The sequence below is a fragment of the Dysidea avara genome, chromosome 8 (genome assembly GCF_963678975.1).
Source record: "Dysidea avara chromosome 8, odDysAvar1.4, whole genome shotgun sequence".
Classification (NCBI taxonomy): domain Eukaryota; kingdom Metazoa; phylum Porifera; class Demospongiae; order Dictyoceratida; family Dysideidae; genus Dysidea; species Dysidea avara.
In genome coordinates this window covers 31,030,958-31,175,136 of record NC_089279.1, presented here as the reverse complement: position 1 = coordinate 31,175,136, position 144,179 = coordinate 31,030,958, and the positions used below count along the sequence as shown (strand labels likewise).

The 144,179-nt window shown below is 38.9% G+C and overlaps 6 protein-coding genes and 4 long non-coding RNA genes across 25 annotated transcripts in view; 5 read left to right on the top strand and 5 right to left on the bottom strand.

The window, feature by feature from the left end:
* The window catches only part of LOC136263549 (uncharacterized), a 7,025-nt gene extending 5,042 nt beyond the window's left edge, over nucleotides 1–1,983 (bottom strand). The window contains exon 1 of the mRNA XM_066058158.1: nucleotides 1–1,983. This exon is cut by the window's left edge and continues 4,462 nt beyond it. Within this exon, the coding sequence (XP_065914230.1) occupies nucleotides 1–1,543 (1,543 nt within the window). The 5' untranslated portion in view covers nucleotides 1,544–1,983.
* A 29,051-nt stretch (nucleotides 1,984–31,034) lies between these two features.
* LOC136263550 (uncharacterized) lies at nucleotides 31,035–83,999 on the bottom strand. Its single transcript, XM_066058159.1, has 4 exons — nucleotides 83,597–83,999; nucleotides 42,645–42,800; nucleotides 42,500–42,593; nucleotides 31,035–31,333 (listed from the first exon to the last, which is right to left on the bottom strand). The coding sequence occupies exons 1-4, from the start codon at nucleotides 83,965–83,967 to the stop codon at nucleotides 31,109–31,111; spliced, it is 846 nt and encodes a 281-aa protein (XP_065914231.1). The 5' UTR covers nucleotides 83,968–83,999; the 3' UTR covers nucleotides 31,035–31,108.
* Nucleotides 66,979–67,788, top strand: LOC136262650 (uncharacterized). The gene is made up of 3 exons (XR_010704252.1): nucleotides 66,979–67,138; nucleotides 67,193–67,282; nucleotides 67,692–67,788. It is a non-coding gene; the product is annotated as an uncharacterized lncRNA (long non-coding RNA).
* Nucleotides 84,000–94,062: 10,063 nt separating the features above from the next.
* On the top strand, nucleotides 94,063–96,161 carry LOC136264931 (U1 small nuclear ribonucleoprotein 70 kDa-like). Its single transcript, XM_066059697.1, has 2 exons — nucleotides 94,063–95,455; nucleotides 95,506–96,161. The coding sequence occupies exons 1-2, from the start codon at nucleotides 95,173–95,175 to the stop codon at nucleotides 96,159–96,161; spliced, it is 939 nt and encodes a 312-aa protein (XP_065915769.1). The 5' UTR covers nucleotides 94,063–95,172.
* A 49-nt stretch (nucleotides 96,162–96,210) lies between these two features.
* LOC136264300 (uncharacterized) lies at nucleotides 96,211–97,853 on the top strand. 5 transcript variants are annotated; one of them, XR_010705056.1, is made up of 6 exons: nucleotides 96,211–96,462; nucleotides 96,526–96,618; nucleotides 96,675–96,773; nucleotides 96,832–96,931; nucleotides 96,976–97,064; nucleotides 97,559–97,853. It is a non-coding gene; the product is annotated as an uncharacterized lncRNA (long non-coding RNA). The 5 variants fall into 5 exon arrangements; XR_010705054.1 differs by having other exon boundaries at nucleotides 96,672–96,773; XR_010705057.1 differs by having other exon boundaries at nucleotides 96,211–96,618; nucleotides 96,672–96,773; nucleotides 97,559–97,616; nucleotides 97,680–97,853.
* LOC136264299 (uncharacterized) lies at nucleotides 97,626–106,108 on the bottom strand. Of its 3 annotated transcripts, XM_066059015.1 has the most exons (12): nucleotides 105,857–106,108; nucleotides 100,035–100,149; nucleotides 99,694–99,750; nucleotides 99,462–99,547; nucleotides 99,351–99,407; nucleotides 99,243–99,299; nucleotides 98,528–98,601; nucleotides 98,370–98,472; nucleotides 98,250–98,318; nucleotides 98,094–98,186; nucleotides 97,939–98,040; nucleotides 97,629–97,871 (listed from the first exon to the last, which is right to left on the bottom strand). In XM_066059015.1, the coding sequence occupies exons 1-5, from the start codon at nucleotides 105,857–105,859 to the stop codon at nucleotides 99,375–99,377; spliced, it is 294 nt and encodes a 97-aa protein (XP_065915087.1). In that variant the 5' UTR covers nucleotides 105,860–106,108; the 3' UTR covers nucleotides 97,629–97,871; nucleotides 97,939–98,040; nucleotides 98,094–98,186; nucleotides 98,250–98,318; nucleotides 98,370–98,472; nucleotides 98,528–98,601; nucleotides 99,243–99,299; nucleotides 99,351–99,374. The 3 variants fall into 3 exon arrangements, with proteins under 3 accessions (XP_065915086.1, XP_065915085.1, XP_065915087.1); XM_066059014.1 differs by lacking the exon at nucleotides 105,857–106,108 and having other exon boundaries at nucleotides 97,626–97,871; nucleotides 97,939–98,037; nucleotides 100,035–100,545; XM_066059013.1 differs by lacking the exon at nucleotides 105,857–106,108 and having other exon boundaries at nucleotides 97,628–97,871; nucleotides 100,035–100,545.
* An 8,692-nt stretch (nucleotides 106,109–114,800) lies between these two features.
* On the bottom strand, nucleotides 114,801–124,068 carry LOC136264579 (TNF receptor-associated factor 3-like). Of its 6 annotated transcripts, XR_010705217.1 has the most exons (4): nucleotides 121,837–123,900; nucleotides 115,591–115,800; nucleotides 115,497–115,530; nucleotides 114,801–115,050 (listed from the first exon to the last, which is right to left on the bottom strand). XR_010705217.1 is itself a non-coding variant. In XM_066059344.1 (2 exons), exons 1-2 carry the CDS (start codon nucleotides 123,334–123,336, stop codon nucleotides 115,750–115,752), a joined length of 1,551 nt encoding a protein of 516 aa, XP_065915416.1. In that variant the 5' UTR covers nucleotides 123,337–123,900; the 3' UTR covers nucleotides 114,801–115,749. The 6 variants fall into 6 exon arrangements, 1 of the variants encoding a protein (XP_065915416.1); XR_010705215.1 differs by having other exon boundaries at nucleotides 115,497–115,800; XR_010705216.1 differs by lacking the exon at nucleotides 115,497–115,530.
* A 10,657-nt stretch (nucleotides 124,069–134,725) lies between these two features.
* Nucleotides 134,726–136,727, bottom strand: LOC136263282 (uncharacterized). Of its 5 annotated transcripts, none has more exons than XR_010704531.1 (5): nucleotides 135,823–136,727; nucleotides 135,695–135,776; nucleotides 135,520–135,643; nucleotides 135,105–135,463; nucleotides 134,726–135,061 (listed from the first exon to the last, which is right to left on the bottom strand). It is a non-coding gene; the product is annotated as an uncharacterized lncRNA (long non-coding RNA). The 5 variants fall into 5 exon arrangements; XR_010704529.1 differs by having other exon boundaries at nucleotides 135,520–135,648; nucleotides 135,823–136,723; XR_010704530.1 differs by having other exon boundaries at nucleotides 135,695–136,723.
* Nucleotides 135,941–139,654, top strand: LOC136263284 (uncharacterized). Its single transcript, XR_010704533.1, has 3 exons — nucleotides 135,941–136,373; nucleotides 136,741–138,134; nucleotides 138,744–139,654. It is a non-coding gene; the product is annotated as an uncharacterized lncRNA (long non-coding RNA).
* A 3,524-nt stretch (nucleotides 139,655–143,178) lies between these two features.
* Nucleotides 143,179–144,179, top strand: part of LOC136263281 (uncharacterized) — a 3,638-nt gene continuing 2,637 nt past the window's right edge. Inside the window, exon 1 of the mRNA XM_066057795.1 lies at nucleotides 143,179–143,683. Within this exon, the coding sequence (XP_065913867.1) occupies nucleotides 143,214–143,683 (470 nt within the window). The 5' untranslated portion in view covers nucleotides 143,179–143,213. The remainder of the gene's footprint in view (nucleotides 143,684–144,179) is intronic.

The window sequence follows — 144,179 nt, the reverse complement described above, 5'->3', positions numbered from 1 at the left end:
GAATATACTCAAGGGGGGTTTGAGGCCTAGAGACAGTGGTAAGTGCACTTGTACTAGCAGCAGGGGGGGCCTGCGGAGGAGGCACTGACTGAATGTGGTTTGCTACAGGGGCAGGGGGTAGCTGAGGGGTGCTAGGGGGTGGTGGCTGTGGATTTCTGGTTGTAGCGATGAGAGAATGACACAAGCTTGTGTGGTGTTTCTGGTTGCACTGTTTGCAACGTCTGCGGGAGGTGCACTGTGACACTCTATGGTGTGCCAGGCAATTAAAGCACAGACCTGCTCCCTTTACAATAGACGTACGTTGCTGGTGGTCTGTAACAACGGTGCACTGGTTGGCTGTGTGCGAGCCCTTGCAGTAGGTGCAAACTGGTTCCCTCTTCTCTCGTTGGCCTGCAGATTTAGCTGCTCCGGTGTGGAGGGATGCAGCTGTGGAGTGGAACTCTTTGTTAAAGTCATTAGAGTAATGTCCTATTTCAAGGACGCGGATTTCCTTAAGGATGCAAGCCATGACATCCCTGATGGTCCACTCACCACCACTATTGTCCCTAGCAAACTGCTTTCTAAGGTCAGCAGGAAGCTTTCCTAAGACCATGCGGGTCAGCATAGTACTGTAGGTGTCTGGAGACTTTCCCAGAGACATCAAAGCTCTCATGTGGCTTTCCAGCTTGTCATGAAAGTTTTGTAGGCTAGTCAGGTTATTAACAGGTTTTGGAAGGTGCATTAGGGCATTCATATGGGCATCAACCAACTTATACGGCTGCCCAAACCTTTCTTTGAGCAAAGCCACAGAATGTTCATAGTTCAGGTCAGTGAGCGGGAGGTTATCGATTACATTGTATGCATCCCCTTGCAATTGTGCCCTTAAGTAATGGAATTTCTGGACCCCTGTTAAACCCTCATCGTTGTGGATAGCCGCCACAAAGGAATCCCAGAAAGTCTGGAATTGAAGTGGTTCCCCGCTAAATGTTGGGAGGGTAAGTTTGGGTAAGCGGCTTACAAACTGCCCCACAGACTGACCCACATTGCGTGCAACATGTGTATGCGGCAATGAGTTACTCACCACTCCAGCAGCTGCTGTGTGCCCTGTTGATGAATAGTCCTGCTCATGATCAGCATTCTCTGGTTGAGTGTTATTGTCCTCTGGCTGTTGATCAGTACTGTTGTCAGAGATAGGACGGTTCTGAGGACTTCCTGAATGGGCCTTAGTCTTCGCTAGCAACACAGGAGAAATGGTGAACTTCCGCAAACTGGCCATGCGTTCAGTTAGGTTGAAGTGGTACATCTCAGTATCCCCAACTTCGTCTTCCAGTTCTTGTTCTGTTGTTAGTGCTGCTGCGATCGTCTGGTCCAGTTCTTCCAGTTGGCGTTTCTTCGACGAGACTTGAGTGAGGACGAGTTCTATCCCTTCCCTGTCTTCGGACGAAATCGATTCCCGGGTGTCGTCGGTGTAAGTTTCAGTGATCGCCTGAGCTTTGGTGAGAAGCTTGGTCACGAAGGAGCGCCCGCCACGTCTGGAGGCACGGGCGCGCTGAAGGGTATCCATTCGAAATCCCTGGTCACAGCACCAAAATGTGATAGATAGTCTAGAGTTAGTAACGAAACGGAGGTTCGAAGCTATCCGAATGGACAATCTCGACGATAGCGGATCGATTCAACTTACACGTGTTCACTCTTCATGAAGCGCACTAATCAGCATACAACAAAACGTGATACATACACACAATGAATTACGTAATCACTACAACTACTACTAATAATAATAACATTGTCAGCTACTAGTTCTCGACAGTTAGCATTCAAGACCGGCATATATCATAGAGTACCTCGATCAGTATTCTTGACTCTTACTTCTTCAAGCGTTGCTCAAGCGATGTAGTTTCTCACGAGGGGCTCGAGTTTCTCATTAAAATCAAGCCGATTAAAGTACGCCTCACCATCTAGTTACATTCTTAAACCATTCAATTTAAAACCACGTATCACGAGTGTCCGCCTAAGGTAATTAGGGACTTTCCACGAGATTTCCCCTAAATAGATCACGTGTTAGTTGTCAATCCGGTGGATTCTGGTGGCATACATGGTTCAACAATGCGGTAAGTGTACAGCAACTTATCACGTGCAGTGAGTGGGGTTGGGCCAATCTGTGTGATCTGGCCCTCAAACTGGTCAGTAAAGATGGACCACAATGAACTTGAAGGACTGCAACAGTTTACAACATCTAAGAAGAATAAGTATAATAATTGTTCTAAAGCTGTCAGTGCACATAATTATTGTAACAACACTGCATGATTCACAGTTACCACCACTCCATTACTGAAAGATCCTTATGAACACATCACTCCACAATATGCTGCAGATTGGAAAGAGATAGGAACACTACTGGGTATACCTAGTGGAGAATTGAGGAGTAGGCTGGCTATCCTACCAACATCAAGTGGTGCTGTAATAAAATGCTGGAGAAATGGCTTGAATCAGACCCTTCTGCTAGTTCACTTGGGGGAAGTTGATTAAAGTGACTGAGTCACCTGCAGTGTCTAGCAATCAAGTCCCTGTTAAAGGTGACTAACTTTGTAGCCAACAATGTGTTGTTTGGATACAGGGTACTACCATAACACTATATTGTGTTAAAACTAAAGTAGATCTCATCCAGGGGCATAGCTTCCAGCATTTCCTGGAAAGGCATTCCATCCATGGTCTAAGTAGGGATATAGGAAGGAAGCTATCTGCATGTGTCTGGTTCTGATTGTGGTGGGGATCTACAATGGGACAGCACTACTATAGGAGTCATTACACAATGTGCAAGGCACACTCTGAAATGCAAATCATGAACTATCTAGCAACATGTTCACCTAGGAATGCTTACCCCATAAAGATTGATTTTGGAAGTATTTTAGGTTAAAATTCCAAATGCAAGTTTGTTAACTGAGACTTATACATGACTGCTTTATTAGAATGATTTCTTTGATTGTTAGGGTATCTTGATTTTTTGTAAAGTTTAAGGAGCAGTTGCCAGACTGGGTTTTGATTCCCGATTTAATGCCAATCTTATACACATGTTTCAAATTTTTGAATTTTGGGAAGCCACACGTGCAAATGCATTTTTGCACTGTGAAAAAAGAGGGATATAAGATGGTATTTCCAGTGGCTTATTGAATACAAAAAAGCTTGATATAACCTGTATTATACTAACAATCTCATGTCAGACTTCAGTTAATGTGTTAAATATACTGAAACCATATATGCGATGGTATAGTGTGGGCATTATATTAGATATAAGCTATTTGAGGTAATGTGGTAAATAAACTGAAACCATATATGCAATAGTATAGTATGGATTATACTAAAGTATAAAATGAGTATAATACAGGATTTATATTAAGGCTTATTTGTATTCAATAAGCCACTGGAAATACCATATTATATCCCACTTTTTGCACAGTGTTGCATGCATGGACACGGGTGCACGCACATGCGCACACACACACACGCGCGCGCGCACACACAAACATTCACATATACATACACACAGTTTGTCTTCATAGGTAATAACTGCAATGTACAGTCAAGTGTGTGCATTTAACTACACTGTTAAAATTCAGGTGTACCAAAAGCACCTTTAGGGGTGTCCAGTTGCATGTTTAAAAACAACTCCCTTCAGGTGTTAGAAAAGGGTGCTGTGGTGACTCTTAGAGGGTGTGAAGGAAGAGTGCTAAGGTGCTGCAAGAAATATAACACCAGAGTGTAAAAGTGCTACAAGAGGTGTAAGTCCAGGGTGTGTGGTGGGGTACACTGTTAATTTCCAACACTTTCGTGGGGGTGGATCTCCTCCTATACCTTCATTTTCATTGATGATATATTTAGGAAACACATATTATGACCTGTGAAATACAGTAATTCAACATGATTACAAGTACACTTACTTGCTTGTCTTTCTACACTTTATATGTAAGTTGCAATTTGTACTTATAACGTAACTACCAAAGAAACTTTTAATTGTGGGATTTCATTCACAGAAGCACCCTTGTAGGTGCAAAGGGTGTTCCCATTACACCTCATCAATGAAATATAGTTGTATTGATTATCATAATTATACAGAAGTGCAGCACTTCATGCATAGTAAACAAATTTCCTTTAGCACAATGTAAAGCATTTATGCAGCTATTGTTTGGAAAACCAATCCATATTAATGACCGAATTTGACAAAATAAGGCTTACACGCACATCCACTTTATGACTTTGAAGTACCATAACTCATTCATTATGTAGGAGTATGCCATTAGTTTCCAATTTTGAACTGGTATTTTACTATGCTATGGAAGGACTTTGTCCAAATGTTAGGCCAATAGCTTACTGAGTAGTCAAGTTACAGCTGGTTAAAGTCAGAAAATTGGATGTGTGTAGAAGCCTTGTTTTGTCAAATCCGGTCACATATTTATTTTAGAAGTTTTGAGATAAATGGTTTAGATTTAAAATTGCCAAAGCACACATATGAAATTACACCAGAGATGCATCAATTTATTACCTTTCAGATACTTGAGTATTCCTGCCAAATAAGAAAGAAAATCAGATAACTTTAATGAGTGAGCTAGCTAGCTCACTACAGTAAAATGCATATTTGTGCATATGTGATGAATTAGATAATGTCTTGATTGGTGTTCAGGGGCTGTTTACAGCACAGTCCACAAGTGCAGTCAGCGACTAAATGTGATATGCATGAAATGTACTTAGGTGGGGTAAGTAATATGTAGGAGATAATAGTTCACATTTGCTATTTAATGAGGCAAATTTGAACTATCATCTCCTACACATCACATACACCACAGGAGTTCACACTATGTACAACATATTTGGAGCATATCGCATACACATGACACTTTTTTTGTAGTGGAGGTAGAATCACAGCTGCTCACAAAGGAGTGGAAGGTGGGCTGTAGAGGAGTGGGAAATAAAGACTGCAATTGAAATCCAGACATGCATGAGGTTACAGAGCTGTGCTGGCTCCTAAGTGCCTGGTATATATGCAGTAAAAGCAATTATATAATATGTGACCGGGCCTGCGAAAACAGGGCATGTGGGCACAAACTACACCCTATCACTCTAGAGCTCATATCTCAGTGCTGGAAACATATATTTCCATTCTGTAACTTGCATTATGATGCCAATTAAATACTGACTAAGAGCAGAAAATTGCAATGTCATAGCATAATGGTACAAAATGTTATGTGTGATGAAAATGTGAAAAAGTAGGTAAAAATCATGTGCCCACATGCCCTATTATCGCAGGCCCGGTCACATATGTTGGGCAACTAAAATAGGCCATCCACCAATTCCTGTCAACCCAAGACAGTCAACCTTACCAAGGCCAGAAATTTCCATTAAACTTTTCACACCACCTGCACCATTAAAGCCAGTGTCAAGTAGTTTGAGCTTAAAACCATGAACTAGTATGGTAGTATGGCAATACTCTGGTATTTGATTTTGTCTGATGTGCAATTTGTATCAGTTTTGTAAAATCTGATACTGTTAATAGCTACTATTATATTTCACTTGAAACTGCAGGTGTTCATCTTGCATGATAATTCAGGGCAGGTGCTGTTGTCATGGGGGCCGATAAATCACTTGGCCCATAAATAAATTGCAGTCAAGTGTTTCTGCCACACTTCTAACAGTGTTAGTAACTGTATGCGATTACATGTACATTACACCCTATCATGAGGTGTTAGACCTCTGTTTAGGGTTTCCAATGAACAATTAAGGGTGTTTACAAAATGGTAACACCCAACAAGTGTGACTATAAACCTCTTATGGTGGTAATTATTTTCAAGGGTGTTGCAACAACACCCCCTTGATTTTTAGAAAATCATAGGTGTCATGGTAGCACCTAAGTTTTAACAGTGTAGCTGAATACCACCGCATGCTGTTTATGGCAGGCTATCTTTTACATCATATTGTCACACTTTAATGTAGCTACCTCACACTTTTCTCACCTAGCCTCTTTTGCTGCATAACAAAACATTTCCAATTAGCTATATGGACAGTAACAAGTAGTCTGGCTGGGCCAGTTTTGACTGGATTGCTTTTAAAATACTAGAAGTTGAGATACTCTAATAGAGCCGTCAATTCATATAAAGCAGGTTTCAGTTAACCATCTTAATACTTGCATTGGTAGAACAGCTTGGGCTATAATGGAATGCATGCGTCCAGACTCTCTAGCTAGTTTGGCTTGTTTTTTTGCATGCCTGTGTGCTGTGCACATGTAGTGCATACTGTGTAGTGCCTCTTTATCCAACAACTCAGATGATTATGACCTGACCACATTATTTCACTTTGTACGACTCTGTCTTATACAAGCATATCAATCTTAGTTCTTAGTCAGAAGTTATCCTAGGATCAACAATAAGCAAATGTAACTATAAATTGTCCATTGTGATGCAGACTCCCAACAACGGTATAGTTCCAAGACCTGGTAATGCATGTAAACTTAATTATTACTGTTTCCAGATTTGCTCAAAATAGTACTGAGATAGATTTTGTTTATTTTTGTCAATTAGATAGCAATTACAAAGTTCATATGACTCAGAATGCACCCTTCTTGATCTGCTCTTGCTAGTTACTAATTAAAAGTTGCTTGATAGCTGCATTCAGCTACCAATAGTACAAAACTTCATTGGTGTGGTATGGAAAATGGGATATTAATGATTGGTCTAAAAGTCAAAATTAATTTTAGTGATAATCTTTAAAAAAAATCTATCCTCAGAGAGTTTAATTTGCTCAAACCATCTGAATCCTTCTCATTCTGTGACAGTCAGTTGCATTATGCCAGTATAATTTTCAAGATTTAAATTAAAATTCACAATGCACATGCCAAAAACACAGCAATTCTATGCATTATTGCTGCATTTCATGTCAACAAAATGTGCATTGTTTCTTATTCACAAAAATAAAATCAAGATACTCTAATAGAGCAGTCACTATCTTTAATATAGTAGTCAGACTCAGATGATACTGATAGCTATACAACAATTAGCTCTTGAGCATACAGTGCTCCAGAACTAGCAATCAGAATAATTTGTGACTGGGGATCAATAATATTATCTCAGGACTAATATGGCACTTGGCTTCACCTTGTGCTGCATTAGTCTCTTCACAATGTGCTTTGTGATGTATTTTCATACACATGTGTGGCAGTGCTTTATGCATTAAATAATGAATTTGAGCTCTCAACTCAACTTGCCATTTATATCAATCACCCCTGACAAAAATAAACAGGTCTCAGTCCGTTTTATATTCTACCAGAAAGAGTGTCCATTCTAGTGCTCTTAGTTGTATTTTGTAGCAGAAACCATTAACAGTTGATCATGAGTTAATATCAGTTACTCATTCTTAGAGGCATCATCCAACTGGCATTCACATGGTAGACAAGCGACTAATTGTAATATACTAAGAGGAGTACTTAAGATATTACTTGCTGTGATAATACTTGCAATATCAACGAATACAGCTTATAATACAATGCAACTATGGGAGATAAAGCAGCATATTTTAGCAGACAATGATCCTGTTCAACTTATAAATCCATTTGATGACAATGATGTATTAAGTAATCCTGAGTACATGTCATTTGGCAACCCCATTGTCATTCACGATGAACATGATGATGAGCTGACGTTGCCTTGGATTTCAGCAGACAAAGTGTATTCTCATGTAGCTCCAGTTATTTTGAAAATGTCTAACTTCAATGAGAAAATGGAGCGCAATGAAAGATGGTTTAGCAATTATTTCTTTGCCTTTGACAGTGGATACAAAATGTGTCTAGGGGTTGATGCTGCTGGTTATATTGATGTTTCTGGCTATACTGGTGAGAAAGGAACAGATTTATTTGTTAGTCTGTACCTCACGAGGGGTCCATATGATTATGATCTCCAACGCTCAGGTCACTGGCCAATGAGAGGAGCATTTACAGTAGAATTACTTAACCAATTTTACGTGTTACATCGAAAAAATGTTTACTTCATAAATATTGAAACCTGTAGAATGTGTACTGAAAGAGTTTATTGGGAAGGTCATTTAGCTCAAGGATTCACAGATACTCATTTTATATCCCTTAGACGCATAGGCGGATCTAGGAGGCATTGTCAGGGGGGCCAAGGGGGAGCAAGAAGTTTTAGTGTCCAGCAGTGTTTATTCCACTAAGAGGAATTCTAGTACACAAGTTATATTCAGTTGCATAATTTTATTCAGTATAGCTGGATGAATGATACACATACAGTTTTAAGACTATAGTTAGAGAAAAGTTTTAAGAATTAGACCTCCTAGATTTGAATTTGGGAGTATATTTGATAGTAATTACTTATCGAAGTGCATGCTTGCATGCAATGCGTTTAAAGATTAGTTAGCCTATCTGAAATAAAACCTGTTTGATGGTAAAGTGTACTAAATCAAAATAAGGTGTAGCTAGTATTGTTATAATGACATTAGAATTGTGACTGTTCTGTTAGAGCAGTGACTGTTCTGTTAGAGTAGTGACTGCTCTATTAGAGTATCTCGATCTTAGTACAAAAATTCGAACATATTTGCCTCACTTCCTTTACAGTGTACAGTATAACTGTAAAGTACATTTATAACTGTTGTCTTCTATTTTCCCATTAGCTTTCTATATTTCTGAACACAGTGTGAATGTATAATTCCAGTTTCGGGTATCAATATAGTACTGTGAGTCCAAGGGGGGCAAGAGAAGGGCCAGGGGGGCACAGCACCCCTTGGCCCCCCCTCAGATCCGCCTATGCATAGACGTCTTAAAGGCCAAGGCTTCTATGGAAGCTACATAAATGATGGGAATTTATATTTCAGAGTTTCATACAGTCCTAGCTATTCCTATGCCTTTATATGGAGTATAACAGTGGATAGGTTTTGGTATGTTTTAATGATTAGTTCCACTGATGGTGTATTTACTGTGACAGTGTTAATGACAAATGAATTTTTTAGAAGTCCACTGGCAATGTCTGCATTTGATATGAAACTTTTAGTACTGTTACTGAAGTGGGTTGTGTTAAATGATTTCTTGAAAACACTGCTACATCTGGAACTGGTTGTGCTAACCGAAATACCAGTCGTATTACTATGGGAATTTAGTGTTGTAAGTTATGGCACTTACCATGCTCTGCTTCGTACAATGCACAGAATTGTTTTTCTCTAGTATACTTTAGGCTTGTAAAAGAACATTCATTTTTTGACAATAGCAGATCTTCATGTATAGTTAGTTTACCATGGTTGATGTACATTTTACAACATTTCTACAATGACTTTGTTTATATACCTGTATTGTTTACTTGGCATCTTTGTGTTATGCTTTTTTTATGTATCCATTATATCGCATACACAGGACTCCTGTTGCACTGTAACCTCATCATAACTTTCCTTTGCTTAGACTTTTGTAGTTGTTACACATGATTGTGTTTTGTACAAGTCATTTAGTGCATTTACATAATTATGATGAGCTTGATATAATATAATGTGGATGCAGGGGCGTAGCCAGGATTTTTTGAAGGGGGGTTCCAACACCAGCATTGAGTTACTATAAGCAGGGGTCTGGGGGCGCAGCCCCCAGCCACTGAGAGACTTTCAATATTTTAATAAATCAAAACTCAGCAAATTGCTATATTTTATGCAAAAAGTACATTAATTATGATTCATTAAGTGCCCCTGGGATGAAGGTAGTACTAGATAAAGTCACCTAGTGGAAACAGACAGCATAACACACAGACACACATATAGTAATCTGTAAGGGATGGTTATATCTCACTGTGGTATAGGAGCCATGAATCCACTGATACAAATGACAATCAAAACAATATAACTATACAAATATGCATAGCATGAATTCATTTTGCATAACATGAGTGATAAATTACTGGAGCTCTATATCTTTAAACACTGCACACCAAAGCTATAGCAGTATAAGGTCATGCTAAGTTTTGCATTTAATGTTGGAATGTCTAAACAACTTCATATGGACATGGATATTTACAACATGTTCTATTAGAGTATACCTGACTGCTCTATTAGAGTATATACCTGACTGCTCTATTAGAGTATATCGATTTTTAAACAAGTTTTGAAGAGGGCTCACGTTACCTCTGTAAATGTAAATCCTTCCCTGAGAGATGAATGTAAGTTTTATCAATTGTTGTGCTGTGCCATTACCGGGCACTATATTGCTCACTCATTTTGTCCTGCCGCACTAAATGGTGTGTTAGGATCCTGCTTGCAGAAGTCTAAATTTTACAGGGGGGTTCCTGAACCCCCCGGAACCCCCCTCCCTACGCCCCTGGGATGTCATTAATTTTCAATCGCAAGGTTGCATGGTGCATAGTTGAGATGTCAGTTTTTTCATTATGCATAATAACTAGAGTCATAATAGTGCTGTATGCATTGATATTATACAGTACATGCTTTTAGCTAAATTGCTTATTTATCACTGGATTTTACAAAAATGACACTGTGATAAATGTGGGATATAAGATGGTATTTCCAGTGGCTTATTAAATACAAATAAGCTTTAATATAAACCTGTACTATACTCTTTAGTATAATACATACTATACTATTACATATATGGTTTCAGTTTATTTACCACATTATACCTGAAATAGCTTATATCGAATATAATTCCCACACTATACCATCACATATATGGTTTCAGCATGTTTAACACATTAACTAAAGCCTTACATGAGATTGTTAGTATAATACAGGTTATATCAAGCTTTTTTGTATTCAATAAACCACTGGAAATACCATCTTATATCCCTCTTTTTTCAGTGTGATCCAAATCGCACATCAGGCAAAATCAAACTAGCTTCACAAGTAGATCGCTACACTACCAGTCTATTGACTCTTACTTATACTACTCAAGGCTGGTTTTAACAGACGTCCCTTCTGGATGGTGTGGCAAGCTCTAATAGCAGTTTCTGGAAGACCTCATATCCAACAATTAAGCGACTTTTAATAATTTTTTTTATTGGCAAGATACACGCGTCTACACTGGAAGCAGATTTTCAAGACTCTGTTATGGAGCGTCAGATAACTTTTAAACCTTTCCCAGGTTCTAGCAGGAATGGCCAGCATAACATCTACTTTCACGTAAAATGTAACAGCTTAATACGGCCTTCTTCATGGTACAAAGTAGGGGGTTTAACATTACACATAGAACCATTGGCAATGAAAATATTGGCTCACCCCAACAATCCAGGCGCGAACTTTTTAACGAATCCAGGTTATACCAGGCTAGATCTATCCTTTCTTGAATACTTCAGCTAGCTATACCGTTCGTGACGAACGTTTTACACGGTACAAATAATTTTATAAAAATCACCATCTCAATCCAATAGTCGCATACCCCGGCTGGGCACTGATTATTAGTGACGCGCGCGCTATATCGTGTGGGCGATTTTCAATGGAGAAGTATTCCGTTCTTGAATGTTTAATTCATCAACTTTTCAATGGTCAATAGTCCTTGTACATCATGCTAATAACTTTTTTTGATCACGTGATACATCTTTGTATTTTGTACATGTAATCAAATAAATATTTTAAAAAATGGTCATTATAAAAATTTCAAGTTAGTTTTGTTTGCAGTTCTCCAACATATAAACCTGTGGAAAAAACAGTCACATTTAAATTGGTGAATTTAAAAAAATCTTTATCACACTACACACATACACACACTACACTACACACACACACACTACACTACACACACACACACACACACACTACACACACACACTACACACACACACTACACACACTACACACACACACACTACACTACATATTCACATAAAAATAAAACACTACAAGGTATGGTAATGGTTGTTTACATTGGTTAATTTTGTGGTGTGCCACATATAGCAACAAGGGAAATGTGTATCTGTGATCAAGAATTTAATTTAGATTGTAATATCATAATTAGATGGTCACACTATCTTTGTCAACTAGAGATGAACTGGCTTTTGGTAAAAAGCGAGGGGTAACCAATGCCTTGGAACTCTCGTATGCTATGTGAGAAATCCAATCAGAAATACACAAATATATTAGAAACCAAATCCTAAATCCAAAATCATGTAAAAATAATGGAGAAAGTGAGTTTAACAAAGTAGACAATGATCGATCATGAATAACTAGAACAAGATGTAGATCAACAACTGTACAGGTAGTTACTAGTTAGCAATATCACTAAATGCTTTTAAAAATACATAAAGATTGGGAGTCTCGTACACGCCAGTTGGGTGCTTTGCGTGGGCGTTGGCAACCCCTCTGACACACCATTTCTGTGTTTTGCGTGGGCGTTGGCTACCCCTCGGGAAAAATAAAATATACAGAAGCTGATCTGTACAGAAGATGAGCCCTGCACAGCTACGTGGGCTTCTTTTTACAAAGCATACACTCACCTTATTTGCACATTTCCCAATCGTCATCATGGACGCTTCCACCTCCCACCGTGCACTAAAGTAATAGAAACAAACATCATTAAATAATATAAGCATTAATATTATTATAGCATAACACAGCAGCACAATATTACAGCATGATAAACAAACCAAAGTATTTATACAGAAAACTATGTCATAGACATTTAATCGTCTTTGAGTAAGGCCATTTTAACGAAGGCGCAAATTAGGCGTGGGCGTGGGCGGGCAATTCATTACATTCTTTTCACCGTTTATAACTATCACTGGCAAACTAATGCATATACAATATCAAAGAACGTATATATTTAAACAGTTGTATGATACTTATAGACTGTTTTTTCACTGTCAACCACTTCTTGTGCGTGGGCGGCCCACTACCCCAGCTCCCCTCCGCACCCTCCCACCCACGCACCCCCTATATGATATATGTGCTATACAGGTGAGCATATAAAAGTTGCTAAAATTACAGTTTTATTTTTAAAATTCTAATTGAACAAACAGTACATTTTCATACTATAGCTGAATGACATTAAAATACATTGAATTGTCTGATATGTGGCTTCATGAGAATCAGTTGTGTGCAGGTAAATGGACTCATATAGTTGGACAAACTTCTTCTGTGTGATTTTTGCTGCATATCAGCCACTAAGCAGCTAGCACAGCCCTGTAATCTCATGTCTGGACTTCAATCATGGTATACCTCCATTTTATCTTTTACTGTACTACTATGCACATCTATAATATGAAAGATAGCAAAAAGGTACATCTTACTGCAGTATACAATGACTGGAATTGTTAGAGGTTTGTACATACATATGATATTAGCTGAAATTAGTAATGGGGTGTTATAAGATCTCTTTGTTGACGTGCAAAGCTGGATATGCCCATTATGTATTGCTGTGAGAATTTGATTTTGCCTTTATATAGCATGTCAAACATGGATTTCTTTGTGTTTACATTTTTCCAAAGTACAGGGAGTATTTATTGTTCCATGAGATACCTTAATAGAGCAGTCAGAGTGGTACTAGTCAAATATACTCTAATAGAGCGTTCATATTTAAATCCATGTATTGACAGATAAGTGACAGATATATGTATGAAAGGAATTTTACTGTTGCAAATGATGTAGAGTGAATTTCAGTGGGAAGTATTTCTACACACAGGGGCGGATCCAGAGTCTGGAAAGAGGGGGGGCACCTTGCTGAAAAAAAGTTGAAGAGCAAAAAAAAAAAAAAAAAAGGTCACAACAATAATAGCTAGTTATCCTTTACCAAATATATTATATCACGTATGTTATGTAAAATAAAATCTTATTTATAGCTTCCTAAGTAAGCTACACTTCCCCATGAACACTGTGACTGCTTTATTAGAGTGATTGGTGATTGACTGCTCTATTAGAGTATCTCGATCTTATATACATTTTTAAGGGAGGGGGGGGGCACGTGGGCACGTGCCCCCTGTGTCCCCCCCCTGGATCCGCCCCTGACACACCACACATTGTAGCATTGTAAATGTAGGTGGGTGCATACTGCATGCTAGTCTGCAGTATTTTTGTCATGGGAATAATTTGATTCTATTTTTGCGTGAGTTCATGTCTGTATTTGCAGCTCCATGTCCAGGGGTATGCAATTAGCTATTAAATTGCAATTAGATTCATGTATTACTTCATCCATTACAACTATATTATAAGCACCGGCCTATTAGCTATGCTTTTAATTTTACCTAATGTGCTATGCAGTTGTATAGGTATATAGGCTTGAACCAATGATGCTTTGAAATATTGTGCATGAAATTTATGTTCAAAGTTATGTTTTCAAAATCAAAGAGAGCTGACATTACAGCATTTCTTGACTGCTATACCGTAAGTGACTGCTGTATTAGAATATCTCGGTCTTACTTCTATTAATCATGATGTATAAATAATCAGCCAAGAAATAATAGAAAAGTAATAATAACATCACTTGTTTTTATGATATGGAATGCAGTAATAATATGCAGTGAGAGCCTATAGAGCATCTATGCTGCAGTGCTCAAATATTTTGCCTACTATGCTCACAAAATACTTAGCTATTTTCTAGCACTTTCTGAATTCACAGACTGACAGCAGTAACTTTGCTTTTGATGAACTAAAAAATAATATTGTTTAAAATGAATCCTTAATCTATTAAGCTGTATCACATGCATGTACATGTAAAAACATATAGCTAGCTATACTCTCAGGCTGACTCTGATGATAAAATAGTCGTGTGTCCATGCGGCTCGTTCAATTGACTACACACTTTATTATAATAGATTGATATTATATTGTGAGAAGCATTTTCATAGCCATAATTATTCTGCCTATATTATGCTCTTAATGCTTCTGCCACCTATTGTGCTAAAATATTATGCCAGCACAATGGGCTGGTACCTATAATTGCAACTGTTGAGTTTTGAACCAATAGTGGTTGGGGGCTGCATCCCATGCAACTATATATACCTGTAACTTAGTGTTGCTGTGCCCTTACATGTGAATCTATACCTACTGACATTTTTTAGACTTAATTTGATTGACATATTTCATTTGGGATGGAGTGTAAAATATTTCCCTCAACATACCAGCTTGTAAACTGTCCAGATCTATGTTCTGGATCTAGAATAACATTGATTGTGCGAGAATTTCAACCTTTTCCAGTTGAAGAAAAAGCTGCATGTGAAGAGTATTTATTTGTCTGATTATCCCTTGTACTACTAAATGGCTACTCAGCTACTCAGCTGGCTGTGCTAGATCAAATTTTTTTTAAGCTGATGAGTTTTCTTGCTTCATCAAACATCTGCTTCATCTCACAGATTGGCTTTGTCTGTGGCTTGGATTTCCTTTTTCCACTATGGCAGTGTCTTTAAAAATTTGGTGATCATCTTCTGGTATGTCTCATGCATGACCTATTGAGAATTCGTCACCATAAATGTTCTAGTTGACATTGTCTGTCATTCTCTGTCTGGCCCAAAGTCATTAACAGAGCAATGTGTTCCCTGGGAAGATCATTCTTGTCCAGGTGAGTGATGTGTATCACCCAGACTTTCAGTATCATGTATTAGTCTGGTGCTGCCCACCCCTTCACAAAAAGTAAGCATCTGGTGAAATACAGATACTAAATCATTTCTACCATGGTAGCCAATTAATGCGTGCCAATAATGTTCACACAAAAATCGCCTTGGAAACACAATGTTTTTGTTTGAATTGCAGGGTAATCATCTGATGTAACAAGCAGTTACGTACACTGTCTAATTGAATTTCTTTTGTAACGATATGGTATCTGTACTTCACCAGACCCTTACTTTTTGCAAAGGGCGGACTAATCATGCATGTGGTTGCTCTACATAACTATCTTAAGTAGCACTACTCAGCCTTCTTTCTTCTTGAGCTGGAGTAGCCACTGTAGGAGTTAGTTTAGCCAATTAAAGACAAGAAGATGTTGTTAGTTTGTGATTTTTTGTACTGTAGTACTGCTGCAGCTAGGAGTTGTTTTATGAATCTGCTTTATGTATTTCAGGGGTGTATTTAAGAGGATTTCCTGGGTCACCAGAAAGCTCCTTTGAATTTTAACCTGTGGGTTTGCAGTAGGAGTACCAAACTATCTTAGTTTGGCAGAATAAATGTGTAGAGTAAATGGGAAGAGGGCAGAATAGCTTGTACGGCATAGCTGCCTGGCAGTGTATTAGGAAACTTACATTGATATGTGATTGAATTTTGGATAAACGATCCAAATTGCATATTAGAAGTTTTGGGATAAACAGTTTTAAAGAAATTAAGTCAGCATAACTTTCCAAGGATAGCAAGCACGCATATGAAATTTACACAAAAGATACATCAATCTATTACCTTTTAGATCACTTCCAGTACTTGTAGCTGCTTGTAGAGTTTCCCGCCAAAAAAGATCGAAAATCTGAGCAGTTGGACAAGCGAAGTAGTATCACGAGTGCTCACAAAGGGGTGGAGGGTGGGGGGTGGCAGGGTGGACAAGAGATAGACTTCAAAATAGAGGCAGACCACAACTGGAGTCTAGACACGAGATTACAGGGCTGTGCTGGCTCCTTAGCTGATATTTAACAAAATCAACAGAAAAAACGTCTGGCCAACATTATCAGGCTGTCCACTAGTATTATTGCCAAGCCATGTCCTCCACAAGGCCGGTAACTGCCATTTGAGCTCTCCACACCACCCAGAAAAGACATCTGTTAAAACCAGCCTTGAGTAGTTTGAGTAGTACTAAGTGTCAAATCTAGTAGTATAGTGTGGCTATCCACTGGTGGTGTTAGTTTGATTTTGCCTGATGTGCGATTTGGATTGGTTTGTAAAATCTGGTCACATATTGATTCCTCAAAAGTGCATTTTTATTAAGAGAAGGGCACGTGGTCAGGTATGGAGAAAAAGATCGCTGCATGAGACTGATGCTCATAATAGAGCAGTCAGATGTATTCTAATAGAGAGTAGTCTAACTACTCTATAGAACATTCATAAAATCTAATAAATAATTATCTAACAGCGATTTAAATGTGTTGATTGCAGTACTTTCTACAACAGAGGTAGGTAAACTGTTCCAATCATTAATCACTCTGCTCATAAAGTAATTTGATCTGCATGAAAATCTTGAATGTTGCTTGAACAGTTTAAACTGGCACTCCTGGTAGTAGTAGTGGAGTAGTGTATAGATTAGTCAAGTCAAAGCTGAAGTAGTTGTTAAGAATTTTTATATAAAATTAAATCACCCCTCTGGCGTGTATACAACAGTAATGGCAAGGATAGTAGTGACAGCCTCTCATATAGGATTTGTCAGATAATGATGGGGGAGACGGGTAGCTCTACATTGTACCTTTTCAACCTTTCTCTGATCAAGGGTAAATAGTGGTCCCCAAATAGCATTACCGTTTCCAAGATGGGTCAAACTAGTGTGGTAAACAACTTAGACAACATATCTGAGTCAAAATATTTAAAGGATTTTTTGATCATGCCAAGTATTTGGTTAGTTTTTGTGTGTGATATCGTGAATTAGAGTTTGAACTTGCCGGTCCACTTATGTAGGGTCTGCAATGTGAAAAATGAAGTTAAAAGAAACAAACCCCCGACTATCGTAGTATGTTATCCTTAGTGCCCCATCACTAATACCATCCTTGGTTTGGAACCGTGTTCCCCTGTTGGAGAGACAAGCAGATTTTAATATCTCACATGATTGATCTTTATTTCATGCTCTCCAAAGACGATGTCAAGAGCTCCCAGATTCTGAGTTTGATATCAAGTGTTGTTGGCCAACCAAACCATGCATACAAGTGAGTAAAACTTTGCCTGTGTTTTCCACGGAGGCTGGTTTTCTGAGGATGGATCAAGAAAATTTTTCATTCGAGGTGCTCTACCAGCCAAGAGAAGAGAAGCCAATCCTGTCACATAAGATGGTAATGAAGTTGGATGTATAAGTATTCTACACACCTAGTTTGAAAGAGCTGTGACCTTTCTAACCAACTGGCTGGCAGAGATGAAATTTTCAGTGCAATGATCTTCAATGATTTTGGTGGGTTGCCTCCTTCTTATTGTTACAAACTGTCTTCCTAGTAACTTTAAATCAGGGAAAGATCCAGAAGAACATCTGAGGTTTTTAAGAAGCTTGACTTTTAAAGTTAAAAAGTCATTGGAAACTACTACTCTAATAGAACATTCAGTATTCTATTAGAACAACTATGTAGTCTCTACATTTACCATCTGCTTTTGATTGTGTCAGTTGAACAACTGTATAGATTGCTGACAAGTGTGTATTTTATGGACATTTAAATCTTGATATTTTAACCTTGTGATGATGCAAGCAATGCAGTGTCCAAGATTCTGGAGAGTCTAATAGTATTTGAAATTCATTCATTTGTTATGAAGTAATCATTTTATATCAACTGGAGCACTTTAGTGCAGGACCAGCTCCATGCATTAACCTCACATTTTACGTACCTGGTTTTCTATACGAAAATTAACAATAATAATTATGTAACTTGTGCAACTGCCGAAACAAATAACAACTCAGTAATGCCTAATCAAATAACAACTCAGTAATGCCTAAACAAATAACAACTTAGTAATGCAGGTATAGCCATAATACCCTAATGCTGCTGTGTATATGGCCTATGAGTTTGTGAAATTATTGATTTATGACTAAGATAGAGGTAAAGCTTCACAGTTTTATCTGTCAATGTGATCGTTCTATTAGGGTAGTTTATTACTTTATAGGTATGGTAGACCAATAGATTACACACGTTTTACAGTATCCTTTTATCATGTTTTGCACAGGTAGTGAAAATAGGGCAGGGAACCACAAGGCCATGGTTCCCCAGTTTTGGTGGTCAATTCTTGTGTAGCAAAGTGCTCTTAATCATTCTAATAGAGCAATCACAACTGTTAGTAGCTGCTTAATTTTTAAAGTGAAACCCAAAGTACTGTCTTAGAGCCTGGGACATGCATCCAGATGGAATTTGTGTCTGTATGGGCTAATTAAAGTGGAACTTTTTACATTCAATTGCAAGTAGGCCTGAGTCAAATATGCTCAAAATTTTGTCCAAAATGCTTTCAGGAATTTCCCTAAATTTTCACCTATTATGCTCATCAGATGTTCCCATTATACTTGCATTATGCTCTTAGGTTAGCAACAATTCTGACAATTACCTTTGAACATTTTAATCAGTGAATGCTCTATTTGAGTATTTCACTACAAAAGTGACTGTTCTATCAGAGAGTATTGATCTACAATGCATTTGAGTGCTCAGTTTGCAGCATCCATGCATTGACTGCTCCATTAGAGAGTATCAATCTATATTAAGCTATACAGCTTGAAAATACACCTAATATGCTAGCATTATGCGGCGTAGTACTCCAGCCGATTATGCTTTTATTATGCTGGCATATTTGACACAGGCCTAATTGCAAGTACTTAATAATTAAATGTTAAGAGATGTGCGTGGTTGAATAATTCCTTGAACACATTTGTGCATTTTATTGTCCAAAGAATTAACTTGTTGTATTGATTTCTGTTTGTCACAGGTCTATATGCATTGGACTGCTCTGTGTAACAACACACGTTCAAAATAATAAACTTAACTTAAAAATACTTATCAATCTGCCATGTTATCTGCTTTAACAAAGCCAAATTTCTGTTCATCTAGATCTATTAATTTTGCATCTCTACCTATAAATTTTAATGTCATTGTTTCCCTTACCATATCAATGATTGTTTGTTTCATGATTGTTGAGTGCAGCTGTAAGAAGCTGTCATCAAAGGTAATAAATGCATGGCTAGAACAGGCTAAAATGTAGCGTTACAAATCATTTGGGGTATTAATTTAGCTAACTAGTTTGTAAAGAAATAATTGGCTATAAGCTTGCACAATATTTAGAGTATTGATGGATGAGGAACTGATGATTGAGTTTATGTGACCTAATTTATTTAAGCGTATGGTCATGCACATCTATGATTTGTTTACTGTAAACTACATGTGTGTAATGTAATAGACTAATCACACAATTTGTTCTTGAAGTGACCTAGAGAATGTTGGTAGGCTAATGTACAAGTATAATATGGTACACCTCACTATATAGTTTAATAGGATGTGGGAAATGTATGCAGGAGCTGGAATAAGAAATAAAAGACCTGGCAGTTTGTCTACATATTGAGCACAATGCAACTACTGAATATAGATAATTATGAAGGAGTCATTGCAGTGATAAACATGCTTACTTATATGCTCATATTTAGTATGTGCTTTTTGTGCTACACTTGAAAGTTGCTAACACAACTTTATGGTAAAACAGTCTGTTCCTTAGGGACAGCAGAGAAGGGAGGCTGTAGTTCTGTGAAACCCTAAAATTATCTGTAGCTGTGATGGAGAGCCTAGCTCAATAGCATCAATAATTTAGATACTATAATAGAGCAGTCAAGATTGAGGTATACACTCTAATAGAATAGTCACAGTATTCTTAGAGGAGCAGTGTAGCAAGCTACATATTATGTAGTTATAAATAAGGAGATATAGTTTAGTTGGTGGCTGGAGTGCAACTACTGCCAGCAGGTATAGTGACCTTTTTTGGTCTTCAACTTACAGCTAGACCATGGCATCATCAATCTAGACCCCAACCCCCCCCCCCTTATAATGTCTACCATTGCTATTCCTGCATTAAAATCATACTGCCAATCATTCCATGAACTATCATTTAGATTGACAGCTATCATGGATGATTCAGTTTTGGTGACTGCTTTCCAAAGTAATGTGAGTGTGCAGTGCAACACTTCATTGTGTTGGTCCTAGCATGAGATCAACTACATGGCAGGGGTCTGGAATTCCATCCTAGAACACTTTTGTGCTTTAACGCCTTGATCGAGAGTGCTAATGACAAAATGGAAATTGTAATGCTATAATTTAACTTTTCAAAGTATATACCACATTGTTTCAAATGAAACTATAGCTAGATGCACTCCTATAATTATAACTAAGTGCGTTTGGATAAAAATGTAACTACACATGTCAACAATTAGTGAAAACTAGCAGTGATTCTACCATTACGTACATTGCAGGATGTCTGGGGTGTCATCCCTGGAAGACCACTTTACTTGTACCCAACCACACTGCATGAGGATGTCAAAGTGTACAAAATGCACCTCAAATACTGCAGATTATAGTCTCACGTGGCCAGACCCTTTCCGCGCAGCCGCTTATCGATTGGAAATTATAAGCGAAGGGCGGCGCTTATAATTTCCAATCGATAAGCGGCTGCGCGGAAAGGGTCTGGCCACGCGAGACTACTGCAGATTATACATAGTCAGTGTGATTTAAAGCTGTAGGCTTTACCCTAAACATCGAAGAAGTTGCTAGCTAGCTAGGTTATGCAGGATTATTGGCATACATGCACAAGGTTTTTGATCTGTATCTATATTTGTGACCTAATATAATTTTAGAAAACCGTCGATATCCGCACAATTTTCAAAATGCATTTTATTTGTTCTTTGTTTTCTACAGGGACAGAGGAATGGACTAGCTAAGTTTCAGCTTCCTAAGTTAAGCAGCGTTGGAAATACAGCACTAGACAGCCGGATGAGCAAATGATTTAATATGTACAGAAGTTATCGAGAAAAGAATCTACAGGCGCTTACATAAACCATCATAGCTTACTGATACAACAACGTACGGAATTGAATCTTGGCTCATTGCGTTCGCCATGATTTTGTGCATCCACCAAGGTATAGGTTTTCCCCCAGGAATACTTCTTTGTTCGAGAAGGAAGGCAAATTCACTGAAAAACGATCGTCGGTAAATTCTTTCGTCACCGCAATGTAAACAAACGTCTGTACCTTTGGAATCGTTTCGTGTATGGAGATGAAACAAAGCTTTTTGTACTCCCTATGGACAGGCGAACACGATGATGCCCAAGAATTATCCATTGGTGGCTTAAGTCGCCCACCAGCGAGGCGATAAAAACTTGCGTAATTTTTTTCCTGGAGTTTGCATTTTTTACCCATAGTAGGCATTCCAGCCAGATTTTTAAATTTTGGAACAATGGACTTTTTATATGCTCAATAGATAGAGTATTGATTGCCAATCTCAGAAATATATAGTTTGTTGGGTTGGAATTAACTGCTTTGGCATGCACAGTGCTTTAAAACTGAAAAAAGGTACATTTTTTTCTCCGGGGCTCCCCATACATTTTAAAGGGAAAATGGCACAATTGAATCAGGAAGCCATTTAGCAATCTGGACTGTCTTGAAACTGCAGTTGCTTGTAGCTGCAAGTTTGTACATGTAATGAGAGTAACTTCAGATCTTATCGGATCTCAGTGATCTTTGTATACTTTGTGGTAAGCAAATATGTTTCACCTACTGCACACTTCTCAATACAATGGTGTATACCCATGATTACCCATAGGTAAGTGGCTATCTCAAGTAAGTAAAGACATCAAGTTAACAACTTGTAAAGGTAAACAACTAAAGTGGAGATGCCACACAATACCTAAGGTGGAGTTGTGGCTTCAATTATGGCATTGTTATGATGACTTTGAAGTGGTTTGTGTTTTTGAGCTGATGACACAGCCATCAGAAAATTGCTCTAGAGCTGAAAATCGCTAACCCGAGTAAAGTAACTACGCACTTTAAAGTAAGCACCAGTGACTACCTTCCACCCGACACTATGTTTTAAAAAGTTTTAAAGTATTCTACATACACTACAAGGCTTGAAAAGATTACACAACAACACAAAACTTAAATATATATATATGTAACGCGCTCGCCAAAAATAAGATTTTCATGATCAGCATGTGGACAAACCCCATAGCGATTTTCATCCTCATTGAAGCTTGGACTACGAAGCAATCCCAAGTTAAACGCGAGTTGTTGTTTTGTGCCAGGGTTCTATTGGGGAACGTATGGAGAATTTTTAAAATTAAAATCTTGGATACTGGAATGCCTACCCATAGTTTTTAAAGGTGTTTTATTACTACAAAAGTACTGTTGTGCATATATCGACGGTTTTCCAAAATTCAGTCACATTTATACAATAATATTATAATGACTGTGCAACTAAGCAACTGTTCAATTGAACACAACCAATAGTAGATGGTAAATGTAGTGACTATACATGGTTGTTCTAAGTTTATGTTTGTTTATTGTTAATCAGCAGGACCTCCAGGGGCATAATGCTGATGTGCAATTACATGTGTACAATTTCAATTAGTTACTTAACTATATAAGTATGTACAATTACGACAAGTTACTTAATTATATGCATATGTACAATTACAATAATAAACTATAAAAATATATACAATTACGATAAGTTACTTAACTATATACATAGAAGGGGCTAATTTTTGTTTAAATTCTTCAACACAGTCAGTCTCAATAATCTCATCATCTAATCTATTCCATTCTGGTACAGTTCTTGGGAGGAAGGAATATTTATATACATCAATTCTTGGTTGGTAAGGTACTAGTTTAAAGTTGTGTGAGTGTCGGGTCCGTAATACAGTAGATTTAAATGGGAGATAACAGTTCGGTATAATTAATAAATCATGTAGTACTTTATTATTATAGTAAAAACTAGTCTAGCTGACTTGCGACGTTCTTGTAGAGTAGGCCATTGCAAGTTTTCAAGGATGTTAGTGATGCTGTCTCTATTATTTTGTCTCCATGGTTGACCTGTTACAAAACGAGCAGCTCTATGTTGGACCATCTCTACTTGATTTATGTTGGTTTGGTGATATGGATCCCATATTGGGGAACAATACTCTAAAATAGGCAAGACAAATTGTTTATATGCTAGCTCACGTAGATGGCAAGGACAATGCTGAAGATTTTGTCGCAAAAAACCAATAGCTCTGTTTGCCTTATTGCAGATGTAATCTATATGTGGCTTCCATGAAAGTCTGTGATGTAACTTTACTCCAAGATACAAATGTTGTTCTGTAACTGCCAGTGAGGTGCCATTCATTACATACGAACATAAACTTTTGCTATGGTGATTATAAATTTGCATTATCTTATATTTGCTGATGTTAAAAGCCATTTGCCATTTATCTGCCCACTTTGACAGTATTGTCAAGTCTTGTTGGAGTGTTTGATGGTCTGTTGAACTGTGAATAACTTTGTATATTAAGCAATCATCTGCAAAGAGTTTCATTTGGCTACTAATACCCTCAGTTATATCATTTATGTACAGTAAGAACAAGGTAGGACCCAAAACTGAGCCTTGTGGTACTCCCGATGTGACTTTACAATGATTAGAAAAGGAAGCATCTACGACAACTTGTTGGTAGCGATTGCTCAAGAAAGACTCTAGCCATTGTAAAATCTTGTCTCTAATGCCATAGAATTCAATTTTGCTTAGCAGTCTTTTATGTGGAACTTTATCAAATGCTTTGGACAGGTCTAGTATACCAACATCTACTTGGAGTTTATTATTCAATGCTTTTGCAAAGTCATCAGTAACAGTAAGCAGCTGCGATTCACAGGAATGCCTTGATTTAAAGCCGAATTGACAGGGGACTAAGATATCATGAGCTACCAAGTGTTTCATAATTTGACTTGTGAGTATATGTTCCATTGCTTTGCAAATGATTGATGTCAGAGATACTGGTCGGTAGTTTTGTGGGACAGATCTTTTGCCAGATTTGAAAATGGGAGTGACATGTGCTAGTTTCCATTGTCTAGGGACCACACCAATGGACAAAGATTGTTGAAAGAGATGGGTCAGCATCGGAGTAATTTCAGCAGCAGTTTGTTTTACTAAATGTCCAGAGATAGCATCAGGGCCAGGGGATTTATAGGGATCCAACTCAGATAGTATTTTGAAAACCCCATTTGGTGATATATCAATGTTGTTTATAGATGGATATGAGGACGCTGGCATTTCAGGGATGCTTTCCAAGTCCTCTACTGTAAAGACCGATTTAAACTGGTTATTTAAAGTTTCTGCAATTTCTTTTGGTGTAGTTACTTGATCAGTAGGTGTCTGTAATGTGCTAATGCCAGTTGTATCCTGCTTTTGAGACTTTATAAACCTCCAAAATGTTTTTCTTCTGTTATTGTCACAATCTGAATTTAGACTACTAGTAAGATATTTAAGGCGCTGTTGCTTTAAAGCAGATCGTACTTGGGATTGCTTGTCTTTATATGCTTTCCAATCAGAAGGGCGTTTAAATCTTTTAGCTCGCTTATACAAATGTTGTTTTCTTTTAACCAGCCTTTTGAGTTGAGAGGTCATCCATGGTAAGCGACTTGATGTAGATATTTGCTTAGCTGGAATACGGTCTTTAACGATTTGTAGAATACTTTCATGATTAAAGTTCCAATTTTGTTCCACAGTTCTAGAGCTATTTTCATTCAAAGTTAAATACATGTCTAAAACTGTAGAGACCTTTTCCCTAATTATATCCCAGTTTGCTCTATTATAAAGGTATATTTTCTTCTGAACATTCTTGTGGCCAACCTGAAGATTGGCCAGTTCTACAATAACTGTCTCATGGTCATGAAGCCTGATACTGTTATACACTGATGGATATAGTCAGGGTGGGTGGTAAAGCACAAATCTAAAATGTTATTACCTCTGGTTGGCAAATTAACAGTTTGCTCCTAATAGAGTGAGTGTTCTATTAGAGTAGTAGCTTGCAATGGCCTTTTAACTTTAATTAAAAGTCAAGGATTTTACCACTTCTTAGAAACCTCAGATGTTCTTCTGGATCTTCCCCTGATTTAAAGCTCCTAGGAAGACAGTTTGTAACAGTAGGAAGGAGGCAAGCCACCAAAATCATTTAAGATAATTGCACTGAAAATTTCATCTCTGCCAGCCAGATGGTTAGAAAGGTCACAGCTCTTTCAAACGTGGTGTGTACAACACTTGTACATCCATCTTCATTACCATCCTATGTGATAGGATTGGCTTGGCTGGTAGAGCGCCTCGAACGAAAATTTTTCTCTACCCATCAGCAGAAAATCGGCCTTTGTGGAAAACACGGGAAATGTTTACACACTTCTATGTATGGTTTGGTAGGCCAACAACACTTGAAATCACACTCAGAATCTGGGAGCTCTGGACATCTTCTTTGGAGAGCACGAAATAAAGATCAATCACGTGAGATATTAAAATTCCGCGTGTCTCTCCAACAAGGGAACACAATTCCAAGCCAAGGGTGGTATTAGTGATGGGGCACTAAGGGTAACATACTACGATAGTCGGGGATCTGTTTCTTTCAACTTCATTTTTCACGTTGCGGACCGGCCTAACTTATGTCATTCTTTCAGGTACTTGAAATTGTTTAAACTGGCCATTTGTTACTTCTGGTAGACTTTTCTGTATAAGTGACCCAGTCTGGGAAAACTGGGCTTATCGCTTATTTAAAAGTATTGAGAAACACCGGTTTTAATTATTTAGTGTTGTAGCTCGCCAATGGTTGAAGCTATGTGTACCAAATTTTCACACATTTTACACCAATTCCTTACCTTCCAGAGCATCCACTGTACAAGTAGTCAACAATTAAGTTTCCCGCCATTTTAGATAGTTTTTAAACTGAGGTTTACTGTATCAGGCGAGCTGCAAATTGGGTGGGAGGCGGGGGGGCCCTGGAAGGTGGGTGGGAGTCGGGGGGCCCTGGAAGGTGGGTGGGAGGCGGGGGGGCCCTGGAAGGTGGGTGGGAGTCGGGGGGCCCTGGAAGGTGGGTGGGAGGCGGGGCCCTGGAAGGTGGGTGGGAGTCGGGGGGCCCTGGAAGGTGGGTGGGAGGCGGGGGGGCCCTGGAAGGTGGGTGGGAGGCGGGGGGACCCTGGAAGATGGGTGGGAGGCGGGGGACCCTGGAAGGTGGGTGGGAGGCGGGGGGCCCTGGAAGGTGGATGGGAGTCGGGGGGGGCCCTGGAAGGTGGGTGGGAGGCGGGGGGGCCCTGGAAGGTGGGTGGGAGGCGGGGGGACCCTGGAAGGTGGGTGGGAGGCGGGGGGGACCCTGGAAGGTGGGTGGGAGGCGGGGGGGCCCTGGAAGGTGGATGGGAGTCGGGGGGGGGGCCCTGGAAGGTGGGTGGGAGGCGGGGGCCCTGGAATGTGAGTGGGAAGTGGAGGGCCCTGGAAGGTGGGTGGGAGGTGGGGGGGGGGCCCTGGAAGGTATGTGGGAGGCGAGGGGCCCCTGGAAGGTGGGTGGGAGGCGGGGGGCCCTAGAAGGTGGGTGGGAGGCGGGGGCCGTGGAAGGTGGGGGCCCTGGAAAGTGGGTGGGAGGCGGGGGCCCTGGAAGGTGGGTGGGACGCGGGGGCCCTGGAAGGTGGGTGGGACACGGGGGCCCTAGAAGGCGGGCAAGATGGTGTTCAAAAATTGAAAAGGAAGGCCAAGGGATGAATTAGGCCAAGTTTTGGGCTATTGAGGTCTCAAAACTGGCTAAAATGAAAGGAAATTCACAGCAGAGTTACTTATTCAACACCACAGAGCTGTACAGCCGCATATAGTCACCCCCAGGCTGACCAGAGCTCCATTGAGGCCCCACACCACATGTACGGATCGCTACTGGGCTTGGGAAAAGCAGCCAGCAAAACCAGACCACTCAAGTCTAGCTGATTTTGATTGTGGAATTACATAGTTTATTCATGTAGCTTTGTGTCCTGGGTGAAAAATCAAATCTGCTGACATGGGCGATAAGACCGGTTTTCTCAGACTGGGTCACATCATGATCACATATACTCTCAAATAATTCATTCAGAAGACAAGTATAGTCAAGAGTAGCTAGTATACTGAACTACATCCTTTATAACTACACAGACCAGTCAGAACTCCCGCTCCTGGTTTAAATCGAGGTCTAAAGAGATGTCTATCAACTAAGAGGTATAGACTAATTTGCAAATAACAGTGATTTTATACTTGTAACTGCTTTCTTACAATATGATTATAATTATTGTGTCTGTTTAATAGTTGTGTCAACTCTTGAGTCTATCCTACTGTATGACCAGACAATTATTATGATGTCCCTAGACAGTAGCTAAATGTATGTGCATATATAGCTTATCGTAACTGTGTTATCATTATTTTCTTCTCTTGTAGAGCCTTGAGCTCCCGGTGTGCATTCCTTCTTCCATTTCATCAAGTAGTAGCTATTAAGTGCTACTGTATATGTGCTATAAAGTGTGGGACCACCCAGCAGAGGTATGTTTTTACTATAAATTTGGAAATGTTTGTGTAAAATTATTGTTTTTTAATGAAAATATTCATAATTCTCCCCATCTACACATGCGCGACCAGTGGTGCTTTAACTATAATATACTGTAGTCCAGTAATTACCCAGTATTATAAGTAATTAGTTTGGGCAGTTGGCACATGTTTCCGTATGACCCTCAACACCACCACACATTTATACATAGCCATTTTTTGGTGTTATAAAGCAATAATAAAATTAGTAGACATGATTTCAAGGGTAAAAATGTCTGCACTCTGCTGTAAATCAATATAGAAATGCTAATGTGAAGCAATCGCACTGGAAGATAGAGTAATATTGTAAGTAAGTGACTATGTAAAAGTACATCACATGCCTGATTTATTCAATGGTGTGCTTTAACCATCACTTTATTTCCTTTAAATATTTTAAAGCAAAGCCATAGCAATACACCACACAAAATTGCACATGGTTTATAAAATTAATTTTACATGTTTGAAATTATAGAAACACTAATACTTTGCCAAAGTACAGCTTTTCACTGACTGTGAATAAAGCCTGGTTAAAATACTTATGGCAAAGTACTGTATAGATATTGGCATTTTAGTTGAAATGTTTCAAAATAAGTGTGCCTATAATTAATTGTATTGAACTATGAGACATGAAAGTTACAGCTATTGGGGATGTACACTGTCCCAAAATGTTATACACTACAGTAGCTGTTAAACCCTCATCACGTCAACACCTTCCTCCATCACAGCTTTGTAGCTATAGAGCTGTGGCTTCTAAACCTCTTGCCTTCTAATGCTGAAATTTTGGTTCACCATTTTTTTGCTATATATCTAGACTAGTGGTTTGCGATATCAGGATTTTTATTTCGATATGTTATCGATACGATATTGGGGTAAATATCGAAATTTCGATACAATTTTCGATAATTTTTAATTGTGTGGGTGGTGTAATTGCGTGGGCGGCCGATATTTATAAATATGCTTGAAATGCAATTTACACACAAACTATTGCATAAAACTAATAATAAGCCTAGAAAACTGGTAGACAAGTTTAAGTGGCTAGATAGTAGAGCCAACCTTCATTTCTAGCGTGATTGCGCAATCACACACTAAATGCTGTAGATTTATCGAAATATTCTTCGATATTTTGATAATTATCGCAAATATTACCTTTTCGATAAATATCGAAATCTGCTAAAGCAGTATCGAAAATCGATACGATAACGATATCGACAAAATTATCGCGAAATTGATATTTTTTCGATATATCGCACATTACTAATCTAGACTAGATAAGGAAATACAATAAAATGGAGTTTGGAAATGTATAAACATGTAGGATTCTTGCAGATGTGGTCACATTTTACTTTTGTTCTGTGCTTGCCTTAGTTTGTTCCATTAATTAGTTTGATTTATGTTGCTGTCGTGAAAATTTTTGTACATGTATTTGTGCTTGTGTCTGATTGTACTGAGTATCATGTTTCTTTGTACATGTCTTTTGAAGAGTGAATATTTATTCTACATTCAAATACATGTATAAACTAACTCAGAAAAGCTTATATACAAAAGAGACACTGTGAAAAAGGTGGGGTATAAGATGGTATTTCCAGTGGCTTATTGAATACAAATAAGCCTTAATATAAATCCTGCATTATACTCATCTTATACTTTAGTATGATACATACTATACTATTGCATATATGGTTTCAGTTTATTTACCACATTACCTCAAATAGCTTATATCCAATATAATGCCCACACTATACCATCACATATATGGTTTCAGTATGTTTAACACATTAACTAAAGCCTTATGTGAGATTGTTAGTATAATGCAGGTTATATCAAGCTTTTTTGTATTCAATAAGCCACTGGAAATACCATCTTATATCCCTCTTTTTTCACAGTGAGAGTTAGCAAGAGTACCACTCCTTTTGGTGAATAAAGCACAGGGTTAACATGCACAATTTGCTGCTGTTGTACTTGATAAACACCTTAATTTTACACAGTGGTGTAGCCAGACATTTTACCATGCCTGGGCAATGGGTGGGCAAGCCATTTCCCATGCAACACACATGCGCATGCCCATCTTCATAATGGACATCAATATAGCATTTTTAAAATGTGTTATGCATCATAAACTTACACTACTGTATGCATGGCTAACATAACCCTAATCGAAGCGAATGCTAGCTAGCTATTGGCCTTCTACTATACATACATCTGCATGTGTCTTAATACCAGACTAGGAAGACTCTTGAATTAAAGCATGAGGTGCTTTGAGTACTCTATCACGTGATGACTATGCTCTGCCACTACAGTTTAGCCTAGAAAGTAGGAATTGCTGACTGAACAAGTATTCCATACCGTTTGAACTAAGCAGTGTCCACGTGGCTAGACGGGTGCTAATTTCACAAATACCTCTAGGCTGCCTTGTCTCCTGAGTTTTTACCAGCTACCATGATAACTTCATCCAAAAGTAAACCATTCAGCCCACTATACTGAAACCAATCCTTGTCCTTTACTCCTTGTCACAATGCTGCACGGCTTTTTCGTAATAACTTTATCTTGCTTCTATTTATTGCCTCTTCTATTTGTACACAATCAAGTTATTCATAGGGAAAACCCCTTGGATAACCCCATCTCTGTTTAACCAGAAAGAAAACCATTGGCAAAAATACGGTGAGTATTGTGCTAGTTGTGCTATACTTATTCTTGTACAGTGAAAATTTAAGTAACTTTATCAGTAGCTAAAACCAGCCCACGTCTTTAATTACTCTAGGTAGCTGATGGTGGGGCAAAAAGTCTGATGCCACGGCAATTCCCTGGCTTGCCCGGGTTTGGCTACGCCACTGATTTTACATGAAATTGTTAGATGTGTACACTTCAATAATATCAATGTATGCACAAACTTTAATAATATCAATGTATGCACAAACTTTCTAAGTATCTTGCTAATAATGGTCAACATCACCATCTATTCTTGGATTAATAAGTGTAAGCTCCACAGTCTTCCTGGCTGCTTTCTTTCTGTTCCGTTTCTTTGTCTTTTTGAGTTTATACTTCACCATCCAACAACAAAAGCAACAGAGATTACTGAATAATGCTAAAAGCATAAACGTGATCAGCACTATTAGAAACATAAAAGCTATCACTCCTGCTGATGCCCAAGCTAAAATCTGTAGTGACAGAAATTTGCATTTCACAGCTAAACACACAACATCACAATTTAAAAATTTGAAGTAGGTTAATGTATATGCTGTCCACCCCAAAATACCTTCGCTGTTAAAAAAGGGTGCGTCCAAGAAGCTACAAGTACCTGCATGTAACCCAATGTAACACAACAGCTCAGTTGTAGAGAAAGACTTCATGAAAGCAAAATAACTGGTAACTTAAAGAGCTGATATCTGGAGTGGCCAAGAATCAATCTTAATCCACCTAACTATATAATTACCAAAGTTTTTAATCCATGCAAGAACTGCACCTTGGTTGTAAACAATTGTACCCATGAAAGTAACTGGCAATTAAAATAGCTGATATCTGAAGGGGCCAAGAATTAATGTTGATATACAACTAATTGAAATTAACATAAGTTTAACATTGAACCTTTATCTTTCAGCTGTGTTCTACATTCACTCTTGCTGCATCCTAAATTGATTTATTTTAGCTTTAATTGGCTGGTAATCTGGCCACCTTTTTTAATAGTTAGTGTTTAGAGCAAAAAAAGATGGCCAAATTACCAGCCAATTAAAGTTAAAAGAAATCAATTTAGGATGCAGCAAGAGTGAATGCAGAACACATCTGAAAGATAAAGGTTCAATGTTAAACTTTTTGTTAATTTCAATTAATTGTATATCAACATTCATTCTTGGCCGCTTCAGATATCAGCTATTTCAACTACCAGTTACTTTTACGGGTGCAAGTTACCAGTTATTTTTACTTTCATGAAGTCTTTCTCTACAACTGAGCTGTTGTTAACAGCGAAGCAGTGTTTTTGGGGTGGATATCACCAAGAGTACATAATAATAGAAGAGGGAGGAGAGTGTCTAACTCTCAATATAATCCATACAAACACACTGCGCTCAAACCCTCCTACTTCAATCCATAAAAGTTCTAGTAATAAATCAATACCTTTAAGTGAACAGAAAACTGTTGATATTTCCTAATTGAAGTAGTAGAAGTGCTACAACTTCCTCCATAGAGACTTCCTCCATAGAGCAAGCCATTTGTCACCTTTGGTGGCTATAGTTGATTGTGCAAGGTCTGAGCGCAGTGAGTTTGGTGAATCCACTGAAGTTAGATACTCTCCTCCATACTCTATTATTATGTACTCTTGATATCACTCATTTTTGTTTTTGTATTGCAAGCCACAAATTAATAGTGTTTGCTTTTTACTTGTTTTATTTTCCTTTACTGCAGGAATTGTTGAACAAAATAAGCAATAGCTTTTCGTCTGTTGTATTTTAACACTGAATAAATAAAATGAATGAATTATTTGTGTGATTAAATACTTATATATAATACTGAATAAATAAAACGAAGGATTAACACATAGGTAATAAGGTTACTTCTTACATAACTGAACTGTAGCTGAAACTCTCATTGTTTGTAGCTTAACTCTTTTCAGGGTGACCTGAACTCTCTATGGGTGACTTGATCAAGCTGATCTTCCTACTGGGTAATTTATCTTCAGCTGATATCTCTACAGGATGACTTGATTATGCAGATCTTTCTACAGCGTGATTTGTTTCTAGCCAATCTCTCTGCAGGGTAACTTGTTTCTAGCTGAAGGGTGACTTGTGAGTTGTGACTAGCTAACCTCTTTACAAGATAAATTGTTTCTAGCTGATCTTTCTACAGGGTGTTTTGTTTCTAGGGCATAAACGAATGTCGATTTTATGCTTCGAAGGTTTGAATGCAACATTCGAAGATTTGATGAATATTTTATGGTGCTATAGCTACATATTATGTAGGTGGCATAAATTTGAGTGCATATAGTAGCTTAATCTAGTTTTTGTTTTGGCTCCCTTTGGCAAATAGAATTTCTCATGTTGACACTATTATTCATCCATTTAACAAGACACAGCAGCTGGAGACAACACAAACAAGATCTAGCTGCTGCTAAAAGACCTTACAGTAGTATACAACTCAATATTCTTCCTCTACAGCCTGTCTCAACTGCACTTCGTGATTAGCATTAGCGGTGGGCGTGGCCACTTGTGGTGTGAGCTTATTATTATTATTATTATTGTATAATGTACAAATGTCAATCACGAGTATAATGTACATGATTAGTTAACAAACTAAACGTCAATAAACTTAATAAATTACATGTAAGTAACTATAATAGAGTCAACTATAAATTATCAGGCACTATGGTTTTTGAATAGCTGCCACTCACTTCATGGAAATCCAACAGCTTAGGTACTATACCACAAAGTAGCCTACCTAAGCAGTGATTATCCTCCAATAATCAGGTATGTAAGATTAATAGCATGAGAGCTGCAGCTGATAGTATGCAAAGGTCTGATAAATTCCAGGTTTGAACAAAACCATCCATTTACGAACATTACGTATTACTACCAGAAAAGAATGCCCAATTATTTTCAAATTTATGCATAATATACCTGCATGTGTTCATTAGCTACCAACGACCAGAAAATGTTTTCGATATCTTTAGCATAGAGGGAGTACAAGCCTTTTGATATTTGGCAGTATTTTGGAATGCCATTTACTTTTTATTCAGTTATGCCCACCAGCATTGAAACCGGGTCACTACTGCTGACCCGGATGACCTGATAGCAATCCGGGTCAGACCCGGATTAATTAAAGCCGAGGCGTGCACTAAGAGCTATGCTTTGGCTAGTCTCGAGCGAGCGAGACTATGTTTTTAACATTCGCTTAACATATTGAGTAAACGAGTAGTTATGTGATAACTAAACCGGTAAGTTTATAATTTAAAATCAGTCAGTGGATTTGGTTCCACGTAGCTACAGACAGCGATTGGGTGTGGCTTCACATATACTTTATTATTATTATTTGTTAATTGGTATAAGGAAGACAAAGTCTTATAAAAACCAATCTCAAATACATTTAAATAAAATCAAACCAGCGGTCATATAAAAATACATCTAATTTAGTCTTAAAGATCAGTACATTAGGTGCAGATACAATTTCGTGGGGTAAGGTGTTCCAATCATTGACGATTCTCTGTGAAAAACTATGACCCTCTAATAGCAGTGTTGAAGCAATTTTTGTAAAGTTTGAGTCCATTTGATCGGGTGGGGTTGGTATTAACAGTAAAAAAATAGTCTTTGTCCACAGATACTAAATTGTTCAGGATTTTGTAAGTCATAATCAGATCCATTCTGGTTCGACAGTAAAGTAAGCTGGGTAGATTAAGTTCTTGGAGTCTTTCAGAGTATGTCAAATTATAGAAAGAGGGTATAAATTTTGTGGCTCTTCTTTGAACTGCTTCTAATTTACGGATATTTTTCATAAGATGAGGGTTCCAGACAGTTGACGCATAGTCCAAAATTGGGCGAACAAGAGTAACGTATAATAATCTTATTGTGTTGGCATCCCTGGAGGCAAAGGTACATTTAATAATTCCCAATACCCTGTTAGCTTGCATTACAATTTGATTAACATGAGATGTAAACTTCAAATCTTTATCAAATACTACACCCAGATCTTTTTTCTCCACAACCATGGAGATCATATTTGCTTCATTTTCGGATGGGAAATAATACTCTGCGTTTGATGAAGAATGTCCAATTGTGCTGTAGTGACATTTAGGAAGGTAAAGGAAGGATAGCCATGTGTCACACCATTACAAAGCGGAATCAATGTCTTCTTGCAGAATGGAGGAATCTTCAGATGAGCAGATGGGGCGATAAAGTTTTGTGTCGTCAGCAAAGATACCCAAATAGCTCTGTATACAGTCAGGTAGGTCGTTGACATATATAATAAATAAGATGGGACCGAGCACACTACCCTGCGGGACACCACTAGTGACAGTAGACCACTCAAAGAGTGCTCCACGAACAACTACTCGTTGCTTCCTGTTTGATAAAAAAGCTTTAATCCAACGAAGTACCAAGCCATTAATACCATATGCTTCTAACTTAGTCAGCAAACGTCTGTGGGGAACCTTATCAAAAGCTATTTGGAAATCTAGGTACACAACATCAACACTAGTTCCATCATCGATACACCTAGTCCAGTGTTCTATAACAGTCAATAGCTGCGTCTCACAAGATCTCCTGCTACGAAACCCATGTTGCTCGTTGCAAAAGAAGTCATTTGCTTGGAAGTAAGACATTATCCTATTTTTAATAATTGACTCAAGCATTCTGCAAAACATTGAAGTAAGGCTGATTGGACAATAATTGCTAGGAAGATTTATATCACCTTTCTTATGAATGGCAGTGACTGTTGCTAGTTTCCAACATGAAGGCAAAGAGGACTCCTGTAACGATTTATTAAATAGGAGATAGAGGGGTAAAATAAGTCCATCTTTGATTTCTTTCAACACACGTGGGTGACAGTTGTCTGGGCCACAAGATTTATTTGGTTTAAGCCGGTTGAGTTCAGTTAATATATCACAGTGTGTGATGGTAATATTGCCTAAGTGGTGGCCCATAGATTTATCTGGTAAAGATGGCAGATTTGCTTCTGGCTCAATAGTAAATACACTAGAGAAAAAATCATTTAAACATTGAGCTGTTTCACGATCAGAACAGGTGAATGATCCATCCCCTTTCCTTATGGACATGATATCACAACGCACTTTTGCATTCTCTCTAACATATTTCCAGAACACAGATAGATTTTCTTTGACACTATCAACAAGCTTAAGTTCAAAATTGGATCTAGCCCTTTAACAAGTAGCAGTGGCAATGTTTCTCTTTGTGGTGTAGGAAAGATAATCGACATGATGGTGAGTGGCTTTATAGGTGTTCCATGCTTTATGTTTCTGTTTATTTGCTTTAAGAGTAGAAGAATTTAGCCACTTAGGTTTAGAATTAGATTCAAACGTTTGAGTAGGAACATATTTGTCAATAAGAAATAACAGTTTAGAGTGGAAAAGTAGCCACATTTTCTCAGTATTGAGTCCTTCAAAGAGTACTTCCCAGTTGGTGTTCAATAAATCTCTAGTCATTGATACATAATCTCCACGGTTATATAGGTATTTAGATACGCTATGGCATTCCACTGTGCAATAACACAAAAAGACAAACTCTATAACAATATGATCACTTTTTCCAAGTGGCGATAAAGAGGTCATACTAGACACTGTATTTTCATTGTTGGTTAATATAAGGTCCAGCAAGGAAGGCACTTGGTTGCTTCTAAATCTAGTGGGAAATGTGACATGTTGGATAAGATATAGGTCATCCAATAGGCTTAAAAAGGCCTCATTGTAAGTATTAGCAGGTGTGACAGTTAGAGATGTCCAGTTTATGTAGGGCATGTTAAAATCACCGACAACAAGTATATAGATGAGACACACCAGTATCAACAGCTTGTGTTAACAAGGAGCACAAGTGGTCAAAGTTTAGTGAGTCACTGTTAGGGGAATGATAAATTACACCCAAGAGTAAGCAGTCATTACCGGATAAGGAGATACGACACCAAATTGACTCGGAATATACCACAGAGCACAAAACATCATCCTTGTAAGCACGAAGACTTGAGTTAACAAAAATACAAAGTCCTCGTTTGTGAGGTTGAAAATTATTACAAAAAGTGTTATATCCTTGAATACTAAGTTCTACATTGGATTCACCAAATTTCGGGTTGATCTCTGCAAGAGCCACAATATCAGGTTTGTCAACTGAGATTCTGGTTTTAAGTTCATCTAATTTATTGGACAAAGAATCTGCATTTGTATACCAACATTTTAAAGATTTAAAAGTTGAAACTACTGGATTAGATTTGTCATGTAGAGGGTCAGAAAGGAATTGGTCAGGGTCAGAAAATCCATTAGAGGCAGCCGAGACTGAATAGCCTAGGCTACGCATGCTGCTGGTCTGCTACTGCTTGAGTAGTATCCGTAGAACTGTTTACAGGTGGGGTTTTACTAACAATCTGTCCTCCAGGTATTATCAGTTCACTTTCGCCATTTCTTTTGCGTCTGAACAATTCTTCACGCAATAACTTGTTATCCTGTCTCTCTTTTAGAGAGAGATCAGGTGTGATATAGATCTTTTTATTAACTCCTGAAAGGCCCTTCAACTTTTTAGCATTTGATAATAGTAGATGTTTATGTTGAAGGTTACAAAGATGGACCTTTAGGAGTCGGGATCTTCCTTCTATTATTTTGCCTAGACGCACGGTGCTAGAAACATCAACTGATCCAATACCAATTTTATCAGCAATGTTGGCAACAGCATGGGTGTCATGAGTAATGCGAGTAGTGGACTCAGTTGATTCAGAAACATTGTGTAAGATTATATATATTTAATTTACGGCTTTCTCTATCTCTGTATTCATTAATTACTTGTGAAGCTGAGATAGCAGTAACAGTTCTATCAGGCTCATGAGCAGAAGGCAAGGACTGCGTCACAGAATTACTGCTAGGTAAGTTTGTTGTAATCTTTTTTTCAAGCTACTGGAAGCGAGAATCAATTTGATCATTCATTTTGGCTGCCAGGTCAGTTAATTGAGTTTGTAATACTTTATTTGCTCGTCTACAGTGGACTGGGTGTCTTTGCTTCCATTAAACTTTCCCAAGACTGTAGGTAGTTTGACAATGCATACACAGCAAAAGAACACAATTTGATCAGGGCAAGTGTTTAACATATCATAATGAGACTTACTCACGTTTGCACATTTTATATGTTGCCACTTTGCACACCAATGACATTCTACCGCGTCATCCTCAACAATTTCTTTGCAAGACACACAAATCTCTCTCTCCGCTGAACTGGTAGCTGAACTGGTAGATGGAATATGCTTCCTTTTCTTCTGCTTCCCTCTACCCATCGTGTATTCCAAATAAGACCACCCTTCGGGCAACAAAAACAGCGACGAAACGAACGACAGCAACAGGACACAGTTCAAACCTTTTGGGGTACCATTAGTAGAATTTCCTGGCCATGGTACAACAGCTTTTAGGCAAGAATTCGATAAGTTAGCAAGATGAATCAAGAATCAAACGACCGCATGGAATCACGTGATGCCTCATACTCAATATACCTAGTATTACACTTTCCCAATATATTTAAAGAGGGTATGGCTCACAAAGTACTTATCCTGCTGCAAGACTAGACTATATACAACTCGTACAACAACAATCGATTAGTGGCGTGGCTCCATGTAAGTTTGCAGACAGCAACGGACACGGTTTTGTGCTACAGACTGCATCTACTAATAAATGGGTATGGCTGAACATTTGTTTGCAATGTGATAAGTGGGCGTGGCTCACGAAAGAGCTGCACGACTAGCGTCAATAAGTTTCCACGTCGTCAAACTAACAATTTTGTTTCTCACGTGATCCAATTCAGGTCAGACCCGGATAATCTGTAAACTGCGGGTTTGACCCGGACAAAATGTGACCCGGTTGAACCAGATGACCCAACCCAGTTTCGATGCTGATGCCCACCAGTAGATTTTATGTTTCTGCAAGAAATGCACCAGTGCTAAAGTACAGAAACCGGTAAACAAACACCTTGCATGTATAGAACTGTACTGTGAAGTTGATATCAAGGATATTTTTGTCGTTGTGATGCATTTTTAGCCCCTAAATAAAGGAGATGCAAAAAAGTGAAAAAATGAAGTAAGGAGATGCGATTTCCTGACCATCCCAAAATGTTAGTCTAGGTGGCCCACCAATAATACAACAATAAAATTTAAAGGGCATTGCTTTATCTACCTTACATGGGTGCATAAAGAAGCAAAATTTTGATAATAGCGTGCATCTTTATGCACCCATATAAGGTAGAAGAAAGAAGGTAGTGGTTACTGAACTGAAAGTTGGTTCAATAAGCCAGACTCGCTGTTGAACCAGCAGTAAAACTTAAACAAAAAGGGTCACTAAATGAATAAAAACCCCACACAACTCAACCTGGGCTTGAACCCTGGACTATTGGAACTGTAGTCAGTGGGCTTTCCACTGTGCTACCGCTGCTAACTACCCACTACCAGTGAAAAAGCGAAGTAAGGAGAAGCAACCTCTTGACCATCCCTATATGTTAGTAAAAGTGGCCCACTACAAATATCATCATAAAAAATGAGGGTTTTTCTTTCTTGGTAGTGGTTTATTTTCGCGTCTAGTAGTTTCCCCGAGCATTTGACTTTAGGGGACGCAAAAAGTAGCATTAGTGTTATGGTTAGGCTTGGGTTCAGCTTTGGTTTCTTCTTCACCTTTAGGTTACGTTCTTCTACTGTATTATAGTGTATATAATGAGACTACTACGTGAGTAGTATTTATAAGGAGAAAAGTAGGATGCCTGTACTCCCTCTATGCTAAAGGTATCGAAACCATTTTCTGGGTATTGGTAGCTAACGAATACAGGTATATTATACATAAATTTGAAAATAATTGGGCATTGTTTTCTGGTAATAAAACGCAATGTTCGTAAATGGATGGTTTTGTTTGAACCTGGAATTTATCAGACCTTTCGTACTATTAGCTGCAGCTCTCATATTATTAATCCTACATAGAATTTTAAAAAAATTGTCAAAACTCGAAATTTTGTTTCACTGCCTCACTCACTCACTCACTGACCACAGTCGCAAGCCTAGAGCCCAAACGAAGCAGTGAATGGTCACCATTTTAAGCCACAACAACAAACTCACCGGTGGGATGTGCCTTTTGGGGTTCCGACGAGTGTATGCCCTGTGCGCCTTGTCTTTTCTTTTATCTTCAATCCGGTTGCTTGTCTTCTTCTTCATCCAATGAAACCATATCGAGGCGTTAATTTTCCATATCAACACTTTCTTTAAGCAGCATAATAGACGCCACAAAATTATTTAAGGCGCTTAGACTACGCTACTGTACGGAGCAGAGTAGGGAGGTACCGGTACTCCACGATAGGTCACGACATCACGCCCATTCTTTGTTCTACGTATTATCGATCTATTGATTGAGACCACGCCTCTTTTATGTTAGCTATATTTGTGACCACACACCTTCACGTTGGTAGGCTGATTCGAGATTCTCTAGTCTAATACTATGAATTGATCAAAACCACGATGACCATACCCCTTTTGGGGCATGCACAGATCTTTTGCAGGCTGACCTGAGATACTCTAATACAGCAGTCACCCTCACATGTTTATAGCTAGCTGTATGCTTTATCAAAAAACTAAACAAACTAGTTTATTAAAATTATAAATTTAACAATGAAGTAGGAATCCAAGCGACAAAAAGTAGTGAAAAAGAGATGAAAAATGGTAGCTATTAGTCTCGTGTGGTCAGACCGCTTTTTTCTCTTTGCAGTGGCGTAGCTACCATTGAGGCAACCGAGGCAGTTGCCTCGGTAACTGCCTCGGTAAAAATGCTCAACAACAGGCTGAGCAGGCCTGAGTTTTTGCACCCCGGATTTTCTACTCAAATGTTACTAGACAGCATTACTGTACCACACACAATAGAATCTATTGCTGTAGTACTAAGCAGGGCTGGAGCCCATGGTGACATGGTACTGGACCACTTTCAGCTACTCAGTTGAATTCAGTTGTAAAAAGATCGAGATACTCTAATCGAGCAGTCATCGTAATATATTCTAATAGAGCATTCAGTACAGATTATAGCCACTGTTCTCGTTACACTGCTTGGTCTAATTCATTTACATTTGTGACTGGATTTGCGAAAAGGGGTCTTCCACACACATCCAATTTACCAACTGTGATGATCAATAACATGAGATTGGTATAAGCTATTGACCTGAAATTAGGTCAGGGGTGAGTACTAACATAGCTGAATGGATGGAGAAAATGTCAGGTTTATATGTTAACTGAACAGTAAGTTATGATCTCCCAAGTTCACAGAATTGGATGTGTGTGGAAGACGCCTTTTCGCAAATCCAGTCACATTTATGTTAATTTGCATTACTTTTCAAAAGTTCCAATGAGTCAACTGCATGGGATTGCATTGAGCTAATTGTTCATGCATATCATATGCATTAGCAGTTACAATAAAAAATATAGCATACACATACCATTTCAAAGCATATATAATTATTTTCAAAATTTTCCTTGAGGGAGCATGCCTCCAGACTCCCTAGCTTGATATGCTTAGCACATGCAGTTGAGCATCACATGAAAGAAATAATCTCTGACTTAAACATCAGATCAGATCAATAAAAAGGATAGTGTGCATGACTATGACCACCATTGCAGTCTGGATGACCTGACCACTCAAAATATCTCCGGAGTAAGTTGTGCTGAATGCAATTAAACTACAGTCTAATAATTGAAGCATGGGAGTTATATACTGTAGCACTTAACAAATTACTTATGGCACGTAGAAAAATGCCCTGAATCTTTCTTCCGTCCAACCAGATAGTCATCAACCTGCAAATGCTGTACCACTCATTGCAAATGCTGTACCACTCATACTTGAAAGTAATTTTGTGAATCAGTTAAGTCAAAAGCAGATCCTCTCAATTAGGTCAATGCATAAACTTTGCCTCGGTAAAAAATTTTTCCTGGCTACGCCACTACTTTGTCATTGGGTAGGGAGAAAAGAGGGTCTGGTCCAGTTCGAATCTCACACTCGTCTTGACACTACCCGGAAATTGGGTAGTGTTAACCAAAGAAACGTGATACATCAAAGACGCGAGCGGCTACTATTTAAAGATGCATAACGTTTCTTTGGTTAACACTACCCAATTATCCGGGTAGTGTCAAGATGAGTGTGGGATTTGAACGGATCAGACCCTTTTTCTCACTACCCAATGACAAAGAGAAAAAAAGCAGTCTGGCCATGCGAAACTAGGTAGCTATTACAGTATAGCTCAGTGGGAATTCCCTACTTTGGCATGGTATAAGAATTATTTTGTGTTCAATTCCAAAGTAGGGATTTCCCACTGAGCTATACTGTAATAGCTACCATTGTTCATCTCTTGTTTCACTACTTTTTATCACTTGGATTCTTACTTCATTGTTAAATTTATAAATTTTAATATACTAGTTATTATTATTATTGCTTAACAGTGACCAGCACTGAAGGTCTGACAGCAACTTGTGCTGCAGTCTTAGGATTACCTAACCTAGTTACAAGGACTCAGACTTCAACAATGACTTACAGCAAATAAGGTGTAATAGAAAAGGGACCAAAGTAACCCTTGGATTTTGTTACACCTATAATAGCTGCAATAATATAATAATATTTTTACCTCAATAAATGTCAAAGGATTGTACACTTGGATAAGGCGATCAGGATGGGAATCATTAAGATAATTAGAAACATAAATGTCTGCACAATCTTTGCTGAAATTAAATATATGCACATTAATTAACTGCAATCGGTGCACAATTTACCTCTCTCCAGTATAATTCAACACACCTTCCTCCAAGTTTTCACAAGTTACGTTTTTTCCCATAGTTACGACCAGACCAGTTGCAATATTAAAACCTCCAATAAGAATGAGTCCACACATACTCACTGTGTAACCCATGCAGTATGCGCACACATGCCTATAAGGAACAACTCATGTGAAACTCAGTCAGATAATATAATACATTGATAATACATCAAAACACACGATAGTGTGCTGTGCGGCCCAAGAAGCCAGCACGCCACATTGAAGATATATAATTATATTGACAGGAAGAAAAAAATGTCATTTTCACACCTTTGTATCTCGATGAAACCTTATCTGATTGGAACCAAATTTGCTACAGAGTTGACCGCCAGCTAGGGGAGTCCACATTCCAAATTTAAAGGAAATCGCTCGAGCCATTTCCGAGATATGAGCAGCCAAGGTGTCGTTAATTATTCTTTGTCTTTTTCTTCTTATTCTTCTTTTTCGTATTTTCGCACACTTGCAAAAATTGCTATAAAACGCAAACGCGTATTTCGATCACCTTGAAATTTGGCACACAGAAAGGAAGTCCAAAGGTGAATCCTAGTATCAAATTTGGTGTAAATCGGATGAACGGTTATGGATTTATGACCAAGTATTCACGTAAAACAAGATCAATTTGTTGTCACGCCTTCTTGGTAAACCGCTTCATGGAATGAGTTGAAAATCGCTTTGTGGATAGATCAACCATTGTAGGAGTGCCTTTTGGTGGTTTGAAAGCACTCGAAATAAAGATCATGCACAAAATCAAAGATGTGTAACAATTGCGCGATCGAGATTCGTGAATAAAAATACCAATAATTTTCATGCCTACCAGGCAAACCGCTTAGAGCAGTGAGCTGAAAATGGGTATGTAGCTGGAATAGTCATTGTAGAAAGTCCTTGCAGTAGTTATTTTTCAAGAACAATTATGATTGGAACTCTTTACCAGTAGATCTTATTGAAGTTGCAGATGCTGATATTTTTAGAACTGGACTACAACCATTATTGCAATTGTGTTGCATGTATTATCTGAGCACACCAGCAGGGCTGACTGCTCAGTAATAATAATATCATAATCACAGAACAATCGGTTTACAAACCATTGACTTATGATTCCAAAGCCAACTCCGTGTAGCAAATTTGAGATCGAGATACTCAAATAATAGAACAGTCACCCTAATAGAACATTCAGCTAGTTCATAAATTACTCCATTATATACTTCTATTACATTGCAACTTATGCTGTAGGGGGTTCAGCAGCAACCAGTTAATATTGTAGACATTTCAGCTATAAGCAAGTCACCCTGTAGAGAGTTCAGCTACAAATATATCGCTGTATATTTATAACAAGTCGTACCGAAGAGAGTTCAGCTATCAACAAGTCATGCACCCTGTAGACAGTTCAGCTACCAACTATTCACTCTGCAGAAATTCTGCTACAAACAAGTCTTCATGCAGAGAGTGTAACAACCAAAATCCGCCATGTAAAGAGTTCAGCTTTACTAACAAGTTACTCTGTAGAGAGATCAGCTAGAAACAAGAGAGAGCTCAGCTAGAAAACGTCACCTTGTAGAGATTTCAGCTACAAACAAATCACACTGTAGAGAGATCAGATAGAAGAAGCCACCTTGTAGAGGGTTCAGCTGTGAAGTGATTACCCTATAGAGAGTTCAGCTAGAAATCACCCTGTAGAGAGTTCAGCTACAAAGAAATCATCCTGTAGAGAGTTCAGCTACAAGCAAACCACCCTGCAGAGAGTTTGGTTACAAAAAAATCACCCTGTAGAGTATTCAGCTACAAACAAATCACCTTGTAGAGTGTACAACTAGACACAAGTCACCCAGTAGAGAGATCAGCTAGAAGAAGTTACATTGTAGAGAGATCAGCTAGAAGAAATCATCTTGCAGAGAGTTCAGCTTCGAACATATCCCCATGTAGAGTTCAGCTAGAAGAAAGTCACCCTGCAGAGAGGTCAGCTAGAAACAAGTCATCCTGTAGAGAGACCAGCTAGAAGAAGTCACTTTGTATGTAGAGAGTTCAGCTACTAAAAACCACCATGCAAATAGTTCAGCTACAAACAAGTCACCCTGTAGAGAGATCAGCTTGAAACAAATCATCTTGTAGAGAATTCAGCTACAAACAAATCACCTTGTAGAGAGTTCAATTACAAACAGATAACCCTATAGAGAGTTCAGTTAGAAATAAGTCACCCTGTAGAGAGATCAGCTGGAAACAAGTCATCCAGAGATCAGCTAGAAACAAGTCATCCAGAGATCAGCTAGAAACAAGTAACCCCGTAGGGAGATCAGCTAGATGAAGTTACCTTGCAGATAGTTCAGAAACTATCATGTAGAGAGTTCAGCTGCAAACAAATCACCCTGTAGAAAGTTCAGCTACAAACAAATCACCCTGTAAAGAGTTCAGCTAGAATGAAGTCATCCTGTAGAGAGATCAGCTAGAAGGATCACCTTGTAGAGAGTTCAGCCACAAACAAGTCACCCTGCAAATAGTGCAGCTACAAACAAGTCACCCTGTAGAGAGGTCAGCTAGAAGAAGTTGTCTTGTAGAGAGTTTAGCTACATCATGTAGAGAGTTCAGCTGCAAACAAATCACCCTGTAGAGAGTTCAGCTATGAACATATCACCATGTAGAGTTCAGCTAGAAACAAGTCACACTGCAGAGAAATCAGCTAGAAACAAGTCATCCTGTAGAGAGACCTGCTAGAAATCACTTTGTATGTAGAGAGTTCAGCTACTCTATCATCATGCAGATAGTTCAGCTACAAACAAGTCACCCTGTAGAGAGATCAGCTAGAATAAGTTACCTTGTAGAGAGTTCAGCTACAAAGAAACCATCATATAGAGAGTTCAGCTGCAAACAGATCACCCTGTAGAAAGTTCGCTACGAACAGATCACCTTGTTGAGAGTTCAGCTACAAACAATTCACCCTGTAGAGAGATCAGCTAGAATAAGTTACGTTGTAGAGAGTTCAGCTACAAGTAACCAGCATGTAGAGAGTTCAGCTGCAAACAGATCACCCTGTAGAAAGTTCAGCTACAAAAAGATCACCGTGTAGAGAGTTCAGCTATAAGAATTCACCTTGTAGAGAGTTCAGCTACAAAGAAACCACGATGTACAGAGTTCAGCTGCAAACAAATCACCTTGTAGAGAATTCAGATACAAATAAATCGCCCTGTAGAAACATCAGTTAGAAGAAGTTACCTTGTAGAGAGTTCAGCTACAAAGAAACCATCATGTAGAAAGTTCGACTACAAACAAGTCACCCTGTACAGAGATCAGCTAGAAGAAGTTATCTTGTACAGAGTTCAGCTACAAAGAAACCATCACGTAGAGAGTTCAGCTACAAACAAGTCACCCTGTAGAAAGATCAACTAGAAGAAGTTACCTTGTAGAGAGTTCAGCTACAAAGAAACCATCATGTAGAAAGTTCAGCTACAAACAAGTCACCCTGTAGAGAGATCAGAAGTTACCTTGTAGAGAGTTCAGCTACAAAGAAACCATCATGTAGAGAGCTCAGCTACAAACAAATCACCCTGTAGAGAGTTCAGCTATGATAAGATCACCGCTTAGTGCGTTCAGCTGCAAGTCACCTTGTAGAGAGTTCAGCTACAAAGAAACCACCATATACAGAGTTCAGCTGCAAACAAATCACCCTGTAGAGAATTCAGCTACAAATAAATCACCCTGTAGAAACATCAGCTAGAAGAAGTTACCTTGTAGAGAGTTCAGCTACAAAAAAACCATCATGTAGAAAGTTCGACTACAAACAAGTCACCCTGTACAGAGATCAGCTAGAAGAAGTTACCTTGTACAGAGTTCAGCTACAAGGAAGCCATCATGTAGAGAGTTCAGCTACAAACAAGTCACCCTGTAGAAAGATCAGCTAGAAGAAGTTACCTTGTACAGAGTTCAGCTACAAGGAAGCCATCATGTAGAAAGTTCAGCTACAAACAAGTCACCCTGTAGAGAGATCAGAAGTTACCTTGTAGAGAGTTCAGCTACAAAGAAACCATCATGTAGAGAGCTCAGCTACAAACAAATCACGCTGTAGAGAGTTCAGCTACAAAAGATCACTGTGTAGAGAGTTCAACTAGAATAAGTCACCTTGTGGAGAGTTCAGCTACAAAGAAAACCACCAAGTACAGAGTTCAGCTGCAAACAAATCATCCTGTAGAGAATTCAGCTACAAACAAATCACACTGTAGAGAGATCAGCTACAAGCAAGTCACCCTGTAGAGATATCAGCTAGATACAAGTTACCCTATAGGGATCAGCTACAAACAAATCACCCTGTAGAAATATGTGTTAGAAGCAAATCACCATGTAGAGAGTTCAACTAGAAACAAGTCACTCTGAAAAGACTTCAGCTACAAACAATGGGAGTTTCAGCTACAGTTCAGGTATGTACAAAAAGTCACCTTATTACCTACAGTATGTGATTATCTTTCATTGTTAAATATACAAATATTTTTAATCAGACAAAAAGCTGTACACAAATTTCTTCCTTTGTTCCACAATTCCTGCAGAAAAGAAAAAAAAACAAGTTAGAAGGAAGCACCAAAGCCAGTTAATGGCTGGCGTTGTGGCTTGCAATACAAAAAGAAGTGATATCTAAACCAAAACAGCCAAGCTGTGAAAAAAGAGTGTGGCCCCCAAAAAGGCAAGGATGAAAAAAGATGTGAAATTCAAGGTGGCGGCCAAGAAATGGCTGTGATGGTAGGTTAATGGCAAAAATTTTAATTACAACAATTCAGGTGGATTGGTGCTGAATCCTAGTAGAGGAAGCAATGCATATTCACTTGAATTGTCATAATTAAAACTTTTGCCATTAACCTACCATCACAGCCATTTCTTGGCCACCACCTTGGATTTCACATCCTTTTTCATCCTGGCCTTTTGGGGGCCGCACTCTTTTTTTTTTACAGCTTGGCTATTTTGGTTTAGATAATTACTAACAATGTGGTAATTATGCCAATAATTTTGGATAATGATTGCTACCATAGACCTTGGTTATTAGGCACATGCACTTAGAGATAATATATGAGAACTTTATCATCTTTTTTATGACTACCAGGAGCTTTTTGATTGCTTGCCAAGAATGTGTCTAACAAGTACATACTACCGTTTACAGTAATGTCACTGACTTGCATTTTCATATACTGATTTAGAAATAAAGCATTTCATTGATGAGTGCCATAACTTAATATGTTACTGGATTTGTGAAAGGGGGTCTTCTACACACATCCAATTTACAAACTTTGACAATTCATAACTTCAGGTTGGAAAAAGGTATCAAATTGAAACTTGGTCAGTGGTAAGCACCGACATAGGTTAATGGATGTAGAAAATTTCAGGACTTCATGTTACTTGAACACCAAGTTATTATCTCCCAAGTTCATAAGAATTGGATGTGCGTGGAAGACCCCTTTTCGCAAATCCGGTGTGGAAGACCCCATTTCGCAAATCCGGTCACATATTATGTGACTGGGCAAAGGTGTAGGAATGATTTTCAGAGTGGGGGGCCAAATATAGCCATAACCAGCTAACCATAAACTAATCCACACCCATGCAGACACACACAGGCTCCATTGTTACAGCTCCTCTGTACCCAGTTCATACGTACATTTATATAAAGGTGTTGTGGGGTGTGTTATCACTAGCTAATAGCCCTACACCTATACTGCATAGCTATCTCTTCACTCCCTATCCTGCTAATGGCTGCTATGCTCCTCTACACCTACTGCATGTGCTCGATACATGTATAGCTATATCATGTGAGAAATCATGTTCACGTGAAGGTCTTCTCTTTATGCTACTTCACACTACAAGGATTACAACATTAATATATAGTTGTTATCTGAAAAGTGAAACATCATTACCTTTAAGGGACTACAAACTGGGATGTCTGCTTGCGCAGGAGCTCCCAAACTGAGTGTAGATCACATAAATACCATACTACGTTCACGGTTGGCCACTTTCATTTTCAGCATCCTTGTACGCTTCTCTTTAGACTACTTAATAAATCTACTTCACCAAAGTCTTCATAATTTCTAGTTATAAATCGTCGGTAGTCTGCAACTCCTGCACTACAGTGAGACTGCCCTTAGACCTGTTTTCAGCCTCAATTTGAGTTAAATCTTTTCCACATCATATAATGTCACAGATGTGGCACTCTTTCTAGTACTCTTTAACCTTCTCACTGCACGGGATCCAGGAAATATCTGAACAACAGATATCACGTGCAAGCATAACAGAAATAAAGTTACACGCGCTTTTTGTGTTTAATACTGTACAATGAATGGGTTGACAGTTGTGGTGGACTGGTGATTCCACACCCCAGAGAGCGATTTTGCATGATTGTTGTATGGCTTCTCACATGGAGGTATGTATTTGTGTGTGTGTGTGCGTGTATAGCTTTGGCTACTTGACCCAAAAAGTGGGGGGGGGGGGGGGGGCAAAACATGCTTTTGAAAATAGTGTGAGGGCCTGCCCCCTGGCCCCCTGTTCCTACGCCCTTGTGACTGGGCCTGTGAAAATAGAACATGTGCACATAAACTACACCCTGCAGGTCAGTACAAGAATACAGTGTTTTACTCTGTGCAACTTTTAGTATAAAGCACTTTAATACATGCTGAAAATTTCAAGTCCATAGCATGATGGTACAAAAAGGTATGGGCGATGGAAACTTGAAAAATGAGGCAACTTTTATGTGCCCTCATACTCTATTATCACAGACACGTTCGCATAATTATGACTTTATCCATCGATGGAATACTACAGCTCTTTCAATTCATTGCATATAAACAAGACATCTGGCCCAGATATCATTCCTGCTAGTGTTCTTAAGATATATGCACTTCTGAAATAGCAACAATACTAGCTATATTATTCACTGCCATATGAAATGTGGGTATGGCCTGTAATAAAATATCGCTCATAGATTTCCCCTCATGACAGCATTGGTTGGGTAAAATTTAACCCAAAAATACCTTCCGATCAATTCAATACGTATTTGTCAAATTGCTACAGAATTTTGAAAAAAAAATTCAGCAGAATTTTCTGACTGCCCGATGGTTTCTGCCAAGCATAGCAGAAATGTAGCTACAGCTACAGCCCTACTTTTTCGCAGAAACACTTCAAATTTACTTAAGAAGAAACCTTTGACATATTGATAACCATACAATATGTTCGTTCTGTCTTACTTTTATTCTTCCATAATCTAAAGCGGCCATAGCACAGTGATACGTCTTTGATTTCCAGGCGAGCACATTTCACAATGTCATTGCACCAGTATATTTGAACACAGGTGTCTCAGTTCCAGGAGGATAACTGACTGAGCTAAGCTATGCTTCGTTGTAGATGTGCAAGTATTCTCTGGAGACAGACCAAAAAGCACCTCCATAATACTGCGTTTCAGTCTATTAATAACAGTAAAGAGTGTCAAAGCAGCTACAAAGAGAGACAAAGCCAAAGCAGGTAATTATTTTTACAGGTGCTTAATATGGACGAAGTCGACATGAAGCTGTTCTGAGTGAAAGACAGGTTAGATAAGTGTTGCTTCTGTCCATTATTGCCATTAAATTAATGCCAAGTATTACATATTAACTACTTTTGGCTTCATCAAGTTTAATTTTTTTATTTCACTGAGCCAAAAATGGTGAGGCACTGGCCTCACTGGTTGCACCTACTCTGATGCCCTTGCATTACGACTTCTGCAAACCTTAAATAATGCATCAAATCTTTCTTTGTGCACTTAGAGTGGTAAGATTTAACCATGGATTTTATTCATTACTTAGTTAAAATAGTTGTGATTGGAATGTCTCAGAATCGACCCCACCACTGATGACTTTGAGTTGGAAACCAGCCAGCAAATCTTCTAGAACCGCACCTGCCTACATACAGTGTTTGGTAGATAATGATATCAATATGTTCAAAGACTTGAAGAAGATACACTGGAATAAGATGTAAAAGCTTCAGAATTGCATATAATCATGCAGTTAAATCCCTGATGCTGGCCGCAGATTGTATGATCTGACTGCTCTATTAGAGTATATCACCATTCTATTGAGTATATCAACCCCTATTCAGTGTAATAATGTTAGCTAGCTAATCAAGAAAAGACATGCCCCTTAATTCCACTGATTATTCCCATGGACATTCAATAATTCTAAAATCCATTCTATAATTACAGAGTTACTCTCACAAAATTAGTGACCTATTATTCTCAAAATTATGCCAACATAATTTATAAAATTATATCAGCATAATTTATAAAATTATATCAGCATAATTTATAAAATTATGCCAACATAATTTATAAAAATTATGCCAGCATAATTTATAATTTATGAAATTATAATTTTTGGTCTATCTTATCATACAGTAGGGTCTGCAAATCAAAAAATCAACTTTTAAAAATCAATCCCCTACCAATGAGGGATGTTCATCATAGTATACTGTTGCTAGATCCACCATGAAACCAGATGCACAATTGTTGGCCTTCACAAAAATATTGCCTTTTGTATCTCACGAGATGCAAAATTTATTTTAAATTTTTGTGCTCACACAAAGGACCAGATGAAACTTGCTACTTATCCAGATCTTATCTAGAGTTGTAGTTAAAAGTACACACAGCAGTAAGCAAATGATTTGCTACATCCGCGGCACAGGGCTGCTTTATTTTAAAAATTACAAAATGAAATACGAACTTTTGAATTCAAGCTGCCCTACCAGCTGAGACAAGAAAAGCCAAATATTCTTCACAGTATTGTGATAAGGTTGGGTGCATAGTCTGTCTATGCTGAAAGTCTGGAAAGGATCTGAGACTTCCCACCATCTGGGTGATGATTGTCAAAATTTTCTGCAACATTTGGGAACTATATCGGGCCTTCTAGCTGTTTCCAATGCTTCTGCAGCCACAATACCCACTGGAGCAATGGAAAAATATTTACCTGGACAGTTTGTGCCAATGGTTGTCAATTATTATTTCATCGATACCCTCCATGTGTCATTACAAGCTCTAGACCACTGGAGGGCAGCTAAATCATCCAAAACTGACTTCACCTCTCGTGCTCTATAGACCTTTTCCCAGTATAACGGAGATCCCGTATATTACGGAATTACGCACGTTGGTAGGAAAGTAAATTCAATATGGCGGACAGTTCTATTAGATCACTTCTCTTGCGAGTGAAAGTGCTATCAACGGATGAAATCGAAACGCTGAAATCATTACTGTTTAAGGAAAAGTTGTCAGGGTTAAAATTGATAGCGAAAGATCTACGAGTTCGCCTTACCGGTGCTGGTTGAAAGCTAGCTAGACATCATCGAGCGTTTAATGTGTATGGCAAGCATTGGAGCAATACAGGAAGACGAAGGTGGTGATTCTGATGATACTGGTGCCATTTCGTACCTCACAGATGAGATGAAGCAAGATATTCGTGAGCTTCCATCGTTTTCCAGCATTACTAACTGGACGAAAAAGCTTGCTGGAGTGCTAGTGGAATTTACCTTTATGAATGTGTTGATATACCTAGTCTACGGTAGAGACAAAACATTTCACATGCTATCAATGAAAGCTTTCAGATCTCTTAAAGCTTACAAAATTTTTTTTGATGGATTCGTCAAGAATGTGTGGGTATATGAATACCCCACAAGAACCAGCAGGAAGGGGCTAAAAGTGTTGTACTTCAGAGCATATGTCTACTACTCTCTAACGTGTGACTCACCGTTAGAGGTTTATGTTCCTCTCAATGGTGACAATGGAGATGTGCTTTCTGGCTGATGTACTTGTACATCTGGGTAATCATACATAGTGCTTTGTTTATGAGGACCAATACAATATTATCTAGCTATTTGAGTCATTTTATTGAAGTTAATATTATGCTTGCTATTTTATGTAGGTTGGGTCAGGCCTGCAATCACATTGCGGCATTGTTATTTTTTATTGAGCACCATTCCAATGCCGAGGATCTACCAACTGAGGTATCAAAAACAACCAAACCTATGGCTTGGAATCAGCCACCCAAGAAGTCTGTAACTCCAGAGTGTTCTAGCAACATGCGGTTTGTAAAGCCAAGTTATGGTTATTTGCCACTACAGAGAATTAGTCGGAGTACTTTTGATTCTCGTGCTGTGGAGCATCAAGGAGATGTTGAGAAGGAAAGAGTTGATCATTTTATTCCATGTATCAGAGAGTCCATGCCATGTTCAGGCTTGCAACACATTTGGTGTGATGGCCCAAACTCGGAAAGTAACCCTGGCGATGTCTCACTGTGGAGTCACGTGCTGTTTTTACATGGTTCCCTGAATTCTACCATCAATAAAATTATTGATCTCACACCCATTGATTGTCAATGGTTTCTGTTGAGCATTAAACTGTTGAGCACTGAAGTTGAAGCTATAGAAGCTGCTACTCGTGACCAATCTTGCAATGCATTGTGGCAAACAATGCGAAATGGCAGGCTAACCAGCTCTAGGTTTGGTGAAATACTGAAACATCGACAAACAACCGATTCACAACGGCTGGTTAAGGATATAATGGGATACAAGGGACCAATGATGAAGGTACCACCTCAAATTCGTTGGGGAAAAAACAATAAAGATAGAGCTTATAAGCTCTACATTGAAGACAGGCAAAGGTGTGGAGAGGATATGGAAGTTGAAGCTAGTGGCTTGCACCTCATGGCAGACAGAAGTTTAATCGGAGCCTCCTCAGATGGCAAGGTACTTTGTAGAAATGTTGACACCTGTAACCGTGGATGCTTGGAGATTAAGTGCCCTTATAGTATCAATGGTCACATCACTGTTTCAATGACTCCCACAGAAATAGCAGAAAAACATCCAGAGAATAGAAGTGATGATGGCTTGCTACACCTCCCTCATGATCACGCTTATTATGCACAGGTGCAAGGTGAAATGGCCTTGTTAGATGTAGAATGGTGTGATTTTGTTGTCTTTAGTAATTACACGGTATTAGTTGACCGGATAATGGCTAACTATGACTACTGGATGGATCTGCTGGAAAAGTTAGAGCAGTTTTACTTACAGCATGTAATACCAGAACTTCTGTCTGGTAAAATATTACAAGAACTTGGAAAAGTTGAGTAGATATTTCTTGTGTATTAAAATTTACTGACATAGCATACGCACACACTGTAATTTCCTTACAGTATAATGATTTGTTATTTGTACTGCTTTTTGGTGTAAAATGTTTTTCATGAAGTACATATGTATGTACCTTATGGAAGAAAACTTAGGTGGTCAAAAACTTTTCTCTCAATGTCTAGAGCTGGAATTTGTTTATGTCTGGACTCCAAATGGGGTGGGACATTCAAAAGAATTCCCTTCTCGGCAATGGACTCCTGGATATCAAACCCTTTGTCTGCCATAATGACATCACCTGGCTCAAGAAAATCAAGTAGTCCAGACTTCTCTGTTATATCTTTGTCTGAAATCCGTCCTCCCTGTGCTTCTGATACAAAGCATACAAGCCCTGCTGGTGTACATCTCACTAGGATCTTCCATGTATTACGGCTCTTGTATTGTGAGTATGTCACAGACGAGTTCATTAATCCAGAAGGACGTTGGCATTCAATTTCGTAGCAGTCAATTATCATACGGGTATTCCTAAAATTGCTAAAACACTTTGGCATCCATAGTACTACTTTTTATCTTGAAGGAAATGGAAATCTAATCCAAATCAGCCAAGCTGTAAAAAAGAGTGCAGCCTTCAAAAAGGCTATGGTGAAAAAAGATGTGAAATCCAAGGTGGCGGCCAAGAAATGGCTGTGATGGTAGGTTAATGGTAAAAATTTTAATAACGACAATTCAGATGAATTTGGTGCCGCTTGGTCTTGGCACAAAATTCACCTGAATTGTCATTATTAAAATTTTCACCATTAACCTACCATCACAGCCATTTCTTGGCCGCCACCTTGGATTTCACATCTTTTTCACCATAGCCTTTTTGAGGGCTGCACTCTTTTTTTTACAGCTATGCTGTTTTGGATTAGATTTCACTTCTTTTGTATTTGTATACCCCAAAGCCGGCCTATGGCTAGGCAGGCTTTGGGACTTTTCTAACCTATCCTTTTTTCTTTGCCACAGGAAAAAGAAAAGATGAAGCAAATGTACTTTAAATATTTCTGATTTTATCAGTAAATATACAAATTATATATATAATACATATATTCATCACAGAACTCTCCATGGTGGTTTCTTTGTAACTGAACACTCTACAAGGTGACTTCTTCTAGCTGCTCTCTCTACAGGGTGAATTGTTTGTAGCTGAAGGATCTACAAGGTAACATCTTCTAGCTGATCTCTCTACAGGGTGATTTGTTTGTAGCTGAACTATCTACATGATAACTTCTTCTAGCTGATCTTTCTACAGGGTGATTTGTTTGTAGCTGAATTCTGTACAGGTGATTTGTTCGGAGCTGAGCTCTTTACAGAATGGTTTCTTTGTAGCTGAACTCTCTACAAGGTAACTTCTTCTAACTGCATGATCTTTATACAGGGAAATTTGTTTGTGGCTGAATTTTTTACACGGTGATTTCTTTGCAGCTGAACTCTCTACATGGTGGTTTCTTTGTAACTGAACTCTCTACAATGTAATTTCTTCTAGCTGATCTCTCTATAGGGTGATTTGTTTGTAGCTGTGAATTCTGTACAGGTGATTTGTTTGTAGCTGAGCTCTTTACAGAATGGTTTCTTTGTAGCTGAACTCTCTACAAGGTAACTTCTTCTAACTGCATGATCTTTCTACAGGGAAATTTGTTTGTGGCTGAATTTTTTACACGGTGATTTCTTTGCAGCTGAACTCTCTACATGGTGGTTTCTTTGTAACTGAACTCTCTACAATGTAATTTCTTCTAGCTGATCTCTCTATAGGGTGATTTGTTTGTAGCTGTGAATTCTGTACAGGTGATTTGTTTGTAGCTGAGCTCTTTACAGAATGGTTTCTTTGTAGCTGAACTCTCTACAAGGTAACTTCTTCTAACTGCATGATCTTTCTACAGGGAAATTTGTTTGTGGCTGAATTTTTTACACGGTGATTTCTTTGCAGCTGAACTCTCTACATGGTGGTTTCTTTGTAACTGAACTCTCTACAATGTCATTTCTTCTAGCTGATCTCTCTATAGGGTGATTTGTTTGTAGCTGTGAATTCTGTACAGGTGATTTGTTTGTAGCTGAGCTCTTTACAGAATGGTTTCTTTGTAATTTCTTCTAGCTGATCTCTCTATAGGGTGATTTGTTTGTAGCTGTGAATTCTGTACAGGTGATTTGTTTGTAGCTGAGCTCTTTACAGAATGGTTTCTTTGTAGCTGAACTCTCTACAAGGTAACTTCTTCTAGCTGAACTCTCTACATGGTGGTTTGTTTGTAGCTGAACTCTCTACAAGGTGACTTCTTCTATACAGCTGATCTTTCTAAAGGGTGATTTGTTTGTAGCTGAACTATCTACAAGGTAAAATCTTCTAGCTGATCTCTCTACAGGGTGATTTGCTTGTAGCTGAACTATCTACAAGATAATTTCTTCTAGCTGATATCTCTACAGGGTGATTTGTTTGTAGCTAAATTCTGTACAGGTGATTTGTTTGCAGCTGAGCCCTTTACAGAATAGTTTCTTTGTAGCTGAACTCTCTACAAGGTAACTTCTTCTAACTGATCTCTCTACAGGGCAATATGTTTGTGGCAGAATTTTTTACAGGGTGATTTCTTTGCAGCTGAACTGTCTACATGGTGGTTTCTTTGTAGCTGAGCTCTCTACAAGGTAATTTCTTCTAGCTGATCTCTCTACAGGGTGATTTGTTTGTAGCTGAATTCTCTACATGGTGGCTTCTTTGTAACTGAACTCACTACAGGGTATCTTCTTCTAGCTGATCTTTCTACAGGGTGATTTGTTTGTAGCTGAATTCTGTACAGGTGATTTGTTTGCAGCTGAGCTCTTTACAGAATGGTTTCTTTGTAGCTGAACTCTCTACAAGGTAACTTCTTCCAGCTGATCTCCCTACAGGGTGATTTGTTTGTAGCTGAATTCTCTACATGGTGGTTTCTTTGTAACTGAACTCTCTACAAGGTAACTTCTACTAGCTGATATTTCTACAGGGTGATTTGTTTGTAGCTGAATTCTCTACATGGTGGCTTCTTTGTAACTGAACTCACTACAGGGTATCTTCTTCTAGCTGATCTTTCTACAGGGTGATTTGTTTGTAGCTGAATTCTGTACAGGTGATTTGTTTGCAGCTGAGCTCTTTACAGAATGGTTTCTTTGTAGCTGAACTCTCTACAAGGTAACTTCTTCCAGCTGATCTCCCTACAGGGTGATTTGTTTGTAGCTGAATTCTCTACATGGTGGTTTCTTTGTAACTGAACTCTCTACAAGGTAACTTCTACTAGCTGATATTTCTACAGGGTGATTTGTTTGTAGCTGAATTCTGTACAGGTGATTTGTTGGCAGCTGAGTTCTTTACAGAATGGTTTCTTTGTAGCTGAACTCTCTACAAGGTAACTTCTTCCAGTTGATCTCCCTACAGGGTGATTTGTTTGTAGCTGAATTCTCTACATGGTGGTTTCTTTGTAACTGAACTCTCTATAAGGTAACTTCTACTAGCTGATATTTCTACAGGGTGATTTGTTTGTAGCTGAATTCTGTACAGGTGATTTTTTTGCAGCTCATGTCTTTACAGAATGGTTTCTTTGTAGCTGAACTCTCTACAAGGTAACTTCTTCTAGCTGATCTCTCTACAGGGAGATTTGTTTGTAGCTGAACTCTCTATAGGTGATTTGTTTGCACCTGAACTCTCTACATGATGGTTTCTTTGTAGCTGAACTCTCTACAAGGTAATTTCTTCTAGCTGATCTCTCTACAGGGTGATTTGTTTGTAGCTGAACTCTATACAAGGAAACTTCTTCTAGCTGATCTCTCTACAGGAGATTTGTTTGTAGCTGAACTCTCTACAGGTGATTTGTTTGCAGCTGAACTCTCTACATGATGGTTTCTTTGTAGCTGAACTCTCTACAAGGTAACTTCTTCTAGCTGATCTCTGTACAGGGTGATTTGTTTGTAGCTGAACTATCTACAAGATAACTTCTTCTAGCTGATCTCTCTACAGGGTAATTTATTTGTAGCTGAATTCTGTATATAGGTGGTTTGTTTGCAGCTGAGCTCTTTACAGAATGGTTTCTTTGTAGCTGAACTCTCTACAAGGTAACTTCTTCAAGCTGATGTCCCTACAGGGTCACTAGTTTGTAGCTGAATTCTCTACATGGTGGTTTCTTTGTAACTGAACTCTCTACAAGGTAACTCCTTCTAGCTGATCTTTCTACAGGGTGATTTGTTTGTAGCTGAATTCTGTACAGATAGCTGAGCTCTTTACAGAATGGTTTCTTTGAAGCTGAACTCTCTACAAGGTAACTTCTTCTAGCTGATGTCTCTACAAGGTCACTAGTTTGTAGCTGAACTCTGTACATGGTGGTTTCTTTGTAACTGAACTCTCTACAAGGTGACTTCTTCTAGCTGATCTTTCTACAGGGTGATTTGTTTGTAGCTGAACGCTCTACAACGAAACTTCTTCTAGCTGATCTCTCTACAGGGAGATTTGTTTGTAGCTGAACTCTCTACAGGTGATTTGTTTGCAGCTGACCTCTCTACATGATGGTTTCTTTTTAGCTGAACTCTCTACAAGGTAACTTCTGATCTCTCTACAGGGAGATTTGTTTGTAGTTGATCTCTCTACATGATGGTTTCTTTGTAGCTGAACTCTCTGCAAGGCAACTTCTTCTATTGATCTCTCTACAGGGCGATTTGTTTGTAGCTGAACTCTCTACATGGTGATTTCTTTGTAGCTGAACTCTACAAGGTGATTTCTTCTAGCTGAACTATCTCTTTCCATAGTTACATGAACTCCCTACAAGGTAATTTCTTCTAGCTGATCTCTCTACTGGTTGAATTGTTTGTAGCTGATGTCTATACAGGTTACTTGTTTGTAGCTGATCTCTATACAGGTTACTTGTTTGTAGCTGATCTCTTCAATTCTCTTCAAGGTGACTGCTCTATTAGGATGACAGCTTTATTAGAGCATCTCAATCTCGCACTTGCTGCACCAAGTTGGATTTTGTGTTATAACTCCGTGGCTTTAAGTCTGATTCTTCTACACCATTGAGGAGCATTTCTAAGACTATTATTCCATCTGTACAGCGACTTTCAAAGCATTAGCCCAAGCGGTTTATCTGGTAGGCGTGGCAAGTAGTGGTTTTTTTATTAGCTAATCTCGATTGCATGATTGTTACACACTGTTGGTTTTTACGTTGTATCTTCCTGGTTATTAGCTTGATTTCTTTCAAACCACAAAAGGTTTGAGGTATAATAGTTAACCTATTCACCCACCGATTTTCAGCTTCTTCCCATAAGTGGTTTACCCTGTAGGCGTGACAACATATTGGTGTTATTGTTCGTCAATAATCGCTCATAACTCTTTGCCTATTTATCGTATTCCAGCCAAAGTTGGTAACGAGATGCGCCTTTATACCTCCCTTCTATGTGCCAAATTTCAAGGCAATCGGATATGGCGTTCGTGTTTTATAGCAGTTTTTGCAAGTGTGTGAAAAGAGGAAGAAAAATAAGAAGAAAAAAACAAAGAAACTAAGCCAATTTTGAAGGAAGCACTCTTGTACAGGCTATGCCTTTTGGTGCCACCCTGTCATTTTGACAAATTAGATAAATCAAAACACACGGAAGTGTGTCGTGCGGCCAAAGAAGCAGGCGTGCAACACCCGTGAGTATATTGACAGGAAGAATGAAAACGCAATTTTCGCACCTCCGTAGCTCTGTGCTGCCTTTATGAAACAAGACGATTTTTGCTGTGGACACTCCCTCCACCTACAGGACTCCACATTCCAAATTTGAGTGAAATCGCTTCAAGCATTCTCGAGATATGCGACTTCAAAAATTGGCTTAGTTTCTTCGTTTTTCCCCTTCTTATTTTTCTTTCTCTTTTCACACACTTACAAAAACTGCTAGAAAACGCGAATGCCACATTCGATTGCCTTGCAATTTGGCACACAGAAGGGGGGTATAAAGGCGCATCTCTGTACCAACTTTGGCTGGAAAACGATAAACAGGCAAAGAGTTATGACACCAATATGTTGTCACGCCTACAGGGTAAACAACGTATGGGAAGAAGCTGAAAATCCGTGGGTGAATAGGTTAACTATTGAATCTCAAACCTTTTGTGGTTTGAAAGAAATCGAACTTAAAACCAGGACGATACAACAAAAAAACCAACAGTGTGTAATAATTATGCAATCGAGATTAGCTAATAAAAAAACCACTGTTTTCCACGCCTACCGAGGTATGTTACAAGCTGTTTATGGCAACAATTGGACAGCCTAAAAGTTGCCGAAATTGGCAACTTTCGGCAAGCCAAAGTTGCCAATATTGGCAACTTCAGGCCACTCAAAGTTGCCAACTTCGGCAACCCAAAGTTGCCAATATTGGCAACTTCAGGCCACCCAAAGTTGCCAATATTGGCAACTTCAGGCCACCCAAAGTTGCCAACTTCGGCAACCCAAAGTTGCCAATATTGGCAACTTCAGGCCGCCCAAAGTTGACTATATTGGCAACTTCAGGCAACCCAAAATTGCAAAATTGCCAATATTGGCAAATTTTGTGTTTCTTTGAGCAACCACAAATGATGCTCAAAAGTATCCAAACTTGGCAATAAATGTACTTTCTTTTATAAAAGATGATAGAGAATTTGATTGTGGGATTCGGTTATCCACAATTGGTAATTTTGTGTGACAAATTCTTAGAATTGCCAAAAATTGCAATTTTATAAAAGCGTGTGCAGTAGCTGCTATTTTTGGCAATTATAACAACAGTCTAAAAGTTGCCAGTTTTGGAAACTTTGACACTTACAGTTTACCGGTATTAAGCATGAAAGTGAGCATTACAGTGTTAAAATTCACAAAGCTGCTAACTTAACTATGCTTACTTTAGAGGAACTGTTATAATGATGCCTGAAAGTATTTAAAATATGATTACTAGCAATATTATCAGTGGATGCCAGGTAGCTAGCTATACATTCACTTTAAAAGTAGTAGTAGGAATATAGCTATGTAGCAAACTTATGATTTGAATGTGAATTGACCAAAATGCGATAAAATGGACAAAGTCATAAGAATATCTTGCTACAAATCATGCTATATAGCTACAAATCCCCAAGAAGAGGTTCCTCAAGAGGCTTTCACACCGTTGGCCAAACGTAAATGTAAGAGGACCATTAAAAAACGCATTAGATATGGACAACATTAATTATAATTCTGATTGGAAAATGTACATCAACTGTAGTTGTAAATAATATTTCTGTTGAATCTTAAAGATGCGTAAATTGTAGAACAGTGCATTGCAGCAGTAATCACCATATATATCGTATGGATTAGATATACATTGAGCCAGCAGGCATAAACTACAATAATTATAATGCAGAATAGGATATTCTAAATTTGTGTTATGTATATTTTGCTGCCAAATTTGGCAATATTGAGTCAAACCGTTCACCATCTTTTTGGTGAACTAGATCACAAAATCTGCTAATCCAGTTGCCAATTAAGTCCAAGTTCTCAATTTTCTTAGTTAAAATTGAGTTGTATTGCCGGAATGCAGAACAGATAGGTACAAGCACAGTTTGTGGATGTTCAAGCTACCAAATTTGGACTATAGTTTTCAGTTTTGGGGCAACTTTTGGCTTGCTTCCAAAAGTAGCCTAAAGTGGAAACCTCAGAAAATTGCCAAAACTGGCAATTTGTAAGCAATACAATAGTTTTGCAACTTTTAAAAGTTGCCAAATGTGGAAACTTTTATTTGCAAGAAATTGCCAGAAGTGGTAATTTTAGTATGCATGAACAGTCCAATAGTGGGCATCAAATTTTGCCATTTTTGCAAACTAGATCCCAAAATTGATTTATTCATTGGTCTTCATAAAAAGAGTACATTTATTGGCAGAATTGGTAGTTTTGTGCACCATCTTAAACTGCCAAATTTGGAAACCATCAGCAGTTTCAGGCTTGGTAACTTTTTGATGGTTTCCAAAAGTTGCCAAAGTTAGATAGAAACTTAGTTACCAAAACTTGCCAAAACTGGCAAATTCTTAGCAGTCCTATAGCTTTGCATTATGCTGCTTTATAAAGTTGCCAAAAGTGGTAACTTTTGTTTGCAAGAAGTAGCCAAAATTGGCAATTTTTAGGCTGTCCAATAATTTCCAAAATTAGCCTTGTAACATACCTGGAGGGACCAGATAAACTGCTTGGGGTAATGCTTTGAAAATCGTTGTACAGATGGAGTAATCATCTTAGAAAGGCTCATCAACGGTGTAGAAGAATCAGACTTAAAGCCACGGAGTTATAACATGAAATCCAACTTGGTGCAGCAAGTGCGAGATCGAGATACTCTAATAGAGCAGTCATCCTAATAGAGCAGTCACCTTGAAGAGAATTGAAGAGATCAGCTAGAAACAAGTAACCTGTATAGAGATCAGCTACAAACAAGTCACCCTGTAGAGAGATCAGCTACAAACAATTCACCCTGTAGAAAGATCAGCTAGAAGAAGTTACCTTGTAGGAAGTTCATGCAACTATGGAAAGAGATAGTTCAGCTAGAAGAAATCACCTTGTAGAGTTCAGCTACAAAGAAACCACCATGTAGAGAGTTCAGCTACAAACAAATCGCCCTGTAGAGAGATCAATAGAAGAAGTTACCTTGTAGAGAGTTCAGCTACAAAGAAACCATCATGTAGAGAGTTCAGTTACATACAAATCTCCCTGTAGAGAGATCAGCTAGAAGAAGTTACCTTGTAGAGAGTTCAGCTACAAAGAAACCATCATGTAGAGAGTTTAGCTACAAACAAATCACCTGTAGAGAGTTCAGCTACAAACAAATCTCCCTGTGGAGAGATCAGCTAGAAGAAGCTTCCTTGTAGAGAGTTCAGCTTCAAACAAATCACTCTGTAGAAAGATCAGCTAGAAGAAGTCACCTTCTAGAGAGTTCAGTTACAAAGAAACCACCATGTAGAGAATTCAGCTACAAACTAGTGACCCTGTAGAGACATCAGCTAGAAGAAGTTACCTTGTAGAGAGTTCAGCTACAAAGAAACCATTCTGTAAAGAGCTCAGCTGCAAACAAATCACCTATACAGAATTCAGCTACAAACAAATCACCCTGTAGAGAGATCAGCTAGAAGAAGTTATCTTGTAGATAGTTCAGCTACAAACAAATCAACCTGTAGAGAGATTGGCTAGAAGAAGTTACCTTGTAGAGAGTTCAGCTACAAAGAAACCATCATTTAGAGAGTTCAGCTTCAAACAAATAGTTCAGCTACAAACAAATCACCCTGTAGAGAGATCAGCTAGAAGAAGTTACCTTGTAGAGAGTTCAGCTACAAAGAAACCATCATTTAGAGAGTTCAGCTTCAAGCAAATCACCTGTAGAGAGTTCAGCTACAAACAAATCTCCCTGTAGAGAGATCAGCTAGAAGAAGTTACCTTGTAGAGAGTTCAGCTACAAACAAATCACCCTGTAGAAAGATCAGCTAGAAGAAGTCACCTTGTAGAAAGTTCAGTTACAAAGAAACTACCATGTAGAACGTTCAGCTACAAACTAGTGACCTTGTAGAGACACCAGCTAGAAAAGTTACCTTTTAGAGAGTTCAGCTACAAAGAAACCATTCTGTAAAGAGCTCAGCTGCAAACAAATCACCTGTACAGAATTCAGCTACAACAAATCACCCTGTAGAGAGATCAGCTAGAAGAAATTACCTAGCAGATAGTTCAGCTACAAACAAATCACCTGTAGAAAGATCAGTTAGAAGCAGTTACCTTGTAGAGAGTTCAGCTACAAAGAAACCATTTTGTACAGAGCTCAGCTGCAAACCAATCACCTGTACAGAATTCAGCTACAAACAAATCACCCTGTAGAGAGATCAGCTAGAAGAAGTTACCTTGTAGATAGTTCAGCTACAAACAAATCTCCCTGTAGAGAGATCAGCTAGAAGAAATTACCTTGTAGAGAGTTCAGCTACAAAGAAACCACCATGTAGAGAGTTCAGCTGCAAACATATCACCCTGTAGAAAATTCAGCCACAAACAAATTGCCCTGTAGAAAGATCAGTTAGAAGAAGTTACCTTGTAGAGAGTTCAGCTACAAAGAAACCATTCTGTAAAGAGCTCAGCTGCAAACAAATCACCTGTACAGAATTCAGCTACAAACAAATCACCGTGTAGAGAGATCAGCTAGAAGAAGTTACCTTGTAGATCATTCAGCTACAAACAATTCATCCTGTAGAGAGATCATCTAGAAGAAGTCACCTTGTAGAGTGCTCAGTTAAAAAGAAACCACCGTGGAGATTTCTGTAATAAATATATGTATTATATATATATATATATATAATTTGTACATTTACTGATAAAATATTTAAAGTACATCTACTTCATCTTTTCTTCTTCCTGTGGTAAAGAAAAAAGATAGGTTAAAAAAGTCCCAAAGCCGGCCATAGGTCAGCTATGGGGTATACAAATACAAAAAGAAATGACATCTAATCGTAAAAAAAGTGTGCGGCTCTCAAAAAGGCTATGGTGAAAAAAGATGTGAAATCCAAGGTGGCGGCCAAGAAATGGCTGTGATGGTAGGTTAATGGTAAAAATTTTAATAATGACAATTCAGGTGAATTTTGTGCCAAGACCAAGCAGCACAAAAATTGTCGTTATTAAAATTTTTACCATCAACCTACCATCACAGCCATTTCTTGGCCGCCACCTTGGATTTCACATCCTTTTTCACCATAGCCTTTTTGAGGGCCGCACACTTTGTTTACAGCTCGGCTGTTTTGCATTAGATAATAATAACAATAATAGTAAGTCATATATTTCGGGAACACTTGAAGCGATTGCACTCAAATTTGGAATGTGGAGTGCTGAAGTTGGAGGGAGTATCCACAGCAAAAATCGTCTTGTTTCATCAAGTCAGCATAGAGCTACGGAAGTGCAAAAATTGCATTTTCGTTCTTACTGTCAATATACTCACGGGTGTTGCGCGCAAGCTTCTTGGGCCGCAGGACAATACCGTATGTCTTGATAGAGCTCGTTACTCTTTTGACAAAAATAAAATCCAAGTAGTGAACATACACTGTTAAAACAGAGGTGTTCAGTTACACCCTGACAAAGGTGTTTATGGAACACCTACACCTTTAAAAGTGTACATATACACCCAGGGGTGTTATATTACACCTATAATGTTATTGGATTGTAATAGGTGTAGTGAAGCACCTTTGGGGTGTATTAAAGGTGTTATTGTACCCTATACTGATACATTTGAAATTAATTTCTTTATGTAGGAATGAGTCTACACACCATACAGTGATGCTATAGGATTGTAAGCTCATGCAGTGTTGCTGATTTAGTTAAGTGCAACAGTGAAGCTCAAACAATGTTACACTGAGCTCAGCATGCAGACGGACAGATCAGCAACACTATATCCACACTGAATCCATCAACATACTGTAGCTTCCTAGATTGTGCATGTTAGTAACTGCTTTTACAAGTACTAATAATGTTTGTACATTCTGTATATTTGATTTTAGTGTGCATTAATAATAATTCAATTTCGTACAATTACAGACATCTAAAATATAAATTGTACACTTTGCAAAAGGCAGAGGTCACAGATATGAGAAGCATGAATGTGTGTGCACAGTCGATAAAGTAAATAATTCTGTGTGCCGTACTAATTTGTCAGCATAGGATTGCAATCCATTATATAAGCATGGTAAAGTCAGTGTCGATACAAGGCTACACATTAAATGCTACTTCATAATCCAACATCTTTTCAATCACTCCAATTGTCAGCTAGTCATGTAATAATATCATTAAGAGACTCCATATCATGTTCAAAATGGAAGGCAATTTTCCTTTGTGATGCCGGTGGGTAGCCTTGTGGTCATCATCATACACTGTGATGTGATTCAAAATGCCAGTTTGTGAGTCCGATTTATACATCAAACTTAGCTATCAAGATTTTTCATGCACTTGATCCGACCTTTAAAATTACAAGAACTAATGGATGTCAACACATGTTCACTATTAAATGAAAGTTGATTGTGACAAGGCCAATGGATAATTCAAGCGGATACCGAGCTACACTCCATGCAGTCCTAGGCCCGTGTGTTGGCATTTATATACACGCATACCTTCCAGAACGTCAAAATATACCAAGAAATAAGTGATGACTTGACTATCAAATTGTGTTTCATTGAACGCCCAGCTTTTGAACGGCAGTGTGCACTATATAGCATGTACCAGGTGTGAGACCAGGTGCACAATATCAGTAATATGGCCACTGAAAGAAGCAGTTGAGACGATAACGTGCGAGCAGCTTTCGATAGTAAAGAAATGTACCAAAATTTAACAGCATCAACGGCAGGAACGTGGAAGACGACTTGCACCCGGCTGCAGCGGCTGTCAGTGCTTGGCGCCCAGAGTGGGAAAAGGTGAGTAACGGCCTGGCAACTTTGATGTGAATAATACATGATCTATTTGTAGTCAAGAAGCAGCTGTGAAGAAAGAACTGACGACGATTAGAAGTGTTCACTTCTGAACAGCATAATGAGACTGGTATCTTCAGTAGAACTTCAACATTCTCTGACAATGTTAAAGGCAATTTCCACTGGTTTGACAACTGGCAGGGCAGACAGGAGATAGCTCAGATGCCAAGAACATGCATCATTGCACATCCAAAGTCAGAGGCTTACAATGTGGTGTGCCAGGTGGTTCAAAAGCACCCAGCTAGGTCCTGGATGACAATGGACAGTGGACTTGTGTCAGTATGTTGTTAAGTGTAAAACCTTATTATACTGGTTTATTTTAGAGAATAAGAATTCAGAGGAGGGTGTAGCAAACAAAAAGATCAAAGTATCAGTAATGAACCAACTAAAAAACTTGAGAGTGGAGTCCAACGACGAAATTTCTGATGGCTGAGTATGATGACACTATTCAGTCCATGAAGGGTGACTATAAAAGAGGGTGGCAAAGGAACTGTACAATTTGAAGATAAGTGGATTTAACCCTACTGAATGCCTGGCTTTAATAGCGACTGAATGCCCACTTTTGTCAGAGGTTGTTGATCAAAATTCCCCTCTTTGCAGTCAAGTGCTTGGGTAAGTGTACCATAATAATTTGTTATAGTTTGAAAATTATGTTTTCTTCTGGTATATAGATACAAAACAAGCTTACAGCAACTGTTCCAATTGACGACAATATAAAGGATTTCATTTTTATCAACTGGCCTATGTGGAGAACAAAATTGATGTCAACAGTTTAGTGTAAGACCAGGCCATACTTTAAGAAGCTATTGGGACTTCTTGGTGAATGTAGCTAATGATTTTTGTCCACCCAGATGGTAAGTAACACTTAAGAATACTGAATGTATGTAACAAGGTCTTATTTTTCTCAGATGTTACTGATTGTGTACTTGGAAGCTGATTTGTCATCTGTTACATCCAAGATGGTTTGCAAGGATAGTGTTTTACTTAAGAATTTTGAGGTATGTTTACCTGCAGTGTACATTCACAAAGTTATATTTGGTTGACATATAAAACCTTTAATAGTTTCACTGCATGAAGCATTAATTACGTATAAGCATAATTATAAATTCACAACTCTAGACAGGCCGTCAATATCAGTAGTGCTTCTTGGAATCCAAAATCAGTAATAGTCCAGTACTACTGTACGGTGGGAGAAAATTTTGGCAAATTTGGTAAAATGATTTTGATTCACCAAAAAATGCAATATGATACAACCATTCGCCAATATATTATCCACCAAATTCCTTCTTGAGTAAAATCACCAAAATTTTGTATTGTGCGGTATACGGCCAAGACTATAGTTCCTTGAAATATGTGCCTATTGTCATGCTCGTTATATGTTATATATTTTCATTCTTTTATGTGCAGTGACGTGATGTCGATGTAGACTCTGTGCAGTATCGAATTGTCAGTCAGAACCATTTCTCATTATTACCGGACGCGATCCTGAAGATGAGGGTAGCTGCATGAGTCCTCCATCACTAGTTCCATTCCAGCACTATGTTTTTAATCTAAAAGATGAGTAGCTGTTGCAACTGGAGACTGTTATTCCAATCTGGAGAAAATGTGTATAGAAAAGTAAACTCTTATGAAATGAAGTTTATACATTATGTATTATCAGTTTTCAATGCTTGTAGTTTTAAAATCACCCTAATAAAATTGTAAGACTACTGAACACTGCTAAAGAGCTTATTGAAACACCTAGGGGTGTTATGTATACCACCTTAAAGTTTATTGGAACACCGTTGGTGAGTGTTACTGAAACTCCTTTAAGGGTGTACTGGGACACCCTAAGGGGAGCCTGACAACAATTGTAGATAAAACACCCCAAGGGGTGTTTAATAAAGAACCTTCTTTAACAGTGTACGGCTGTAGGTAGTTTCACTTATCTTGAATCGTACGCACACATCAAAAGCTTCTAATCCTCTTCGTAACCTAATTAGCACAGCAAATAACTAGTTGGCTATTGATAAACTTGTGAAACACCGGGAGGAACTTCCTCTTCGACAATGTACATCTGTGCTACTGCTCGTACTAGCTTCACTGCTTCTCCATACTCTCAGTTGCAATGCCTTTGGCTCTGAATACTCTGCTAGCGCTAAAAAGGAATTGTAAGTGGGAATTCCAGTGTAAAATCTAGTTAGTTTGTCGTTTCCCTTTTAAGGTAGTTTCTACACTAATTTCTGGTCTATCTTTCAACTTACCCTCTAACTCCCTAATCTTAGTTTCAACAGCAAACCAGTCTAACTCTGTTTGACATTCTGTTAGAACAAATATACAAACACTGTAAAGTTTAGATTTCACTAATAAAATTGTCTTACCAACTTCAGCAGGGATACCAACCTGTTCTACCGGTTCCTCGACACCATCCAGCTATTTGTTTTCATTCTCGCGTTCATTGCCATGGTCCGGGTCTTACTCTTCGTGCATAGCTAACTCCTCGACTAATTCGTCACTGAACAGTGGTGAAAGCAGCTCTCCTTCCCTAGAGGTGTAGTTGTGGTCCTGTGCGATGGCCCGCTGAATTCGATTTAATCGTGTTCGCTCCAATTCAACTCCCCGTCTGTTCTCTTCCAGTTCCTTACTACATTGTTCTTTCCTCCTAGCATGACTCCTTGCACGTTCAAAACGACGATAAGAATCCCCACAACCGGTTATTTCCAACTCTTTTCTCTGGACCTATGGCACAAAGTCCGGAGAATGGGGTAAATCACATTTCCTTCCAGATATAAAGTGATCTGAACACACGCGGTCGCCTTTACCAGGTTGCCAGGGGGAGCTATTAGGCTTTCTTCTTGAAACGAAAGCTAGCCAAAGGCGATGGCGGTCTTTGTCCTTCGGAAACCTATAAAAACTTCGCCTACGTTGTTTACTTTGTCTGTTATGACAGCCCACAACCACACATGTGGTAGGCATCTTTGCCTACCAACATAACCGCTTCTGGAATTTACTAAAAGTGTCCATTATACTGGAAAAAGGTCTATAGTGGTTTCAAATCTTTACCAGATCACCCTACAGCACCATCATGTTGCAAAACATTAAAAAATAAACTGAAAAAGCACGAAATCTTTCATTTTTCAATCAAGCTAGGTGGGGCTCCTGGCGAGCTGCTGGAATACTACATCATATAAAATCACAGAAACAATGACTGCTACTACTGCCAAACATTTTGGTCTATCTTTTATCATCATTCTATACAAAATTAGGTGATCAGTGTGGCATCAGAAGTGCTGGAGAGACTTCAATGTCATTGCGAGATGGTGAGAAGTTTCAGATCCTTTCCAGACTAACAATATATATAGGCTATGCACCCAACCTTATCAGAATACTGTGAAGAATAGTTGGCCTACTTGTCTTGGTGGTAGGGCAGTTTGAATTTCAAAAATTGTGCTTCATTTTGCAATTTTTTGAATGAAAGTAGCGCTCTGCTAGGAATCAAACAAATCATTAGCTTATTGCTGTGTGTACTTTTTAACTACAACAACTCTAGATAAGATCTGGCTAAGTAGCAAGTTTCATCCGGTCATTTGTGTGGAGCAGAAAATTTAAAAGTAAATTTTACATCGTGTGCGATACAAAATTTGATACTTCTGTGAAGACAACAATTGTGTGTCCGGTCTCATGGTGGATCTAGCAATGGTATGCTATGATGAAGATCCCACAGATCGTCGATCGATTTTTAAAAGCTGATTTTTTGTTTCGCAGACCCTACATACAGTACTGTATATTATTCATAATTTTTGGCCTATCTTATCATACAGTACTGTATATTAGGGATTATGGGGATTTGGGTTTTGCAGGCCAAAAATATCACCCAAAAAGCAGCTTCAGCTAATACCATCCTGGTGCCTGGGCAGTAGCATAAGCAATCAGTTGTCTATTATTCGGCCAACTTGACGTCTATTATTATCCTATAGAATCTGGATTAAAACACGGAACTTCAGAACACTACGACGCCTTGTGCTGTTTTGTTTTGTTCTTCTACAAGCTAAAATAAACTTCTGGTACATTGGACTGTCGGTTAATGGCAAGTGGTTTGTGTATAACTTAGTTTTGTTACATCAGTCTGTTATTCTTGGCATGAAAATGATGCCGGGGTTTGTAGCGTACTGAACTTTATCCATTTTGTTTCTTTTGTTCTAGTGCACACTGAGCCTTACACAAGATGTTCAAGCTAAGAATGGACAGGCTGAAATTGTTTTAATGTCTCTAGTGACTGTCTGTGCCAGAATAATCACACATCCAGGTTGAATAATGTTTGTTTACAATTGCACACGTGTTTACAAGATAGTCACCACTTATTTGACTTGGAATTCGTGTCTTGTGGACTGTTACAAGTAGTTTTACTCATCATGGATTATTGGCTGTACAATGACAGCTGTTGTAAATCGTTTATGTGGACAAAGAAGATGGAAATGACTCTTGTGGTAGTTAGAAGTGATGAGTAATGGAGCTGCCTAGGAAGAATCAGCTCTTAAAGCAAGGTGAATCACAGTAAAGTCTTGTGAGGCTGTTTTCATCCTGTAGACAACAGGAGAATTGACTACATAACAATGGAAGGCTGGAAGAGTGTTTGCAAATGAAATTACACTCACTATCAGGCATAATCGACTGGCATATACATTGCAATTAGAAGTTTGGAGCCTTGTAACCAGCTGCCAAGTGTTGAACATATTACACTACACAGGAACAAGTGGATAAGACACCCATCACAATGGACAGAAGTTGTTAGTTATTGTTTACGTATAAGCAGCTTGTAAGTCATTGGCTACATTGCTGGATAGCAAGAAACAAACTAGCTAAAGCTGAGCCCAGTGGTACCAAGATTATTCTGCTGACCTTTGTTACATCATTGATGAAGCAATTGTCCTATCAAATTCATTTTGCATTGTGTTTACAGTGTTAAAATACTTGTGTGGTTGCTTTATTAGAAATTGATTTGAGTGTATTTCGAAAATCGTACATTAGACTTAGCTACTTGTGGAATTACAATTAGTACTGGTAGACTATTTTGTACTATTGGCAGGATTTAGTTGTGAATTGTGTGTGGATGCCAAGCGAAATACTTCAAATAGGATGATAATTTATGTCCCGCAAGTTATTGAGTGGCTGATAAATGACGTCTACCGACGATAATGCTTTATACCACTGCCTTTGGCCGGATGCTGCTGATAAATGCTACTGCCTTGAACGCTGTATTATTGTGTACACCTAGAATATTAAATTGCCTACCGCTGGGTATAAAAGTTTATGTATATTGTGTTCTATGGTTCCCGTTTACAAATGTAGGGAAGCCATGCACTGCACTACTGTGGATTGACACATTGTGCTGTCAGCAAAAAAAATTGGACACAAAGGGGGACAAAGGAAAGTCCATGATGCGTGCATTGTATGTACTATCAAACTATGGTATGCCAAAAGGCAGGTCTCCGGACAAAGCGATGTTGAACAGTGAAAAAATCAAGCCCGTAGCCTTAGTCATTATAAGTTACACTTGCCTAATGGCAGGCGGTTAGTCAGTAGAAAATTCCATTGAACAATTTATTTTAAATTTTATAACATTGTTATGGAGGCATTTAGGATTGTACTGAGTAGGGCTTGGTTATACCTAATGAATAGCATGAGACATCAATCATCTGCCTAGTTGTGTGCTAACCTATGGGAATCTCTTTGATTGCAGCATAGATGTTATTTACTATGTAGTATATAATATCTATGATTGCTTAGGCGCTTCTAATACTGTTCTTTGTTCATAACACCGTGTAACGAGCTGAAAATAGGTGAAAGCAAACCATATGGACTATTACTTGGGAGGCAGTAATTGATACAGTAGTTGGGGTACATGAATTGTCCATATTATTCGTGGGGACTGGATTGATTGCAGAGGCACTTCTCCTACTTCTCTTTGCAGCGCTGTACAACGGGATGAACATAGCTGAAGGAGAAGTGTAATGAACACTCCAGAGTAATTAATAACCGGGGAGTGTGTTCAAACGAAAATTTAATTCCTGGCACCATCCTTTCTTTTGATGCGGTATGCACGGGTTCACCAGTAATAATGTTATAAAAGAGTTTAAAAACAAGCATACGGAAAAATTTGGAATTTTAAGTTCGATTTAGGGGTTGTAGAAAACAAGTTGATGCTATGCTACTTCTAAAAACCAGGTGCCCATGCAATTAATAGTATCCCACTAACTAAATAAGTAATTAATCAACCATATATATATATAACTTAGTTTATATTCATGCTATTGTTATTATCAATTCAGCTAGACAAGCGGCACCAAATTCATCTGAATTGTGTTACTAAATTTTTACCATTGACCTACCATCACAGCCATTTCTTGGCTGCCACCTTGGATTTCACATCCTTTTTCAGCATAGCCTTTTGGGGGCTGCATTCTTTTTTTACAGTTTGGCTGTTTTGGATTAGATATCACTTCTTTTTGTATTCACATATCCCAAAATAGGCCAGTTTTGGGGCTTTTTTAACCTAACATTTTTTCTTTACCACAGCCGGGGTGGATCTAGGAATTATAAAGGGGGGCTAACTTCTAATCTCTTGGGTGGAGGTATGCTTACCATGTTGGAACTAGGGGACTCTGGGGGTATGCCCCCCAGGAAAATGTATGCTAAAATACTTCAGTTTGGAGACATTTCCACGTAAAATGCATATTGTTTTCAGTAGATAATATATAATATACTGCCTTTAGATAATAGGTAGGGCTCTCTGCAGCATTTGTTAATGGAAAGGTTTGGGTAGTTCCAGACAATAAAGCACATGATACACCCTCTCACAATTGCACAATAATAGGTGCATGTTAGAATAATAATGTCGAAAGTGAATGATATGAGATTGAATCTGAGAGCATTTTCAATTGAAATTGTGTACCTGAATTAAGTATTGCCAGACATAATAACTACACAAGTAGATAAATCAAGCCTTTTAAACAGATCAATGCACTTCATTGTATATGTATAGGTGTAGACAAATAATATGGATAAATTCCAAAGTAGAACCAACTGCTGAATGTTCTATTCGAGTAGTCAGGTGACTGCTCACACAGATTGAACCCACACACAGAGTCAGATTAGTTATTGCTGATGGTAGAGATATAATTCCCTGTGGAGTGGCTACAGTGACGACTGGCCTGGGAAAGTTATACAAATTTGTAGTTGTTGACCATCTATCCACACCAGTGATTCTTGGCTGTGACTTTTTGATTAGAAATGGTTATGTGCTTGACTTTGAACAGTGTACCTTCTATTGCAGTAAAAATCCTGAAGAAGTCCTGCAGTTGCAACCTGCTCAGACCATTCCCCAACCCCTGCACATGATTACCATTGATGATGAATGTCCCCAGGCAATCCCCACACCATGCAAACACACCCACACTAGACATGCCCACCGACATTCATCCTGCCCTTACACTCACACTGGAAGAATTCAAGTCATTGTTCTCACTTGTATTGGGTCACACAAACACTACACAGCACACTACAACACTGGAAATGCAGCACCTATCAAAGTTCCACCCCTCCCAATCCCATTCCATTACAGTGAGCGAGTTCACTAGCAGCTTTAGGAGATGGCCAAAGAAGGCACTATATAACCTAGCACAAGCCCATGGCGTTCCCCTACTACATATGTGCCAACCTTCTGGAGAAATATGAATTTGTGTATACTATGTCCAGTTGAACAGCATCATGAAGAAAGACTCATACCCCATCCGCCATGCTGAAGGTCCCCCCAAAAAACTGGCTGGCAAAGAAGTCTTTTCCAAATTAGACCTTCGCAGTGCCTATTGGCAGTTTCCTGTGTACCCACAATCAATAGAGAAGCAACACTGGCAATGCAGTACCTATCAAAGTTCCACCCTTCCCAATCCCATTCCACTACACTGAGCGAGTTCACTAGCAGCTTCAGGAGATGGCCAAAGAAGGAATTATACAACATAGCACGAGCCCATGGAGTTCCCCTGCTGTATATGTGCCTAAAACTTCTGGAGAAATAAGGATTTGTGTAGACTATGTTCAGATGAACAACATCACGCATCCCCCGTGCAAAAGGTCCCCGACATAAACTTGCCTCGCAAAGAGGTCTTTTCCAAATTAGACCTTTGCAGTGCCTGTTGGCGGTTTCCTATGGACTCACATTCAATAGAGAAGACTGCATTTTGCGTAGAGGTGTTGTAATTATGCCGGAATAATTTTTGGCATAGTGCCAGAAATCATTATTCTAGCATTATGCTAGCATTTTGAAAGGATTTTATGAATGATCGATATGCTCTAATAGAACAGTTACCAGATCGAGATACTCTAATAAAACAGTCACCAGATCAAGGTACTCTAATAGAAAACTCACCAGATAGAGATACTTTAATAGAACATTCACCTATATTTACTCTAATAAAGCAATCAATTCTATTTTTGCATACTTCTCTATAGAACAATCAACTATCTTGTTTATGTGCAATAATTAACCATAGAATTTAAAATAAACAGTCAATTCTACATTTCTGTTCCAATTTATTTGAATAATTTTGAGAATAATGCATACATTTTGGAGCATAATGTAAGCTTTTTCCAGGAAATTCTGAATAGAATAATGCAAAGAATTGTGAGCATAATTACCTCAGCCCTAATTTTGTCCTGGGCCAGGGTATGGCCTCTGAAAATTTACTAGGATTCCCTATGGCTTGACGGGTGCTACTCAGACTTTCCAGAGATACCTTGATGATATCCTGCAAGGCTGCAAGGACTGTGTTGACAATTATGTGGATGATTGCATTGTATATTCTAATGACATGGCCACACACATCCAAGACCTCAAGACAACTGCTCTTTGTGGGTCAAAGTGTTTTTTTTTTGGGGAAGAACAGCACTATATACCTATCTTGGCTTTGAGTATTCAGGTGATGGAGTGGCCCCCTCACCAGAGAAGAACAAGATTGTCTCAACCTGGCTGTGCCAAAGACCACCAAGGATCTCCACTGTTTTCTCAGTTTGGTAAACTTCTACTGCCACTTTGTACTCTGCTAGTCCCCTAACTGAACTTACCAGCAAAAATGCCCAGTTTTAATGGGAGAGCACACACCAACATGCCTTTGACACGCTAGAACATGCACTAATTAGCCCACCCATACTTGATTATCCTAAAAAACATGACACCTTTGTGATTACCACTGACGCATCAGACATTCGACCTAGGCGCAGTTCTGTCTACAGCCAGAGGCACAGTCATTGAGTATGCCAGCTGAACCATAACCACAACAAAGAGGAACTACTCTACTACTGAGGAGTGTTTAGCAATTGTCAGGGCAACTCAGAAGTTAAGATAATCTTGTTGGTGCTCATTTTGTTATTGAAATGGACCACAAACCCTTAGAGTGGTTGCAGTAAAAATGTTTCAGCCACGCATGCACACAGAAATTGAAGCGATTGGCCCTGCAGCTACATGGATTTACTTTTCAATTGTCCACTGTCAGGAATTACAGAACCAACATACGGATGCACTCTGTTGAAGACCTGTCGTGATGGCAGGGGCGGATCCAGGAATTTTTGAAGGTCTCAGAGTTGGGTAAAGGATAATCCTCACAGGTTTGCACAATGCGATTCTGCACACCCTGTACACCTGCAGCATGTTCATACAAAAATGTGCCCTTGGGAAAATTTTAACGAGCATGATGTGTGCATCTAGCTGGAAACCTACACTGCTTTTTGTGCAGCTTATTGCTATACCATGCTATGGTGGGTGTAGCTCACTACATTTACAACCACCTGGCATACTGTGGCGACACTACGAATGGTTGAGCTCTTCTTCATCACACTCCTTCCTGGTTGTGCAGAATTACTACCTGACCAATTCTTGTATCATTGCCGTGTTTAATTGATCTTACAAGGGCATATAGCAAAACACAAAACAAATTGTGGCAAATTTGACAGCAAAACAAATTGTGACCAGGCCTGCAAAAATAGGGCATGTGGGCACATAAAATTTGCCTACTTATTCAAGCTTTCATGGCTCATAACTTTTGATGCAACTACGGCCATAACATTTTCAGCAAATATTACTCATGTAATTGGCTTTATAATGCAAGTTATAGAATACACATATTTTATTCCACTACTGAAATATGACCTATTGTGCGACAAGGTGTAGTTTGTGCCCACATTCCCTATTTTCGCAGGCCCGGTCACAAATATAAATAACTTACCTCAGTAAGTGTGAAAATATTAATACTATCTAACTAGAGAGTACAAGTACAATATACCACCTTCCAGAATCAGTCTTTCACTGTGAGTCTCACTATCACTCACAGCAGCAATACAAGTCAAATGCACTTTAATTAGAGTATTGTTATAATCAATTGTGGGCTTGAAGTTAACAATGGAAACGCCTTCTAACAAGCAAAAGGGGAGGATAGATGGCTTTTTTTCAAAAAAAGAGAAGGTGTATGTATGTACTATTTGTCTTACTGATTATTGATGAATAGTTCAGTGCTAACTATTTAATATTACACAATTCTTTTAACTGTATAGTTGCCCATATTCTTACTGATGGAAACCTCATTATAAAAATCCTGGATACGCCCCTGTCTTGCAGTGATGTCTTTAGAGGAAAATCACTAGAACAGCCAGCTGATATCACGTGACATTACAAACAGGGTGGAGTCAGGATAATTACCACTACACTCTATCTTTGGCAAAAGAACACATTATTTCATACATTATATTACAAACCAGACCTACTTGTGTAACAATATCAGTGACTAGGAGTAACATTGCTTCCTTTGTAACTGTAGTTCTTACATTCACAGTCACTGCGTGTCTTCTGCCATTTGTTGTAGTTTGAACAGTTGATATCACATGTGCTACAATCACGTGATGCTATTTCTAATCTAATTGCTGACTGCTTTATTAGAGTATTTCAATCTTCCTCTTTCTAAGGGGATATCAAGACCTTCTCTGGTTTTGTCCTTGCAGCCATGTATCGTGAGTAATACATGACACGTTAAATAAGCACCTGTTAATACTTATTATTTAAGCACCTGTAAATATAATTATTTCCTAAAGGGGTTATTGACAGTGGCGCATCTATACCCGGGCCCTGGTTAATTTGACTTGTGCCCTGGTAAATGCTTTTCGCCATGTGTTGAATTACAAAACAATAGAATACTTATGCAACACTGATCCACGTCAAATCAAGCTTTTCTTTCCAGAGGAGAAACGGCGATCTTGAATTGGTTTTGATTGTGGTATTACCAATGTAAGGCACTTAATAGAAAGAAGATCATGTGACTACCAACTGCAGCATCATGACAAGGACTGAATGAATGTTTCATAGTGTGGTGAATAGCGCCCATTCAAGGTTATATCAATTTCAAAATTCAGATGTGAACAGAAGCGAGCAAGTTTTGATGATTATGATTATTATTATTACTGAGCAGTCAGCCCTGCTGGTGTGCTCAGATTTGCCCAAATACATGCAACACAATTACAATAATGATTGTAGTCCGGTTCTAAAAATGTCAGCATCTGCAACTTCAATAAGATCTACTGGTAAAGAGTTCCAATCATTAATTGTTTTTGAAAAATAACTATTTTGGTGTGCTGTGGTAGATACATGTGATAAGATGTAGTGCAGTGGATGGTACAGTCTCGTGGATCGTGATGTTGGTAGGTAGTATGGAGGAATTGTAAGTGATATCTGTTGGTAAAAAACTTTGTGTAATGTTTGTAGTCGAGATAATTTGCAGCGAGTCTGGAGAGTTGGCCATGATAGCTGATTTAACACTGAGGTGACAGAACTAAGTCTACCATAATCATTCATTACCCAACGTGCTGCTCTTTGTTGTACTTTTTCTAGCTCTGCCACATCTCCAGTTTGGTGAGGGTCCCAGACGTCTGTTGCATATTCTAGTTGTGGCCTGACCATTGTTAGATAAGCAGATTCTTTAACTTGTTTTGAGCATTTGTTTAAATTGCGTTTCAGAAAATTAAGTGTTTTAGATGCTTTAGTAACAATACTAGAAATGTGTGGTGACCAAGATAGCGATGTATTAAGGATTACTCCTAAGTAAGTATGTTGATCAGATAGATTTAAGATGTGATTATTGAGGTATAGACATGATTGAATGGTGTCAAGGATCTTGTACAACGTATGACAGTACATTTACTAACATTGAATCTAAGTTGCCAGGTGTTTGCCCATTCTGATAACCTATTCAGGTCTTCTTGAAGCATGTTGGCATCTTCTGCACTGTTAATAACTCTGTAAAGTAAGCAATCATCAGCAAACAAGCGGAGTGGTGAGTTGATATCTTTAGTAATGTCATTAATGTACAACAGAAACATTAATGGTCCGAGCACTGTGCCTTGTGGTACTCCAGAAAGCACTGGCACTGGACTCGAGGATTCACTATCTAACACAACACACTGGGAGCGGTGAGTAAGCCAAGTTTGGATCCAATTATAACTATTACCATTAATTCCATAGAATCTTAATTTAGTTAGTAGTCACTGGTGTGGCACTGTGTCAAATGCTTTAGAAAAGTCTAATAGGATGATGTCTACCGTATAGCGGGTTATTTTTGAAACAGAAATTTTCGTACAAGAAGCAAAATATGAATTTCGAAAGATTTTAATTTTGAAGAGTGCATATTTCGAAGTCCGGATGGATTTCAAATACCTGAACGAAAAATCGTGTCATAAATTATGAAGATGCATGAATGTTTGTCGAAAACTGACTTACTGATGGAATAATCCCCATTCCTGTGCACTGGAGAGAAGACTGAGGGAGTCTCGGCTGGAGTGAACTCACTGGCATGATCATACACGCTCGATCATAGCTAGCTCATAGTATCCTAATCACCATAGATGGTAGAGCAGACAGCACCAATTACCATTCTGGATCACCTGTTTTCTGGTTATTGGTACAGTAATGATACAGTTTACCCATTATCATCAGCAATACTGAGCTAAAACTCGAGGAATACACGAACGAATCACCAAAAGCGGGTTAGACGGTTGCTTTCACTTGTGGGAATTTATTTTCAAAAAACAACCGGACGTGGGAATTTATTTTCGAAGAGAAGGGCCTCTTCGAAATATCCGAAAATAAAAACCTTTCGAAAATTACCAGCTATACGGTATTTGTTTTTGGTGATCTAAAGCAAAGGATATATCTTCAGTTAATGTGATGAGTTGGGTTACACATGAATGGTTTGCTCTGAATCCATGCTGATTTTCAATTAATATGTTGTTCTGATTAAGGTGGCTCACGATAGAGTGATATATGATATGCTCCATGACTTTAGCACAAATTGATACATGCACCCCGTTAGTCTGGTGCCGCCCGCCCCTTCGTATAAAGTAAGGGTCTGGTGAAATACAGATACTAAATCATTTCTAGTGCCCAGATTCGGCGCTAGCCAATTAGTACATGCCAAAGACGTTCACACAGAAATCGCCTTGGCAACACAATGCTTTTGTTCGAATTGAAGTGCAATCATCTGACGTAACAAGCATTACGTGTGCTGTCTAATTGAATTCCTATTGAAATGATAGGGTATCTATTTCACCAGACCCTTACTTTTTGCGAAGGGGCGGGCGGCGCCAGACTAGTACCCCATATGGCTGTGTGATGCCTTGGTAGATGCCGGATAGCTAGCTACTGACTAGTCTAAAGATATGGAGTACTTGTTTAGTCAATGTTTTTGTTTATTCTATTTGTAGGTAGACCCACAGTTTTCACGTGATCGTATAAGCGCCTGGTGCTTTAAATCCAAGTCTCGAGTATTATGCATTGCTGTATTGTATGTGTGAAGAAGACGATAGTAGTCAACGTTTGTGTCTAGTGATATTAGTTATTTAACTTATTTTACATGCAGTTAGTGTAGGTATAGCACGTAGATAGTGATGCACAACACATTTTAGATGTTATATTGATGTCCATATGAAGATGTGTATGTGGTTGAGTGGCTTGCCTACCCAGTGCCCGGGTGAAGTAAGAAGTATAGATACGCCACTGGTTATTGAGATCCCAAAGACCCCCCCCGGATGATAACCATTAGCCCTGTGTTACCTAAAAGCCATTAAAGTGGCTCTGAACGCATGCCTTTTGAAAACAATCCGCTGAAACCACTGTCATTTTATTCAGGGGTCCCAGGCGTTTCCAACGGCGTTACGTGTGAAACCAAGAAAAGAAGCCAGAGAAACCAATGCCGCTTGGAATACACACAAGAAGTACAAAACACGCGTACTGGTTACATACTTGTAAAATATCGGCCATAACTTTCGTCTCGGTGGTTGTACGCCATTGGAATAAAGATTAAAAGACTCCTCACGTGATGACGAGTTGATTGATATACAGTATGACGTCATCGCACATAGCAACAAGATGGTAGCTTGGTTTTTATTTTCGCGTGACGAAGAAGAAACGGTATGAGACCAGCCCAGTTCCTTCGCTTCGCAGCGCGTGAGTTCTGCGTATTACTGTGAAACTTTTTAGATGCCTGAGTAGGGTAAAGAGAGGTCTTTTGAATGGTACATACTGTTGAACGTTAATTGAAAGATGGCTTTGACACATTTCGCACATAGGTCACACAAGCTGTTATTGTTTTGTATTTTGCGGTTTTTGTGGTTTTATAAAAATAGTTCAGATAAAAAGGGCTGTGACCTAGACCACATAGTGATTGCAGCAACCAAGAGTTCAGACTAAGTACTTTAGACAATCATTCAGCAGATGACATCTAGAGAGAAACCATCCCACACTGGCAACTGGAAGAAGTTCCCCTGAAGAGATACCATCATATTTGGTCCCGGCTGACTCTAGATCAGTGTATAAGTGAAGACCCCAACAATGCAAGAAGAGAAACTACTAGTGGCACTAACATCTCTGCAGAACAATTTCTAAAGAATGCCCATGACAATGCTGGCCACCAAGGTACTGATAGGACCATGGCGCAACTGTTAGAAGCAATTTACTGGGTGGGAAAGGGTAAGAATGCCAGCAGTCACTGTGTCACATGCCAACTTGCTAAGGCAACAGCCACACATCCAGCTCCACTTCAGCCAGTACTAGCTAGCAGGCCATGGGAAGTAGTGGAAATTAATATCCTTAAAATTCCAATGTCACTGGAGAAACCAGTATATGCTTGTGGTGTAAGAGTACTTTTTGAAGTGGCTGTTTGCTGTACCCTTGTCTGATCAAACAGCAAACAAGATAGTCCAGACTCTTAAGGACCAGGTGATCACTATGTTTGGTCCTCCCCAGAGGCTACACTCTGACCAAGGCAGAAACTTTGAGAGCCAGATACTCAGTGAACTGTGCAAGGCTTTTCAAGTCTAGAACACACCTTATCACCCCATGGATGAGGGACTTGAGGAACGGATGAACTGATCCATGTTGAATCTGCTTCGTGGCCTGGTGGAGAAAGAGGGGAACACCTACATCTACTCTTATTGTCTGTATGGAACAACGAAACATGCAACAACCAGACTCTCACTGTATAACGTTTTGTTTAGGTCAAACCCACCACCATTGAACCCTCCAACAGCAGGCACACTCTTACACCAAGACCCAGTGACCTACAGCTTACACTTGCAGAGAAAGCTCCTCGAATTGAGAGAATTAATAGAATCCAACACTGTGGAAACAGCAAACAGACAGCAACTAAACATGGAAGTGAAAATGTAAAATTGTAGGTTGGCCAAGCAGTTCTCCTGGACAATCCTACCAAAGGAAAACTAGACCCATGTTGGACTGGACCCTGGACAGTAAAAGAGCTGAAGGGACTGCTGAATGTAAGAATACAGAGGAACAATAAGTAACGCATCGTTCATGTCAATAGGCTGAGGCCACGTTTGAGACCTGACTTAAGAAGTGAGCATGCTGAATCAGCCCACCATTATTTGAGTATTATTGTGATGATTATCCAGCTCCTAGCAGCTCCTCAGTCTAGGTAACCTGTTACCACCAGAAGCGGACAAATTGTTAGGCCTGTTTGATTACTATGGATATTGACAAGAGTATACACATTTATTTTCATGTACATGCACCACATTGTAATAATTTGTAATTGTTGGTTTTAAGAGGGAAGGTATATAATGATATCACTCACACACGCAGTGGCAGAGGAAGTAGTTGATATGAGGGGGAGACTGACTGGAGTATAGAATCTCTGGAAACGGGATGTCTGGGGTTGCAGCCCCCAGAAGCTGTAACCATTTTAGCTTTCACAATGTCTCAAAGTTTACCAAAATTAATTTATAGCAATTTCATAGGTACTAAAATACCAACTTTTAGTCAAAACTATTTAAAACAGGCTATTTTCCAAGTTAAAAACTTTTTTTGACAAAGCTTTTAGCTGTTGACTACAGGGTTAATGAACCTATAGCATTTATAAGCAATACAAAACAGCCTATAGCCACCTGGAAACACTTGATATAATTGGTAAGACACTAACTCTTGAATTAAGAAGTATATCTGGTTCGATTCCTGCTTTAGGCAACTTTTTCATGTTTTTCAAAAGCTACTTTTAGGAACTCATTTTTATGAAGACCTTGACTGCTCTATTAGGATATTTGAGTGTTCTATTAGAGTATATCGGTCTTGATGATGGCTTTCAGCCCCACTCCAAGAAGGATAACTTTGGCGTGCTATCCTTCTGAGTTCAGCAGGGCAAGGGTATTCAGCCCCCCAGCCCCCCTTTCCGCCTACGTACAGACATCATTATCATAAATAAATAATATTCTAATAATTGCTCCCCAGTGTGACCTCGTGTTTTCTCTAATTATTATTAAGAGTTGTTGTGTGTGCTGCAAAGTTTACAGTCACATAAACTTACTTATTAGTATCTCATCCACCTGTACTCTAAAATCAATAGCAGGGCGGGAGGGCAATTTTTTTTAACCAACTAGCTAGATAGCTGAATTAGCTAGCTAAAATGGCCCAAAATGCAATTTTCTTAGACTGCTTTAGCAAGGTACCGACTATAAAGTGCTAATTGGCTTCCTTAGCTATCAGTGGTACAAAAAATCCTGGATGAGGTAAGAAATATGGCAATGCAGAAACTAACAATTAAGTCTAAACTTATTTATGTAGCTAGCAAGCATTTTTATCCAATGTAGTTAACTGTTTTGATTCAGTGGCATTTATCTCAAAAACAGAATTATACAACAAGTAGGGCCAGGGCCGGCTTTCACTCAGCTTGTCACATATTTAATACAAGTGTAGCTATTTAAGTGCACCACAGAAACAAAAGGCTTACTCATCTTCGTTATCCACAAGAAGAACGATTTGGTAACACATCCACCATTGGTAGAGGAAGAATAGACCCACACCACCAATCATGACACCACAAAAAATAATTGTAAATTCACATCTATTCCAGCGATAGGTCAACATTTGATCGTCGTTGTAGTCCATAGACAAGATGCACCACTCATGATCATCAGGAAGCGTACCTTCAGGATTAAATTTTTCAGTGAGTTCACCATGCGTCCTTTTTAAAGCCACTATGCATATGGCATACAGTGCGATTGCAATTGGTGAGAAAACAGTTAACAACAAATTTCCTATTGACATTATAACCATCCTGTGAGGTGAGTAGTCGCGTTCGTCGTACTCATCTTTTGCCATGGCGAATTGCGAGGGGCGTATCTGCAAGTTATGTGACGCCCAAAATAGACCGCAAACCTTAAGTTGAAATAAGAGTATCGAAAGCAATCAATAAGCCTTAGCTACCCGCAATTACGGCATAACACAAAAATGGCGAAAAGAGTACTTTGAACACAGAGCCATTGGAAGGGATAACGAAGAAAGCCGGTAAAAACTGTGGTAAGACTTATTAACTATAATTACTATGTAGGGTACGCATTTTCGCGGTTGTAATTAGGGAGAAGACCATCATGATTATGATGAATGTGTACAACAAAAAAGAGACAAGTATGTGAATCCTCTGACTAACATGTGACCACAGATCTGATCTACCCAGTAGTCAGTTGTGGGCATGGCAAGGAAAGAAAAGTGTAACTACATGCATACGTACATATATACATACAGGAATGTAAAACGGATTTTTAAAAGTTTGACAAATTTTAGCTACAGCATCTTGTAGAGCTCGAAAAATGCTGCAGATTGATATATTAGTTTGCCACATTTGCTTTTGTGGTAGCCAGTAATTGTTAAATAAACAAATAGGCAGTTAGTTCTCCAGACTTCTCTATTGAGCACCATTGGTAGCCATGGCACAAAACAAAAACAAGTGACGTATTCATGGGTGTTTACGTCACTTTGTATTATCAATTGCATAGAATTGCCAGGAAACTAATACAGGTGTTCAAGTTCCATCTTGTACTAACTGAAAACCAACCTATCGATTAACTGGAATGCTGTTGTGCATGGCGATCGACAAAACTAGCCTGCTGTCATCTTCCATACATTTTCTAGGCAGCTAGGGAACTAACATTGGGGCTTACACACGCACCTAGCTACTCTAATCACGAGGAAACTCCCCAGAAGAGCACTACTTTTACCAGTTCATCACTATGAAACAAAAAAATTCTATATAGTGCCTACACTGTCTGAAAGACGCGCAATTCATTGTGCCACTTTTTAATGAAATTTACGGGAGAAGAAATTTCATAGTTTTCTGGGATTTTGACATCCCTAATAACGAGAAAAAGCCCTATAAGGTACCTACAAAATCTAGTTCAATCAGTCTGGGTCGACAGTCCATCCTTTACAGTTCCTCCCAAAACAGGTCCTCTGAGATACAGAAATTTATGCCCCAGCTATTTCATTCAAAACAGCTCTAACACTGGTTTTTGAAAAAAACTACATCTTTAAGTGCATTGACTGAATCAGGAAGGTAGTGACCCAAGACGCTAACTTCCACAGTACTAATTAGCGGTACTCAAACGGTCCAACTCTGCAAGCAGCTGCAAATATTCAGGCTTTTTTTGCTTTTGACAGTGTAATATCGTAATAAGTTTACACCGAGGTTTAGATGAATAGTTCAAAACACAAAAGCGTATTAATATTGAACCATCCGGTCAAATCTGGGGGGAGGAATTAGGCCACTCCAAATAAGACTGTAGTTTCCCGACGTGATGCTTTCGTTATTTGTTGCAGGCGGGAGGCTGGCTTAGGCCACTCCAAATAAATTCTCTGTTTCCCGTCCACCGCCCGCACCTGGTTACTGCCAGCTCTAAATATTCCATTATTCCGTATTCTTCCATTATTTTCCGGTTATTCTTGCATACATAAATTAAATAGAAATGATACAACATAGAGCAGCTAGCTTTGTCCTAAATCGACCATGGAGAAGGAATACAGTACGAGATAGTATATAACTGAAATGCTAGCAGCATTAGAATGGCCACCACTTCAATTAAGGAGAAAATGTGCAAGATTATCCACAATCTAATAGCTACCTAACAGCTACTTACCAACATGATCACCTGTCACCATTACAAGATCTAATCATGAACAAAAATTCCTACACTATCATGCATCAATAGACAACTATAGCTAAGTACTCTTTTTCCCAAAGAACAATACCAGAATGGAATAAACTACCACAAGACATCATCAACCAACAAACTATTGACAGCTTCAAACAATTATTATATAACCACTTTTAATTTTAATGTACATTAGCACTTATGCCCCTAGCGGGCTCTGCTAATTAAACAATGTAATAATACTGATAGGCTCAGTAAAAGCTATCTTGAAACTGTGTCAGCTCACGTGTCAGCAGTGCTATCAAGTCAGCACAAATTTCGAATTCATGTTTGTGTTATTTTGCAACTTACAAAGGAAGGAACAAGCTTATAAGCATGCTTTTATGCAGCCTTTTTGGCTGTGCCAGGCAAACAATTACTTGAAAAGCTAGCCAATCTTATAATAGAAATGGACCACCCGCCTGCATGCAAATATGCCTGAGTCCAGGATGGGAAACAGAGAATTTATTTGGAGTGGCCTTGTCATTATTCATTATTAAGGATGTGACTGCTCTATTAGAGAATGTCGATCTTGAGAAGATTTCAAGGTCATGAAAATGGCTTCTTTGTAAGCAAGCAAGCACCAGAACCATTAATTTTCACTGTGCTTTTTAGCAATGCAAAATAAAAGGCTGCATGAGAAGTATTCAGAAGCAGCACAGGAAGTGGTTTTGGAACATAATGACAATAATGACATGCAATGCGGGTGCCAAGATGGGATGCGGGCATCATGCGGGCGGAGGATGGGAAACTACTCTCATTTGGAGTGGCGTTATGGATGGATGCTTCATATATACGCCTTATAGTATACTGCCTTAACTTGTTCCCAGGTGTACCTCTGTATACCATTGTGTACCAATGACCATACACAATAAGATATCGAGATTGGGAGAATAGGCTGGAGTGCTGTAGCCTTGAGTCCTAACCCTTAATTTGTCACGTGAGATCACGTGACCCTCCAAGATTGGGTGATGTAAAATGTGTACCCCGACATCTATGATAAGGCTCTGGCTGGTGTATTTGGTGGTATGCCAACTTACCCACCCTATATGATCCCTCCTAGCTGATATGCTACAGTGCAACCCATGTCACACTAACCAGCCATAGTTTGATACTACGAGTTAGTGGAAAGAAAGAGAAGGGGAGGGACCTTTCGGTGGGATAAAACTTTTCCAGCACCGCAAACAATTGGTGATACTGCTGCTCTTTAGCTGCCACTGCTGCCCTGCTATAGCATAGAATGATCTAGAACATGCAGGCTGCTACATATGGTACCACCTCAAACCTGTTGTTGATACCTTTTAAGACATACCACAATGCATAGTGATCAAGCTAACCCTATTGTTAGTTGTTTACTGACACTTAGCCTGCATAGTGCTCAACCTTAGTTCCCATAGACAAATGTTGCTATGGCCACCTTCAAGTTAACACTGTTTAACCTTCGATTAAACTTATAATAACTTGTTCCCAGGTATACCTCTGTATACCAGTGTGTACCAATGACCATACACAATAAGATATCAAGATTGGGAGAATGGGCTGGAGCGCTGTAGCCTTGAGACCTAACCCTTAATTTGTCACGTGAAATCATTCACTCTCCAAGATTGGGTCATGTTAAATGTGTACCCCAACATCTATGATAAGGCTCTGGCTGGTATATTTGGTGGTATGCCAATTTACCCATACAAGCTAGTCTTCCAGAAGACTAGCAATTACATGCCACCAAATATACCATGACCCCAGTCCATTCACCCACCAAGGCAATTGGACAATTGCATTTATACTGTGATTTGGTGCCACCAAAGCAATTGGACAATTGCATTTAGACTGTGCTCTAATATCAAAACTAACGTAAACGCAATGCAATGTATTCACATTCCTTATGCATTAATCCTACATACATACACACATACACAAACATACATACAGTGCCACTGCACATCTCTTCCCAGAGCTGTTGACAGCTATAAATGAAAACACAAATTTACCTGTGTAAAAGTAGTTCTACTCTTTGTGAGTCAGTGCAGATGATAGTGAGAACATTTATTACTGCAACCATGTACCAATTGTGTCACCTTCCCAGACCATAACCATGTCATAATCAATAAAATAAGCTTATTGACTGCAATGGACAGGTGACTTTCGTGGGATGTCCAGTGAAGCTGGACATCGGAAAGCTGCATGTACATGAGTCACATCTACAAGCAACTTGTACATATCTACAAGTTACCCTTAAACATGCCCATTCCCACAACAGTGATAAATATACTGTTTCACCTTCCACAGAAGTGGCACATGAGGATGTCTGCTATTGCTGTATGCTTAGCCTCTTAAAGGGTTTAGGGTGGGTGCCAACCATATGCAGGATACAGTAATTGTCCTCCTGGCTATATACTGTTATGTTGTGAAGTAAAACTCTACTTCCCTTTTTTCTTTGAAATTGAAGGATGAGCTATAGATGTTAGCAGTCACTCCATGTCGATTTTGATTCCTAGGCAGGTAGTGGACCTCCAATTAATTTAACCGTGACTGGTCTAGTAAGATCAGGGGGCTGTAGATTGTGGACATGCATAGTTCCTGGTCTTGCTTTGATGCTGTGTGAAGGTACCTTGCCACCAGCTGCAGTACAAAACCATCAATAGTGTCCATTCTTTTTTCTTAATATCCGAACACTAGGTCAGACATTTTAAGGTCAGGGCAAAGACCAACCTTGTTCATATAATTGGAATCAATACCTAGCGAATGCTGAGCTGCGAAGCCTGGGATCATCCTGTGTACTTCTTGAATGCCAGCTTTTACTAAAGGAGACTCCAGAAGTAGGCATGAGGCTATTATGCTCCAAAAAGTGAGCATTATGCTTTGGCAGTTCTCAAAAAATCACCTATTATGCTTTTGAAAATTGCCCATTATTCCCAAAATTATGCCACCATAATTGGCTAATAATTCCAATTCATTGCTGTATCAGGCCATTTTCATTGATGTTTAAGCTTCAAATAGTCTTGAATTCTTTAGTTGGTTATTGTATTAGAATATTTCATTTCAATGTGACTGCTTTATTAGAGTAAATAATAATCAGTGACTGTTCTATTAGAGTTTCTGACTGCTCTATTAGAGTATCTCGATTGTTTTTAACGGAATTGTGTAATCTGCAGAATTTCCTACTGTTAAAGCTTTATGATCACCTCAAAATGCTAGCATAATTCCTGATTCCCACACATACCTATTATGCCTGAAATTATGCCGGCATAATTGCCGCATCCCTATCCAGGAGCTACTAGAGTAGCCATGTCATTTATCAATGTGTGTAAGACAGTTGTTTTTCTACCATTTTCACTGCTCAAAATAATGTTCCACAATCAGACAATTTCTGTTATTTTATTGCTGGAGAACAGCCTTACAGAGGCGGTAATATTTAATGTGGCCACAGGCATTATGTCAAGCCAACGTTTGAGGTTTGTACACCAGCCTACTTGTGTTTGTCAGCTATAAACAGGTTGAAACTTTGCTGTAATAACTTAAGGCACCTGTTTACCTGCTTGGACTACAAGCCGTATGTACATCATGTTATGATATTGTTTCACTGCTTTTGGTTTGCGCACTGAAAAACTCAGAATATATGAGTACTATTACATCAGTACATTTTTGTGCTTCATCCTGACAAAATCCGTGTTGTACTGACAGTTTGACAGTACGCTTTAAAAAAATTTTTAGGAGCCCTGTTAAAATACTCCAGCACAAGGAAATCAGCAATCATTTACCATTTTTCTGGTTAGGTATTAGTCTCAAGGAGACAACCCTTTGGCATTGCATCCAAAACACACTTCCGTGTGCGAAATAACTTTTTAGACATGTGCTGACACACTGTCAGGACAACATGAAAGTTGAGTGGAAATAAATCAATTTGTCCAGACATTTAACACTTCTTGTGTTTCTCCTTTCTTGTATGTGTTTTGCCAAATTATTTGTTTTAAGCATTGGGATCACAGTACAATTGATTACTACTTATCCACTCACTAACAGTCATAGACCATACAGCACATACTAACAGTGACAGATATCCTGAGGTCTCCTGAAATATCTATTACATTGGTCATGAAAGAATTCTAGCTGCACTGGTCCTGATAAAGGAGATGCCATGCATAACTGACTCCACTGATCTCTTTCTTATGCCACCACATACCAATTGCTTTCACTAATATGAAAATGTTTCAAATCTTGCCTTTTCCTATCCCACCAATGAAGTTTCACCCCATGTGGTGGACGACGCTGAGGCAACCACCCGAATAACATCTATTTAGGAAGACAATGGTCACCCACACACACACAAACACTACACACACATACACACACACTACACACACACACACACTACACACACAGAGACACACGCACAGACACAGACAGACAGACACACTACACACACACACTACACACACACACACACACCACACACACACACACACACACACACACACACACACACACACACACACACTACACACACACACACACACTATACACACACACTACACACACACACTATACACACACACGCACACTACACACACACACACACACTACACACACACACTATACACACACACACACACTGTACACACATCAATTGCCATGACAGTGAAATTTCTCTTATAGACACTTTGGGACCCAGAGTTTTTGGCCTATTATTATGTAACACAGTGGCGTATCTAGACTTCTTACTTCACCCGGGCACTGGGTGGGCAAGCCACTCAGCCACATACACATCTTCATATGGACATCAATATAACATCTAAAATGTGTTGTGCATCACTATCTACGTGCTATACCTACACTAACTGCATGTAAAATAAGTTAAATAACTAATATCACTAGACACAAACGTTGACTACTATCGTCTTCTTCACACATACAATACAGCAATGCATAATACTCGAGACTTGGATTTAAAGCACCAGGTGCTTATACGATCACGTGTAAATTGTGGGTCAACCTACAAATAGAATAAATGAAAACATTGACTAAACAAGTACTCCATACCTTTAGACTAGTCAGTAGCTAGCTATCCGGCATCTACCAAGGCATCACACAGCCATATGGGGTACTAGTCTGGCGCCGCCCGCCCCTTCGCAAAAAGTAAGGGTCTGGTGAAATTATGATTATGATTATGATTAAAGTACCGGTAAAGGCACAGCCTGTATACCGGATCTGCACACTATAGTACAATTAACCATTATACAAAAGTAAATCTCGAATCAAATAAGTGATTATCTAATAAGGATTTAAAATTATTTACAGAATTTATGTTAACTACAACTGCAGGCAAAACGTTCCAATCATTAATTAACCTATTTAAAAGATATTTTGATCAACAGTTTAATCTTGAGTACCATTTGAAAAGCTTAAATGATGCCCCCTTGTAATGGTGGTATCGGAGTAGGTATATAGAGTGGAAAAATCTGAATTGAAATAGTTATTGATAATCTTGTAAAGTAGTATCTTATCACCTCTGTGACACCTGTGAGCCAGGGATGGTAGCTGTAGCGCTGCTAGTCTCTCATCGTACGGTTTATCTCTTAATGCTGGCAATAAACGTGTAGCCCTACGTTGGACTTTCTCCACTTTCCTTTGATCAAGAACAAAGAAAGGCCCCCATACTGCATTACTATATTCAAGTGTTGGACGTACGAAAGCTGTAAATAATTTAGTCAACATATCAGAATCTAAATAATCAAAGGATTTCTTAATTAATCCTAGTAATCGATTTGCTTTTACAGCAACCTCTGTGGTATGCAGGTGGAACTTAAGTTGGTGGTCCAAGATAATGCCCAAGTCTTTGTAAGAATCAACATTGTCAGTAACTGTTCCATCCAAATAATATGGCCCATGGTGATGCATCGGTCCAAGGTGCATATGCTTGCACTTCAAGATATTGAACTTAAGTTGCCAACGAATTGACCATTCATAAAGTAAGTCCAAATCATGTTGTAGTACTGAATAATCCTCACTAGTTCTTATAGCACAGAAAATCTTAGTGTCGTCAGCAAACATATACATGGGACTTGATACAACCGAAGGTAAGTCATTGACAAACATCGTGAATAAGATGGGACCCAACACTGAACCCTGTGGGACTCCACGTTTAACAGGAATGGAATTAGATTTCTTTCCATTAAGCACTACTTCTTGTGTTCTGTCCTTAAGAAAATCTTTTATCCACTGTAGCATCTTACCATGTATCCCAAAAGAAGACAATTTTTGAATCAAGCATTGGTGGGGAACTGTGTCAAAGGCTTTTTGAAAATCTAGATATATCACATCAACAGAGTAACCTTCGTCTAAGTGCTTAGTGAAATAATCAAGTACATGAAGTAATTGAGTAGTACACGACCTGCCAGATACAAATCCAAATTGGTAAGCTGAGAGCAAATTGTTCGATATTAAATGACTTATTAAATGATCTTTAACTATAGTCTCCATTAACTTACCAAAAATGGATGTAAGACTGACTGGACGGTAGTTACTAACATTGTTTCTAGCACCTTTCTTGTGAATGGGTGTCACTTGGGCATTTTTCCAGTCATGTGGTAAGGTTCCACTAATAAATGATTTGCTGAAGATAATGGACAATGGGATAGCAATAAATTCACCCACAGATTTTATTATAGAAATTGGCCAGCCATCTTGTCCTGGAGACTTATTGTTATGCATTTTCATAATTTTATCTAAAACAATATCCGGGGTGAAATCTATTGACTCAGATATGGGAGGGAACCATTAGGGTCTATTGCAGGGGTAGAAGTGATATCTTCATTAGTAAAAACAGTGGAAAAATAATTATTAAACAGTGTAGCCATTTCAAAATCAGAGCATGTCACAGTGTCGTCAGAACGGATCAATTCAGTAATGCTGGGGCGTGTCTTAACTTTGGAGTTTACATACTGCCAAAAAGCTTTAGGCTTGGATTTAACATTCTGAACTAATTGCTTTTCGTAGTCCTTTTTAAGGTTGCGAGTTAGGCTTCTAAGTTGATTATTTACAGTTTTGAAGTTTAATAGATCAGTTGGAGAACAAGTTGAACGATACTTTTCCACAATTTGTTTTTCTGTTTCTTCAAAGAGAATACTTCAAAATTGGAATACAAACTTTTCCTTTCTCTTTGTTTATAAATAGGAACGTATTTATCAATAATACCTTGAAAGATGGACTTAAACAATAACCAAGACTCATTAGTGTCGAGAGTTTCCATAATAGATACCCAGTCCACATTACTAAGAGCTTGTTTCATTAGATCAATGTTAGCTGCTCTAATGTTATATTTAAGATTATCATACTTCTTTGGTTCTGAGTAGCAAATCAAATCAAATTCTATACATATGTGATCACTATTTCCCAGGGGCGGTAGGTACACTAAATTATTGATCATATCCTGTTCGTTTGTAAAAACAAGGTCCAACAAACTGGGAGTTTCTTCTTCTCTGTATCTCATGAGTTCATTAATATGCTGAAATAAAAATAAGTCATCAATCGTATCTAAAAATGGTTCAATGTGACAATTATTACCAGTACCAGAAAAGTTTGACCAAGGTATTGCCTTGTAATTAAAGTCACCACATATTAACAAGTGTGTATAATTATGAAGGCTGGTAATTAAATCACAAAGGGATGCTGTGCTGGTGTCAATATTGCCTGAGGGACTGCGATAAATGCACCCGACTAACAATGCATCAGATCCTTGCAGCTTGACACTGGCCCAAACATGATCCTTGAAATGAGGTGAATTGAAAAATACTTGTGAAGCTTGTAGTTTGTGATGAACATATATACTTACTCCTCGTATATCAGATAAGATGGGGTCATAGTTATTGGGATCAAAATTTAAATAACAATGATAACCAGGGAGAGTAATCAATGAAAGAGCAACAACTGCATTAGGTGCTTTAGGAAATAGATACCTTATCATTTCAAAAGGAATTCAATTAGACAGCACACGTAATGCTTGTTATGTCAGATGATTGCACTTCAATTCGAACAAAAGCACTGTGTTGCCAAGGCGATTTCTGTGTGAACGTCTTTGGCATGTACTAATTGGCTAGTGCCGAATCTGGATGCTAGAAATGATTTAGTATCTGTATTTCACCAGACCCTTACTTTATACGAAGGGGCGGGCGGCGCCAGACTAACGGGGTGCATGTATCAATTTGTGCTAAAGTCATGGAGCATATCATATATCATTCTATCATGAGTCACCTAAATCATAACAACATATTAATTGAAAATCAGCATGGATTCAGAGCAAACCATTCATGTTTAACTCAACTCATCACATTAACTGAAGATATATCCTTTGCTTTAGATCACCAAAAACAAATAGACATCATCCTATTAGACTTTTCCAAAGCAATTGACACAGTGCCACACCAGCGACTACTGACTAAATTAAGATTCTATGGAATTAATGGTAATAGTTATAATTGGATCCAAACTTGGCTTACTCACCGCTCCCAGTGTGTTGTGTTAGATAGTGAATCCTCGAGTCCAGTGCCAGTGCTTTCTGGAGTACCACAAGGCACAGTGCTCGGACCATTAATGTTTCTGTTGTACATTAATGACATTACTAAAGATATCAACTCACCACTCCGCTTGTTTGCTGATGATTGCTTACTTTACGGAGTTATTAACAGTGCAGAAGATGCCAACATGCTTCAAGAAGACCTGAATAGGTTATCAGAATGGGCAAACACCTGGCAACTTAGATTCAATGTTAGTAAATGTACTGTCATACGTTGTACAAGATCCTTGACACCATTCAATCACGTCTATACCCTCAATAATCACATCTTAAATCTATCTGATCAACATACTTACTTAGGAGTAATCCTTAATACATCGCTATCTTGGTCACCACACATTTCTAGTATTGTTACTAAAGCATCTAAAACACTTAATTTTCTGAAACGCAATTTAAAACCCTTTCAGACCGATGGGGGGTCGATTCGACCCATGAAAGTTTGATAAACTTTAAATCGCCATAACTCAGTAAGAAATAGCGATACGGAGTTATACTAGATGGCATTCTATTCCCTAGGGTATAAGAAACACGTTGGTATATAGTGTTTTGGTTTGGTAATAGAAAGTTCTAGAGTTATAACACTTTGAATTGCCAACTGTAATTCGCTATTGACGCGTAAACATACGCGTTTCTTTCGATGGCCATAACTTGACAAGGGATCGTCCTACGGAGTTATACTAGGCGCCGTTTTACTCCTTATCTCGTAATGCATCACGTGATATATAAGTTTTGGTGTTAGAGACGACCAGGCGCTACGTTACAGCGCGTTGTATGGCTGGCTGTAGTTCAGCGCTGTTTTCAGCGGGTGATGTTGTTGGATTACTGGATTCGTCTTTACAGGATGATGAAGATGCTCGTTTAGCGGCCCTGTTTGATGAAAGTGATGATGATTCAGATGCCATAGGCGATTATACACATGGCGACGGTACTCAAGCACTGATTTCAGATGAAACATTGTTGCTATCTAGTATGATAGCCGTTTCTCAGGCCAAAAATTACCCTCCACCTTCAGATATGGATTCACTGCTGAATCTAGACCCCGAGTTGAATGATGGTAAGACTTATTCAGCTAAAGACTGTATCACTACATAAACATATGTACAGAGGAACAGTTGAGTGACCATGAACATGGGAGTGGTACAGATGATCGTGAGAAGGAAAATGATAACAATTGCACAGAAGATGATGACAGCGATACAAGAGTAGATGATGATAACACAAGACATGATAATAGCAGTGAGGCTAGCCATGACGAAAGTGTGGTAAAGGAACAAGAGAGAGAGAGTGAGCAAAGAGGGCCAGCAAGGAAACCTAGTGATAGTCCTCAAGTTAGTGACTGTGGGAATACAATAAGACGGAGTGGTGAAAGTATAGGACGGAGACAAATAAGAAGAGGAAGAAGAAGGGTGAGGGAACCTAGTGATAGTCCTGGGGCTAGTGATAGCAGGGATGCAAGAAGTAGAAGTAGAGAACGGAGATGGGGAAGGAGGCAAAGGGAATGTAGTGGTAGTCCTGGGGATAGTGATAGTGGGACAAGACAGCAGGAAGATGGAAGTAGGGGAAGAGTAAGAGGTGGACGGGGAGATAGAGGTAGGGGTGAACTGGGAGGTAGAGGTAGAAGTGGACAAGGGAGTAGAGGTAGGGGTGAACGGAGTGATAGAGGAAGAGGTAGAGGTGGACAAGGGGGTAGAGGTAGGGGTGAACGGGGTAGTAGAGGAAGGGGTAGAGGTGGACAAAGGGGTAGAGGTAGGGGTGAATGAGGTGGGCAGGGTGGTAGAGGTAGAGGTGGGCGGGGTGGTAGAGGTAGAGGTGGGCGGGGTGGTAGAGGCAGAGGTGGCACTGCCATTGACTGGGAATGGTCAACTGAACGAGACCAGAGCTTTGTGCCAGTCAATATTCCATTCATTGGAAACATTCCTGGACCTGAGGGACCTGCTGTTGGTGTAACTGACCCACTAGAATGTTTTCATTTATTTTTACCCTCTGAATTTTATGATGATGTCACAGAGCAAACAAGCCTTACTACAGAGCCCAGTGGGAGTGGTAGTACGGACCATAAAGGTGGGTGTGGTGATCTGTTGTTACCATCTTGGTGTGTGTTGTGAGGGTCGTGTACTTCTCCAGCCTCAGAATGGCTGTGTTGTCAAGGGGATAAGTGAAGCGTTTATTGACTATAACAAAGTGTCCACCCACATGATCAAAGCTGCTGCAGGACAGGTGAGCACCAACCACATTCACACAACTATTATTGTTGCCATGGTTACACAAAGAAGCATCATCACAAACCACAATTGTGATGATACCGTCTTAAAGAGTTCTACTTCATCAGTGAAGAAAACTAATGACACCATGGCAACCAGTGGCATGTACAAGTGAGCACATGCTACAGTATGTAACCAGTCATGTCCATTTAACTGTCTGTCATCACAGGACTAATCTACTGACATTCAAGAAACACACTTCACAAGTCTTAGTTATATACATATACTATCTATGAGAACACTCACCAGATAAGATCCACAAGTGGATAGTAAGAGTATTTGTAATAATACGTCATCATCAATACCTGTATAGGCATCATCAGAAAGTACTGGTTCCAGTACAAAAGATTTGCTGTTGTGTATTTTTGCTTATTTGCAAAAAGTACATCATCTGACTGTGGGGTATGTTCTTGTAATGCAACTGTGTGGCGGTCATTTGACAATGTTCATTAAGTGTGATAGCATACAACATGTATGTGGCTTTTACATACAGTATACATATCTAGTATGACATAACTGTACCTATTCTCATGACACCTAGTTGTCACTGCTAATGTGTGCATGCCATTGCTATAGAGCAGGGTTTTACAGGGGGGTGGGGGTTCACAAAATTTAATTTCACAGATTGGCAGTTATCCATGCAAATTTCCCCATTCAACATTTGCAGTTTACTCACAGTGGCATTCCTGTTTATGTGATGTCAACAATTGATTGAACTATCACACTGTCACTTTATAATGAATTCGAAGAACAAATTGTTAGAGGAAAGGCCTATATATATATATTATACTACCATATCAGATTGGTTTGTTAATCGGCTTGATAATAAATTAATGGTGCACCCTCCTTGCTATCTAAGCCAAAATTTTCTATTTACTATCACTTGTTTCCAACAGAAATTGAAGTTCCCAGCTATGAAATTCTGTTACAGACTGGTGGATTAATGAACTTAAGGTGACTGATATGTTTATAAGGATGATGATGGACGGATAGTGAACCTTTATGTATCTTGTACAGGACGGATTATTTAATCCCAATGATGACATGCACAAGTAAACCATGTGTTTGTGTTGCATGTTTTGTTATACTTACAAGGATGACATTTACAATATAATATTATGTATTGTACACTGACTCAAATTTAAACATTGTGTTAAATAATGATCTGAGGTGTTTCTTGAATGCCAGTAGACTCAGTATAGGTTTGTCCTGTGATGGACAGAAAGACAGACAGTTAAATGGACATGACTGGTTACATACTGTAGCACGTGCTCACTTGTACATGCCACTGGTTGCCATGGTGTCATTAGTTTTCTTCACTGATGAAGTAGAACTCTTTAAGACGGTAACATCACAATTGTAGTTTGTGATGATGCTCCTTTGTGTAACCATGGCAACAATAATAGTTGTGTGAATGTGGTTGGTGCTCACCTCTCCTGCAGCAGCTTTGATCATGTGGGTGGACACTTTGTTATAGTCAATAAACGCTTCACTTATCCCCTTGACAACACAGCCATTCTGAGGCTGGAGAAGTACACGGCCCTCACAACACACACCAAGATGGTAACAACACATCACCACACCCACCTTTATGGTCCGTACTACCACTCCCACTGGGCTCTGTAGTAAGGCTTCAATTATGATAATTTGGTAGGCCTGTTACGATGGTGGAAATGTGATACAGTAGTATGCTGTTGTCATGCAAACCTTGTGTTGTAACAGCTATCCCTATGGCAACATGTCACATAAATCAGGGTAGCTACATTTCGTGTTGGACTAGTTGAGGTGTCCACAGTAATGTTAGCCTTGCCTAACAACGGAGTGGCACAAATGATTGTGTGAAAAAATCACACAACTTATCATACCAGCATCTCTGAAGTTGTCATCATGGTGATAGTGCCATACAATTTATCTCATTATGAAATACCACAGTCAACACCTGTGACAAGATCACATGACCTCACAAGATAATACACAAGTAACGGTTCCCACATATCACCTTTATTTTGTACCATGCGATTTGTCACAGCAATTGCAACAGTATTGATATGCTGCACAAAATGATTTGCTAGACAATGGCTTTGTTAGTTTATAGCATAGTTAAAAACACCCACAAAAAAATTCTTTTTATCATAGCCTTCCCAAATAGCACTACTAACAAACCAACTGCTGCCACAATAAACATATCATAGGAGTGGTCATTAATACAGTACGTGAGTTTTTATGTCCCAACAACGGACCAAGTTAGACACCAATTGGGACCTATTACTTGACATGGACTGTATGTTGAGGTGGTGTTATAAATGAGGTCGTGAAGTACATCTCAGTTGTGTTTGGGACCTATATACTTGACAAGGTCACTATATATATCAAAGTGGTCTTACAACTCTTGGCCTAGTGACATGACCGTAATTGTCATAGTGGGTTCACTCATTATATTACAGCCACACAACACCCAAAACACTACAGCAGAACCCCTCTATACAAGATATGCGTGAGACTAATTATACTTTATAGTTTACACCAGCACAAAGGAAGAGAAGTTCCACTGTATCACACAGAAATGATAAGATCACGCACCTCTTTTTGCTGTCTAATTCAAGTCATCATCTGTTGTACCTGACCAGCTCTCACTTCCTAACAACCAATCAGAATAGCTCGAAGTTTAAAGACGTCAATGCTAATTACCATTTTCTTTTGAGCTTCTTCCAGTTATTGTAGCAGATTGATCTTGTCTTCTAGCTCCTGTGATGATGTCATATAAGCTCATGTGATGTCACATGACAACAGAGTACACACCTTCTTATCTGTGTCCCCTTGTGTGATGACCACTTTCACTGCTGTCTGTTGTTTATGCACCTCTCCCTCCTCACATACAGTGTAGCCTTATGGTAAACAAAGTGTGACTTGCATAACGTAACCACCCATTTAAAAACTCCACAAATTTTGACCCAAAATCAATGTCCGTTTGCCATACACTACACTGTAGTGAGACCAGCCAAGTTAAGTCACAATAACAGATTATACTCACTGGCTTCTTCACTTACTAACTTGCTACTTCTTCTTGTTCCTTCAGTGACACATTCCCCTGTACAATGACAACAACAAAAACAACTTCACACCACTACAAGTCTCAAGAAATGTTCCACCAACTAGTAACAGCTTTACTACTATACTCTCCCCCTAATGACTATTTACACATTAGGGTTATCGGTAGCAGGATGCTCTGGGAGCAACAATGTTTTTGAGATTAGCAAGTTGTTTTGCAACATTGTAGAAAACCACTAAATACTATGTCTGTCTCACATGACTATCATCAGTCTAGCCCCACCCCCTTACACTGCAAGGTTAAGCTCGGCTATTTGGTGATACCTGTCTCGTTCCTTAGCTCCTCTTTCAGCTGTGTCATCAGGATGCCTACCTTGAAGCAGGTCTTTGCCTTCAATTTCAGTGTCTCCTGAGTAATCTGCTCTATATCAGTGCATCCCTGTGACAATTTGAAACAATGAGCAATATTAACACACATTGTGTCATCAAATATGCCAACCACATAACAATTATTCAAATACGTGATTAGCAGCACCACTCTAACATACAGTAATACAAGCATAGACATGCCCAGGGCTATGATGCATGACCAATCTCCTTTAGTAAACATAAAGCTTCACCACAGCAGCACTATAGTATTGGATTACAATAGAATAATGGTATAATTATGTTATAGCTCCCAACGGAACTGCTTCTAGAACACCTACTACTGAAACTAGTACTGCATGTGCACACTAAAAGGATTAGAAAATGGCAAGCCATAGATTATATATTCCCTAGGTGGAGAATATATAATCTATGCCTGAACAATGTGACTTCCATAAAACAAACAAAATTTAACGGCAAATTCACAAAACGTAAAATTTTCTAACTCAGAAGTGGGCCCACACAAAAATGAGTGCTTCCCTGTCAGTTCACCTGAGTAAATGATGCAAACTTAGCTGTGCTTTTTGTGGGGTCACCAAGCTGAACCCTCGACTGAACTGAATGACTGACATACTGGCATATCAAATGTAACATAATGATGTATTCTATGATGATGTATTATAGCAATGATGTATGACTGATTACGTAATGATTGATGATGTATCTACATTGTATGACTGTAGTATATGTGTTTAACATTGTTATAATGAACCAGTCGTGATCGTAACATGGTGTCAGAAGTGCTGTTGTAAAGATATCCATTCTTTGCAAGCCACCAGAGCCTTTGTCCTTCACAGGAAATGTCGCACAAAACTGGCGAGAGTTTGCAGAGCAGCTGCAATGGTTCCTTGCAGGAACTGAATCAACCGAAAAGGGTGACGAAGTCAAAATTGGCATAATGCTGTCTTATGCAGGCAAAGAAGCACGAGAAATTTACAAGACGTTGCCGTGGACCTCCGAAGGAGATGCAAACAAATTTGATAAAGTGCTAGAAGCCTTTCAGAACTATTGCTCGCCGCGCAAGAACATTATCTACGAGAGATATACATTCTGGAGCCTTCGACAAGAAGAGGGTGAATCCATTGACGCGTACCTAACGCGACTAAAAGTCAAGATAGACACGTGCGAGTACAACAAAGAAGGCTGGCCTGCAGCTGTGCGACAGGCAGTGGCGATTCTAGACCTGACCTACAGGGGGCCAAGTAGGGAACAGCATAACTATTGTTGTTTGGCAATAGTATAAAGTAGAATTTTCAGGGGGGTCTGGGGGTGCAACCCCCAGAAGCTGCAGGATTTTTGCAATTTAAAGGCTTGAAAACAGTCTAACATTTGTTCTAAAAACATGAAAAATGCTAAAAATAACAATGCCAATCTATACAGCAACTTTTCCCCAAGACTTTTTAAAAGTTATTTTTTAACAGGGGGGGCCATGGCCCCCCCTGGCCCCCCCTTAGAATCGCCTATGGCGACAGGAACTAATTCGCGACAAGTTCGTCTTCGGGCTGACCGATGATTCCCTGAAAGAGAGACTTCTTCGCGAAGCATCCTTGACTCTCAGCAAAGCGATAGAGATAGCTCAGCGTTCAGAATCGTCGAAACAGCAAATCAAAGACATGACTCGGTCTTCGCACAGTCCGAATGTACACACTATGAAGGGACGGAGTGGCTCAAAACCTACCTACTGTGGACAATGCAGACAGACACACAAACCGAAAGATTGCCCAGCATATGGACAAAAATGCTCAATATGCCACAAATTGCACCATTTTGCTAAAGTGTGCCGCAACAAGACGTCCCTACCAAGACACAAATATAGTACAAAACCACAGAGAACCTCATTCAAAAGTGATCGCGACTCAAGAACTGGCACCAAACTGAGACGAAAACTCCATGAAATACAAGAGACTGACCACAGCACTCAAAGTGATCTGAACTCAGACAACGAGAGTGATTCTTATCAATCATCTGATGAATTTGCTCTAAGCCCACTACAGATTGAAGGTATCAAGAAATCTTCTGCATGGCTCACTGACATTCTAGCCAATGGCAATCGTGATAAGCTGACAGTAAAGCTGGACACTGGAGCAGAAGTGAGTGTGTTACCATGGCATTTGTACAATAATTAATTATTTTTTTGTAATTATTGTGATTTTGCTGCTGAAAGACATGGATACAAACTGGGGGGTTGGTATAAAACTAAACTAGACTATAAAATACAGCAGCTGGTGTGCTGATAAGAGCTATCAGCACCCAATTATAAGTTAAGATTACAAGGGAGCAACTAAAAATTACAAGTAAACTAATTAATTAACAAAGGGGTAATTGGGGTGGAACTACACCTATGACAAGGACATACAACATGATAAGTACAATAATTATTGTCATCAAAGTTTGAAGTGAAAATGGCCCAGAAGATAAGTTACAAATAAAACCCCCACTCAAAACCACAAGCATGAAGCTGAGTGCCTATGGTGGTACTTCCATTAAACCTACTGGTACATGCAAACTTACCTGTACTGGTAACAGTAAGGTGTGTGACGTTAAGTTTTATGTTGCACCAGTAAATGCACAAGCAATACTGGGTCTAACTGATTGTGTACAACTTGGCTTAGTCAAGAGAGTGAATGCCCTGCAATCTGAGTTGCTGTCTAAGGATGCCATCAGAGACAATTATCCTAGCTGTTTTAGAGGACTTGGCAACCTTGGGAGGTACCACATCACCATGGTAGCTAATTGCACACCCGTTGTCAACCCACCTAGGCGAGTCCCACACTCACTAAAGCAAAGGTTGCATCATGCCCTAGACAAAAATGTGAAGTCAGGTGTTTTGGTAAAGGTTGACCAACCAACAGACTGGGTCAACAACCTGGTCATAGTAGAAAAGAAGAATGGCTCATTAAGACTTTACCTTGACCCAAGAGACCTGAACAAAGCAATAAAGCGTGAGCATTACAAGATCCCAACAATGCAAGAGATTGCTAGTGAGTTTGCAGGCAAAACTGTTTTCTCAACCCTAGACCTAAAAGATGGCTATTGGCAAGTGCAATTAGATGAGAAAAGCTCACTGCTATGCACCTTCAACACACCATTTGGCAGGTACAGATTCACTAGAATGCCCTTTGGTATTAAATCAGCCAGTGAAGTGTTTCAAAAAAGAATGAAGAAGCCTTCTCAGGCATCAATGGAATCCATATTGTGGCTGATGACATAATCATAGCAGCTGTGAATATTGAAGAGCATGACCAAATTCTCAAACAAGTCCTTGAGAGAGCCAAAGAGAAAAAAATCAAATTTAACTTTGACAAACTTCAATTACGTGCGAGTGAAGTTAGATACCTAGGAACAATGGTCACCCCAGAAGGGATTAAACCAGACCCAATGAAAGTCAGTGCAATTGTCGAGATGGCTAGTCCCACTGATAAAGCAGGTATCAGACGCCTACTAGGTATGATCAACTTCTTAGCAGCTCACATCCCAAATGTTTCCACCATCACAGCACCCCTAAGAAGCTTGCTTAAATCTGACATACTTTTCACCTGGGGTCCAGAGCAAGCAAAAGCCCTCACAAACATCAAAGAAGTCCTCTCCACAGCTCCTGTATTAAGCTATTTCAATCCAACCGTCACCAGCACCATACAAGCTGATGCAAGTCAACATGGCCTTGGAGCATGTTTACTACAGAAAGGCAAACCTATTGCTTATGCCTCCAGAAGCCTTAATCCTGCAGAGTGTAACTATGCTCAAATTGAAAAGGAACTGTTGGCCATAGTATTCGCTTGTCAGAAATTCCACCAATACATTTATGGCTTCGAAACCAAAGTACAGAGTGACCACAAACCACTAGAATCCATTGTACACAAACCACTGTACAAAGTTTCACCAAGACTTCAGAGAATGCTACTTAAACTCCAAAATTATGACCTATCTATCAGGTATGTAAAAGGAAAAGACCTGCATATAGCAGACACACTGTCACGAGCATATCTAACCAACCTTGATGACTCAACTCAGAGCAAAGACTTAGAGTTTGCAATACATGCCATGATAGAGAATCTTCCTGTATCTGAAGAGAAAAGGTCCCAACTCCAGGTAGCAACAGCTACAGACCACCAGCTACAGCAGTTACTGGCACTAATGAGAAGTGGATGGCCAGAGGATGTTTCTAGTGTACCCATATCACTTCGTGAGTACTGGAAAATTAGGCACAATCTATGCTGTGCTGAAAACCTCATTTTCATGAACAACCGAATTGTGATACCATCTACCATGAGGCAAGAAATCTTGAAGTGTATCCATGAGGGACACATGGGCATAGAGAAATGCAAAGCTAGAGCTAGAGTATGTGTGTACTGGCCTGCAATGTATGAAGCCACTGAGAATGAAGTGAGGAAATGCCCAGTATGCAACAAGTACGGCAAGGGAAACCAGAAAGAGCCAATGATACCACATGACATTCCGAATCGTCCATGGGAGAAACTTGGTGCTGATTATTTCTCTTTTGCCGGAAACGATTATCTGTTAGTTGTTGACTATTTCTCAAAATATCCAGAAGTAGTTCGTATGAACAGTAAGACAGCTGAAGCAACCATAAACAAGATGAAGCAGATATTCTCCCGACATGGCATTCCCAACACTCTTGTAGCTGATAACATGCCATTTAACAGCAAAGCATTCAGGCAATTTGTGAAAGAATGGGATTTTTCAGTTGTCACCTCCAGTCCCAGCTATGCACAGTCAAATGGTCTTGCAGAAAGAAATGTCCAAACCATAAAGACATTACTGAAAAAGGCTAAAGAGGGGATGAAAGATGAACAATTAGCCTTGCTAGAATTCAGAAACATTCCAATTACTGGACTGCAAGAATCCCCCACACAGTTACTAATGAGTCGAAGGCTGCGTTCAACTCTTCCAATGACTGTTCCGATGCTACAGCCACATGTTAGTGCAAATACTAAGAGCAATCTTAAACTTAGACAAAACACCCAGAAGAAGCACTACGATAAGACAGCCAAGAACTTACCTACATTGCAGCCTGATGATGTAGTTCGGTACCAAGGCAAACAATCATGAGAGCCTGCCGTGGTACTCAGTCACCATCCTGCTCCCAGGTCGTACAATATCAAGACTGCTGATGGAACATTGCTGAGACGTAACAGGCGACACTTAAAGAAAACTATTGAGAATCCCCCAGATGTAACTACCAATCTGGATGACTCATTTACTATTTAAGACTCAGCCCCAGCAGTCAATAATCAGATGCCACATCCAGACAACCACTAGCTAGAGTTCCAACATGTAATGAGAAACGTACAAGAAGTGGCCGAATAGTACGACCTCCTGCTAGATTTTGTGATGACTGCTACTGACTGACTTTATGCATACATGTAGAGTAAGTTGTTGTGTTTATTTTGACTTAGTTGTAGTTTTGATTTTAAAGTTGATTGTATAGGTTTTGGTTGTATACACCTGTTAGTTATTTAGTTTTGTATATCTGGAAAGGAGGGTGTAACATAATGATGTATTCTATGATGATGTATTATAGCAATGATGTATGACTGATTACGTAATGATTGATGATGTATCTACATTGTATGACTGTAGTATATGTGTTTAACATTGTTATGATGAATCAGTCGTGATCGTAACATCAAATGAAGATAGCTACTCGTGTAGTCTCAGGAAATCCAACTAACCAACAATTGCAGTTTACACTATCATACCATATAGCCGGATATATTCGGTGTTCACTATTTCATGTTCTTATAGCCTTCATTTCCTCCACTCCCAGCAAGTTCAGCCAATGGCAAATCTGTTTCAGTCATCTCGAGTGTTACGAGATGGCAAACGAAATCTTCACCTAGTAAAACTAGCTGCCTGTATAATTCGCTCCTTGACTTCGCTACATCACTTGAGAAGAAGAACCCCCAGGAACCCATGCCAGCTGGGTTGATTCAAGGGTTTTGTCCCTGAGATTCACCAATCCCGGCCCCTGAGTAATGTGACTTTACGTAAAACAAACAAAAACGGTAAGTTTACCAAATGAGAAAAATTTTCTAAGTCAGAAGTGGGCCCAAAAAAAAATTGGCCCGGGTAGGCCCGGGTGTAGGTACGCCACTGCTATAACATAGATGTTTTTCTTTTTCAGAGGTATAATTGTAATGAGCTAGACTGATTATGGAGGTCTTTTCCTTTGCGTCCTAAGATTGCTAAGGGACGTACTACTGTATTTAAAACACTATACAACTCTCCAGGGAAATGGGTTACCAGTGCACTGGCAAGGTTTCAAAAAGGTGAGGACAAATCATGAAATTTTGAGCTGAGAAACACATTTTCATACTATGTTGTACATCTGAATATTCATCAGCCTATGAGCTTGGGGTGCAATGTTGGCTCCACTTGTGATGATGTGTTCCTATGCTACACAACAAATAATGCATAAAAACTACTACAGGATCTAACAGCCAAGAAGCACAACAATCATCAACCACAACTCAAACACAGAAAAAATACTTATAACAAGCTATACATTACCTGGTATCAAACATAGCTAAAATGCAAATGTTCTATATAGGAAATATTCTACTTTTAGCCTGTCATCATCATACTAAGGATGTTACTACTGTATGTAGTAATATACGTAACACCACTCTTACATTTCATAGCTACATATTTGTATAGAGATACATTTTGCATTGTTTAAAACCACGAAAATCTGCTAAAGCAAAATAGTATCTGGATATCAAATGAGGTTTGCATATTAAGCTTTACCATGCATAATACTTTGACATTTTCCCATAACACACACTTCCCATGTACAAACATGGTACATCCAATCAAACCTCCGTACACACATTTGTATAATTATCAATCTTGATAAGATAAATGATACAGGAGTGAAGGAAGAGATTACATACACAGCTAGTTATCTGTGTAGTTTTGTGTTGGATACAAAAGTGATATTATATTTATATTAAAAATCTGCTTTGAAATGTTGACGTGAATATGTACCATCGCTACCTAAGGGACCTGTATGTACGTAAAGATTTGCACAGTCACAAGTTACTAAGTGCTAAACGACACGATGCTCTACTGACATAATTGTGACCGGGCCTGCAATAATAGGGCATGTGGGCACATGATTTTTGCCTACTTTTTCACACATTCATCACTCATAACTTTTTGTAACATTATGCTATGGCATTGCAATTTTCAGCTCTTAGTAAAAATGTAATTGGCATCATGATGCAAGTTACAGAATGGAAATATACTTTTCCAGTACTGAGATATGACTTGTAGAGTGATGGGATGTAGTTTGTGCCCACATGCCCTGTTTTCGCAGCCCCAGTCACAGTTATTGCCTTAATTAAGATCCTTATCTAATCATAGCAGTGAAAGCCACCTTCGCTGAATGCTGATGAGAAGTAGCACATAGCTATCTGTCAACCTCCACACTAAAATAAGTATGACTGAAACCAACTTGCACTGTATATGGATACATAAAAATTTTGTGCTTTATATGTGTACCAATTGCAAGATGATAATTGTGACATCAACTGGTCACTCCAACCCAAGAATATTTACACGTTAGAGGGCAGGCTGTCTGTCCATCCCCCCATTTTTTTACTTTTATTGGCATTTATCTTTCAGGAATAACACAGCGACAAATTATGCCTGCTTGTTCTATGGCTTATTGGCACACTGACACACATTTACAAGCGCCAATTTTAGTGAGCCTACATGGTATACAATCTGGCTGGTAGATGGAAGTGGAGAATTTATTTTGGATGACATGCAGCTAACAGAATTTGTTGTGCAAGCCATGGCACATACGTCATTACTATACAAACGCTCAACATAAATAAAGTCCATCTACAAGATATCTGTCTGCATGCAGGTAGCATAACAATTTCTGCTACTGGTTAAATACCTTGTACAGGCTTTGCATTCTGTGTTCACCATCTAGGCCACTCCAAATAAATCGTCAGTTTCCTGTCCACCACCTGGATCTGTGCACTGTCATCATTAAACTATTCCATTATTCTGTATTCTTCCATTATTTCCAGTTTTTCCTGCATAGCCATACAAGTTTAGTAAAATTGATTTCTAAGGGTGTCACCTCATATGTCAGTGTACTATAAAGTCAGCACTACTTTAACTTTGAATTTTTTCCTGTAAACTTAAGCACAAGCTTGAATAAGCAGTATACTATAAAGCCAGCACTGTTTTCCTGTAAACTTAAGCACAAACTTAAGAAAACTTTATTGAAGTTAGCTATGGTTGTGATGATGCAGGAAATAATGGCTTGAAAAGCTTATAATGGAACAGTGGGAATAGATCACCTGCCCACATGCAAATATGTCTTGGCACAAGATGGGAAACACAGAATGTTGGCTAACTGGTAAAAATGATAAATAAAAAACAAACATTTGTAAATTTACATCATAGAAACTTCACTGTTAAAACTGAGGTGGTCATAGCACACTTAACCAGCAGCATGACCATAGGGTGCAGGCACACTTTCAGGATATGGTGTGTAAAGCACACAAGACAAGCAATGTGACTGTATATTGCTGCACATGACACCAACCAAGATTGGTAAATGAAAAACCATTTTCTGCTATTATAGATGATTCTAGTGTTAGGCATTCTGTGGCATCCTTTATCATTTAAAGGTAGTGGATGGATAGCAAATCATCAATTGTGACCGGATTTCACATAACAAGGCTTCCACGCACACAAAATCAAACTTACGTTTTTACCAGAAATGGATTGCTGGCCTAATACACTATCACATTCCACACTGTACTTCCTTCAGGACTGGCAAGTCTGGTTTCTGTGGCAGCTTTCTTCCGACCCTGTCAAAGCCACGAGTGGGAGATTGGCGCCATTGAATGGCCATGGCTTTGTGATAATGGTGTGTAGTGAGCTGGGACTTCACAGAGAGCTCACCAATAGTGTTCTCGGTCAATTTGGAGTGATTTGAGGGCCATGGAGAGCCCAAACTTGGCCTCTGGATTCCAATCGTCTTCTTACTCCATTTTATACCCGTATATTAAGACCACCATCCACCCCCACCCTCCCACGCTATTACTATCACCTGTGATGTTATTACCCACTCGAGAAAAGCTGCCCAAAACAGGGCTAATTTTGGGTATCAGAAATGTATACACCCACTCAGTGATAGCTAGTAAATAGATGCATACTTGGTGCAAATTTTGTTTGCACAGCTGTAGGCACTGGGAAGTTATTACACAATGATTACTTAAAATCGCCATATCTCCTAACGATGTTTTGTGCGTCGAAGCCGGGTTTTGTCAAATTCAGTCACAATTTAATTGAATTTATGTGTTATAAATATAACTATAAACTCATTTTGTGCTAAGCCATTGCATAGACAGTTCAAATTGATGCACAAAGCTGGTATGTTAGTATCAACAAAATTAATTTCCATTAGCTCTTTGAAATTCCATTAGATAAAACACATTCAAAGATGTCATCAGAAACCAGACAACAGTAGAAAGATGAAAACAATGTGCACAGAAATGAACATTTGTGCACTGATGATCAGTTGGGGCCAGAACATGTCTTAGGGTAGAACATGTAAACCTTAGTTGAGTAATTAAAACCCACTTTCAAACTCCAGGCTTGGTGATATAGATTTTATATGCATCTTGAAAACAATGTTTAAATATAGATTTGAAAGCAGTCAGTTTCTGACTGACTAATAGTGTTGTGTACTGTTTGTAGATTTTTAACATTCCAGGAACGTAACACCAATTGCGAAACTATAGATTTCACAATAACGTTATGGTGTTGACTTTGATAATAAAGCTGTCACATGCTACTCATCCACTCCTGAAAGCACAAGTGTTTTTTTTTCAGCTACACATGTATGATCACACTATTATTAGTGTGACCATTGTGGTGTGCATACTACTCTTATAAGGATGTGCCAGTTTGGACAATAATATCATGCCTGTGCTAGTGTGTTGTGACAACCACTGTATTTACAGTGTCAGGGTCAACTTTGACCCTGAGTTCATCGTGGAGAGATTTAAGAAACTCACTTGGATTCATGAAGGCACGCCAAATATATCCTGCATGACTGCCGAGAAACTCATTCTGATTGCATAAGAAAAATCCTCACATCTCCACCGATTTGATTGTGGGAATGAGGACTAGTTCTGTATACCTCAGTTTATATCTGCAGATTAATACAAGTTTAATCAAAGGTTAAACAGTGTTAACTTGAAGGTGGCCATAGCAACATTTGTCTATGAGACTAAGGTTGAGCACTATGCAGGCTAGGTATCAGTAAACAACTAACAAAAGGGTTAGCTTGATCACTATGCATTGTGGAATATGTTAGAAGGTATCAACAACAGGTTTGAAATGGTACCATATGTAGCAACCTGCCTGTGTTCTAGATCATTCTATGCTATAGCAGGGCAGCAGTGGCAGCTAAAGAGCAGCAGTATCAGCAATTGTTTGCAGTGCTGGAAAGGTTTTATTGAGTTGATTTTAAAGCTTAGTGGAAGAATTTTATTGAGTTGATATTAAAGCTTAGCGGAAGAATTTTATTGAGTTGATATTAAAGCTTAGTGGAAGAGTTTTATTGAGTTGGTATTAAAGCTTAGTGGAAGAGTTGTATTGAGTTGATAATAAAGCTACAGGGTGTAGTACAGGAACTTATCAAGTATGGGAGTAGCTAGATATTACTACAACATTATCAACAATCTCCACTGAGCTACAACAGGACCATCCATCCCAGGATGATGTCATGGAGATAATGTGGCTGTGGTAGGCATGCACTTTCAGCTTGCCATTTAGATGCTATTGTGGCAGTAAGTATATCTTATGTCTGAGTCACAAATACAGCAGTTTGTTCAGCTCCGCAGCTGACAGTCATGTATGTACGCTAATGCAGGTAGGTAGACTGTGGGATACTATTAAGCTCTTATAGTTAGTTACAAGACTTGGCATGCCGCAACCACATGCTTGTTGTCTCGCATAAGCCAAGGAGATCCAGCATAGGGGAACCAGCAGACGGGTAATGCATCTACACACACAGGAAAAATGTGGCATTTCCTGGAGCAGGCAGGATATGTGCAGGAAATTTACAGGACAGGTGACATTTCCAGCACATATCCGGGAGATGGAAATGTGCAGGAAATTTGCAAATTTCCTGTACATTTCCTACTACATGATAGGGCACAATTTCCTGCAGATTTCCTGCACTGGACAGATGAAATTTCCAATAGATTTTCCCTATGCAGAATTTATGAAATTTCCTACAGATTTCTTCTATAAGGTATTTATGAAATTTCCAATACATTTCCTCTATACAATATTTATGGAATTTCCTATAGATTTCCCCTATAATAATATCTATGAAATTTCCTATAGATTTCCCCTATACAATATCTATGAAATTTCCTATAGATTTCCCTTATACAATATCTATGACATTTCCAACAGATTTCTCCTATACAGTATTAATGAAATTTCAAATACATTTCTTGTACAGTACCAATGAAACTTCTACATGTGATAAAAACTGTAAACAATAATATCTACATGGTATATACATGTACACAGTTACAAGGGTATAGTATAGCTACAAGTTAGTCACATAGTTCAGTACCATATATCAGAGTTTGTGAACCATCATGAAAATTTTTTTTGCTTGGGACAAAGTGTGATCACCTGGGCTGAACCTGTTTAATTGACTACCATCTTTATCATCATAATTATCAGCATGTTTACTCCTTAAGCTTGAGTTTTAACTTTCATTAGCTCATCATGTCACTCCTTGTTAGATGTCTCTCTGCTCTCTTGGTGTATCGATGTCACTTAATATCTTCTTGATTGATAGCTATTTCCACCTTGCCCTTAAGTTTGACATATTACAGCTGCTCCACTTTATTGAAGTTTCTACTAATAGTATGTCCTGGTCACAGTGTGTGACTCTTCAGCTAAATAGTTACACTTGTTTAAAAATGTGTGTCTGTTTTTCATTGCAGCCTCTGGTCAAGGAATTCCATCCTCTTTGTACTTGGTGGCTTCCTTGCCAAGAGCCTTTGTAATATTTGGCACTATAGAAGCCAGTTCATTTTCACTGCAGCATGGGTGCTACATTAGTTTTGCAACCGGGTTTGTAACTCACTTAACATGTCTTTGTCAGGATATGGGAGCAGGGCACTTGTGTTCTGGACTAAGAGCAGTGGGATGCCCTGCAAGAACCTCAGTCTATAACAGAACATGCTCTGAAGACGGTAGGTAAAAATGATTTATGACATAGTTTCCTATCTAGATTTATGACATAGTTTCCTATCTAGATTTATGACACTTTGAATATTGTGTTTGGTGCCATGTGATATACATAAAAGCATTGAAAATGCTGTACACAAAACTTGAATCATCACGCTGTCAACTTCTTTTGCTTATATCTTTTGATAGGAACCACCGATTGAGGTGGGGTTTGCACTAAAATGACCTTGAAAAATAGCACAATATTTGTCATACCAATGAATGCATGGAATGTTAGTTATTAATTTAGTTGGAAATGTCTACTCCTGGATCCGCCCCTGTTATATCTTTGTGTTCCGCGTCAATCTTCTACATTTATTCGGATTTATAGCGACGGCGCCTTGATTAGTGGACGGGTTGTGGCGAAAATGAACAAGCCACTTCAAGCCAGTTTTCAACCCGTAAGTAAAAGCTATATTTTCTTTGCAGTTGTGTTCATAATTTAGTCCCATATCGGCCGGAAAGAACTGTCGAGCGAATTTGCGAGATATTATGGACACTGCAGCCAACACTTACAGACCTCTAGGGATTCGAGAAATACATCTGCTGAGAGAAGTATTACGAGCAGCATGGGCGGATCTAGGAGCTGGCAAGGGGAGGGGCACAAACTGGCTAAGTTGTAGGTGGTTGGAGAGAGTAGATTCTCTTATTATTATTATTATTATTATTATTATTGTTAATTAGCAAAGCCCACTAGGGAAACACGCTAATGAGCATTACAATCATATTATATAATACTTACAGCGTTCTTAAATGTTTCAAGATCTGTTGTGTCGATGTTAGGAATTTGAAGAGAGTTCCATTGAATAATTGTTCGAGAGAGGAAGGAGTATTTTCATACATCAACTCTTGTTTGCAATTGAGTTAGCTTGAGAGGATGTTGAGCACGGGTGGAGGACACTGCAGTTGGTGACGGTAAGCAATGATCAGGTATTGCTAGTAAGTTCCTGACAATCTTGAATAGGAAGGTGAGTCTAGCAATTGTTCTCCTGTTTTGAAGTGTAGGCCATTCAAGACTGGTTAACATGTCTGTGATGCTATCATGGTTTTGGTTAGATCTGTGCCAGGGTTCGTTCAAAACGAAACGAGCAGCGCGGTGTTGAATCATTTCTAGTTTACTAACAATGGCGGATCCAGGATGGGGCATTTGGGGCAAATGCCCCCCCCCCCCCCTAAATTTGTGGAGGAGCCACTGGCAGTCATACTTCTGATTAAAATAACTACTAAACTTTGTTGGGCCAAGAAACTCATGAAAATATGTACATTTTACTAGCAGTTGTTACAAATTTACCTGAAATCAAAGCGAACCAAAGTCAAATTACCTGTGAAATCGTCACCAAGCACCTTCGTACGTACTAAGCGCCTCTAAAAATAATTATCGTGTTGTATTTGTTAAAGACATTCAGAGCCTTTTAAACAACTTTTAAGACTTCACAACCATCTGAAAAGGCAAAAATGGCAAAAATCAACAGTGAAACACTACTAAGAGGTGATTATTTGTTGCCTCAAAAATGCAACATTGAATTAGAATCTGGCTCACTTACAACTTGGCTTCTTGTGTCCCTCCCCTTGCCAACTCCTGGATCCGCCCCTGACTAATACTAGTGTGATGATAGGGGTCCCAGATGGCTGAGCAGTATTCTAATGATGGTAAGAGCAATTGTTTGTAGACGTGTTCTTTAATTTGTGATGGTGCATTGTGGAGGTTTCTTTTTAAGAATCCAATGAGTCGATTTGTTAGTTGCTATATTTTTAAACAGCAATGATCACTCCATAATAGGTTGATTTTGGTAATTATAATTATGGTCTTTGCAGATGGTTGTGAAGTTTGTAAAAAGCTGTTTAAAAAGCTATGAATTAATGAAAGTCTTAAACACCAGCAATACGATAATTATTTTAGAGGCGCTTAGTATGAAGGAAGGTGCCGTGGGACAGTTTGACCGCTTTTTAATTTTGGATTCAGGTGAGCTTGCAATAAATGATGGTAAATGCAGTTTTCATGAGTTATGCAAATCGATTTTGGCCTGATAAGGAATACAGAATCTCTATTAAAGAAGCCACAGAGGAGGGGGGGATTTCCCCAAATGCCCCATCCTGGATCCACCATTGAGTAGCTACGTTGAGGTACTGTACTGAAAACTGCAGTTTACATAACTGCTTACATCATCTACCTACAGCCACTGGGAAAATTCTACATGTAATGACATGATGTCATTAGGTTAAGTGGAACTGTGTGGTGTCTTGGATAGCTACTATTAACCACAGAATGGCACAGATGAGCACAAGTGCTTTATGCAAGATAATCACATTGCTTGTGTGCCCAACCACATTATACATCTTGATCTATAGGTATAATATCTGAAGGACAATTTTCTTGTGGATTAAATGGTATGTAAAATATTTCATTGTGACAACTGTTATTCAATGTTGTTCTTTTAGATCAAAAATGACCATACAGCATCAATGTTAATTAAATGTCTGGAATCATCTTAATATCTGGTCGGCTCATCTGACATGTACATCTAAGAACGTCCTCTGGTAGATCATCTTCTGGTGAGATCATCTAGTGAGAAAGTGTGGGATCGTGATGAGAATTCCCAGTCATCTAGTGAAAACTGCAGTGTCACATAACTGCTTACATTATCTACCTACAGCTACTGGGAAGATTCTACAGATGTTTCTCAAGGATGATTATGATGTGATGAATAAAAATTGTGTGATACAGTGATTGATACCATAAATCAGGAAAAATTCGCTGTCAAAAGTTTTGTTGCCGGTTGCATCAAAAATAAAAACGACGAATTGTCTTAACTATACAAATAATTTGCACATACAAATATTAAGATTATAGGCATTCTGTCAAAAAATTTTCATCGATTATTCTAGTGACGAAATTTGTTGCATCAAAATTTTAATAGATGATAATTTTCTGTGCCGAAATTTTCCTGATTTACAGTAACTTTCATTAGGTAAAGTGGAGCTGAACAGAATCAAAATACTATTGCCTTATGCAAGGTAATTGCTTGTATGCACAACCACATTAATTTACACCTTTAACTATGGGTATATCTGAAGGACAATTCTCCTGTGAATTCAATGGTATGCAAAGGTATTTCATTGTGATAACTGATATTCAATATTCTACTTTTAGATAAAAAATGATGATGCGGTGGTGTAGCAGCATCAATCTTGAATGTGTGGCAGTTGTCTTCTGGTAAAATATCTGGGATCATCTTAACGTGTGGTCTGGTCGGGTCATCTGAAAATAACATCTAAGGTCATCCTCTGGTGAGAATATCTGAGATTATCTGATGAGAATTTCCAAAATCTTGACATCTGGAGAGACTTGTGTCACCTACAGCAAACAGAATTGTATACACGTTATTGTATTTGTGTATTTTGTAAACATTTAAAGAAAAAAGGACTAGTAATTGTGGGATACAGAGAAAATGTGCAAAATGAATGCGGAAAGCATGTTTGACTCACCAAAATTTTTATGTGTGAAACACAAGCAAAAAATGCATGCATACTACATGAAAAATATTGTGCTATATGTGGCAAATGTCCCAAATGAAAAAACATGCAATATGCACATGACTGTTTTAACAGTGTGGCTGTTAATCCAACGGTGGTAGTGCTTAGTTGAAGAAAGTTTGGTTGGAACCAGGTCCATGCAAGTATTACAGATGGACATAAAATCATTCAAGAGAATATCAACTGATGTTGAAGTTGAATGTGTACTGATAAACTGTTGCTGAAGTGACTGAGCAGTCTGCCTAATAAGATTGAAATCTGTATGGGACCAAAGATAGATAGTTCTTCTGGTAGGTGGTGGTAGGTCTGCTGTTATGGATGAGGAGACAAGCACTACATCATGATCACAAATTCCATCAACTACATTGCAGCTTTCTAATAAACCTGGTCTATTAGTTACAAAAATTCCTAAAGTATTGATGTAGAAGAAGGAGTAGACACCTGTATAGACAAAACATGATAAAGAAACTTAACAACAGAAACAAGCAAGAAGAGCCAGACAAAACAGAGAAGATCTGAGATGACACCAGAACAGCACAATAGTTCATTACTACAAAGAAGAGAGAGGTATCATTAAAGAAGATGTAATGAGCCCTTGGCTGATAACTAGTCAATAGCCACCATCAACTTCCCCCTTTGATATAATGGACTTCATGATGATAATCACACATTATACCTTCTCAAATATTTGCTCAGGCTTGCCCCTCAATGCTTTTAACACCTGTCTTGTTTAACATAATTTTTACTGACTGACTAAGTAAGTATATAAGTGACTCACTGATACCTTCAGACAAGTGTAACTTGATAACAGCTAAGGCTACGGGCTTGATTTTTCAGTGCTATTTGATTTGACAGAGAGTAACTAGACAAAAGAGGGAAGCTGATTAGCAAAAGATGGAGATTCAGTGATAAGAAACAAACAGAATAAAGAATTAAATGATCCGGACTTAAACATCTAATCCTGCATGCATTAGTGTAGTGATTATAATAATACTGGTTAGTGAGATAGAATGAACAGTCGCCCTTTTGTAGATAAGAGTACTATTGTCTGTCTTTCAGCCACTTACAATTGTACTATATAGTATAAAGAGAGTAGTTAAATATGAGATTCAACATTGAGGCATGAACTCTTTTAAAACTCTTACACCGATTCCCATCTGGGCCAATAGCCTTATGAACATTAGATTTTGTAATACGTAAGTTACTGTTATTCCAGATGTAGTAATTAAGATGTCAAGCATTGCTGAATGTGGCTATAATAGCCCGTTATCAGGGCAATGGCGGATCCAGAAAGAGGAACTTGGGGCAAATGCCGCCCCCCTGTGGAATAGTCATAGCTACTCAGTTCTTTTGATAGAAATACTATACATCCTGTCAGACCAAAAACAATTTATATAATTATATAACTCACGAAAATTAGTTACCACTATTATAAACTCACCTGAAACCGAAGTCAAAACAGTTGTCAAACCGTCATCCAACACCTTCGTACGTGCTAAGCGTTTCTAAAAATAATTATCGTGTTGCTGGTATGCAAGCCTTTTCAAGTGTCTGAAAAGGCCATAATGACAAAAAAACAACCTGCTAAGAAATGATCACCGCTGCTTTAAAACATAGCGACTAACAAGAGATTCTGTTCTCCCAAAGATCCAAACCACTTACAACTTACCCTTGTTCGTGCCCCTCCCATTGCCAGCTCCTGGATCCGCCCCTGCAGGAAGAGATTCATTTATTTCCAGGAGGCGGAAAGGGGGGCTAGGGGGCTGAAGCCCCCCTCGGTCTGCTGAATGATATCACACCGAAAGTATCTTTCTTGGAGTGGGGCTGAAAACCGTGATAAAGATCGAGATACTCTAATAGAGCAATCACTCTAATAAAGTAGTCAGTGTGTAGCGAGCTATGTAACGATTTTTACGTAGTTTATCAGCTAGAGAAATGGTAGCTGGTGAGGTGGAAAACTCTTGACCTATTCTTTTGGTCTCACCTTACCAAACTATAGAAATAAGTCTGGGTCAGCCGAGCCCCCCTCATATCAACTACTTCCTCCGCCGCTGCATCTTCCCCAGAGTGCTAGTACTGTAACTAGAATCTGTTGATGACCTAAGCTGAACTTTGTTTAGTACAAGTAATTTGTGTCATGCATTGTGTTCTAATTTTTAACTCAATTATGCCTTGCCAGAGCTTCTTTGGGACTACATTGTAGCTATAATATAGTGTTCTGAATCTAGGCCCTTGCATATATCATAGCTGTGTTGTATTTCGACTTGATCAATAATATATTATGCCATAATATTAAGCAGGTAAACAGCATACACAATGGAAATATATACTGATGGAATTAATTACTTTCACATACGTGTAGCTACAATACAAATAATGCTTGGTAAACTTGTTGCCCACAGAAGCATAGTCATGTTGCATTCAAGTAAACAATACATTCCATTGTCTATATATGCAAATACCTCAAGAATTCTGTGCGCAATGATTGTCAACATGCACACACATGTGTCTATTGAAGCAAGGCTTTTTAAGTACAGCTTCATGCATGCAGATTGATCAACACCACTGTGAAAACAATTAAATCAATTCATACAAATTGTGTAAAGTATTAATAATAGTAATAATAATAATAATAATAATAATGAAAGCAGCAATATTGCTCTGCCAGATGATGTTACCATAAAAGCTTTAGATGTTTTTTAGTCTTATAAGTACCTAGGAGTGTTTGAAAATAATGTGATTAAGGACTCCAAAATCAAGTCAGTAGTTATCACTAACTACAAAAGGAGAGTGAGGAAAACCCTGAAATCTGCCCTAAATGGGAAGAACATCATCATAGCCATCAACACTTGGGCGATCCCATTAGTGCATTATACTGCAGGAATAGTAAAGTGGACACAGGCTGAAGTGAGAAGTTTGGATGTGTCTACCAGGAAATTGTTAACAATGTACAAGTGCTTCAGTAAAACTGATGATGTCCATAGATTGTATGTCCCAAGAAAATTAAGAGGCCGTGGGCTTTTAGCTGTGGAAGAAGTGATGTACCGGGAGAAGTTAAATCTGAGTAAATATTTGGCATCTAACCCTGAACCCTGGCTTCAAAAAGTTTACATTAGCAGTGAGTTTGAGCTTAATGAAACCCCAGATGATTACAAGTACCGTTGTGTTCAGGAAAACCTTGAAATGTGGAAAGACAAACCATTACATGGACAATTCCTTCGTGAAACATTGGACTCTGTTGATATGAATTTTCAATGGAAATGGCTTTCTGCCAGCAATCTTAAAAAGGAAACTGAAGGATTTATATTTGCTTGTCAAGATCAAGCGGTTCCTACTAATTTAATTAAAGTTAGAATTTTTCAGCAGCCTGGGCCTGTTAATTGTCGTCTTTGTGGTTCACAGCAAGAAACTGTCGATCATTTGCTCACAAGTTGCAGTGTCATTGCCCAGTCTTTCTACAAGAAACGGCATGATGCTGTTGCTAAGTTGGTTCATTGGGAGTTGGCAAAAAAAGGTGGCTTTGAAATCAATGACAAGTGGTGGGAACACTGCCCATTGCCCGTTCTTCACAATACTTCAATGAAACTCTTGTGGGACTTTACAGTTCAGACAGATAAACATCTGACACACAACCGGCCTGACATAATATGCCTTGATTTCACAATGAACTGCTGTTTTTTGATTGATGTTGCTATACCAGGAGATAGTAGAATTTCCCAAAAGATTTCTGAAAAACGGCAACGCTATAGTGACCTGAAGATTGAAATTCAGAAAATGTGGTCTGTAAGAGCATCTGTGGCTCCTGTTATCATTGGTTCCCTTGGCTCTGTTCCTGAAGGTTTAAAAGATCAACTACAAACATTACAGATTTATCATGCTAACCTCATCCCGAAGATGCAGAAGTGTGTCTTACTGAGTGCCTGTCATATTTTACGTCAGTTTGTGACAGAACATTAAAATCCTAACCTTTTGGCTAAAGTGTGGGATATAACTTATTTTTTACATCTAGTTGTAATTCCAGCATTGCTGTGTGTATATTTAATAATAATAATAACAGAGAAATGATCACCGCAAGTGACTGGTTATGCAACTAACAAGAGATTCTGCTCTCTAAAGATCCAAACCACTTACAACTTAGCCTTGTTAGTGCCCCTCCCATTGCCAGCTCCTGGATGCACCCCTGCAGGGAGAGGTTTATTTATTTCCAGGAGGCGGAAAGGGGCTAGGGGCTGAAGCCCCCTAGCCCCCTTTCAAGTGACTGGTTAAGCAACTTATGCAACTGACTGGTTCCATAACACAGTCAGGTTTAATGGTGTGTGCTATGGAACCAGTCAGTTGCATAAGTTGCTTAAACTAGTAAAGCAGTGTTTATCCTCTCAACAACATTTGCTCTTAGAAAAAGATTATCAGTCACATGTGTTTCATAGTGGCTTCCTCAAAAGGGCTTTAGGGACATTTGATATGGATCTCTCCTTTTTGTGGTTACATGATCGTAACATAACCAGTGACAATGAATCAATGATCTTAGCTTTTCAAGATGGTGTAGTTGCAACTAGATGGATGCAAAACCATATTTTTGGCCTTGATGTATGCGACAGCTGTTGCATTTGCAGGCGAAGTGTGGAGAGTATGGAGCATCTTTTAAGTAGCTGTACACCTCTTGCCCCTACTATGTATTTGAGACGGCATAATCAAGTGTTAAAGGCACTATATCACTACCTTGTTGGATCCCATACTAGGGATTATTGGCGTGACCCTGAGGCAGTTTATGAGAATAACTCAATTAAGTTCTATTGGGATCAAACTGTTCAAGTGGTTGGCTATTGTCCGAGTAACCGCCCAGATATTGTACAATGGAACAAACAAGATAACTCTGCTTACCTTATTGATGTAAGTATTCCAAGTGACAGCAACCTTCACTCAAAGTTTTGTGAAAAGATTGCAAAGTATAGTGACTTGGCCATGCTGATGAAACTTACTTACCATCTTGAACGTGTTGTCATACTACCAATAGTCATATCAATTGGCCTGATCTCATCAGAATTAAAAGCTACCCTTCAGAGTATAGTTGAAGATGCTGATATTATTATGAAGATCATTTCTAAATTACAGAAAGCGGCACTTTTGGGCTTGTGCAGGATCATGAGAAGTGTTCTACTAAGAGACTAACTAGCCTTCTACCCCTACAATTAACATCTACAATTAACATTGATACTTGCTTAGTTAATTAATGTAACCGCATGTATCTTTAATGCTTTTTTCAGCTCTGTATATGTATGGTCTAGATAATATGCCACTTATGATTGTTCCCTTGGATTGATCCCCACGTGTTTGGCCAAGCATCTCCAATCTTTGAACATCTACTATGGAACTTTGATTTCTAAACTACAGAAAAGCATCCTATTGGGTTCCTGCCACATCCTAAGAAGATTTATAACAGAACACTCCTGAACTATGGTATAGTTTCAGAATAATTAATTTCTCATGTTGTACATGATGTGTGTTTTACAATAATAATAATAAGAGACATCTTATTGACAGTTATGAGAGATATATTCTTTTTGTTTAATTGTCATATTTACTGTTGTTTCATTGTGTGTATGCTTTAATGTGTTTTATTATTTGCTAAATAGTAATAATAATAATAATAATAATAATGTGTTAACTACAAAAAGAAGAAATATACTGTAATATAAACATATCTGGCAAAGCAAAAGCAATATATCACTAGGTAAGTATATACTTACAAATCACTACCAATTAATTAATATAATCACCTTAAGCTAATGTATCCCTGTGTAATATACAAAACACAATTAAACATAGCATTTCCACTTTCAATTTACAGTTTGCATACCCTAATAAAGATGCAATCATCCTTGAGGTACTGACAAGTTTCCGTTACTTTTATAAGGTCTCTTAGAGAGATAAATTCATTACGCCCAAGGCCATCAGAAGCCACTTCACTGCCTTTGGTAGATACTTTATTTGCAATATTGGAGGATGTTTTCTCACTATACCTTACTGTGTTGGGATAATGCTCAGCATCCTTTAATTGGTTTATTAGTGATATTTCAAATGCTCCCATTATTGGCCATTTCACATGACCATCATATTGACCTCTCATGATGTAAAGAAATAGTGACAAGTGAGTACTTCTGCCACTGCCAGATCCAGCAGCAATTACTCGTAGGCACAGCTTATATCCCCTGATATGAGAGTAAAAAGGATCACTGTGCCATTTTGTTTCATTTTTCATCATACGATGAAACTTAGGAACTTTAATAATAACCGGACATATTTCTTCACCTCTTATTGATGTAGAATGTATCTCGTGTGCCCATGGAAGGTAACCAATGATTTGGCCAGACTTGATTCCAAGGTGTTCTTCTAAAGCTTGAAGTCTCTTTTGTGGGGCATACTTTTCGTCAATATCACGTTTCAATTTATCAATTTCGGCTTGGAATTTTATTTGTATAGCCTCTGAATCAAATTTTTTATCCATCTTTCTTGCATTATTCTTTAAGCATTCTATTTCATGCTTAGAAGCAACCTTGATGGCTTCTTGCTGATTTTTTAATTCTCTTATTTCGTTTTGACAAGCATACAATTGTTGTTCCGTGGATGCGAAAGCAGAAACGGCTAACATGAGATGCTTATCCACGAAACTAAGGTTATGTTTCTCCAAGTCCTTCCGCATAATCTTCTCCTCACACCCTACATTGTGAAACTCACACTGTATTATCTGAAGAGGACACTCCTTCATATGTAGTATTATTTCGTCGCGAGGAATTCCTCTAGCAGTGCATTTGTTTGCACAAGGTATAGGCGCTTTAGTGCAATCATCAAAGTGCTTTCCTGCTATATATTGGTATTCTCCTTCCTTGTAACAATACTGGCAGACAACCGTACGACAAGGACACTCATTCTTAGCATGATCTGCTAGATCTCTTCGATTTAGCACCTTCCCGCACTTAATTGGACAACACACAGATTGAAACAAGCACGCACTTTCACAGTGATTGATGATTTCATTTATTTCACACTGACATTCACACCCTCTTTGTTTGTTTACACAGAAGACATGAAGACCTCTAATTTCTCGATTAGCTTGAGAATTTGGAAAAACCTGAAAATCTTCTTTACGACACACAGGGCAGACTATTTCGGACGTAATTTTCTGAGCCTTGTTCAAACACGATTCACAAAAGTTGTGCCCGCAGCATATAGTCATATACGCATTGTGACAGGGATCATGACAAATCCGACAAATCAGTCTGTCTGGAACTGGTTGTACAAATTCATACGCGTATCCATCAGTTTCTTCAGTAGCGGTATTTGGGATGCCTGCAGCCATTTTTGAAAACTGTAGTAATACTAGAAATAACTAGGAAATGATTATTATACCGCTTTATAGCTTTCCTGATATTACTGTAACAGTATATGAATGACGGCGACGGCGCAGAATCAACTTAGTCTTTGCATAACTGGGTCGCTAATCAAGTGTCGTATTCTCCGTAGATCATAAAATTTTGTTGTTGATAAATTAATTATGAACTAATATATTGCCAGTTTATTCATACAGATTTATAGCTGTATTAGTAATAGTAGCTCCACCAGCAGCAGAAATTGTTTTTAAAATATTCCACAGTAGCAGGATCTAAATTGAGTGGGTGCATCGTAACCTTTTCTTTGTTTACGTTACTTATACTCGCGGTTTTCAATTTGTGGTGTTAAAGAAAGTCATGTGATAAACACACGTGCAACTTCACGATTTGCCCCTTACGCATTGAGGGGAGCGAAAATTATCATGCAGGATCTATCCAAATAGTGTGAAGGCTGGCCGGTATTATTGGAAAGGGGGTAATATGGGTCACATAACTTAAACAGTGGCGTATCTACAACCGGAAATACCCGTGAATTTTCCCAGGCATCAGCTCACCTTGCCCGGTAATCAGAAAATCTCCTGGCGTGGCAGCCACGCATGAATACACTGTTCACGATTACGATTCTATCCACTAGGGAACCACTGACTGTAGCGAACGCTTGCATGGAAAATAATCGCTGCGTCTTTATTTAAGAGTCTGACTTCTAATAATAGCCCCGTAGATTACGAGTTATTATATTTAAATCTGAAATACGGAGATGTGACCGCCCAAAATGAATAGTGTGGTCTCATCGAAGCGAACATCGAAGTGATGATAGTTTGGAGTTTGCCTATATATATACCTCGTGAAGTGGAAATGCTCAAGATGACTAGCTGTTTGGCTACTTGATTTCGGCAGGTATACAGGTCTAGTGCTGAATAATCTGTGCCCGGATTTATACAACTATGACGAGGGAATAACGTGAGAGAACTGCTGACGATACTTTGTAGGACCACTCAGTAGGGTGTGATAGAATTGGTGGGTGGTTGCAGGGAATGGATGCCCCTACTGAGTACGTAGATGAACCAGTGTCATGCGTTTTGTCATCCGCATATGTACGAGTCAGTGCAAGAAATCTATTGGTACAGTAGTATTGTTCATTATGAGTTGGAAGTATCCTTTTGTGTGGCACGTGATGCTCCAGTCCCACAATCGATACATGCATCGTAGCTAGAGACTAGTATGGAGTGATTGTAGACTGATGAGTTATTTTATATGCATACAGATAAGAGTTAATAACTGTAGCTAGCCATGCCATGCACTTGAAAACAGAAATTTGATGAATGCATGTATGAACCCACACAGGTAGTTCACTGGAGTAAGTGAACAGGTAATGAGCTTGTCCGGGCATCATGTTTTGGCTAGATACGCCCCTGAGCGTAAAACCAGCTGAGCTGGTTAAATCCTGCAGATTTAGGAGTAAAGAGATAGTACCTATTCAGAGCATCACCAGTGGCGTAGCTACACTTGGGCCCACTGGGGCTTGTGCCCACGGTAAGCTTTCCAGGCATCACCGTCAGTAAATGTTGTAAGTCACGTGATTTTACGCTCGACAATTTCTCACAACGCTTCCACGCAGATTGTTATATCAAAGTCATAGCTGCAGGTACAATTGCTGATATTACTAGCATCAGCGGACAAGGAATATTTAAATTCCATTTAATGCCTACTATCATGTGATCGCGAGTTAAAATGTGAGTGAGTTGGAGGGAAGGTGTTGGTAAAATGAGGCTGTACGCATCGTGATTATATCAAGTCAAGGTGATAACATACTACACTATGACAGGCTGTAGGGTCCGCAATCCTAAAAATCAACTTTTACAAATCGATCCCCTACTATTATGGGATGTTCGTAGTGGTATCCCATTGATAGATCCAACATGAAACCGGAGGCACGATTGTTGTTTTCACAGAAATATCGATTTTAGTAGGCATTCCAGCCCGATTTTTAAATTTTGGAAAATGGGCTTTTTATATGCTCAATAGATAGAGTATTGATTGCCGATCTCAGAAATATATAGTTTGTTGGGTTGGAATTAGCTACTTTGGCATGCACAGCACTTAAAAACTGAAAAAGGGTACATTTTTCTCAGGGGCTCCCCATACATTTTAAAGGGGAAAATGGCACAATTGAATCAGGAAGCCATCTAGCATTCTGGATTATCTTGAAACTGCAGTTGTTTCTTGCTGCAAGTTTATACATGTAATGAGAGTAACTTCAGATGGTCAGATGGTCACCCGTGCTTATGGTCAGAGGGTTCGAGAAGTGGAGCATGCCACTTTCACTCCAATTGTTTTGGCTGCCACCGGCGGTTTAGCCCATGAGGCTACTGTTTTTTTATAAGCGACTTGCTTCTCTTCTGGCCAAAAAGTGGGGAGATGATTATTCTGTGGTTCTGGGTTGGCTGCATTGTTGCCTGAGCTTTTCGTTGTTGCGCTCGGCAATTCAGTGTATTCGTGGGGCACGGTCTTCCATTGGTGTTTACACCAGGACTCCACAGTCAGTGGACTTAGTGACTGTGGAATCCCATTTCTCTGCTTAATTTTGTTCAGTTGGCCAGCACTTGCAATCTGTGCTGGGGGTGGTAGGAAAGAGAAGTCCATCAAACCCGGGTTAAAAAAATGCAAAATAGTAACTTCAGATCGTATCGGATCTCAGCGATCTTTGTATGCTTTGTGGTGAGCAAATATGTTTCACCTACTGCACACTTCTCAATACAATGGCGTATACCCATAGGTAAGTTGCTGTCCCAAGCAAGTAAAACCATCAAGTTAACAATTTATAAAGGTAAACAACTAAAGTGGAGGTATCACAATGATGCAACAATACCTAAGGTGGAGTTGTGGTTTCAATTATGGCATTGTTATGCTGACTTTGAAGTGGTTTATACTTTTGAGCTGATGACACAGCCATCAGAAAATTACTCTGGAGCTGAAAATCGCTAACCCGAGCGAAGTAAGAGCTGAAAATCGCTAACCCGAGTGAAGTAACTACGCACTTTAAAGTAAGCATCAGTGACTACCTTCAGGGGCGGATCTAGGATTTATAAAAGGGGGGGCTAATTCAAGGTACTAATCTCTTGGGTAGAGGTGTGCAAAGCACACTTCCCATTTGCATGCTGGAACTAGGGAGTCTGGGGGCATGCCCCCCAAGGAAAATTTTGAAAAATAGATGCTAAAGCACTGCAATTTGGAAACATTTCCACATAAAACTCATAATATTTTCTGCCTGTAGGTATTTTATATACTGCGTTTAGATTATAGATATGGCTCTCTGAAGCATTTTGTTAATGGAAAGGTTGGGTAGGTACAGACAACCAAGTACATGATGCACCCCTCTCACAATTGCACAACACTGAATAGGTGCATGTTAGAATAATAATGTTGAAAGTGGAAAATTTGAACAATACAAGATTGAATCTGAGAGCATTTTCAATGGAAATTGTGTACCTGAATTAAGTATTGCCATACATATTAACTACACAAGTAGATGAATGAAGCCCTTTAAACAGACCAATTCACTTCATTGTATGTATAGGTGCAGGCAGATTTGGAAAAATTCCATTACAGAACCAACTACATCCTTCGAGTGAATGTTCTATTAGAGTAGTTAGCTGACTGCTCTATTAGAGTATCTCGATCTTGTACACCTCCAATGCTGATCCAGGTCCTTGTTGCATAAACTTTAGCATAAATCCACTGATAATACCTTGGAAAGATGTTTATAAGGTGGTTTTATGAGTATTTGTATTACTAGTGATCATATAATTATGCTAAGACAAAATTTCATTATAATACTCAGCATATTGATCAAGTAAAGCCTAAATATGAAGGGGGGCTTCAGCTCCCAATGCCCCCCCCCCCCGATCCGCCCCTGACCTTCCATCCGACAGTACGTTTTTTAAGGTTTTAAAGTATTCTACATACATTACAAGGCTTGAAAAGATTACAAAACAACACGAAACTTACTAATATGTAACGCGCAGGATAAAACTAAGATTTCCATGATGATCAGCATGTGGACAAACCCCACAGCGATTTTCATCCTCATTGGAGCTCGGACGACGGAGCAATCCCAAGTTAAACACGAGTTGTTATTTTGTGCCAGGGTTCTATTGGGGAATATACGGAGAATTTTTTAATTAAAAAATCTCGGACACTGGAATGCCTAAATTTAGTATTTCGTGAGATGCAAAATAATTTTTATAATTTCGTGCTCCACACAAAGAACAAGATAGAACTTGTTGCTTATCGTGATATTATCTAGATTTAATGTAGTCAAAAAGTACGCACAGTAATAAGCAAATGATTCACTGGGTTCCCGGCGTAGGGTTGCTTTCTCTCAAAAAGCAGAAAACGAAACACAAATTTTCGAATTCAAACTACCCTACCAGCCAAGACAAGAAAAGCCAACTCTTCCTCATAGTGATGTGATAAGGTTGGATGCATAGACTGTCTATGCTGTTATTCTGGAAAGGATCTGAGACTTCCCACCATCTGGGTGAAGGACGTCAAAATTTTCGTGCGTCATTTCAAGGGATTCTTTCTATGGTACCAAAGTGCTTTCCAGTACTTCTGATGTCACACTTGTAACTCAATTTTGTTTAGAATGATGATACATGATGGATCAAAACGTTTGGTAGTAGTAGCAGTTGGCTTTTCTGTGATTTCATATGATGCAGTATACCAGCAGCTCACCAGGAGCTCCACCCAGCTCGAATCAAAAATGAAAGATTTTGTGCTTTTTCGGTTTGTTTTTGGATGTTTTGCAACATAATGGTGATGTGATGTAGGGTGATCTAGTGAAGATTTGAAGCTAACTTTGGAGCGTGAGAGGTGAAGTAAAATTTGGACGATTTTGCTGCCTCCCTTGATGCATAGCTTATGATTATGATTATGATTATGATTACTGAAAACACAGTTACAACTGATATGTTCAGGTAAGGAAAAACATTACAAATCAGATAGATAAGAGTCAGTTATAATTTATCTAAAAATACTTGTAGAGATTGGGATTCTATTGTGTCAGTTGGTAAATTGTTCCAATCGCGGATAGATTTGGGGTAATAGCTGAATTTATAATGATCTGCTCTAGCAAACGGAATCTCAAAATGGAAGGGGTGGTGGTGGCGGGTGGGATATGTGGTGTTATTGAAATAATTTGGGACTGTTAAGACTGATGAGGAGTAAACAATGTTGTAGAAGACTTTTAATCTAGTCACATATCGTCGGTGTTGAAGTGATGGCCATTGTAGATTTGCTATCATAGATGTAACACTACTGTTATATCGGTAGTCTGACTTGACCCAACGAGCAGCACGTCGTTGTACCATTTCTATACTTTGTATCTCCTTCTGCAAGTAGGGGTCCCATACTGCCGATCCATACTCCAACAGTGGTCTCACTATACTGGTGTAGGCTAAACATTTAGTTTCTGCAGAACATCTATAAAGGTTACGTTTAACAAAGTTTAGCATCCTTGTTGCTTTAGAGATAACTTGATTGATATGAGGTGTAAATGACATTTTTGAGTCTAAGAGAATTCCTAAATAAGGGTGTTGGGTAACTCGCTGCAAAAAGTAATTTCTGATAGTATAGTTGAAAGTAGAGGAGGATGTTAGTCTACTACAGGTAAGTACCACACACTTGGAAGTGTATTAACCAAGTTTCAGTCCACTTTAATATAATGTTGAGGTCATGTTGTAATAATAATTGATCTTGCTGACTATTGATAGTTCGATATAATATGCAATCATCTGCAAAAAGTTTGAAATGGGATGAGATGCCACACTTGATGTCATTAATGTAGAGCAAAAACATCAATGGGCCAAGAACAGTTCCTTGGGGAACACCTGACTGAACTTGCACAAAATTTGAATCATGTTCATTCACAACAACACGCTGTGTTCGCTGAGTCAGCCAAATCTTTATCCAGTCATAAGTTGTACCTTGAATCCCATAGTGAGAAAGTTTGTTTAAGAGTCTACAATGCGGAACTATATCAAATGCTTTCCTAAAGTCAATGAAAATCATATCTACTTGGGAAGTATTGTCCATGGCCAATTGTACGTCTTCAACAACAGATATGAGCTGAGCCTCACATGAATGACCTGCTCTAAAGCCAAATTGCTCGTCAATTAATATGTTGTTGGTGTTGAGGTGCTCTGCAATGTGGTGATACATAATATGTTCTAATATCTTGCAACAAACTGAAATTAGTGAAATTGGCCGGTAATTGTTGGTGTTGCTTCTATCCCCCTTTTTAAACACAGGTGTTATGTTGGCTTTTAGCCAATCATTTGGTATATGTCTAGATGTTAGGGACTGGATAAAGATAACAGTTAGAATTGGAGCAATCTCTTTTGCACAAAATTTTAGAATCCTGGTAGGGATGTTGTCAGGACCAGATGCCTTACTTGGATCTAGAGTTTCGAGGAGGTTTTATACACCATCACATGAAACTGCAATATCTGGAATTATAGGATGTGGAGTGCTGTCGCAGTTTGGTATGTCAGTGGTATTCTCTTGAGTAAATACAGACTGAAATTTGTTGTTTAGAACAGTAGCTTTTTCTTTAGAGCTGTTGATAGTATTACCATTTTCATTTAAAGGAGGTATACCATGTTGGTCTTTACGAATATTCTTTATGTATTTCCAGAAATTCTTATGATTTGTCTTTTCATTTTCGTTAAATTTAGAGCGAGGCGTGGAAGTCGTGGATGAAATAATAATTGACAACCGCTGCTACCAAACGTTCAGGGACATCTTTTGCCATAGTTTTAGTTTATAATTGGTGATTGTTGTGGCTGCAGAAGTGCTGGAAATGGCTAAAAAGCGCGACACGATTCTTTGATGCTGTAGAAAATCTTTACGTTCGTCACCCAGATAGTGAGAAGTCTCAGATCTTTTCCAAACTAACAGCATAGACAGACTATGCACCCAACCATATCGAAACACTATGAGGAAGAGTTGGCTTCTCATGCCCTGGGTGGTAAGGCAGTTTGAATTCGAAACTTCGTATCTCTTTGTCTGTTTTTTTTTAAGAAAGCAACTCTGTGCCGGTGTCACAGTGATATGTGTTTCCTCGGGTAACGTGTTTCCCGCACACATATCCTTAGGGATCCGTGTTTCCCCGCACACATATCACTAACTCGCTAGAGACCTACAAGTCAGTGATATGTGTTTCCCCGGTTAATATGTCCCCCTTTATAAAGTCATGTGCAACGTACGTAGTGTTATAGTATATAGGCGCGCATGCACTTTTAATAATCATAGCTAGCAGCCATACCTATACAACTAATGCTATAATTATACATGTTGATGGAGGAAATCAAGCCATTCACTGGCATTCAACTATAACTGCTAAACTGTGCTGTGATTTGGCTATGTAGCTATAGCATCAGTTTAATAAAACAGTAGCTACAAGTACATGTATAGACAACATATGAAACAAAAAATTAGGAAGTTTCAATATGAGTAGGGATCAAAGTAATAAAAAGTACTGAAACAAGAGAGATTATCTACCACCACAATTCATGCTAGTACATACGTAATCCCTACTTCAGTGCCATTATATCTTAAATCTTGGCAACTGAAGTAGGGATTACGTGTGTACTAGCATGACTTCAGGTGGTAGATAATCTCTTTTGTTTCAGTACTTTTTATTACTTTGATCCCTACTCATATTGAAAATTCCTAATTTTTCTTCCACTTGTTTGTGTACTTTTTACAAACATTGCATGGTCACAAGACATCTGTTATCATGTTCAACAATTGTAACCTCTTCAGGAGCTGAGAACTTGTAGGCAGTCTCATAGTAGTATGGCTCAGAAGCTGAAGAGTGTAATTGTATTTCCAAGTCATCTTCACTGACTAGTTGGATACCTGAAATTTTCCTAAGACTTCTTAAAAGTACCCCAACACTGGTTTTCCTAGTTGACAGTGCTTCATGCATGAGCTTTCTGGATACTATTCTACAAGTAGTCGTTTTCCTGGTGGTAAGTGACATTTCATCTACAATGGAGTAAAACAGTTCTGCAAATATAAACAATTGCAGAGCATGTTTCCTTCTGCTGCAAGAGACCCTCGATCATGCTATCCACACACGAATGCATTTGAGATTCAGTTGGCGGCTTAAGCAAGTACCTATAGCAACAGAAAGAATACATAAAAGTGACGGGAAAATAAAATTAATTAAGGAATTAAGTGAAACAACATTACCTGTGTTTAGATTCTTTGCACAGTTTCTCAATATTAGAAAAGTAGTACTTGCTGGTTGAGGATCTAGTAGCAGCACGGGATTTGGCAACATCATTGTGGTAATGTTCTTTAGTGCTCTCTGCAGAATCCATACGAGACTTTTCCAAGTCTTGATGGTAGTGTTCCCTTTTCTTTTTTGCAACTTCAGTGCGAGACTTTTCCAAGACTTGATGGTAGTATTCCCTTTGCCTTTCCGCTGACTCAATGCGAGACTTTGCCAAATCTTTGTTAAATGATATTTTGGTGGCTTCAGCTGATTTCTCACGCGACGCTGTTACATTTTTGTAGCACTCATTAGCATGACGCTGTGATCGACATTCACTGCTGTACTTGTCCTTTCTCTCTGAGAGTATAGACTCTCTATGAGCTTCATAGTACGCCCTGTTATTCTCCTTCTTTCTAATATCCCGCGCCGTTTCCTTCGAAAGCATTGCCGCACCCAATATTGCCTCAGAGAAAACACATAAAGCAATAATAACCACAATACCCTTAGATAACGCTATTTTGCTACGAATTATTTCTAATATCGCTCAAATACTTGAGGTAGATACGTTGTTTACAGCAAAGAAATGCGTTTACAAACGCAAGCAATATTAATTTTGCCGGTTAACTTAACCAGAAACAAAAGATATAAGTCGCTAAATATATTCACTTACACGTACAAAGCTTCCCGATTGTGAACAGCTCGCTCTTACTGCTCAAAATCAACTTCGAACTTTCAACCACGTGTATTCGAATATTTTACCGCGAAGATTATGATTACTCTATTTAGCGAGCACTCTTATTGAAACGGACGGCGCCGTACATTGAAGCCATTTGTGGAGTTATTAACACTACCTGTAGTGAGTCCAGGACGATGGCGACATTAAAGAACGATGAAAGGTAAGACCCTAGCGCAAGGATTGTATTTCTATCGGTGTAGGAAAGGTTTAATCTATAGGTAAAGCGAGCCGTTTTCATGCAAGAAGTAGGACTGTAGCTGTTGCCATCTTCCCGCTAGGCCTGGCTGAAGGCATCAGTTAGGGAGTCAATCACTAGAAAATTCGATCAGATAGAATTTTTTTTCAAATTCGTGGAAACTCATAGGATGCATTTCGTGCCGTTTTGAAGGCGAAATCGTGCTTCACTTTTGTAATACAATACTGCTGAATCGCCGAGATGGTTTTGCAAGTCTGCTTTTGGTGCGTAATTTTTTGGCGGGAAATCGTGAACCTTGACGATCCCTACCATTAAGTACTACCGTACTTAATGATAAAATACTATCTCTAGCTATATAGAGTAAATCATGTGATTGCAGCTATGTATAACTAATCAATGTAGCTACAGCTTTGGCATGCAGTCAGTCATTATCTACCCCCTTGCCGGTTCTATCTGGGGTTCCCCAAGGGAGTATTTTGGGACCTCTACTCTTCATTATTTACATGAATGATTTACCGTCTTGTGTTACCATCAGTAAAACGTTACTATTCATTGACGACACCAAGATTTATAATACTGTTTGTAGTCCTGGAGATATTTCACTGTTTCAAAATGATTTAGACTCAGCAACTTTGTGGAGTATGAGATATAATATGTCCTTTAATCGAAAGAGTATCCACTTATATTAATGCAAAAGTCATCACTAATTACAAAATAGCTGACACACAGGTTTTAACAAATAGTTCACATAAAAATCTCGGAATTATAATATCATCAGACCTATCTTGGGATCAACACTACAAAAACATAAGACCTACAGAATGCTAGGACTGTTCCATCGCAGCTTTAGCAAACATCAAACAATGACAGCCAAGAGAACTTTGTATATTTCCTTAGTGAGATTGCAAGTTATATACGGTTCAGTGATTTGGAAACCTAACCATATCAAGCAGAGGGGGGCTGAAGCGCCCCTTCATATTTAGGCTTTACTTGATCAATATGCTGAGAATTATAATGAAATTTTGTCTTAGCATAATTATATGATCACTAATAATACAAATACTCATAAAACCACCTTATAAACATCTTTCCAAGGTATTATCAGTGGATTTATGCTAAAGTTTATGCAACAAGGACCTGGATCAGCATTGGAGGTGTACAAGATCGAGATACTCTAATAGAGCAGTCAGCTAACTACTCTAATAGAACATTCACTGGAAACATGTGGTAGGTTCTGTTATGAAATTTTTCCAAATCTGCCTACACCTATACATACAATGAAGTGTATTGGTCTGTTTAAAGGGCTTCATTCATCCACTTGTGTAGTTAATATGTTTGACAATACTTAATTCAGGTACACAATTTCCATTGAAAATGCTCTCAGATTCAATCTTGTATTGTTAAAATTTCAAAATTTTCCACTTTCAACATTATTATTCTAACATGCACCTATTCAGTGTTGTGCAGTTGTGAGAGGGGTGCATCATGTACTTGGTTGTCTGTACCTACCCAAACTTTTCCATTAGCAAAATGCGTCAGAGAGCCATACCTATAATCTAAAGGTAGTATATATAATCTAGAGGCAAAAAATATTATGAATTTTATGTGGGAATGTCTCCAAATTGCAGTATTTTGGCATCTAGTTTTTCAAAATTTCCTGGGGGAGGGGGGCCATGCCCCCAGCCCCCTCTAGTTCCAGCATGCTTTTGCTGAGCCCCCCCTTACAAATCCTAGATCCGCCCCTGTCAAGGACATCACACTTATTGAGCAGGTCCAGAGAAGAGCAACAAACTTTATGTTAAATGACTATAGTTCTGATTATTAGTATAGCTAGCTAGTATAATTATTGTATTACACAGGAATAACGCACCTTGATTGCGGACAACGTACCAAGGGGATTAGACACCGCGTAGTGGGAGCAGACGGTTGAGATGCGGTTATCCGCGTAGGCGTACGCGGACTACTGTTAGTACCCCGTTTGGGACCACTTGTACGCGGATGTACGCGTCTCACCCGCGAAGAAATCCGTACGGTGCCATCAATAAACCGCCTAGTTCTCCGTAAGCACCTATCCGGTGTCCGCCAATGAGCCTAAAGGGTCACGCAGGATCCTACGCGCGGGCCGCTGTGTCCGATAATGAATTCAGTTTTTGTCACGTGAGAGCATAATTTAAAATGCATAAAATTCCACAATAAAAATGTCTTGTTCATTCTTTTACACAACATTCTTAGCTCCATGTATTTCAACGTTCCAGTTCTGTCAATAACAAAAGTAAGATGATGCAGCTACACACTACACATGTACCTTGAATAACTGTTCGAAGCAAAGCAAGTTCAACCTGAAGAAAAACATACATTACAGTGTATCACAAACTGCACATTACTATACACTAACCTAGCACATGCCAAAGTACCAGATGTGAACACTACTTGTGTGAATAGTTCTTTGTTGCAAACACGACAACACCTGGAAAAAGCCTATACATAATGGAAAGAAAATAGTTACACTATCAGCACGTACCATAGTCACGTGTCCATCAGCTACTACTGTTTACAAGTTGACTTTGACGTTAGCAGAAAGTGGAATATCCATTATAAGTTTCTGGGTAAGGTAAAGAGTTTGTTTTGTGGTTGATGTCTGCCATCACGTGCCAGAGGGGTCATCATACTGCTACGATCAGCTTGCAACAATCTGGCTTCCAAAGACTGGCTTCCAAAGACTGGCTTAATGCCATAGGATTCTGTTAACAGTCTCTGGTGTTTCAGTTATTGAGTACTTGATAGCTTATTGCAAGTAGTGGCAAGGAAATTCCATTGAGATGCTAATGCTGTAAAATCATTTGATAGCACTGAACTACTGTTGGAAAGCTGGCTAGACAACTGGTACACAGAGAAACACATTAAATTATATCAAGCTACACTAAAACAAGTCTTACCATGAATTTGAATAGTAGGTAACTAAAATCCTTACGACAGCCAAACAGCCCATGGTACGATTGCATCCCAGCAACATAGCAGATATTGGGTTGAAATCATCCACTAAGGGCACGGTCCAATAAACTACACTACAAAACAGCCATGGCTTACCAACCAAAACACAACTATACTTACCAAAGAGTACATACCATCACACAGCTTAGTGTTCTAACAGAAGAAAGCAGACTAGGACAGTAGTTCTCTCTACCCGGAATGTCTGTTATAATACATAAAACAGTTATTAAAAACAATACGTATTTCACCGTATCGATTGGCGAAAACAATCTGAGGTGTTTGACACGATGGTATCCTTCACATCTAGATCTGCTCAGTCAAGCGCCACTACGTCTCAGCTGCCAAGCACCCGAAAACCCCTCAAATTCCATGAAAGTATCGTCGCAATCATTGGTATTGAGTAGCGCCAATGTTGCGCCATGTTTAACCCTAGTTTTCTTCAACAATCCGGCTGCGTTAGACTGCTTAGCGTCAGTATCCAATCACTTCCGTCAAAAAGAAACCGCACGTGATTTTGATGATCAAAGATGGTTTGTTGTGCGCACGCCTCCACCAGTTAAAAGGTGCGCATCTGTTAAAATAATTCCAGAACAATCTTTAGACCTCGTGTGGTACCTATCATTCTGCTCCTGTATTGTGTTCAAGTATTGGACGATAAACGGAAGAAACAACCGTCTCTTCGTTACCGACGTACTGAGCTAGCGGCTAACATGTAGCTATCCTCAGAGTGACTGACACATCCGACGAGATATCCTGTTAGATAGTATACTGTCCGTACCCTCACTAGAACAAAAAAATGGTGAGCCGACCTGTATTTAAGTCTTTGGTGAACTCAAGAGGTGTAAACCTAACCCACATCGTAATTGCATATATGTATCTGTAAAGCAATGAAGAAAATAGGCCACTTCAAAGACGTTCTATGTTTGATAATCGCTGTCAATATACAAATTAACTTTGTACTCATGGTTTTTAGCTTTCAAGATATCTCATTTTATGTTATTACAATGCTCACAGTTTTATAAACTGCAAGCTTTAGCTCTGTACTCATGATTTTCAGCCATCAAGATGTCCCATCTTTTGTTGGCAAGTCCTGTCAAGATGTCCCATCTTTAGACAGGAAAAATAAGTGGGTACGTAGCTGTTTATCAATATCAGTGTTATTACAGTGTTCGCAGTTTCAAAGCCGTACAAGCTTTAGCTCTGTACTCATGATTTTCAGCCATCAGGATGTCCCATATTTTTGTTGGCAAGTCCTGTCAAGATGTCCCATCTTTAGGCAGGAAAAATCAGTGGGTACGTAGCTGTTTATCAGTATCAATGTTATTACAATGTTCGCAGTTGCAAAACGGTACAAGCTATAGCTCTGTACTCATGATTTTCAGCCATCAAGATGTCCCATCTTTTGTTGGCAAGTCCTGTCAAGATGTCCCATCTTTAGGCAGGAAAAATCAGTGAGCACGTAGCTGTTTATCAATATCAGTGTCATTACGGTGTTTACAGTTTCAAATCCGTACAAGCTTTGGCTGTGTACTCATGATTTTCAGCCATCAAGATGTCCCATCTTTTGTTGGCAAGTCTTGTCAAGATGTCCATCTTTAGGCAGGAAAAATCAGTGGGTACGTAGCTGTTTATCAATATCAATGTTATTACAATGTTCGCAGTTGCAAAACGGTACAAGCTATATATAGCTCTGTACTCATGATTTTCAGCCATCAAGATGTCCTATCTTTTGTTGGCAAGTCCTGTCAAGATGTCCCATCTTTAGTCAGGAAAAATCAGTGGGTACATAGCTGTTTATCAATATCAGTGTTATTACGGTGTTCGCAGTTTCAAAGCCGTACAAGCTTTAGCTCTGTACTCATGATTTTCAGCCATCAAGATGTCCCATCTTTTGTTGGCAAGTCCTGTCAAGATGTCCCATCTTTAGGCAGGAAAAATCAGTGAGCACGTAGCTGTTTATCAATATCAATGTTATTACGGTGTTCGCAGTTTCAAAGCCGTACAAGCTTTAGCTCTGTACTCATGATTTTCAGCCATCAAGATGTCCCATCTTTTGTTGGCAAGTCCTGTCAAGATGTCCCATCTTTAGTCAGGAAAAATCAGTGGGTACGTAGCTGTTTATCATTATCAATGTTATTACAATGTTCGTAGTTGCAAAACGGTACTCATGATTTTCAGCCATCAAGATGTCCCATCTTTTGTTGGCATGTGGGTACGCAGTGGGTACGCAGCTCACTGTTTGCAGCTTTGAAAACATGAAAGTTTTCAGAAATCTCAGCTATCAAAATTTCTCATAACTATTTTGTTGGTGTTTCCTGCCATATTCCTGGTGTGTGGATGTGCGTCTGTGTGTGTGTGTGTGTGTGTGTGAGTACTTAGTTGATTTACCAAACTGGATTAACATAAGTGTGTATGAGATAGGGTGATTGATCTTTACTACCCTAAACCAGAGGAGCTCATGGTTCGCCGTGTGTCATAGCTCTACGACATTGCCTGCAGAACCAAACGGGGCACTGAAAATATCATCGTCCATATGGAGTCCTTTGACACTTTTAAGTGGGTATGCATAATGTTCGTAGCATTTGTTTATTAGTTACAAAAGCCAAACAAGTGTTGAGTAGGGTTCTGGGAAGTTCCCAGAGTCCTTTTAAAATAATTAAATTCAATAATTTTTAGCATCACAGTTGAATGGTTTGAACAATTTTTGGAGACCATAAGATGTTTGATGTAGCATGACCAGCCTCCTCTGCAAGATGTTAATTATATATCCACTGATATTGATAGTGAACAATTTCCTCTTTACTGTGCATTAATCAGATCAAATGCTTATAAGTATTCTTTAATGTTGTGACTGTGTAGCGCAAGATTTAAACTGCCCACTTGTCTGGCATGTGGAACTCCAAGCTTGTATTAGTGGCATAGTTAAAACTGTGAAATGGAGCTGAATTGTGGGATGGTATGCAAGGGTGGTGGGACAAGCCCACAGTAACTATATAATATGCTAACTATTATTCATATGTACTACCTGCTGAAAGTAAAGCAATTGTATAACAATGATTGCATTGTAAAGCCGTGTCCGCCACATCATTCCTTCCAGCATGTGATTTGTCCATTATGTGTTTGTCAGGTTCGATAATTAATGAATTGTACATATACAACACTTATACAGGTCCAGCAGTGGTGCTTTGTGATAGATATGCCAAGGATTTTGCTGAGTTGGACACATACAAGGATTTTGCTGAGTTGGACACATACGGCTATTGAAAATACTACATATTGAGTTGTTTGTTTCTGTTTGCAGGTTAAATGAACTGTCACAGTGAAATTATCATCGTAATAATTATATATGTCACCTGTCTATGCACATACTGGACGTGGTAAAGGTATGCAACTGGGCTAACAACTTTGCCATGTGATTGAAGCTAGCCTATAACCATGAGCTGCTGTCAAGTTGGACAGTACATACCATAAATGGGAAACACGAATGAAAGAAGTATAATAATTTATAATTGATTAATGCATGACAAACAATGTTCTGAGTGTCTTATTGAAGAAGGGGGATGTAGTATACTGTTACGAAGTTAGTTTAGTTACTTGGTCCATGAAGCCACACTTCCCATGATGTCATAGCTCCAATTCAAGTATTTGTTAATATGACAGCTTTTATGGTGAGTTATACCAAACTTCAATGCACTATTCATGTCCCACTCCAGGTAGGGTGGGGAATATAGCAGATTTGACAAGGTATAGTGTCAAATTTCCCAGTACTGAAGCTAAAACCCCACTATATTCCCACCTCAAAAGGGGGTTTCTGAGGGGAATTAATTTATCAAAATGATTTTTGACCGCCACCATCAAAAGCCCCAGGATGTAGATGGTCAAATCCCCAGTAGGTGTATCGGGATTCCGGGGGTGAGGCTAGCTTAAAAAGTTGATGTAGGTATATTGTGCCATAATATGCCACAGAACTGCAGGTCTGGATTCTTGCAGCTAATGGTAACCGCACCCGCGGTACTTGCCACTAAACACGAGTGCTGGGGTATAATCTGTGGCGAGGAGGGGTCTCATGCTAGCTGATGCATCATGTGCAAAGTGTTTCCAGCACCGAGACAAAGTGGTCGCCTGCTTTCAAGTGCCCAGGCGCCAGTTTCACCATTAATACCTAAACTCCGGCATCGATACTCCCGATTTTTCTTATCAGTCGATCATTGGCCTCAATGTGTCCAGGCTCGTGATAAGCACCTCGTACAGGTTTTGCCTCCAATGTTCACCTTCCAGTACCTGACTGGTAAAGTGGACAGTAGTGAGTGCAGGCCTCAAGCTATAACGCGCATGGGCTATAATTCTGAATCTGTGGTTTTAGCCCTATAGATACATCATTGTGGGAGCCTGTAGCTACTATAATTATCTACCCGTTACTTCCGTCTTGTCCGCGTTGTAGAATAAGTTGCTTTGCGGATATAGGCGTTGTATCCGCGTAGTGGAGGAAGCCATTAGGCGGGCACCGCACGGGTTTACACCCGTATACAGTCAGCCAAGTGAAATGATTCGCGGACAGCGTCCATTCCGTATACAGTGCTAGTATCTCCTGTGTTAGCTTATATAGTAGCTATATAGATCTAGTTAGTTAGCTAACTATAGCTATATACATGCAATATGCATGGGTGTCTATTAGCTAGATATAGCAATATATCTCTTCTCTGGACCTGCTCAATAAGTGTGATGTCCTTGACAGGGTCGGATCTAGGTTTTGTAAGGGGGCGGCTCAGCAAAAGCATGCTGGAACTAGAGGGGCCTGGGGGCATGCCCCCCTCCCCCAGGAAATTTTGAAAAATATATGCTAAAATACTACAATTTGGAGACATTCCCACATAAAATTCATAATATTTTCTGCCTGTAGATTATATATACTACCTTTAGATTATAGGTATGGCTCTCTGACGCATTTTGCTAATGGAAAGGTTTGGGTAGGTACAGACAACCAAGTACATGATGCACCCCTCTCACAACTGCACAACACTGAATAGGTGCATGTTAGAATAATAATGTTGAAAGTGGAAAATTTTGAAATTTGAACAATACAAGATTGAATCTGAGAGCATTTTCAATGGAAATTGTGTACCTGAATTAAGTATTGTCAAACATATTAACTACACAAGTGGATGAATGAAGCCCTTTAAACAGACCAATACACTTCATTGTATGTATAGGTGTAGGCAGATTTGGAAAAATTTCATAACAGAACCAACTACATGTTTCCAGTGAATGTTCTATTAGAGTAGATAGCTGACTGCTCTATTAGAGTATCTCGATCTTGTACACCTCCAATGCTGATCCAGGTCCTTGTTGCATAAACTTTAGCATAAATCCACTGATAATACCTTGGAAAGATGTTTATAAGGTGGTTTTATGAGTATTTGTATTATTAGTGATCATATAATTATGCTAAGACAAAATTTCATTATAATTCTCAGCATATTGATCAAGTAAAGCCTAAATATGAAAGGGGGCTTCAGACCCCCCTCTGCTTGATATGGTTAGGTTTCCAAATCACTGAACTGTATATAACTTGCGATCTCACTAAGGAAATATACAAAGTTCTCTTGGCTGTCATTGTTTGATGCTTGCTAAAGCTGCGATGGAACAGTCCTAGCATTCTGTAGGTCTTATGTTTTTGTAGTGTTGATCCCAAGATAGGTCTGATGATATTATAATTCCGAGATTTTTATGTGAACTATTTGTTAAAACCTGTGTGTCAGCTATTTTGTAATTGTGACTGGATTTTGGAAAAACGATCCAAATCGCACATTGGAAGTTCCGAGATAAACGGTTTTAAAGAATTGAAGCCAGCATAACTCTCCAAGGATAGCAAGCACGCGTATGAAATTTACACAAAAGATGCATCAATCTGTTACCTTTCAAGCCACTTCCTGTACTTGTAGCTGCTTGTACAGTTTCCCGCCAAATAAGATAGAAAATCTGAGCAGTTGGACGAGCGAAGTAGTATCACGAGTGCTCACAAAGGGGTGGAGGCTGGGGGTGGTGGGGAGGGCAAAAGTTAGACCTCAAAATGGAGGCAGACCACGATTGGAGTCCAGACACGAGATTACAGGGCTGTGCTGGCTCCCTAGTGGCTGATATGTAGCAAAATCAACAGAGAACACGTCTGGCCAACATTATAAGGCTGTCCACCAGTAAACCACTGACTCTTGCCAAGCCAGGTCCTTCACAAGGCCTGAAACCGCCATTTGAGCACTCCACACCACCCAGAAAAGACGTGTGTAAAAACCAGCCTCGTGTAGTTTGAGTAGTGCTGAGGGTCAAAACTTGTAGTACGATGGTGTAGCTATCCACTGGTGGTGTTAGTTTGATTTTGCCTGATGTGCGATTTGGATCGGTTCTGTAAAATCTGGTCACAATTAGAGATGACTTTTGCATTAATATAAGTGGACACTCTTTGGATTAAAGGACATATTATTATTATATCTCATACTCCACAAAGTTGCTGAGTCTAAATCATTTTGAAACAGTGAAATATCTCCAGGACTACAAACAGTATTATAAATCTTGGTGTCGTCAATGAATAGTAACGTTTTACTGATGGTAACACAAGACGGTAAATCATTCATGTAAATAATGAAGAGTAGAGGTCCCAAAATACTCCCTTGGGGAACCCCAGATAGAACCGGCAAGGGGGTAGATAATGACTGACTGCATGCCAAAGCTGTAGCTACATTGATTAGTTATACATAGCTGCAATCACATGATTTACTCTATATAGCTAGAGATAGTATTTTATCATTAAGTACGGTAGTACTTAATGGTAGGGATCGTCAAGGTTCACGATTTCCCGCCAAAAAATTACGCACCAAAAGCAGACTTGCAAAACCATCTCGGCGATTCAGCAGTATTGTATTACAAAAGTGAAGCACGATTTCGCCTTCAAAACGGCACGAAATGCATCCTATGAGTTTCCACGAACTTAAAAAAAAATTCTATCTAATCGAATTTTCTAGTGACTGACTCCCTAACTGATGCCTTCAGCCAGGCCTAGCGGGAAGATGGCAACAGCTACAGTCCTACTTCTTGCATGAAAACGGCTCGCTTTACCTATAGATTAAACCTTTCCTACACCGATAGAAATACAATCCTTGCGCTAGGGTCTTACCTTTCATCGTTCTTTAATGTCGCCATCGTCCTGGATTCACTACAGGTAGTGCTAATAACTCCACAAATGACTTCAATGTACGGCGCCGTCCGTTTCAATAAGAGTGCTCGCTAAATAGAGTAATCATAATCTTCGCGGTAAAATATTCGAATACACGTGGTTGAAAGTTCGAAGTTGATTTTGAGCAGTAAGAGCGAGCTGTTCACAATCGGGAAGCTTTGTACGTGTAAGTGAATATATTTAGCGACTTATATCTTTTGTTTCTGGTTAAGTTAACCGGCAAAATTAATATTGCTTGCGTTTGTAAACTGCTTGCGTTTGTAAACGCATTTCTTTGCTGTAAACAACGTATCTACCTCAAGTATTTGAGCAATATTAGAAATAATTCGTAGCAAAATAGCGTTAGCTAAGGGTATTGTGGTTATTAATATTGCTTTGTGTGTTTTCTCTGAGGCAATATTGGGTGCGGCAATGCCTTCGAAGGAAGCGGCGCGGAAGAGTAGAAAGAAGGAGAATAACAGGGCGTACTATGAAGCTCATAGAGAGTCTATACTCTCAGAGAGAAAGGACAAGTACAGCAGTGAATGTCGATCACAGCGTCATGCTAATGAGTACTACAAAAATGTAACAGCGTCGCGTGAGAAATCAGCTGAAGCCACCAAAACATCATTTAACAAAGATTTGGCAAAGTCTCGCATTGAGTCAGCGGAAAGGCAAAGGGAATACTACCATCAAGACTTGGAAAAGTCTTGCACTGAAGTTGTAAAAAATAAAAGGGAACACTACCATCAAGACTTGGAAAAGTCTCGTGTGGATTCTGCAGAGAGCACTAAAGAACATTACCGCAAGGATGTTGCCAAATCCCGTGCTGCTACTAGATCCTCAACCAGCAAGTACTACTTTTCTAATATTGAGAAACTGTACAAAGAATCTAAACACAGGTAATGTTGGTGGGAAACACGGATCCCTAGTGATATGTGTTGAATATAAAAAAGCTTATTAAATACAAAAAAGCTTGGTATAACCTGTATTATACTAACAATCCCACATAAGGCTTTAGTTTATGTGTTAAACATACTGTAACCATATATGTGATAGTATAGTGGGGGTATTATATCAGATATAAGCTATTTCAAGTATTGTGGTAATTAAACTGAAACCATACATGCAATAGTATAGTATGCATTATACTAAAGTATAACATGAGTATAAAACAGGATTTATATTAATGCTTATTTGTATTCAATAAGCCACTGGAAATACCATCTTATATCCCACCTTTTTCACAGTGTTTGTCTTGACACTTAGCTTTGATGTATTTCCAAAATTGTTGTCGGTTGCCATTAAAGGAGTTATCAAACAGTCTTTTATAATAGTTGTTATATGCTTCTTTCAATTTAGTGTTTATGGAGTTCTTCATTTTATGGTTAGCATCCC

Excerpts from the sequence above, each read along its gene's own strand:
- LOC136264579 (XM_066059344.1), bottom strand. The coding sequence starts at position 123,336 with ATGGCTGCAGGCATCCCAAATACCGCTACTGAAGAAACTGATGGATAC. Across the intron at positions 115,801-121,836 it reads ATGATTGCATCTTTATTAGG|GTGACACAAGTCTCTCCAGA; the intron begins GTATGCAAACTG and ends TGTTTGCTGTAG.
- LOC136264931 (XM_066059697.1), top strand. The coding sequence starts at position 95,173 with ATGGCTGGCTGTAGTTCAGCGCTGTTTTCAGCGGGTGATGTTGTTGGA. Across the intron at positions 95,456-95,505 it reads AGACCCCGAGTTGAATGATG|AGGAACAGTTGAGTGACCAT; the intron begins GTAAGACTTATT and ends ACATATGTACAG.
- LOC136263550 (XM_066058159.1), bottom strand. The coding sequence starts at position 83,967 with ATGGCAAAAGATGAGTACGACGAACGCGACTACTCACCTCACAGGATG. Across the intron at positions 42,594-42,644 it reads TTGAATTATACTGGAGAGAG|CAAAGATTGTGCAGACATTT; the intron begins GTAAATTGTGCA and ends ATTTAATTTCAG. Across the intron at positions 31,334-42,499 it reads ATCCTTTGACATTTATTGAG|ATTTTAGCTTGGGCATCAGC; the intron begins GTAAAAATATTA and ends CTGTCACTACAG.
- LOC136264299 (XM_066059014.1), bottom strand. The coding sequence starts at position 100,320 with ATGTTTACTAAAGGAGATTGGTCATGCATCATAGCCCTGGGCATGTCT. Across the intron at positions 99,548-99,693 it reads GTTAGTAAGTGAAGAAGCCA|GCTACACTGTATGTGAGGAG; the intron begins GTGAGTATAATC and ends GTTTACCATAAG. Across the intron at positions 99,408-99,461 it reads AAGGGGACACAGATAAGAAG|GAGCTAGAAGACAAGATCAA; the intron begins GTGTGTACTCTG and ends ACATCATCACAG.